The sequence below is a fragment of the Cebus imitator genome, unplaced genomic scaffold (genome assembly GCF_001604975.1).
Source record: "Cebus imitator isolate Cc_AM_T3 unplaced genomic scaffold, Cebus_imitator-1.0 Scaffold385, whole genome shotgun sequence".
In the NCBI taxonomy this organism is placed as follows: Eukaryota; Metazoa; Chordata; class Mammalia; order Primates; family Cebidae; genus Cebus; species Cebus imitator.
Genome location: NW_016107700.1, coordinates 2,828,577 through 2,934,911, shown reverse-complemented (window position 1 = coordinate 2,934,911; position 106,335 = coordinate 2,828,577). Strand labels below are relative to the sequence as shown.

Here is a 106,335-nt window from a genome sequence, read left to right as displayed (position 1 = left end):
TTTTTTGAGACAGAGTCTCACTCCATCACCCAGGCTGGAGTGCAGTGATGTGATCTTGGCTCACTGCAGCCTCCACCTCCCAGGTTCAAGCGATTCTTATGCCTCAGCCTCCTGAGTAGCTGGAATTACAGGCATGCACCTGTAATTTTTATATTTTTAGTAGAGACGAGGTTTTGCCATGTTGGCCAGGCTGGTCTCCAACTCCTGGCCGCAAGTGATCTACACACCTTGGTCTACCAAACTGCTGGGATTACAGGCATAAGCCACCATGCCCAGTCTCATTCATTCTTTGTTTCTAAAATATCTGTTGAACAATGGGCCAAAGAATTCCCTTGATTCTGTTCCTAACAGCTCTAGAAGCCCTCTCCTTCTTTACTGTTCCAACTTTAGTTTGAGCATTCTTCATTCGCTCTACTGTGGTATTCTCACAACTTTTCAGTTTGTTTTCTTATTTCTGGCCTCAATACCCCCACCCCTAGGCCAGCCTTTTCCTGAAGCTACTGAAATGATTTTTCTAAAACATAAATAAGACCTTGCTCTCCTTTGCTTAAAACTCAACAGAACTCTTCATATCTTCAGTGGCTCTCCACTGACACTCGATGGGACCCAAACTCTTCAGCCTGGTACCCAAGGCCCCACACGATGTCGCTTCTCCTTGACTTCTTAATCTTTTTATTGTTGTAGCCACCCTTATCCCATACATTCTAGGCAGACTGAGTTATTAGCCTTTACTCAGACATATAGTAGAGTATGATTATTGGTCAAAATATTCATTGCCCTTCTCCGTGGGAGGATTATGTATCCCTGATGCACTGACGTCAAACTTGGTCACGTGACTCATCCTGTCAAATAAAATGTAGGTGGAAGAGACTCATGCCACCCCAGAGCAGAAACTTTAGAACCAATGTATGGTTCTACTATCTCTCTTCTCTCTGCTACCAGCAATGAATAGATAACATGAGCTAAAAATAAACCTTCATTGTCATAAGCTACCAATATTTGGGGTTTGTTTGTCACCACAACATAACTTAGCCTAAGCTGACTGAAACACTCTCAGGATGAAAGTGCCACAATGATTCACTTTGTAGTCTCTGTGGTATAGACAGAGTATAGACACATAAGTGGCATTCACTACATAGTTGTTGAATAAATGAATACTCAAAGACTTCCTCTAAGAAGACGTCCCTGCCCATCTGTTCTAGTCTTTTTATGCTACTGTAACAAAACACACAGACTGGGTAACTTATAAACAGTAGAAATGTATTCCTCACAGTTCTAGAGGCTGGGAAGTCCAAGATCAAGGCACAGCATTCACTGTCTGGTGAGGACCTTCCTGCTGCCTCCTCACATGACAGAAAACAAAAAGGCAAAAACAGCCTAAGCTGGTTCCTTCCAGTCCTTTAATAAGGCACTAATCCATTCATGAGGGTGGAGCTGTTTTGAGTTAATCACTGTCTAAAAGGCCTCCCTCTTAATATCACAACAATGGGGATTAAGTTTCAACAAATAAATTTGGGGAGATGTTTAGACCATAGTACCATCCTCCCTCCTCTGCAAGGCATCTATGTATATTTCTGCTCTTGTAATAATTGTCTGTCTCCCTCCTCTGACTTTGAGATCCTAAGGCAGAGCTAGGTTGGCCTCACCTTAGTGGCTCCTGTGCCCAGCACAGTGCCTGGCCCAAAGCAAGTGGATGGATAAATGCATGAAGGAGTGAGAGTGGGGAGTTTGCAGCTCTTCCAAGTAGCCACAGGCCCTCTCCACTCCAGGACTTTGCAAATGCTCTTCCCTCTTCCTGGAGCACCAGTCCCCTCCCTACTTGCCTGCCTAACCCTTCTAAATCCTTTAGCATGACTTGCCCCATCCACTGACCGTGCCTGTCACAACTAAGTCACTCGCCTCTCTCTGTTTCCACAAACTTAACATATCCCTCCAACACAGCCCTTGTCACATGGCTGAGATCTTCTGTGGTTTGTCTCTCTCTCAGCACCCTGAGGGCTTGGCCTACATCTGATTCATCCCATGGCCCTATACCTAGCAACAACAAAATCATGATAGCAACAACAAAAACAATAATAATAATAACCAACCAGGACTTGTTGCAGTCAATGGATGAAATAATATTTGAATGAATTCATTTGAACTGGTTCTCGCCTCTTCTTCCATTTTCCCTCAGAAAGGCCCAGGCTCATCGGAGGACAACTTTCTGAATGTGATGGGACTGAGCTGTGGGACCTTTTGTTACCACAGCTGACTTCTCTCCAAGGCCCTTGCACTTGTCCCTAACCTCATGGGCCACATGACCCCATAAGTGCATGCATCAGGGCTATAAGCCTCATCACACAGACCTCCTTCCCAAATCCACTTCCCATATCCCCCAAAAGGCCTGCCAGAGATCCCAGAACACATGACTCCAAGGAAGTACGCCTTCCAGGCCCAACCAGCTTGGGGCCTCCTCTAACCTGCAACCAAAGGAGACAACTGGTAGAGGCAGGAATGGAGAAAGGTATACAGTGAAGGAGGAGCGAGAAGGAATCTGTGTCTATCCTGAGGTCAATGTGCATGGCTAATTGCATAATCAACTGCAGATGGGAGCCAGAACTCTGACTATGACAGTGAGACGAACACCCAAGGTCAAGACACTCTAATCACCTCCTCATCATGCGTTCCTCTCTAACTGACTCTTGCTCTGGAAAATCCCAAGGGAAGAAAGGAGAATGAGAGGAGGAAACAAAAAGAAGCACTCATTCCGAACCCGTCCTACAGGAAGGCCTCCAGGAAATTCAGTCACCCGGAAGCCAACCAGGAACTAGAAACAGAAAGCTTCTGCAGAACTGATCATGACTCATCAGAGGCCATGAGAGCAAGGAGAGAATCAGGAACTGTGGCAAATTGGAAGAGTCTGGGGAAACACAACAGCTATGAGCAATGCGGGATCCTGAATCAGATCCTGAAACAGAAAAAGAACACTAGAGAAAAACTGGTGAAATTTACATAAGTACAATAATAGCATCATCGTACCAGTGTTAATTTCCTGGTTTCAACCATTGTGCCATGGTTACATAACTTTTGAACATTAGGGGAAGCTGGGTGAAGGGTATGCGTGAACTTTCTACATTATTTTTGTATTTTTCTGTAAGTCTAAAAGTATCTTTTAAAGGGTGTTTTATTTTGTCTTTTAAAGGACTTCCAGGCAGCCAGCAACATCCTGGTAAGAATGAAGTCATTCCCACCAAACCTGGTTTTGCTGAATTGGCCATGAATGTGGCTTATTTATTTAGCAATCATGGATTTTGTTCTCTCTAGAAACCTACAGTTCTTCGGTGAAGCTTGGATATCTCAAACGGAAGAAGGAGGAGAGCTGGGAGTAACAGGAGGAGAGAAAGGATTAGTGCAGCAGTCGGAGCCATTTAGCACAAGGGCGGATAGGCCTACACACCTGAAGGGCCTCAGGAGGCAGCCTCTTGTTCCAGCACAATCACTGGTATCTTCATGATCCAACTCCATTTTTGCAGCAAATGTTTCTGGAGCCCTGAACCACATATCGAGCTAGGGACACAGTACTGAAGTCCACAGTCCTTTAGAAGGCAGGACTCAGTTCCTGCCCTCCAAAGGCTCAAAAACAGGGAAGCAAGTATGCACAAACAGAAAAGAAAATTGGATGTGATGTCCAACATTTTGCAATGTGAAGTGTGCTATGAGGCCTCAGATGAGGAAGCTATTCATTGAACCTGAGGGAGTCAAGATCAGAAAAGCCTCCAGAGCAGTGGGGATGGGTGCTAGAGCCCAGGAGTTGAGGTGGAGAGTGGCTGGAATAGAACCTAGAGATTGGGCAGGAACTAGATCAGAAAGGACCTTGACTGCTTGCGACAAGGCCCTGTGGACTCGATTCTGTAGCAATGGAAAGCCCCCGGAAGGTTCCAGCAAGGGTGTGGCTTGATTTCAGGAAGCCTTAAATCAGAGGCTGCAGTGTGGAAAGATGTCTTTTTTTTTTCGAGAGTCTGAGTTGAGGAGAGGTTATAGTGAGGCCAGTCTGTGCCCTGCTTTCGGGGGCAGAAGGTACATTGTGTGACAGTGAAAATGAACACGGCAATAATCCAAGTAGAGATGCTGAGAAAACAGCTTCTTCCCCACAGGACCCTATTCATGAGCCTCCACTGCCCTCAGGCTGCCCTGCCATTCCCTGTATGCAAAAGCTCAACTGCTCCAGGCCAGGAAGCCTGCTTGTTCCAGTGCTAAGGTGACATGATTAACGTTCTCCTTGGAACAACTTCCCCAGGGCGTTTCAGGTCCATCATGGATGGCTCTAAACAAATAGCAGAGAGACTCAGCCTCCTGGTGCCTGCTTAAGAGAAGTAGACGCAGAGGGAGGTGGAGCCCCCACTCCCTGCAGCCATCCCCTCACCGCAGCCTCGTGGCATTGGGTTCAGGGATTCCCTGTTCCTCTGAGTGTTGTGACTGTGTGCTGAATGTGGAGACATTCTTGACTTCCCAAGAGTCACCAGGAACTCTGGGAGAGAGTGCCAGGACAGAAAGGAGTGTGTCTCCTTTGTCCTGATTCACTCCCTGATTTAAAAAAAATAAATGAGGCTGGGCGTGGTGGCTCACCCCTGTAATCCCAGCACTTTGGGAGGCCAAGGCGGGCAGATCACCTGAGGTCAGGAGTTCGAGACCAGCCTGGCCAACATGGTGAAACCCCATCTCTACTAAAAATACAAAATTAGCCGGGCATGGTGGCACATGCCTATAATCCCAGCACTTTGGGAGGCTGAGGTGGTGGATTACCTGAGGTCAGGAGTGTGAGACAAGGCTACCCAACATGGTGAAACTTTGTCTCTACTAAAAATACAAAATTAGCCAGGCGTGGTGGTGCATGCCTGTAATCTCAGCTACTCAAGAGGCTGAGGCAGGAGAATCGCGTGAACCCAGGAGTTTGCAGTGAGTTGAGATCACACCATTGCACTCCAGCCTGGGCAACAAGAACAAAACTCCATCTCAAAAAATAAGTGAATGAATTGGGACAAAGGAAAATGAGGATAGGAAATTAAAGAAAAAGCCCAGGATGATACTGAAAGGCACAATTCCTGTACTTGCTAGAGGTGGGCCCCAAAAATGTGACTTTAAGTAGCAGTCACTGCAGAGGCAAGCACTGTCTGTTGCAAGATTCACAACAGTCAAGCAATAGTTCCAAATAAATACAATAAACACTGGTTTTGGAAGAAACGAAACTACTTTTGTTACTAAGCCTGGAAAGAAAGTTCTCCCACAGACTGAATAAATATTAGTTCCTTTCCCTTTGCCCCTTCTGCCTGGAATCCCAAATTCCTCCTCCATCTTTAGGCTGTAGCCCTAACTCTCTTGCCTTGGCTGGGCAAACGCGTAAAGAGAAGAAACTCTTTTTAAAAAATTAAAGTATAACATGCATACATTAAAATGCACAGAAGTGTACTGTTCTGCCAGTTTTCACAAATAAAATACACTTGTGTATGTACCCAGCACCCCGATCAAGAAACAGCATGACCAGCAAGTCTCCCACTCCTAGTCACCACCTCACTCCAAAGGTAAACACTGCTCGGACTCCAATCTCATGGATCTGCTTTTCCTGCTTTGGAACTTTATACAAATGGAATCATGCAGCATTTAGCTTCTTTAGTGCAACCCGGTGTTTGGAAGTCATTCATATAGTAGCTTGTATTTGTAAATGTTCACTCTCACTGCTGTGGAATGTTCCCATCCTGTGACTGTACCACAATTTACTCTCCTGTAGATGTGCAGGTTCATTCATTCTTGGTCAGAAAAATAAAGATGATCACAGGTTGCACGTGGGTATTTTTATCTGCATTAATTCTTGGTAATACTTCATTTAAGTGCTTGAGTTCAGAGATGCCAACATTATTTTTGTAAACTTTTGAATTAGACTCAAATGCAACATCTGAAAACTGTCAGTCTGGCAGCTGACGTTATTTTGAACAATGAAATCTACTTTTGTAACCAAAGATGTCTTAGTCCTGTGGCCAGGGGAGCAACAAACAAATAGAAAAGCCATAAGAAATGTTTTTTCTTTGCTCTTCTACAAATAGACATTTGACATGTGTAGGCAACATTTATTGAGACGTTACTGTGTGTCAGGAACTGTACTAAACACTTTGCATGTATCATTACATGCAATCCTGATGGCAGCCCTCTGAAATAGCTTTACTTGAATTACTCTCATTTTTCAAGTTCTGTCTGTGTCACCCAGTCTTTCTCATCCTCAGGACTTACTGTAGGATCCAGTAGAACCAGGCGTTCAATAAATGCTTATCAAATATAGCAATGAATGAATAACAGCAGCTACCATTTATCGAGCCCTTAGCTTACACACGGCACTGTGCCAAATATTTACATCCGTTATCCTGTTTAATCTTCCCAACGAACATGTGAGGACACGGGGAACACCTTCGGGGTTTTTGCCAGACTCACAAGTCCCGCCTTCTCCGAAAACGATTAATGCACATGTCCACAAACTGCCATATTTGTGCTACATGACCCCACCCTTTGGTCACAGCTGATTGGACCAGGGGTGCAGTTTGGCCAATTCGATTCTTTCTTGGGAATTTATGCTTGTGGTTGAAAGATGGCCAGTTAATCCTGCCTGTAAACTCATTCTCAAGCTGCAGTGAGGGCTTTTTTAAAAAAATACAAAACAATAGAAAAAGAAGGTCTACAGGGAGAAAAAAATTAAGTGATCAAGCAGAGAGGCACAGAGACAAGAGGCAGAGTCGTACCTAGTTTCCTGTTTCTCTCGTTCTCACACCAAGGCCTCAGAGAGCCCAGACTTGGGTTCCAGTAAATTCTCCGTTTTTTGTTAAAATGGCCTAAGTTTGCTCCCATTAGTTACTACAAAAAAAAAAAAAAAAAACACCTAAACTAAACTAAGCCAGGGACAGTGGCTCACAGCTACAGTCCCAGAAACTTGGTGGGCTGAGGCAGGAGGATTGCTTGAGACAAGGAGCTCGAGACCAGCCTAGGCAACATCACGAGACCCTGTCTCACAATAAATAAATCTAATGAAGTCAGGTCAATATTTTTTTTTCCCATTCCACAGATGAAAAAATGGAGGCTCTGAGGAAATAAAGTGACTTGCCCAAGGTCACATATTCAGTGCAGCAGAGCAAAGACTTGAGCCCAAACCCACCCAACTCTCTGCAGCCCGAGCTGCCTCGCCTTCCTCTCACCAGTGTTCCTTGGGACATCTGTCCAAGCCAATGGGACATCTGTCTTTGCCCCAGCCTCTCTGCTGGCTTTTTGAGGGCTGGGGTCATGTCTGACTCACTGTAGCTGCTCCACCTAGGCTATGCACTGTCAGGTGTCACTTCCAAACCATCTGGGTGGAGATTTCACTGGGCTAGAAGAAACATCGCAGCATGACTGATGGGAAATTAATGGGTTTTGTGGATGCAAATTGTAGAGGCAGAAAAGTGGGGCATGGAACTGAGACACGCGATGGTGACCTTGACAGAGAAGCCAGTGAGAAATTGATTAAAGTCCATGGCAACCCTAGATCAGGAGAAGGATGATCACAGACTAAAGCCCTTGGTAGGCATACTGCACGTCACCTTGAAAATAGAGAGCCCCTGAACCTTCCTGCTGCCCACAATCTCAGCCCAGCTGTCCTGACTTCAGCCTTGGCAAAGGAAGTGATTTTGGGTCCAGGCCAAATATGGGGGCCTGGGCTGACCCCAGAAGCTGGACCTAGAGAATCCTAAGTTCTCATTCTGCAGAGGCTGAACCATTTGATTCCCCCTGCAACCATGTGCCCCAACTCATCTCCCACACGGCCATCAGAGAGATCTTTCTAAAACACCAACCTGACCATGCCACCCCTCTTAATGTCCTGACATGGCTCCCAAGGCCTTCACCCTGTCATTCAAGGCCTTTACAACCTGCCTTTCCTGTATTTCCCCATAACACACCATTCCTTCACACCCAACTTTGCTCCCAATACTCCAAGTTACCTGTGTCCCTGGAATCACCTTGGTCTCTCAACACCTATTCCACCACTGTACACACAAGCTGTTCCTCTCCTGGAACATCTCACTGATGGCATCCCATTCATAGATGAAATCCTGATTGAACTTTAAGCTCAACTCAAGAAGCACACTCTCAAAGAGACCTTTTCTCACCTCCACAGATTGGGTTAAATGTTCTTTCTTTGAGCACATGTCTGGCACAGAAAGTATATTGTTCTGGGATCATCTGTTTATACATCTGCTTCTTTTAACACATTGTCAGCTACTAGAGGGCAGGGACCTTTTTATCTGTATCCTTTTTTTTCGTCAGTTCACAGCAGAGTTCTTGGGCTGTAGTGAGCATCAGCTAGTACACATGGGACATATGGGTGGATAGACGCAGATGGGGTAAGTGGATGGGTGATGGGCATTTGAATGGACAGATGAGGAGTGTGTGAATGGGAGGAAGAATAAATGCATGTGTAGGAGGATGGGAAGGTGGTAACATGAGAGGAAGGAAAGGAGGGAGGGAGGGAGGAAGAATTGAGAGATGGGAGGAGGCCTAGGTGGGTAAGTGGGAGGACAGATGGGTGAACGGATGGATAAATGCATAGGTGATAGGATGATGGAGAAAGGATAGGCAGACCCATAGGAGGATGGGAGGATGGATGGATGGATCAATCAGTTCTACCTAGGCTTAGGGTTTAGTCCTTAGATTGTCTTTGTGACCTGGACTCCTCTCAAGAATTCTGCTACCTGTGGAGGACTCCTGAAATTGAACATGTATATAATCAAACTCAGATTCTCCTTTCTCACATTTGATTCCCTTCTAGCATTCTGTTCCTTGGTGACTGGCAATACCACTAGAATTCTAGGCATCTTGACTCCTCTCACTTCCTCAATCTGCATTCCCAAGACATCACCCAGTCCTGTTGAGTTTACTGCCAATGTGTCCCTCCAGCTAGTCCATCTCTCTCCAGCCCCAAATCTCTATTGCTTCCCTCCTAGGCTAGTGTGACCACCACCTAGCCAGCTTCCCTGCCTCCTCTCTGTTTTTCAGGTAGGGTCCAAGCTGCAATGCAGTGACCCAATCACAGATCACTGCAGCTTTGATCTCCAGAGCTCAAGTGATCCCCCTGTCTTGGCCTCCCGGGTAGCTGGGACCACAAGCAGGCATCACCACATCTAGCTAATTTTTATTTTACTTTTATTTTTGTAAAGACATGGGGCCTCACAATGTTGCCCAGGCTGGTCTCAAACTCCTGGGCTCGAACAATCCTCCCACCTCAGCCTCCCAACGTGTTGAGATGAGCCGCCGCATGAGCTACCATGCTCAGTCCCTGCCTCCATTCTGTCTTGCCCCCAACCATCTCCTCACTACCACTAAAGTTGTCTTTTCAAAATGCAGGTCTGCTTCTTTGCCTCTCTAGCATTGCTTAAAATATTCTAACACCTTTGCTGTCACGATGAAAATCAGCCCTGGCCTCACCCCACACCCTGGCAAGGTCAGACCTTTGTGGCCACCTTATCGATGCGACTTTACATCTACCCCATGACTCCTTGACTAACGTGTATCACCCACTCTAGGCAGTGAGCCCCACAAAGGAGCGATTTTGCCTATTTTGGCCTAATTTGTTTGTGTAAGGTGTTTTGGGCTGACTGATGGCTCCATGGACACCATGTTAACCTCTGTGATCTGCAGGGACACTCCAGATGAGTTCCTGGAAAATCTGAAGTCACTGGAAGACCACGAAGAGGAAGAAATGATCAACCCCTGTAGGACCTACTTAACTTTGAGAGGTTCTTCTATTGTTTCTTATTCCTGCCCCAATTGATAAGGCCATTGGACTTTGTAACCGACCTTGGTCAATCTTGTGACTCCACACCCTACGACCCCCTCCCAGCCTGCAAACCTACAACCCCCTCCCAGCTTGGAAAAAACCACCCTAAACTGTAACTTCTGTAACTTTCCACTGCCTACCCCAAACCTATAAAACCAACTCCCATCCCACCGCCCTCTGCCAACTCTTCAGACTCAGCCTGCTGGCACCCGAGTGAATGAACAGCCATGTTGCATACACAAAGCCTGTTTGGAGGGTCTCTTCATTCAGCATGTGTGTTTTAAAAGTTTGAGGCAGGCTTAGGGAGAAACTCTGCTCCTAATTAGCTATGTGTCCTTGAGCAAGCTACTTGAGTTCCATAAACCTCACCGGGGCATGTGAAAAATGAAGGCAATCTTACCCACCTCCTCAGGATGTTGGGAGGATGGAATTAAAGGCTACATGTAATGTAACCAACACATTGTCAGACCTCTCTGAGGAGATGTCAGGACTGGGCAGGGAGCAGGAGCAGAACGTTCTATATGCAGTCCCGCTCAGCCCTCAGCCACTTACCCTGAAATAAACTCTACCGTGAACAGCGATCTTCAAGAAGGCCCAGAAATAAGTTTCCCCAGAAGGGTCCCTGGGGGTAGGAGAGGAGAGCTCCCTTTTACACTTCAGCTCCTGGAGACCCAGGCCAGGGTCCTGGAAGGGAGGCTTCCCTTCTATGGGGAGACAGAAGGGACAGCCTGGCTATGTTAAGCTGTTCTTACATTGCTATAAAGGAATACCTGAAACTGGGTAATTTGTAAGGAAAGAGGTTTATTTGGCTGATGGTTCTGAGGCTACACAAGCATGGCACCAGCATCTGCTTGGCTTCTGGGAAGGCCTAAGGGAGCTTTTACTCACAGCGAAAGGTGAAGAGGGAGTAGGTGTCACATGATGGAAGCAGGAGCAAGAGAGAGAGTGAGGGCGTGGGGGACACACTTTTAACAACCAGATCTCAGATCTCACAAGGACTCACTGTCTCGAGGACAAAACCAAGCCATCAGGGATCTGCCCCCATGACCCAATCACCTCTCACTAGGCCCCACCTCCAACATCTGGGATGACCTTTCAACATGAAACGCAGATTCAAACCATATCACTGACCTAGCCTCTCCAGCCAGGAGAAATGGTGCCAAGGGCTTATTAAATACCCAGAATGGGCCAGGTGTGGTGGCTCATACCTGTCATCCCAGCATTTTGGGAGGCCAAGGGGGGCGGATCACTTGAGGTCAGGAATTCGAAACCAACCTGGGCAACATGGTGAAACCCCACCTCTACTAAAAATACAAAAATTAGCTGGGCGTGGTGGCAAGTACCTGTAATCCCAGCTGCTTGGGAGGCTGAGGCAGGAGAATCACTTGAACCCAGGAGGTGGAGGTTGCAGTGAGCCAAGATCACACCACTGCATTCCAGCCTGGGTGACAGAGTGAGACTCTGTCTCAAAAAGAAAAAGAAAAATCCCCAGAATGGTCTAGGACCTGAGAGACCAGCCTTCTAAGCAAGTACATTTTATTAAGTCCCTTCTTCCCTCAAGAGCCTGCAGTGGTTCTCTGCTGCCCACAGCGTCAAGTGCAGGCTCTGTTACCTGGAGTCTCACTCCTATCTCCCATCTGGCCCCTGGAACCTCAGAGCCCACCCTTTGTTCAGACAGGCCTCTTTACCTGCCGCTTTACTCCTTTCTGACCCGAGACCCTGCCCTCTTACCTGGGAAGCCCTCTACCTTCAGGTCTCACTCTATAAATCCTTTTGTAACCCTAAAGGCTCCCTCTTCCAGAGAGCCCTCTAGGATTGACTCAGCCGACACTGATATCCCTCTCTTTTGAAGACCCAGTGCCTTAATGCCTCCCACAAAAGACAAATCTCTGCTGTAAGACAGACCCATTTGATGAAATTCCAAGCCCACTAAGATATGTTTTTTAAAAAATAAAGTCATGAATGTCATACCAACATAAAATGTGCACATATCAAAGATTTTGACTCCTTGATGAGGAAACCAGTAAGATATTATACATAATTCAAAGAAGAATCCAAGGAGCACGTGTCTATGTACAGTGTTTAGCACACCCACCCCTGACAAGATACCAATTGATATCACCCGACAAACTTCATTTGCGTCTCATTGGACAAGAATAGTTTGCATTATTACCAGTTTTCTGTAACTTACAAAACATAAAATAGCTCAGAGACCACGACAGGCACAAACTCTGACAGAAACAGGTAAGAGCTAATATCTAATTAAAACGGACGCCTTCTCATCTTTTTTTGCCTAATTTAAGGTGTTTCGTAATTCTACCTGTTTCATAATTCTAGCCAGGTGTATGTCTCTGAAAAGTCAGTTAATTTCTCAAGGCCTCAGTCTTCCCATCTATAAAGTGGGTGTAAAAGCACAAAGCTCTTCCAGCTCTCAGCAGCGAGGGGCTCCTGGATGCATATTCCAGGGCTTTCAGATATTTCCCTGCCCCTGAGTTTCCTCCCTCTACTTCAGCTGTCACCTCTGAGTCTGAGGGCTTTCGGAGGCCCTGTTGCCTGTCCCTTCCACTCAACCTCCCACCCCTAAGCACGAATCAGGGTCTCCTCCTATATCTCCGCTTACCACTACCAAGACATGATCAAGGGACCTTTAGCAAAACACAGGTGGAAAGAGGAAATACCTTCCCACACCTGGTGGGATAGGTTTTCCTTCTTCTCTTTTTAGGGTATAGTAGGCTCCCTAGCTTCAAGGCCAACGCAATAGAGAGATCTGGGTCCTTTGTAATGTAATTCAAGGCTAGGAAGACGCTTTTGACATAGTACCATGATATGCTATTTCTGTAGAAAAGGTATATTAGCAAGAGGTAACCTTCCTGAAAGGTCTGATGGGTTTTGTAGACAGATAGCCCACCCAGAGACCAGGCCATCCTGAGAGTCTTTCCCTCTCCCCTCTTCCACCCTTAGTATCAGAAGGACCACCCAACAATAAAATTGACAAGTTGACCATCACGGGGAGGGAGGAGTGAAAGGGGGTAAAGCAGAGACATTTTAAAGAAGGATGGTAGGGAGATGTGAGTTGATCAGGCTCAAGAGACCCTTCCAACATCTCCCTGCCATGGGCTCTGTTTGGGATGAATGACATTATAGATCCTGTTCTTTGCAAACAGGAAAGACTTTTACTGGGATTCCCTGTGAGTGGCTGGGGTAACATGAAGCACACTCTAGGGCTTCATGTTAGGAAGAGTCCTTCACGTCCTAGAGTCCTCAAGAGTCATGAGGACTCACTATCTCAAGGACAGCACAAGCCATCAGGGATCCGGCCCCACGACCCAATCACCTCCCATCAGGCCCCACCTCCAACATGAGACACGGATTCAAACCATATCACTGACCTAGCCTCTCCAGCCAGGAGATACATTGACAAGGGCTTATTAAATCCCCAGAATGTGCCTGGTGGCTCACACCTGTAATCCCAACACTTTGGGAAGCCAAAGCAGGCAGATCACTCTAGGTCAGGAATTCGAGACCAGCCTGGGCAATATGGTGAAACCCCATCACTACTAAAAATACAAAATACATGAGGACTCATGAGGACACAGCCCAGCCCTTGAGGACTCTCTGGGCATCTCACTGTCCTGAGATGTCACTTCCTGATTAGCCTTAGACTCCTCCATCCAGCATCCCTACCTATCCCTAGGCCTAACCACTGTCCCTCCCTGGTACCCAGGAGATGCCCCTCCTGCAAATCTGACCCTACACAGAAGAAACTCTCAAAACTAACATACCTAGAGATGTAAGGAATAGTCATGGACATCCACAAGCCTACCCATGAAGATGTCCATTGCAGTGTTGTTTAGAAGTATGAAAAATGGAAACAAACTAAATGCTCAGAAATAGGGGATTGGTTAAAAAAAAATGCAATACAACCTGATGCCATGCTAGGCAGCCACTAAAAGTGTGACATAGGAGAAGAGATATCAGTCAGCAAGCTCACTCCATTTAAGGACACTTGTAGAGTTACATAAGTAAAAAGAAAGGAAAGCAGGTAACAGAGAAAGGAAAAGTAAAGAAAAACAAGCAAAAGGGAAGGAAAACAAAAATATTCACAATGACTGGCTTTTCTTTTCTTCTTTCTCCTTTTGGTGTTTTCCAAGTGCCCTACACTAACATATATTTGCGGATAGATACACAGGCACACAGCGATTGGTAGGCACGCAGTCATAAGCCAGCTCCCTGAAGCTACACCCAACACCTCTGGAAAACAGTTCTGGGTTCCAGTCTGAGGAGCAAGGCCAGGCCAGTGATGGACAAATAAGGGAGTGAAGGGGAATGGACTCTTTAGGGCTAGGACCTTACACAAGGACTCACTATATGTGTGTCACACACACATATACCTAGTCCCCTCCTCCCGGTCCCACCGCCACAACACACACAGGCAGTCTTGCCAAAGGGAGCAGCTTACAGGCAAAACCACTCAACAATTAGAATACCCATCCTGAAAGGGTCAGCAGGTGTCCTCAGAGAGATCAAGGCTATACAGTGGGCGCAGCCCTAGCTTGGGAGTCGTACAGCCTCGGGTCCTAGCACTCCAGTCCTAGTCTCTCCCCTCCTTTCTCTGATCCCTCATTTGTTCATTCATAAAACAAATGCATGAGGTTGGACAAAGGGTCTCTCAGGTCCCCTTCTTCGGTTCTCGGAGAGATGTTTCCCTTTCTTCTGGTCTCATCCCTTACTCAGAGCAGATGCCCCCATGACAGCCCCAGTCTGCAGGAGGGGTGGGGTAAGCAGTGCAGGGGGCAGAGCCCAGATTGAACGGTTACCAGAGGAGGCTGGGAGATGTCCTCCCACACCCAAGCCCTAGGCCATGCAGCTCCCCCTGCCTGGCCCCAGGGAAGCGCCAGACCTGATGACTAGCAGGACTGGGGTGGAATGAGGTTTGTTTTCTCTGCTGGAGCCTGCTCTGCCCCATCCTCCCTGCAGGCCCAGTCCCTGGCCAACTTTCCCTTCCACACCATCCCCGTGGCTTCACTGCTTCCCCAGGGTTTAGCATCAACATGTTCAGCTCTTTGTCACCATGTTTTATTTTTGAGAATCACTTTCTGGCCAGTGACAAGCCTTTGGGGTTTTGAAACAAACCCAGCTTTTGACCTCCCTTGCCTCCTAAACCCCAGTTTCCTCATCCACAGTAGGGATTCAGAGAGTATTAGCAACAACACATTTCATCAATTCCTGCAGCAAATCCACTGACAGCCGCTCTGTGCAGACCCCTGCAGCACTACCCAGACTGCCCTCCTTGGCGTTCCCAGGCAAGTAGCGGAGGTTAAATAACTCCAGGATGCTGTACAGCACCCCAACACAGTAGGGCTGCAATCATAGGGAGCAATATCCTAATGAGGACAGGGAGGCCTGGAAGATGGGCTGGGATTCGTCCAAAGCCCCAAAGCAGGGTGGGGACAGAGCAGGTCCTGGAAGCCCGGAACCCGGACGGAGGCAGGCTTCCACCTGCCAGGGCTGAGCTCCTTGCCCTGAGGTTTGGGCAGCGGGGAACAGGGGCACAGGGAGGGTGAGAAGGTGAAGGAACCAGGCCTGCTGGTGGCTCCGAGGGAAGCCTTCAGCCAGGCCTAGCTAGCATCCCAGAACTCACCTGCCAGCAACTGCGAGCGGGAGGCCCTGCCAGCCTCGCCTGCCCCTTCCAGCGACCCATCCACGCTGGGTCCCCCTCTCCATCCTGCCCTTTGCTCTTTTCCCGCGACACGGGTCCCCTGCTTAAATCCCCAGCCTAGTCTCGGTCCAGCCTGTCTGGCTGTCCTTTCCTGATACCTCGTTTGTCTACCCTTCTTTGCACGTGTCAGTGGCTCCCCGCTCGCGTCCGTGTGTCATTCCCTACACATGCCTGTGTGTCCTCTTCACACGTCTGGCTGGTGCGCCGGCCTCCCGCATTTCCCGGCCTTCTCGCCGCCCTGCCCCGCCTGCCGCTGTGTGGGTGTCGGGCTGGCTGTGCGCAGAGGGGCGCGGCTCGGCCCTCCCCCGTCACCCTCGTCCCCCCATCTCGGAGTGACCCGGGCCGCAGCGCCACGGTGCTGAGGCCCGCGAGCCGCGCCGCCGCCGAGGGGGGCCGGAGCCGGTGACGGTGGCGTGGGCGGCGGCGCGGAGACGACGGGTGGCCGGGCGGGGCTGCGGCAGGGCAGGGCCGGGGCCTGGGAAGCCGCCGCCGCCGCCTCGGCCCGGGATCACGGGCGGCGGGTCGGCCCGGCTCGCCCGGCCCCGCCCCTGCGCGCCCAGCTGGGCGAGGCGGAGCGGCGCGCCCCCCGCTACGCCCGAGCCCGAGCCCGAGCCCGAGCGCAGTGGCGCCCGAGCGCAGTGGCCTCCGAGCGGGAACCCGAGCGGGAGCCGGAGCCGGAGCGGGAAGCGGAGCTGGAGCCGAAGCTGGAGCCGGCGCTGCGGCGCACGGAGCGGAGCGCAGCAGCCAAGCCGAGTAAGGGGCGTGGGGCCGGGCGGCGCGGGGGAGGGGCGGGCGGGGGGTCCCTGTCCCCTACCCCGGCGCTCAGCTGCGGTATCCACGAACGACACACCCGGGGGCGCGCCGCGCGGAGCCTCCGTGCGCGGGGCTGGAGGATGCGCGGTCCGGAGCGGAACCGCAGCGCGTTCGGAACGGAGCGGGATCCCGGGTCTCCCGCGGACCCTCGACCCTGTGCGGGCCAGCTGCGCGAGCCAAGGCTGACCTCGAGCGCGCCCTCGGGCCGCGGGGAAGAGGAGGTATCCAAGGTTTCTGCCTAACTTGAGACCCCGACGAACATCCACCCTGTGTGGGGAACCCATGACAGCCTCCTCAGCTCCGCGCCCTGGGTTTTGGGGATCCCTGGGCAACCCAACCAACAAGGGAAAACTAGGGCTCACTCTCTGCCAGAGTGGGAGGGGGAAAGGGGCTGGGGCTTCGCGGAGTTTGGAGTTTGAATCCACCCCCCACCCCCTTGAGCTAGGAAGTTTGACCCTTCGACGGGCAAGTCGCCTGGGGTATGCCCCTGTCTCAGTGCCTCTGTCTCAGCACCGAGCGCGGGAGAAGGAGCGCGCCCTCCGCACCTTCTCCCCCTTTGATGCAGACTTTCCCTTGCGCTGTCAGAGGGACCCGAGGCTGAGTACCAGGCGGCAGCTCCTACTGACTGCGCAGCGCTGAGTGGCACCGCCGCGGCTCCCCAGGGGCAGGGCCCACCCCACCCCCCGGCTGACTCTCGCTGCCCTGCCTCTCTCCCCATCGGGCTCTGCAGTGTGGAGGCTGGAGAGCAGTGAGGACCTGGGGCTGCCCTCTCCATCTGGGGCGGGTGCTGGCGTGGGTGACCAGGGACAGGCTGGGAAAGGGAGGGCACAAGTGACTGCTGCGAGAGACAGGGGTTCAGGGGTCCTTGGTCTTGAGTCACGATTTCTGATGGGCACCTGCCGTGAGAGCATGCCACTCTGGACTCAAACATCCTAACTGCTCTGCTGGAACGAGAGACTTTACCACCCTGTGCCTCAGTTTCCTCATCTGAAAGTAAGCAGGAGTCTGTTATGAGCAGGATGTTTAAGGGCTTTGGAACCAGAATGTGGGCTTGGCTGTACAACCAGAACATGAGCATGGCTGTACTTCCCGGCTGTACAACCTTAGGCAAGACACAAACCTCTCTGAGCCTCAGTTTCCTCATTTGAAACATGGTGAAGGTGAATTGGGAGGATTAAGTGAGATGATGCTGGTGGGAGCATATAGCCTGGTGCCTGGCACGCAGCCAGTGGTCAATTGCAGTGGGCTACAGGTGTCATGGGATGTCCAGCACCAGTAGTTGCCGAGATTGAGTTCCTCTGAATCTGAAGTGGTGCTTCTAGCCCCCTCCAAGGGGGCCTTTGAATCCCCCAAGCCATTGACAGCAGAACTTTCTCCTCAGGGCCCACCCTTTCTCAGACACTCCCTCCTGCAAGGCTCTCTGCCACCCAGACCAGTTCTCCCCTGCTACCCAGGGTGAAAAGGCTGCATCTGATTGTAAGGCGCACCCTTTTTCCTTTTGCCCTTGGCTGGTGTCTGCTGCCCCAGAGAGGGGCACCCGCCCATCGCTCGAGCTCTGTACAAGGGAATTAACGCACCTCCCTCCACTCCCGTGTGGAGGATTGCTTTCCCCGAGGAGCCATCAGGCTGTCAGGCAGCTTGGACACACCAATGGTGATGGTTCAGACAGGCAGCCAGAAGCACCAGGGAGACAGCCTGAGGGGTCTCAGTCTTGATCTCTCTCGATGCACCGGAAATGGATGTTGGGAGGAAATGGAGCCAGTGATAGACTGGGAGTTTAAAATTTCAGAGCAGGGTGTCCCCAGGAAGGGATTTGCCCCAGTCTGTGCGGCTGGGGCCTTAGACCCAGAGCAGAGCAGGGCAGAGGCCCAGGGGCTAGTGAGGGAATGCTGGGATCCTGGAGGTGGCAAGAAGTGGGAAGGCAGCCAGGAGCAGTGGGAAGAAAGCCGTGGTCCATTTCACACCCATGTTGGTCCCTAGCCACCTGTGGCCCAGCCACCCAGAACAGGGATGGGGGAGGAATCTCAAATGAGGAAACATGTCCACATGGTGCCAGGGGGCTTCCAGGGTGCCTGGTGAGACAGGCAGGATGAGCTGCCTCTTGGTGACTCCTTCTACACAGAAACCCCCTCTCTCTTCTTCCTCTGTAGCTCCCCCCTCCCCTAGCCCATTCACCCACTAGGGGTCACATGGCTGTGTCTTCCAAAATCCTCCTCATCTTCCCAAAGGAGTTAATCAGGAACTAATTAGGTTTGAGTCTCCTGCTTCAGTCAGGATTTGGAACACAGCCAGTGGGGAACGTGACGGGGATGCAGGCATTACTGTCAGGCTTTGGGAGTAACCAGCCAGACAGCCTCAGAGGGCCACTGCCTGAAGCCCTTGCCCTGGAAATACTCAGAGGACAGGGTGAGGAGCATCTGCTCTCAGCCTCCTAAATGGAGAAACTGAGGCCAGGAGGGCTTCTGCAGTCCCTTAGCAAGCAGGCACAAACGAGTCACAGCTGAGAGCAATTTTTTGGAGCTGGACTGCCTGGGTTTATAGCATGTGGTTCTGGACAGCAGACTCATCCTTCAAAGCCTCAGTTCCCTCTTGAAAATGGAAATAAACATTATACACCTCCCAGAATAGTGTGAAGATGAAGAAACCATGTACAGATAGCACATAGCCATGTCCAGCGGACCTCTGCCATGGCCTGCAGTGTTGACACTGTGAATATGTGTCGCACACAGGCTGCTTCCTAAACGTACACATTTTCTTTTTGAATTCTGATAACCAGCTCTCTGATTTAGGAACTATAATTGTCCCCATTTTATTGATGAGAACAGTGAGGCTTAGAAAGTTTAAGGACCATCTAACTCTGCCAGGTATAGAATACTTAAACCATCACTATGACTCATCATAATTGTTTGAATTTGTATAATTGATAATTAACCCATTGTAATTTAGATGACACGTAATCAGTTATTAGAATGATTCTTTCTTTCCCCCTTTTTTTTTTTTTTAATAGAGACAGGGTTTCACCGTGTTGGCCAGGATGGTCTCAAACTCCTGACCTTGTGATCCACCCACCTCGGCCTCCCAAAGTGCTGGGATTACAGGCGTGAGCCACCTCGCTGGGCCTAGAATAATTCTTTCATGTACATCTTCAATCATTCTGAAAAAGAATATGTTAATTGTCCACAGGCTATAGTATTTTTAGATACTTTTTTTCCTGTTTGAATAGTAATCAAACTGATTTAAAAGAGCAGCTCCCTGTTCATTACCTATCCCTCTTCTCTCCATTTTTCTCCACAGCCCTTACTGTCCCCAACATCTAAATATCTTACTCATTTGTTTATTGTATGCCCACACCGATATAATATGAGCCCTGTGGGGACAGGACTTTTAACTGGTTTATTCACTATAATATCCTCAGAGCTTACACTAGTACCCAGCACTTACTGTGCCTTCCAAAATTATAAAGTTCTTTACAAACATATGGTCTATTATTGTTATTATTTTTGCCAAGTGTATAGATAGATTGAAAATAAAACATTAAGTTCATAGCAGAAACCATTCCCTCAAATATTTGGCAAATAGCACTTGCTCAAGTGCCAGGGATAATTTGATAAAGGTTAAAAACAATGGATATTATTTTTCCAGTATTGTAATAACGCTTCTTATCAATAAGTTCAATGACAAGTAAATTTATAAATATATATATTTCTTGCTGGGCGTGATGGCTCATGCCTGTAATCCCAGGACTTTGGGAGGCCAAGGCAGGCAGATCACGAGGTCAGGAGTTTGAGACCAGCCTGACCAACATGGTGAAACCCTGTCTCTACTAAAAATACAAAAATTAGCAGGGTGCTAATCCCTATAATCCCAACAACTCGGAAGGCTGAGGCAGGAGAATCCCTTGAACCTGGGAGGCAGAGGTTGCAGTGAGCTGAAATCACACCATTGTACTCCAACCTGGGCAACAGAGCAAGACTCCATCTCAAAGAAAAAAAAAATTCCAATAACAAATGACATGTTCAAAGGCAATTAAATTAGCTTTAACATTCTTCACTGAGAACAGCCGGGCGTGGTGGCACATGCCTGTAGTCTCAGCTGCTCCAGAGGCTGAGGCAGAATCACCTGAGCCCAGGAGTTCAAGACCAGCCTAAGCAACCCTGGCTCTGTATAACAAACAAACAAAAACCCCACAACTTCTAATGAATTAATGATCACTGACTTGTTCACTTAATTGCTTTTTATTTTGTTAGCACAAAATGTTTTTTTCGAATCTTCATTTTAATGATTTTTCAGGTTGTTATGAAAGTCATACATGTTCATGTAAAAACAATTGTAAAATTATTAAAAATGTAAAAAGCATAAAAATTCTCCTTAATCCCACCACCACCAGAGAGCACAGTGACCGTGAACATGTTAGTGCCCTTTTTTTCCCCCACAGAATCATCTTTAGATTGGACTTATGAGATACGTGTGTGTGTGTGTGTGTGTGTCTGTGTGTGTGTGTATTTTTTTTTTTTTTTCTTGAAACGGAGCCTTACTCTGTCCCAGGCTAGAGTGCAGTCGCGCAATCTTGGCTCACTGAAACCTCTGCCTCCCGAGTTTAAGCAATTCTCCTGCCTCAGTCTCCTGAGTAGCTGGGATTACAGGTTTGTGCCACCATGCCCAGCTAATTTTTATATGTTTTGTGGAGATGAGGCTTCTCCATGTTGGCCAGGCTGATCTCAAACTCCTGACCTCAAGTGATCCACCCACCTCAGCCTCCCAAAGTGTCGGGATTACAGACGTGAGCCACTGCACCTGGCCTAACATTTCTTTAGAAACATGATTTCACAGCCGCTGTTGGGCGAGGTGGCTCACGTCTGTAATCCCAGCACTTTGAGAGGCCAAGGTGGGCAGAGCACCTGAAGTCGGGAGTTCAAGACCAGTCTGACCAACATGGGGAAACCCAGTCTCTACTGAAAATACAAAATCAGGCATGGTGGCACATGCCTGTAATCCCAGATACTCAGGAGGCTGAGGAGGGAGAAGTGCTTAAACCTGGGAGGCAGAGGTTGCGGTGAGCCAACATAGCACTATTGCCTGGGCAACAAGAGCAAAACTCCGTCTCAAAAAAAGAAAGAAAGAAAGATGATTTCACACCTATATAACATTTCATTGTAACTGTGTGCTATGGTTTGCTCAGCCTATCTTCCCTTATTGGATGTTGGGCTTTGCTCCCAACCTTCACTGCTACAAATAATGCTTATCTGTGTTTCTGTTTGTATTTTCAGCGCCCTGAATCAGGCTTCTCTACACACTTGGTCAGGACCTATTTACAATTCTCAGATGGACTGGTTTATGCAGTTAGACAGTAAATCAAGCCTTCTAAGTTTGGGCTGTGATGGTGGAGAAGGGGCTGGCAGTTGGTTCTGTAGAGGGCTACTCCAGCTCAGTTAAGGCAACATGGAGACCCAGTAATCTCCAGACACACCCTGGCCACCACCAGTAGAGCACACATGTGACCAATGTTGCATGGAGACAGAGGAATCCTTGCAGCCAGGCACAGTGGCTCGTGCCTGTAATCACAGCACTTTGGGAGGCCAAGGTGGGCGGATCACCTGAAGTTGAGAGCTCGTGACCAGCCTGACCAACATGGTGAAACCTCCGTCTCAACTAAAATACAAAATTAGCAGAGCATGGTGGTGCATGCCTGTAATCCCAGATACTCAGGAGGCTGAGGCACAAGAATCGCTTGAACCCAGGAGGCAGAGGTTGCAGTGAGCTGAGATCATACCACTGCACTCCAGCCTGGGTGACAGAGTGTGACACCTCATCTCAAAAAACAAACAAAGAAGGCCTCCTTGCTTTGAAGGCTGTCAAATATCTGGATCCCTTTTCTAGTATCAGGAGCAAGTTACTTGTTTACAAACTCAGTGCCTCCTGCCCACCTCTCTGCCACTGGTCTCTCATTGCTTTTCTTACCCACCCCTAAATTCATTGATTCCTTTATTCAGTGGACATATGACAAACATGAGGGGATCCACACTGGCCAACATATGTTTTCTATTAGAGAAGTTACTAGCTGGGTCTCACCTCACATGAAGACCTTCCTGGGACAGGAGAAAGGTGTTGTCTGCTGCCTGATGGCCCCCGCCTGCAGCGTCATGAGTTAGACCCTGCATTGGTGAGGCACATGCCGTCCTTTCAAGATCAGTGCAACTGACCAAAGGCCCTGAGATTTTCTGACTTCTTTCTGGCTCTAGACAATCACATACACACCTATCTATCCATGAAACCCCTGCAAGATGGCATCATGCATTCATTCAGCAAACAGTCTCTGAGCACTTCCCATGTATGAGGCACCATACTGAGTGCCAGGGACCCAGTGCTTGTCTGGGCTATCTAGACCTGGAGTCACCATCTCTCCCATCTCCACCATCTGCTGGTCACCCAGCCAGACACAGGGACTCACCCTCTCTATCACATTCATCTGTCCCTAAAACCCACCAAGCGTGTTCCCCCCAGGGTCCTTTGCTCTCTCTGCTACCTCTACCTGGAATCGTCTCTCCCCAGGTATCTGCCCACCTAGCTCGCTTCCTCCAGTCTTCACTTACCTGTCACCCTCTCACTAAGGCTTTCTGCAGCCACTGTATCTAACCATCTAACAGTGCAATCCCTACCTGCACGCCCTGCCTCTGTTCCTTCCCCTGCTGTTAGCTCACAGACTCTACCATTACCATTGCATCTCCAGCCCTAGTCAGAAAGGGATTATCAGTGTGTCTGACTGCTCACCAGTCTGTCCCCAGCACCTGAAATCTAGTGCACCAGGGTCTCCCCCGCCGTTCCTTTCCTTTCCCTTCCTTCCTTCCTCCCTCCCTTCCTTTCCTTTCCCTTCCTTCCTTCCTCCCTTCCTTTCCTTTCTCTTCCCTTCCCTTTCCTTTCCTTCCTTCCTTCTTTTCCTTTTCCTTTTCCTTTTTCTTTTTCTTTTTCTTTTTCTTTTTCTTTTTCTTTTTCTTTTTCTGACGGAGTCTCCCTCGGTTGCCCAGGCTGGAGTGCAGCAGCACAATTTCAGCTCACTGCAGCCTCTACCTCCCAGCTTCAAGTGATTGTCCTGCCTCAGCTTCCTGAGTAGCTGGGACTACAGACACACACCACCACACCCGGCTAATTTTTTTGTATTTTTAGTAGATACGGAGTTTTACCCTGTTGCCCAGCTGGTCTCAAATTCCTGACCCCAAGTAATCCACCCTCCTCAGCCTTCCAAAGTACTGGGATTACAGGCGTGAGCCACTGCGCCCAGCCGGGACTTTCAATAAATACTTGAACAGTGATGGCAGCCTCTGCCCCTCCTCTGCGGTCACCGTTGTCACTGTTGCCTTTGTTTAGGCCACATCACCTCTGGCCACAGCCTCCCACACTCCCCTCCTCCTGCCTCACTCACCTGACGGCCCTCCGCCTTCCTAAAGAGAGAAAAGCTAAGCAAGCCAGTTTCCTGCTTCAAATCCTCCTAGGAACCCTCTTGGGGCAGGGGGCTCACCACCTCATCAGACCCCTTATTCTTCTGAGTCTCAGTGTTGTCGTCTGTGAACTGGGGATTTGTTTTGAGGATTCAAGAAGCTGACAGCATGTGGCAGCAGCTGAGCAGGGGTTGTGTGAACACACTGCCATCCCATGGCCTCTTTCACAAGGCCAGCCCACCCCCGCAGCCCGTCTCTGTCAGCCACCCACAGAGCAAGGCTGGCTGCTCCTGGGGCCTTCCAGCTCTGTGAGCCTCTGCCACAAGGCTCCCCTGTCACCAGCGCCTAGGCAGACCCAGGCTTTCCCCCCTTAGACACACACTCCCCTGCCCAACTCTGAGTGTCACAGCAGAGCCTAGAGTGGAGATATTCCAGGAGCGGGGACGTGAAGGGGTGTGGGAATGACGTGGATTTGCCACACACCATTCAGTCACTTCAAGGCCTGGAGTGCCACCCGCCCGCCCTCGAGTTCCCAGCCAGACAATCCAGTCAGAGATGAGTCACCGGCAGGAGCAAGCCTCGCATGCTGGGCTCAAAGAGGGACGGGCAGGGAAGAGGTGACCATGCTTGGCCCAGCAGCTGGGTGGGCCCGCCCCCACCCCTGCCCCCGCCCCCACCCCCACCCAGGACCCTGACCCCAACCCCTGGCAAAGGAACCACAGTCCCAGCCCATCTGTGCCCCTCATGGCTGTCTTCTCACAGCATCGCCAGTCACATGCATGCAGGAAACCAGGATGGGCACTTGCTCACCTGGACACCCCACACCCACCTCCTTTGTCTTGATGACCCCAACAAAGCACTATCCTAGCAGAGGGTATGATGCCACCAGGGAGTGGTTTTCTTCTGCGGCCTCAGGCAGAAATCCTGGAGTGGGGAAAGGAAGAAGGAAACAGGCAGCCAGATTGAAAATCCAGCTTCTATTTTAGAAACCCCAAAGCCCCTCCATGTGTTTTCCAAGGGTTTTGCGGGACACTGTGCAGGTGCTTGGGAAATGAATCAATGGATGCAAGCCCAGGGTGCTGGCAGGTTGCAGTGGGAGGCTCTGTGTAAGGTGCTGACGGTGTTACAAGAGGGAGGGAGTGGCAGCCCTGGCTACTGTCGGCATTGGTCACCAAGGGCAACAAGGTGCCTGGGAAGCATCTCAGCTCTTTGCATAGAGATCCTTCTCTTCAGCAAGTCAAGCACCTTGGATAGGCAGCCTCCACCCCTCAGTAGCGCATTTGTGTCGGGCCAAGGTTCGCTTGCTCTAGTGTTTCCATGCACTGTTGAACTTCCCCTTAGTTCCCAGCCCTGAGCTAGTTTGCAGGGGCCGCACTGACCCTCCACGTCCTCAAGGAGCTACCAGTCTAGAATAATTTAGATCCAGAGTTGTCCTGGAAGGGCATCCAGGTGTGACAGAAACACAGCCAGAGTGATTATTCTGTCTCCAGCCGTCAAGGAGGACCCCACTGAAGAGGTGTCTTGATCTGGGTGTTGACAGCTACATAGGAGTTTGCCAAGTGGAAGGAATGGCATGTCAGGGAGAGGGAATAGTCCAGAAGGATGATTGGCCTAAGTGTGTCTAAGAAGCAGGCCAGCCAGAGCACCAGGGTAGCGGTCTCTGGTGAGAGGCACTGGGGGTGACAGGGTCCCTTCACACACAGCTCTTCCTCTATCTCTTCTTAGTGACCTTGGATGGGTTTTTTCCCTGAGCCTATTCTCCTATCTACACTATGGACATGATGTCCCCTGCCTCAAAGGTCTGTTGCAGCACCATTGGTGACATTAGGCACATGCAGGTGTTTGGTGAATGCCAGCCACACCTGGAGGCCCCAGTGTCCAGAAGGCTTCCTCGTAGGGAAACATAGCCAAAGCACACTGAGAAATAACAGGGTTTTTCTAGTTAACAAATGAACCAGAGAACTGTCTTTGGAGAGACTGTGCTCAAAAGTCTGATCCTTCAGTGCTAATATCAACTCTGCCACTTCTTGGCAGCGTTTTGCCTCTCTGAGCCTTGGCATTCTCACATACTTCATAGCCCCTCCCAAGCAGGGATAACAAGCCTCAATTTGCTTTAGGGATGAGGCATATGTACCCCTCATGACCTCTGCAAGGGCAAACTCTTTTCTCATTGGCTTTAGGGCTGCCAGCTTTCCCCTGCAAACGCCCACTGGGCTTGGCACTCATGGTCTCTGCTCAGCAACCCCCAAAGGTGCAGTTTGGTTTCTGCAAAGGAAGTGACCACATCCCTAGAAATAAGAACCTTATGTCCCTCCTGTTCCTACAGCCTCATGTCCCTTGGGGACACACCAGGAGAGACTGAACCAATTCAGATCTTTAGCAGCATAGGAGAATGGATCGCTTTTCTTTTCTTTTTTTTTTTTTTTTTTTTTTAAGAGAGGGTCTCACTCTGTCAACCAAGCTGGAGTGCAGTGGTGTGAACGTGGCTCACTGCAGCCTTGACCTCCTGGACTCAAGCAATCCTCCCACCACTGCCTCCCAAAATGCTGGAATTATAGGTATGAGCCATCGCACCCAGCCATGAGTTACCTTTTTAAAATGTTTCCTCCATTGCAAATTGGAGTCAAAGTGACCTGGCACTCCCTCACTGCTCTAGACATCCACGTGTTCATCAGGTTCACACTGGGGAGCAGAGAAGGAGAGAAAGAAGCATTTTCATTCTGTAGACCTTTGTTTCTGAATCAATAATTTAATACAGAGATGCCTTCTAGAGAATTGTGCTGGCTGACAGTGGGGGTTCTGGAGTCAAACTGACCTGAACTCAAGTCTCAGCCAGTAGTTAGAAGCTGTGTGGCCTTGGGCAAGCTGCATAACCACTCTGAGCCTCAACTTCTCTGTTATAAAATGAGAATGAAAAGAACATTCTCATCTTATTTATGTTGGAGTAATAATAATAATATGATGTGGGCTAGATGTCAGTGAACAGTCTCCCAAAGCCAGCTGTCAGACCTTGACCTAGCCCCTCACCCTCTCCAGGTTTCAGTGTCCCAGCCCTGATAGTTCCAAGTGGCTCAGGATGACGCGGTCCATTGAAGTTGTCTGAGACAGTGGATCTCACACATTCATCATGAGACAGAAAAACCCTGGCACCTCTAATTCCCACTCAAGGATCCACCCGAGACAGCAATCTCCTCCCCACCACTACCCACCACTGGGACCCCAGCACACACTTGTGCCACCCCTGTGACCCTCTCCCCATTCCACAGCCCAGAGGTCCCCCAGGCCCTTGCCCACACTGGACACGTGCTCTCAAAGAAGTCACCATCCTCTTTCCCAGAGGTTGACAGCTCAGGAGATGTGAGCACCCAGCCTGCAGGGGCTGTGGCATGGGCACAAGTGGCATGGGCACCCCAACACCTGCCTGTTTGTGTCTCTGCAGGTGAGTGGAGGGGTCTTCCCTTCGAGAAGTCAGAGCTGTGCCCGTGGGCAGGCTGGCTCCGCTGTTCTGCTCCAAGGATGACATGTCCTTCAAACGTCCCTGCCCCTGTGAGTCTCCTCCCCGCATCCTTCTGCCGCTTGGGGCCAGGCAAGGGCAGAACTTCGAGTCGAGCTGTAGAGACCAGCTTGAGGTGTTTGGCCAGAGAACTGCGGGTGTCCAACCAAAGGCTAATGTGGCATGCTGGGTGGGGAGAGGGTAACATGGAAGACCCCTGACACCTGCAAGATGCTCCCTGAAAACTGAAAATCACACTTTGGCCCTTTCTCCTGTATCAGCCCTTCCCAAAGTGTGGATCAGAGCTCCTCTGAGGGATGGTAATGGGATGACACCCACACACAAATAAGACTCCATGGCCAAATAAGTGGGGAAAATACTGGAGGAGTCACGTTAAGAAAGTTTTGCTCCTGCAGGACCTTCCTGAGCTTTTAATATGGTGATGTGTGGCTGGCGCGGTGGCTCACACCTGTGAGCTTTGGGAGGCTGAGGCGGGTGGATCACTTGAAGTCAGGAGTTCAAGACCAGCCTGGCCAACATGGTAAAACCCCCTCTCTACTAAAAATACAAAAATTAGCTGGATGTGGTGGTGGGTGCCTGCAATTCCAGTTACTCAGGAATCTGAGGCAGGAAAATCGCTTGAACTGGGGAGGTGGAGGTTGCAGTGAGCTGATATCACACCATAGTACTCCAGCCTGGGCAACAGAGCAAAATTCTGTTTCAAGGAAAAAAAAAATACATACATATGTATATATATATATATATATATATGGTTATGTGTGTTGTGAGGCTCCCATAGGTAAGAGAAAACCTGCTCCTCCTCTCAAACATTAACCACAAGGAATGTTTTATGGGACTGGTGTTCCACAGAACACGCTCCTTGGGATTTACTCTCCTAAGGAAAACCATCCCAAGCATCCCCACCATGAAGTTCCTCATTTGTGGAAGCCAATGGATGATCTTGTCCCTCGGCAGTCTTCTCATGGCTCCCTGAGGCCCCTGAGTCCAAGTGATGAACTCAGCCAGGGGTACCCCTAGCATCCAAGACTGCAGCCTCCTTGACTTCTCCCCTAGTCTCCACCAGCTTGAGTCATGCCACCACCCTTGCCCAGGACCCCTTTCACTTCTCCCATAGCAGCCACCTGCTTTCTTCCATGATGTTCCCTGAGCCCCCAAAACTACCACCTCTTGCTGTAATTTGGGAGGACATGCATGACTGCCCATCCCTTCACCTTGATAAGTTAGGACTGTGAGTCTGTATGAAATCAGGGACCCCAACCTCAGAGGGGGACCCTCTCCTGTCTCCCATGCTTACTCTGGGTAATGCCTCACCCACTCACCAATGTCTGCTCAAATCTGTGCCATTGATTACATGCATCATGGGTGGGGGCCTCTCTTCCAAAAAGTTGAATCCCTGATTATTAAATCACTGGATATCAAGGGACAGCTGCAGGGGGAGGAGGGGAGGCTGGCATGTCCACCTGGGTGAGATCGTCACCAGGCACGCCAGGGGGATGAGCTGGCTGTGGGGTTCATTGTTCAAAGAGTGGTGTCCAGAGGGTGGTGGTGTGCAGCCTGGCTGCTGTGGGTACCCAAGGAGGGTGCAGGTTATTTCCAATAAGAGTCAATAAGATTATTTCTGATGGATAGTCCAGGCTGAATAAATTGTTGTTACTATTGTCACTGTTGCTGTGGCATGATCGGGAAAGGAAACCCAGGTCAGGAGATGAGACTTCTGTTCAGGGCACCTCAGAGCCCAGGGACCCCTGCCCTGCAGAGCGCTGGGGTGGTCATGTTCTTGCCCCAGTCTGCTGACCAGGAAGGAGCAACCAGGCATGGACAAGGCTGGGAAAAGTCAAAGCTGGGGATGCTGAGTGAGGAGGGCTTTCCGGAACTTTTGGGGTGAAGCCCAGGCCCTTGGAAGCTGGGCCCATCTCACTAACAGAGGCCATCCCTGCAGGGCGGCCCTCTGCGTCTCCACCTCCTGAGGACCAACACTCTAGGCCATTTAGAAATGAATGGCTCCTGCATGTCTCTGATTCTCGCCCTTCCCCAAAGTCCCAACACCTAGCATGCAGTAAGCACTCAATAAATGTTTGTTGAGTCAGTAAACATAATTAAACACCCTGGAGGAGGAGCTAGAGGCCCGTGGTCAGGGAGAAGCTGAAGCCCCTGACTCTGCTACCAGATCCCTCCATGACTTTGACCCAGACGCTTCTCTGAGACAACGGGGTCCGCCAAGCCCGGTGAGGCTCCATGTGAGGCTCCATGGAGGCTCTGTCATCGTCTCTGCCAATTTCTGCTCACATTTCCAGTCTGAACTTGTCTAAGACGCACCCGCTGTCCCCTTCCAGGACCTGCAGTCAGCTTCAGTCTGGCTTGTGCACCCACATCCTGACAATTCTCAGCTGTATCTGACCCCGTTGGGTGCTTCTTCTTTTTTTTTTTTGAGACGAGTTTCATTCTACCGCCCAGGCTGGAGTGCAGTGGCATGATCTCGGCTCACTGCAACCTCCACCTCTCAGGTTCAGGCGGACTCAGGTCCTGACTCAACCTCCCAAGTAGCTGGGACACAGGCACCCGCCACCATGCCTGGCTAATTTTTTGTGTTTTTCGTAGAGACAGGGTTTCACCATTTGACCAGGCTGGTCTCCAACTCCTGACTTCAGGTGATCCACCCACCTTGACCTCCCAAAGTGCTGGGATTATAGGCATGAGCCACCACACCCAGCCCCTGTTGGGTGCTTCTGTTTGTGATGACTTCTCCTGCTTTAGGTTCCCCAAGAGTCCTCCCCATGTCTTCCAGCCAGCCGCTCGGACCATCTGAGCTTCCATTTGTGGTCTCCTTTGGCAGTGGTGGAGGATCAAGGATTCTCCCCGCACTTGCCCTGGAATGCTGGACCCCCAGGGCTCCAGCGCAGCTCCAGCCCTTCTTGCTGTACACTCACTGGACCTTCTCATCCTCACTCTGCTTTCCGCTGCAGCCTCTCGGCCGGTAGCTTCCAAGGGTCTCTCCCACTCTAGTTTCTTTCTGGGCTTTTGATTCCTTCTTCCTCCTGCTGCCTGTCTGCCTTGGGCAGCCCCCACCCCTAACCTGACATTCAACCTGAGCCAAACTGAACTCTTTGTCTTGCCCTCTAGGGCAACTTTGCTTGATTTTGCTGTATGGGTTTGGGGTGCTCAAGCCAGAAATCTGGAAATGAACCTCAGTTTCCCTCCTATCATATACCCATCACTGCCAGCTGCCCAAGGAGACTCTTGGGCCTCTGAATCAGCTCAACAGATCTTCCATCTCAGCCCCCCACCCCTTCAGAGTCAATCTAGAAATTGCTCATTCATGAAGCGGCTCTTCTGTTTGTTCACTTGTTCATGCCGCCGGTGGACGGTGAACGTCCAGGAAGCGGGGAGGTTCACCCGCAGCACGGTGCTCAGACCCTGGCACATAGGAGGTGCTCAGTGTTCACTGAGCAACTGAACAAGTGAATGAGGTGAGGTGAAGCAGATGCTTTGTGGGCAGCCCCCATGGCTCACAGACCAGAGGTCCTCACACGGGTTCTGGGAGGGATGCTGAACCCTGAGTGCTCCAGACCCCCCAAAACAGCCATAGGAATGCTCGGGAAGGAAACCCAGAAATCCCAGCACTCACATGGACACACACCCCTGTTTTTAACTCCTCATTCCAGATCTGGAGCTGCTCTGTGCATTTAGAAACATTCATAGCTGGTTTAACTTCCTTAGCCCCCAAAATGAGCTTGCCAGATACATGTGAAGATACCGAAGCCCCCAAGAAATTGAAAAGTTAGAGTAGGAGCCATAGCCTGCTCCTGTTTGGGCTTCTCCACCCCTACTTCCTGCCAGCTTCAAAGAGTAGCCAGAAAAGTCTGCAGAAGGTAAAACAAGCCCAAATGTTTCCCAAGCAAGACCTCATCCCTAGGAGTCAGTGCACATGAGGTCTGGAGAGAGTGAACAGGTATGTCCACCCAGCGCAGGGTGGCAAGGTGAGCAGCGCCAGCCCACCTGTAGCCCAGGTCTGCGAGCCTACATGGCTGCAGGCCCTGGGGGTGCAGGCTTGTCCATCGGCCCCTCGGGAGTCAGGCAGGCATTAATCAGCCGGGCTGGGCTGAGCCCTCCTTGGCACTGCTCAAACCCCCACTTCCCCACCCTCAATGCCGTCTCACTTTCAGACATTTCAGCTCTTCCCTGTGCCTAACAGAGACAGCGCCAGCAGTCTTTATTACCCCCACCCCCTTCAATTCGGCAGATGAGAAGACCGAGGCAGAGGGGGGCAGGCAAACCCTGACCCAGAGCAAACCCTGACTAGAGGGGTTTTTGGCCAAGTGGCTGCAAGGCAGAAGTCAGTTCCTCTGCCTGCAAATGCCAAGCCTGTGAGCCATTTCCCAGCCTTCAGAGGACCTGCCTCAAGCACTGAGTGAGTAGGAGAACCAGCCTGGCTCTTCAGGAAGGCTGGAGGTAGAGGAGCTTTCTCCATCAGGCCCTAGCTGGGCAGGGTGGCCCAGGACTCCCCCAGGATGCAGGCTCCAAGAACAGATGCTTTACAACCTCTTCCTGCCACCAGCTGATGGCAGCTCCATGGAGCTCCCTGAAAACTGGGGCAGCCTGACTCCCTCTGGCCTTTGGGAACAGATCTAAGGAAGGAGGGAATTTATGGGCCCCAGAGGAGACTGAGTCTATAGCAAGGCCAGAAGAAGAAGGATGGAAGGTAGCATCAAATCATCCACAGAGAAGTTAAGTAGAGCGTGTCTGTGCTGGGCTCGTGGTGGCTGCCTGCAGGCTGGCAGGAACTGCAGCCTGGCAGGGCCTCTGATGGGCTTGGGTCTCCCTCAGAGATGGTGTGATATGCAGAGCGTGGGTTCCAGTGCAACCTGGCTTCTTAGCAGCTGGAGCAAGCAGCCTAACTTCTAGAAACCTCTATCTGCTCATCTATAAAATGGATATAACAATACTACCTTTTTGATTTGGTGCCCACTTGGAGAATCTAGCTTGGTGCCTGGAACTGAGAAGGTGCTCAAGAAATTTGAAAATCTTGTCCTTTTGGCCACCTTCTCCCTACATAAGTCTGTATTGAGGGAGGGGGGAAATAGAGATAGGGACTCAGGAGATGAATTTGGGGTTCAGATCAAATGTTGCTGTTTTTTGCTCTGCTCATTGTGGCAGTTATCTCTGCAGAGACATAGATAACAACAGAAGGAAGGACTTGAGAGCAAGGAGGGCAAATGATTGCACATGCTGCAAAATTCACCACTCTGTGTCCAGAGCAGACATCACTAATCAATTGTAGCACTTTTTCCTACTGAGCCCAGAACGCATGCAGACACTGCCCAAAGATCTCTAGCCTGTGAAATGAAACCATTGTCCATCCTTTGCTGAAGTATGACTTTGGAGTGGGCAAGGAGATAGAGGGAGTGACTTCAGCTAGTCCTCTGACTCTGAGGGTTGTTGTGAGGATCAAATAAGATATGACAGGTGAAGGACTTATGAGGCCCTATCATCATTTCTTTACGTGGCCTCCTTGATTCCTTGAAGAAGTCCTACAAGGGAGGAGTCAGTGTGCCCATTCCACACATGAGGAAGCTGAGGCTCAAGGAGGTAAGAAATTAGACTAGATGGCACAGCTAGAAAATGGTGGGGCCAGGGCTACACCCCAAGTGAGCTTGTCCAGGGATCAATCTTAGCCAAACCACAGCTGGACAAAAGGACAAGGGTGGAGCCCAGTTTACTCCTTCAACGCCACAACAGGGGTGGGGAATCCACTCTGCAGCAGGACTTCATGGCCCCTGAACATCCTGGCTGCCCCTCCTCACAATTCTCTGTTCTAGCATAGAGTCTGACCCTAGTGAGTACTTGGCATTTGATAGCTCATCTTAATTTTATTCATAGCTCATCTTAATTTTTTTTTTTTTTTTTTTTTTGGATACAAACTCTTGCTCTGTCACCCAGGCTGGAGTGCAGTGGCACAATCTCAGCTCATGCAACCTCCACCTCCCCAGTTCAAGTGATTCTCCTGCCTCAGTCTCCCGAGTATCTGAGATTACAGCTACTGGGGTGCCTGTCATTGCACCCAGCTAATTTTTGTATTTTTTGTAGAGATGGGGTTTTACCATATTGACAGGCTGTTCTCAAACTCCTGGCCTCAAGTGATCCACCCGCCTCGACCTCCCAAAGTGCTGGGATTACAGGCATGAGCCATTGTACCCAGCCCACTCATCTTAATTTTCAATGCACAATCATATCATATGCAAGTCTCTGGCAAGAGGGCATTCAACCTGGCTTGAGCACTAAATGCAATCTTAATGACAATAACAGTAGCCCCAGCTGTTGTAGAGCACTGTATGCCAGCAAAGTGCTTTCATTTCACCGTCCCCTGGTGGTGAGCTCACTGTCCCTGGTGGCAGCCCTGCCCTATAGCAGCTGGGTGGCTCTTCCCTGTGTCCACCATGCCCTGAGGAAGGGCTTCCTGGGCATTTCCCCTGAGCTCCCCTTCCTGAGCATTTCTGACCAAAGAGCTCCCTTTGTTCTCTGAACTTAGATTTTCCCCAATCTGGTCCTTCCCTTTCCTCTTAGAGAGGTCTCAAGCCCCTCCTTCCTGACTCACCTCCAGGACAAACAGCAAGTCAGGGCTGCAGGCCAGATGAACATCAGCCTCCATGGCTTGTAGAGGGGCACTGAGGATGCAGGTGGAGGCAGCCCATCACAGGTGGCTGAAGGCAGATTCCCTCAGTGGCCCCTGCTTGTCCTAGTACAGGGGGAGGATGGAGGGGAGGAAGACAGAGAGAATGGGTGGCAAAGACCTAACCGGACTGTGAAATTTACAATTGTTGGCAGGTCTTTCTGGGAACAGGGGCTTGAGGACACTGACTTGATCTATATCTTTCTCACCAACAGCCCAGAAGTGGGTAACTGGAGCTGTGTTTTGGAGCACACAGAACTGAATTTGAATCCTGCCCATGTCGTTTTTGTACTACCTGATCTCCCTGAGCCTCAGTTCCCCCAGGTGTAAAATGGGGATATCCTGGTCCTGTGAGTTACCATGAGGATTAACTGCCATGAGTGGGAGGTGGGGGCTTGAGCTAACATGTGCCAAATGCCTGGCACCATGGCGGGGGCATTGCCATCCTCCAGTTCAAGGGGGCCGTGGGTTCCACAAGCCAGAAGGAAGCCTGAGGCTTGGTTATCTGCAGTGCTGCTCCCTCGTGGTTCCTGTTGTAAACTGTGGACAGTCATCCCTGGTATCAGGCATCCTCTTCCATTCATTTATTCATTCATTCAACAAATATTTATGGAGGATTTGCTGCATGCTGAAACCTTTCTAGGTGCCAGGGTTACGCCTTGAACAAACCAAAGTCCTAGCTATCATGGAGCTAACATAGCCAGAAGAGACAGACACAAACAGACAAATGAATATCTAATATGTTTTATGGGGGGAGGAGCTACGAAAAAAAAAAAAAAAAAAAAAAGCAGAGTGAGGTGATGGGTTGAGGCATAGGCTCACCAAGAAGGTAACACTGGAACAGAAGTTGCTAGAAGGAAAAGAGGGAGCCATCCAGGTGTCCAGAGGAAGAGCGTCCAGGCAGAGGATTCTGAGACAGAAGCAGGCTTGGCTTGATCCAGTCACAACACGAAGGCCAGGGTGCCTGAAGAGGAGGAGAGGAAAGGTACCAGAGGCAGCAGGGACCAGATGATGTAAGGCCTTGGAAGCCATGGGAGGACTTTGGCATCTAATCAAGTAGATAAGTAGTCATTGGAGGAGTTTGAGCAAGAAGGGACGTGATCATCCTGGTTGTGGTAGAAGAGGCTAGAGAAGGACTCAGGTGGAAGCGGGGAGACCAGTTAAGAGGTTAAGACAGTGGTCTGGGCAGGATGGCTCACACCTATAAATCCCAGCACTTTGGGAGGCCAAGGAGGATGGATCACCTGAGGTCAGGAGTTCAAGACCAGCCTGGTCAACACAGTGAAAGATACTAAAAATACAAAAATTAGCTGGGCATGGTTGCACATACCTGTAATCCCAGCTACTCAGGAGGCTGAGGCAGGAGAATTGCTTGAAACCAGGAGGCGGAGGTTGCAGTGAGCCAAGATTGTTCCACTAATCTCCAGCCTGGGTAATAGAGTGAGACTCTGTCTCAAAAAAAAGGACAGTGGTTCAGGTGGTGACAATGGTATCTTGGACCGTGGAGTTCACAGTGGAAGTGGCAATACTGGGTCAGATTTGAAGGTGAAACTGTTAGGATTTGCAGATTCACTGGATCTGGGGTAGATGCAAAGGAAGGGTCAAAAAGGACAGCATTTGGGGCTTGAAATGGGAAGGACTGAGCTGCCATTTGCTGAGACGGGGAATATTATGGGCAGGTTTGGTGGGGAACTGTGAGTCAAGATTCTGGGTTTTGATGTGTTGTGTGTCTGAGATGCTTTGCAGGCACTGGAGTGGAGATACAGGGCAGACGGTTGGGTCTATGAATGTGGAGTTCAGAGAAGAGTCGAGCTGGGATGTAAATTTGGGGACTGTCAGCATGTGAATGCCACTCAGTGCTATGAAGTGGGATGAGATCACCCAGGGACCGAGTGTGGGAATGTGGGAAAGGGAAGGACCTAAAGAGTGAGCTTGGGCTGGTGAAGGGCAAAATGGTTTCTGTATCTAGAAGTCTTGCCAAAGAAAGCATGATCCCGTGCGGTCATCACCCATGGCATCCCAAAGCCAAGTGCATTGGGGAGGGATTTTCCTACAAATAGGAATGAGTAAGGATACTTCTGTTTCTCTGCCAAGGGCTACCCTAAATTAGCTACCCTGACGCTCAGCTCTGCCTGCAGCTGGACCTAGGCCCAGGTGATTGGGAAAGACTCGTTGTCCTCTCAGGCATCACTGCAGAAGCGTGCAGCCTGCATGCTTCAAAGATAAGAGAGAGGAACCCAGCCAGGTGTGGTAGCTCACACCTGTAGTCCCAGTGCTTTAGGAGGCCAAGGCAGGAGGATCGCTTGAGCTCAAGAGTTTGGGCAGCATAGCGAGACCATGTCTACAAAAAAATTAAAGATTAGCTGATCATGGTGCCACATGCCTGTAGTTCCAGTTATCCGGGAGGCTGAGGTAGGAGGATCACTTGAGCCCAGGAGTTTGAGGGTGGCTTCATACCTGGGTGGCACTTGTCTCCCCTAGGAATGGGCCTAAGGAAGAGGATTGGAGGTAGATGTGGCCTAATGCAGTAACAACAGCAAGAGCTAAGAGACCCAGGTTTGAAAAACACTGGAGCAAATGTATTTTAATTACCTGAGCCTTTGTTTTTTTCACCTGTAAAATGGGATCATTAGACCTAGTTTCCAACATGACTATGAGGGTTTGATGAACACATGGGCGCTCAATGAGCATGTGTTCTTTTCTTTTTCAGCATATTAATCCCACAGTGACTGTTGCAGAACTAACAGTCTTCCCTGCAGGATTCTCCCCAGACTGCCCAGGGAGAGAACTCATCTTCTGTCTCCCTTCTCTGCCAGCCCCAAGTTGGTGTTGAGAGACAGCTTGGCACCGTGGGCCCACCTGCATTTGCCAAGTTCCAGCAGGGGCCAGCCAGATGTCAGCCTTGTGCCTGACCCCATCACAAGCACCTGATGGGGTAACTCAGGCAAATAGATTCTCCCTACTTCATAGGTTGTTTGCAAGAGGTCATCTGTCAAGCCTGTGAGTCTTACCCTGAGGCTCTACCCTGTCTCACACTATAGAATTGGAAACTTAGTCCAGAAAGGAATGGGACCATGTCATACAATATGTTAGTGGCTGAAATTTTAACCTCCCATCCTGAGTCCAGGTAAGGTGTTCTACATAAAGGTGGAAAATGCCCCAGGAGGGAGCTTGCTCTCCATTCTCAGTGAAGATACAGAGGAGAAGCCCTCTTCGGAAAATAAAACTGTGACCCAAGCCACATCTTTAAAAAGCCAGAGGGAATTTCTTTAAATTTTCAAGATTTGATTGGCATGTATTGGACACCTATTATGAGCCAGGCATCCTGCTAGGCAGTTTGCTTTGATTAGCTCATAGCCAAAATTGCTGCTCCCATTTTACAGATGAGGCAATAGAGGCTCAGAGATCTGACTTGCTCAGTGGGCATTGCCATCAGGAGGCAGTGCCAGGATTTGAACCCAGGATTGTCTGTGTCTTATTTAGCCAGGGTGCTGTCCTAGTCCAAGAAGCAGGACAGCTCCAGCAATGGAGCTCAGGGCTTTGGCTGCCCAAGGAAAGTGGCTGAGGGGTGATCCTTTTCCAGAAGACCCTAGAGCCTCTTGCCTTCTTAGGATACTGAATATTGGTGAATATAAGACCTGGGACTGGGACTGGTTTGATTCTCAAAATAACTCAGGCCTGCAAAGCAATATGATGGGGTAGGTGGGGGATAAAGAACTTCTCCCCAAACACTTCATAATGTTTTTTGGAATCCACATTCCATGAGCTACATGCTGGGAAACTACTCCAAACCTCCATGGTTTAGTGTGACGTTGGCAGTCAGTTGAGATCATCAGGATCTATCATGGCAAAGAAGTAACTGTCTTTTCCTATTCTACTGGTTCCTCTCATCCTACCTACTGAGGTAACATACTATGTTAATAGATTTCCTGATCTTAAACCGTCCTTGCATTTCTGGCATATGCCCTGGTATACTAATTTCAATATACTGCTACCCTGATGCTGGTTTTCCAGATGCCCTTGTAAGTTCTGGGAACTGAAGGAACCTCTGAGGGTCAGGGAACAAAGGCCTATCACCTTTAATGTGCTCCAGAATAGAAAACCACAGGGCCTTGCCTTTTGTAGACCTCTGGCTTTGGGTCTGGGCAGTGTGGTGAATAGTGAAGGAGCCATAATTGCTCTCCCACCAGAAAGGCCTAAAGGAGTTGGCAAAAGTGTGCCCATCCAATGTGACATTTACAGAGAGGTCAGGTGGCACCAGAATCCCTCATGGGTGTTTAGTGAAGGAATCTGTGGGGAGACCAGGGGCCTGAGTGGGTTGTCAGGTGAGTGTTTGTTGGGGAAATGTCTAGACCCTTTTTGTAGGATGGACATTCTAAAGTGTAGAAAAAAAGAGGATGAGGTTTATAGATGTTTTGCTTCATAGCTGGGTTTCCCAATCCTCATGGCACCTCACATGGCAGACTCACTTACCCCAAAGCCCAACTGTACAGCCCCAGACTAAGGAAGGGACGCACACCTCCCAGGACGAAGACTAGATATCATGATTATTTCCTGGGATATGGAGTTAGTTAGAACCAGGTTCAAATTTTGTCTCCCTCCCCCCAACTAAAAATTGTCTTTGTGATCTTAGGCAAGTCACTTCACCCTCCTGAGCCTCTGTAACCTCATCTGTGAAATTAGATTACTAGCACTTACCTCATAAGGCTGCTAAGATTTGTAGATTCTGGCCGGGCACAGTGGCTCACACCTGTAATCCCAGCACTTTGGGAGGCTGAGGCGGGTGGATCACAACGTCAAGAGATCGAGACCATCCTGGTCAACATGGTGAAACCCCGTCTCTACTAAAAATACAAAACATTAGCTGGGCATGGTGGCGCGTGCCTGTAATCCCAGCTACTCAGGAGGCTGAGGCAGGAGAATTGCCTGAACCCAGGAGGTGGAGGTTGCGGTGAGCCGAGATCGCGCCATTGCACTCCAGCCTGGGTAACAAGAGCGAAAGTCTGTCTCAAAAAAAAAAAAAAAAAAAGATTTGTTGATTCTGTTTATCTTTTCAAAAAACAACTTTTAGTTTCCTTGATATTCTCTGCTCCTTTTCTGTTTTCTAGTTCATTGATTTCTGCTCTCATCTTTATTATTTTCTTCCTCTACTTGCTTTGGGTTTTGTTTACTCTTCTTTTTTTAGTTTCTTAACATGAAAGCTTAGGTTTTCAAGTTGAGGTCTTTCTTCCTTTTCCTTTTCTTTCTTCTTTCCTAATATAAGTATTTAAAGCTTTGAATTTCCCACTAAGCATCGATTTAGCTATATTCCATAAATTTTGATAATATGTTGTATTTTGTTTTCATTCTGTTCAAAATATATACACTTTTTAGTTTTGTTTTTTTGAAGACAAGGTCTCACTCTCTCACCCAGGCTGGAGTGCAGTGGTGCAATCATAGCTCACTGTAACCTTGAACTCCTGGACTCAAGCAATCCAACCACTTCAGCCTCCCAAGTAGCTGGAACTATAGGCATGCACCACCATACCCAGCTAATTTTTTATTATTTTTGTAGGTACAGGGTCTCACTATGTTGCCTAAGCTGGTGTCAAACTCCTGGGCTCAAGCAATCCTCCCACCTTGGCCTCCCAAAGTGTCAGAATTACAGGCATGAGCTACAGTGCCTGGCCTAAAATATATTTTTATTTTGATTGTGATTTCTTCTTTGATCCATGGATTATTTAGAAGCATGAGTTTAATTTCTTTCTTCCTTCCTTTCTTTCTTTTTTTAAAGCTCGTTTTATTTTAATGGCTGATCTATGTAATCACGTAGGCCAGTATGTACAGACAAAGGGGGAGCTTTTATTTCTTGGTCTCTTCCTCCTTGGACAAAGTCTTGATGATCTCCTCCTTTTTGGCCTGGAGGCACTCTTCACGGAGCTTTCGTGCTTCCTTGTCTTAGACCTGCTGGCCTCAGCCTGGTCAGCCAGGAGCTTCTTGGGGGCCTTGTCTGCCTTCAGCTTGTGGATGTGTTCCATGAGAATCCGCTTGTTTTTGAACACATTCCCCTTCACCTTCAGATGCAGGCTGTGATACATGTGGCGATCAATTTTCTCAGGTTCCCGGTATCTTCTGAGCAGCTGGTGCAGAATCCTCATTCTCCTCATCCACGTGACCTTCTCTGGCATTCAGGCATTGGCTGTACCCTTACACTTACCTATGCCCATGTGCCTGCCCTTCTGGCGGGCCAAGGTGTTTTTCTGGCAGTGAGCCCGGGAATGGACCGTCACAAGCTTGTGGATGATCAGCCCATCTTTGATCAGCTTCCGGATCTGCTGACGCAAGTTAGCATTGGCGATTTCACTGGTCTCATTCGGGTCCAACCCAGACCTTCTTCTTGCCACAGCGGAGGACACTAGAGGCGAGCCTCTTTTGAAGCCTGAGTATACTCATGGCTGCAGCCACAGCAGCGAAAGCTTTTTTTTTTTTTTTTTTGAGACAGAGTCTTGCTCTGTCATCTAGGCTACAGTGCAGTGGCACCATCTCAGATCTCTGCAACCTCCACCTCCCAGGTTCAAACGATTCTCCTGCCTCAGCCTCCCAAATAGCTGGGATTACAGGCACCCACCACCACACCTGGCTAATTTTTGAATTTTTAGCAGAGACAAGGTTTTGCCATGTTGGCCAGGCTGCTCTCAAACTCCTGACCTCAAGTGATCCTCCTGCCTCAGCCTTCCGAAGTGCTGGGATTACAAACGTGAGCCACTGCGCCGGGCCTTATTTCTAAATAGTTGAGTTTTTCCCAGATATTTTTCTATTTTGAATCTCTAATTCCATCGTGGTCAGAGAACATATTTTGTATGATTTAAATATTTTTAAGTCTATTGAGAATTGTTTTATGGCCCATATATGGTCTATCCTGGAGAATGTCTCATGTGCACTTGAAAAGGATATGTAATCTTCAGCTGGTGAAGGGTTCTAAGAATGTCACGCTGGTTGATAGTGTTATTCAAGTCTTCTGTATCCTTGCTGAGTTCCTAATTGCTTTGTCAGTTATTGAGATTGGGACATTGAAATCTTCACTATTATTGTTAAATTATCTATATCTTCTTTCAATTCTCATAGTTTTTACTTCATGTTTTTGGGGGCTTGTTAGGTGCATATATAATACATATATAGTTTTTATATCTTCCTAATATGTTGACTTTTTGTCATTATGAAATGTCTTTGTCTCTAGAAATATATCTTGCCTTAAAGTCTATTTTTTCTGATATCTGCGTAATCACTCAAGCTGTTTGTATGCTGTATCTTCTTCCATCGTTTTACTTTCAAACTATTTGTGTCTTTGAATCAGGTGTGTTTATTGCAGTCAGCATATAGTTAGGTTTTAACTTTTTATTTACTCTTGACAATTTCTGCCCTTTAAGTGGAGTTATTAATCCATTCATATATATATATATATAAAATATGTATATAAAATATATTTATATATATATTATATATATATATATATATATATATATATATATATATATAATATATATATATATTTTAGATGAAGTCTCACTCTTTTACCCAGGCTAGAGTTCAATGGCTCTCTATAGAGCTCCCAGGCTCACGCAATCCTCACAGGCACACACCACCAAGCCCAGCTAAATTTTTCTACTTTTCATAGAGATAGGGGTCTTGCTGTGTTGCCTAGGCTCCATTCATTTGTTGGTTTTTGGTTTTTGGTTTTTTGAGGCAGAGTCTCACTCTTTCACCCAGGCTGGAGTGCAAGTGGTGCAATCTCAACTCACTGCAACCTCCGCCTCCCAGATTCAAGTGATTCTCCTGCCTCAGTCTCCCGAGTAGCTGGGATTGCCGACGTTTGCCACCACACCTGGCTAATTTTTGTATTTTTACTACAGAGTTTCACCACATTGGCCAGGCTTGTCTTGAACTCTTGAACTCAAGTGATCCGCGTGCCTCAGCCTCCCAAAGTACTGGGATTACAGGCGTCAGCCACCGTGCCCGGCCACCATTCATATCTTTTTAAAAACACAAGTTAATTTAATAAAACGTTGATATGGTTAAATGTTACATCAGCCATTTTGCTATTTGTTTTCTTTCTTTCTCATGTCTTTTTTGTCTGTCTGTTCTTTCTTCTTTCGTGTTAAATTAATGTACAATTTTGATTCTTTGGGGGGTTTTTACTATTTATTTAATTAGAGGTTACTGTAGGGATTACATATGCATCTTACTTTATCATAATCTACTTCAATGTAACATTAACTCAAATCCAATAAGATATAGAAACCTTGCCAATATATTTCATGTTCCTCTTCCCAATTTTGCGCTTGTATTATAATATGTGTATATATATATATATATATATATGCCAAACAACATGGTGTTATAATTATTGTTTATATAATCTTATGTCTTTTAAAGAAGTTATAAGAATAAATGAGAAAGAGTATGTAGAGAGAACCTTTTATATTTACCTACATATTTACCGTGCCCAGAACTTTTCATTCCTTCCTACAGATTTAAGTTAGCATCTAATCTAGCATCAATAATTTCCTTTCAGCCTAAAAAGCTACCTTTAGTAATTATCATAAGGCATGCCTGCTAGCAATAAAATCTCTCATTTTTCTCTGGAAATATCTTTGTTTTACCTTCAGTTTTGAAGGATAGTTTTGCTAATATAGAACTCTTCTTTGAGTTGAGCATGGTGTTTAACACCTGTAATCCCAGCATTTTGGGAGGCTGAGGTGGGCAAATCACTTGAGCTCAGGAGTTCAAGACTAGCCTGAGCAATATGGCAAAACCCCATCTCTACCAAAATACAAAAAAAATAGCTAGGCATGGTGGTGTGCACCTGTAGTCCCAGGAGGCTGAGGCAGGAGTCTTGCTTGAGCCCGGGAGGCAGAGGCTGCAGTGAATCAAGACTGCACCACTGCTCTCCAGCCTGGGCAACACAATGAGACCCCATCTCAAAAAAAAAAATAAAAAGGAACTCTTCTTTGTTTAGTTTCGTTGTTGTTGTTGTTGTTGTTGTTGGGACTTTGGGTTTGTTTTGTTTGTTTTTGAGACAGAATCTCGATCTGTCACCCAGGCTGGAGTAGAGCGGCATGATCTCAGCTCACTACAACCTCCACCTCCTAAGTTCAAGCAATTCTTGTACCTCAGCCTCCTGAATAGCTGGGATTACAGGTGTGCACCACCACACCCAGCTAATATTTTATATTTTTTAGTAAAGACAGAGTTTCACCATATTGACCAGGCTGGTCTTGAACTCCCGGCCTCAAGTGATCCACACACCTCAGCCTCCCAAAGTGCTGGGATTACAGGCATGAGCCACCATGCCCAGCCTTTCCTAGCACTTTGAATGTGTCATTCCACTGCCTTCTGCCCTCCCCTGTTTCTGATTAGACGTTAACTATTAATCATATTGTTATTCCCCGATTGTGATGAGCTGTTTTTCTCTTGGTGCTTTCATTATTTCTCTTTGTCTTTTATGTTTGGCTTTCAGTAGTTTGACTGTGATATGTGTACGTGTGGATTTCTCTGTGTTTATTCTACATGGGATTTGTTTAATTTCAAGGATATGTAGATTTTTTTGGTCAGATTTGGAGAATTGTCTCTATTATTACTTCAAACATTTTTTCATCCCCTTTCCTTTCCTTCTGGGACTCCCATTACACATATTTTGCTATGCTTGATGTTGTTCCAGAAGTTTCTGAGTCTCTGTTCATTTCTTTTCTTCAATCCTTTTTTCTCTCTCTTCCTCACATTGATTTACTTTCTAATTGATTTATTTTCAAGTTAATCAGTTCCTTCTTCTGCCATCTCAAATCTGCCAATGAATCCCTCCAATGATTCTTTTATTGAAGTTATTATATTTTTCAAATGAGAATTTCCATTTGGTTCTTTATTATAATTTCTATTAAGATTCTCCATTCATTGAGACATTGTCATCCTACTCTCCTTTAATTATTTAAACATGACTTTCCTTAGTTATTGAAACATATTTGTAACAGCTGCTTTAAAGTCTTTGCTAAATCCAACATCCACAGCTTCTATTGACAGATATTTTGCTTTGGTTTTGGTTTTGGTTTTTTATTTTGTTTTATTTTTATTTTTTCTTGAATATGGATCATACTTTACAAGACAAAGAAACAAGAAGGTGTGATCCATTTGGATGGGCTCTTTCCAGCTGTAGCAGGGAAGCTGCTGGTTTTCACAGACTGGCAAGCAGAGCTGGTGGGGAAGGGTATGGGAGCAGTCACAGGTGAGAACATTACAGGTTCACAATGTCCTCACCTGACACTCGGTCTTTCTCATCCTATGTTCTTCTCAGTTCATTGTATGCCTTTGGTCAATTTCCAGAGAACTGCAATGATACTTTGACAGTTTTGTCCGCTTTATAATTACATGTATGGACTGCTAAATTATCTCCCTTAATCCTCACAGAAACACTCTGAGTGGTCGTTACTCTGTTGTAGAGATGAGGAAGCTAAGGTACATAGGTGTTAACCCTGGTCGGTGTCACTAAGCCAGGCTCTTAGTGATCCTCCCACCACCTCAGCCTCCCAAGTAGCTGGGACTACAGGCACGTGCCACCTTGCCCAACTAATTTTTGTGGTTTTTGTAGAGTCAGGATTTCACCATGTTTCCCAGGCTGGTCTTGAACTCCTGGGCTCAAGCAGTCTGCCCGCCTCAGCATCCCAAAGTGTGCCTGGCTGTGAGGAAGCTACATCTTAAGCCGGTCCCCTCAATACAGGCTCTGAGGCATAAGGCCAAAGCACAACTCCAAGAAGTTAGCTCTTGGGAAGGAGGCTCAGTTGCTGTGGTCTAAGAACATAGCTCTAGGCTGGTTACACTTGTTCCAAGGGCTAAACCTTTACTGTGCAGAGCAGTGTGTGGATGGCATGGCCTTCCCACAGTCCTTTGTAAATATTCTCTCTCCCCAGGTGTGAAAGCTGATGAAAATTTGCAGCATTCATGAATTTAACATTTTATATTTCAATTATTCACTAGCTTCCTGGAGTCCATAGTATAGTCAAAGGTCATTTTTCTGAGCTGTGATTTTGAGTAGCAAACTGCAAGCTGGGGTGTGGGAGCGAATCCCCTAGCTGGTAGGTGGGCCCAGCCAGTCCCCCAGAATCTGCTTCTCAACCCAAATCCACTGTCTCCTACTTATCAGGAATGCACAGTAACTCTACTGGTGTTATTAAAAAAAAAAAAAAAAAAAAAGGTGGCTCTGGGCTCTTTGTGTAAAGTGACTCAAGAGCCGACTCTAGGTGGTGATGGAAGAGAAGAGAATGTGGGCAGGTTGAGTCCAGTCATTATTCTAGCAAGAAAACGAGAGCTTGGTGTGGGTTCAAGTGGAATGTTTAATTCTGCTGTGTCTTGGTTCTGTGATGTCAACCAGTTTGCCATTTCCTCAGCAGAAGTGGGGAAAAGTAATTTGTGAAATTGTTTCTGTGAGTTTTTTAGCCAATAAATAAATTGTTCTTTACACCGGAATTAAAAACCTTAGAGAATGATGACAAGGTGGTAAACTTAAGGAAGTTAGATAAGCAGAGGAATATGTGAGTTAATTTTAGTGAGTTTATTTGAATAAACTTAAGTGACAGAATGTATCTTAATAGTGGAATAAATTGCTTTCATCTTATGTTTATAGAACCATTAAGGGTTTGTGGGTGATCACTTGTATTTTTCCAGTTATGTTTTAACACAATGGTTGAAAAGCTTCTACTTGGCAGTGGAGTGCTCTCCTGTTCACTCTGGCACTTTAAAAAGATGGAAGCAGAGGTAGGAGTGGGAGCTCTGCAATGCACCAGGACTCCCCTCACCATGCCAGAGCAGTTGTGTGGGACCTCTTGCTTTCCCCAGTTTATTTTAGGTTCATTTTAGTCTGATTCATATTTGTATTCCCAGTGTCTGGCACATATACAGGCATGGAGAAAGCATTTGGTGAATATTGGTGACTGGATGGGTGGAAGGATGGATGGATGGATGGATGGATGATGGATGGATGATAGATGCATAGATGATAGATGGATGATGGATGGATGATGGATGGATGAATGGCTGGATGGATGATTAATGGACAGATGGATGAATGGATGGATGGATGGATAGATTAATGGATAGATGGATGGATGGTAAGTGGATGACTGAGTGGATGTTGAGTTGATGCATAGATAGATAAATGCCTGAGAGGATGGATGATTTGTTGGCTGGGTGAATTGATGGAGGATTGATGAATAGTTTATGACTTCACTTTCCATTTCTCCTGTCCACTGTGCCCTGCTCCCAATGCCACCAATCAGGTGGCATGGACCATGACAAGACACCCATTGACTTCTTGTAGAGATGCACCCCCATTGTAAGAAGTAGTCTGAACACCAAGTATCCTTTTCCTCACCCCATGATCCCAACGTTCAGCTGCCATCAAGGCGACATCCCACAGACTCACCCCTCTGTGTTCCTGCCAATGCTCCTCTCTTCCCTTTCTGATCCTGATATGCTTAGTTCATCCTTCAATATCCAGCCCTTCTCTGTCTTCCTCTCTGAGATGTTCCTGGCCTGTCCCCAGACCTCCAACATCCCTCTATCAGTCTCCTGGTGACCAGAAGACAGATATCAGCAAGTGAGCTAAGAAGTTGCCAAAAAAAAAAAAACACCAGAGGAGACTCAAAAGTATCCAAACCAATGAGCCCTGCCCTGCCATATCCCCTGCTCCAGCCCTTCTTTTTTCTTTTACTTTTCTTTTTTTCAAGACAGAGTCTCACCCTGTCACCAGGTGGGAGTGCAGTGGCATGATCTCAGCTCACTGCAACCTCCACTTCCCAGGTTTAAGCTATTCTCCTGCCTCAGCCTCCCAAGTAGCTGAGATTACAGGCACCCACCACCACACTCAGCTAATTTTTGTATTTTTAGTAGAGATGGTGTTTCACCATGTTGGCTAAGATGGTCTCAAACTCCTGACCTTGTGATCTGCCCACCTCAGCCTCCCAAAGGGCTGGAATTTCAGGCATGAGCCATCGTGCCCAGCTGCCCCAGCCCCTCTTGAAGACCCTGCTTGGAGGATGGGAACAGCCAATGGTGAACAGAGGGAAAATGGTGCCTGAGTCATGTTCCCTACACTTCCTCCAATGACTCCACGCCTCACCCTGTCCATTTCAGCAGTGCAGGAAGAGTGCACTGCCAAGGCCAGACTTGCTAGGGAAGTGGACCTATGACAAATGTCTTTGGAATTTTTGTGACAGGAGCCATCCATTAGTTCTGAGTCCTTGGCCCCCCTTCTCCCTCTAACCAGCATCTCTGAGAGAGTGGGCAGGATTGGCAATCTGAAGATGCTGAGTCAGCACATCCTGCATCTCTGTTCCTTCCCTTTGTCACTGCAGCTCAGGTAGCTTCAGGCTGCAAAGAGCACTTTCCTGAACCCAGACAGAATGACTGTGGAGCTGCCTGCATACTATACTAAGCAAGGACTTGGGAGTGATGGTCTGCCTCAGTTTCCCTGCCCTTATTGTTCCCCAGGTTCCCCACACTGGAGCCAGCCCTCACCTAAGCCACAGGCCTAGATCTCATTGCTTCCCCTCATAGTTCTTGGCCCCCTCCCCACCCCTCTCCAACCTGTTCACCCACCCTGGAGGGAGAACAGTTGAATAATCAGTGGCTCTTCAAACAGATAGCCAGCAGGTTCAGAGAGGGCAAGGGGCATGTCCAAGGTCACACAGTGAGTGAGTGAGTGATAGAATCAGGAACAGAATTCAGTTTTCTGACCCCCATCCCAAACCCCCCAGCCCCACAAAATCCTGCTCTCTTCTGCTCTGTGCTACTGTTTGATAAACCTGGGTTTAAATCCCAGGTCTGCCACAGAACTAGGTGGGCAATCTTGAAAACGTAACTTTAGCTCACCAACACAAAACATCTTCATCTGTTAATGAGAGTGACAATAGCATCCACACAGAGAGGAAGCAAGCTCCAGACTCACCCTCACATCCAGGTTTGCGTCATTTAGGGCCTTTGGATTCCATGCAACTCTCAGTCCCAGCCCTGGACTAGAAGTCTGGAGGAGCCAGTGCTGGCTTCTGCCTTGCACAGCAGAGGCCCATGGACCCAGGCCACACTGCTGCCTCATCAGGGGACTTGGGGTCCCATCTGCGGAATGGGAATAATACCAGGGCTATCTCAGAAGCCTGCTCAAAGGACAACTTAATTGGAGAGACCAAGAACACCCCCACAGTGTCATTCTGTGGCATTTGTGTGTGCTCAGCTCTGCACAGGACAGGGTCTATGGGCTCAGCCTCCTCTAATCCCAGTTCCAGGCCATGGGGACCCCTGCAGCAGCTTTCTCCCTTTCTCCCTGGTCTCCTGCCCCCAACCCTGCCCCTGCCCATCTGTCCTCCATCTGCAACCAGAGGCTCTCTTAAAACACTCTGACCATGTCCCTTCTTGCCCTTGGGAAAAAGGACAATCAATCTCTCTCTCTCTTTCTTTTTCTCTCTCTCTCTCTCTTTCTCTCTTTTTAGAGACAGAGTCTCACTCTGTCACCCAAGCCGGAGTACAGTGGTACGATCACGGCTCACTGCAAACTCTACCTCCCGGGTTCAATTGATTCTCCTGCCTTAGCCTCCCGAGTAGCTGGGATCACAGGTACCTGCCACCACGCCAGGCCAATTTTTTGTATTTTTAGTAGAGATGGGTTTTCACCATGTTGGCCAGGCTGATCTCAAACTCCTGACCTCAGGTGATCCACCCACCTTGGCCTCCCAAAGTGCCAGGATTACAAATGTGAGCCCCACCGCACCTGGCTAAAAGGACAGCCTCTTGTTGTGACCTTCAAGACCCGTCATGATCTGGCCCCTGCAAGCCCCTCCAAACTTAGCCCCTACCAGGCTTCTCTCCAGCCTCCTCCTCTCTTGTGATTCTTCAAATGCATCAAGTCTTCATCAGGGTCCCAAAGTTCTTCTATAATGGGATTTGCCAGACCGATTTATCATTGATGGGTAGGCCATTCCAAACCTGGACTCTTTAATTTTAATACCTGACTTGCTCTTCTGGCTGAAAGCACCTACTCTGTTCTGACACTCTGGCAGTGCTTGTAAATGTCTTGTAAATGTCCCACAGTTAGGCTGTGGGGGTTGGCTGGGTGATGGATGGGAGGATGGGCCAATGGGTGACTGGAAGCAGCTCCTAGGGAAGGCACTTAGGCACATCAGGCACACCAAGCAACCAGTCAGGGACTCCCCTTGGTGCAATTCAGATGGCTCCTGAGCTTCCTCTCTGCACCAGCCCTGCCCAGTATCCTGCGCAGATGGGGTAACGAGAGAGAGAGAGAGACAGGCCCCACTCTGCTGGCATTCTCCGTCCCTATGGAACCAGAGCGCTGGGGAGTGCCAGCTCAGGAATTGCAAAGAGCAGTCCAGGCTCACCACTTTAACCAGCTCTGTGCTCAGCTTCCCTATCTATAAGATGGAGGAAAGACACTCTCCACCTCTCAGGGCTGCTGTGAAGATTAAATGAGAGAAGCATGCATGAAAAGAGTTTAGAGCCTGATGGGTGTAGAGTAAGTGGCTGCTCAGTGAGAGCCATCTTATCATTATCATTGTTCCTCTTCGGTGAAATCACCCACAGGAGCCCACCTGCAATCAAGAACATCTCTAGGAGACAGAACAGAGGTCCTCCCACAGCCCTGAATGATTTGCTCCCCACCAAGCACCTGCCTGCTGTGGCCCATCTCTTCCTGAGACATACAGGCTCCCAACTCTAGAATCCTGGTATCTTATCAGCAATGTTCAGCTGTTGACACACCTTCATCCTGAATAATCCCAGGTCATGGATGGCTCTGACTATATGTCAAGTGGCTCAGAAGAAGCAAAATGTCATTTTGGGGAGAGGAGCATTTTTCCTTCACAAGATTTAAAATACCAGAATTCCCAGTGCATGGTGCCTGGTAGCCACAGAATAGCATCTTGGCTTAAAAGCACAGGGCTTCAGTCTCCCACTGACCCAGGTCTTCATCTGTGGGGCTGTGTGACCTTGGAAAAGTTACTTAACCTCTCTGAGGCTGCTTCCTTACCTATTAACTAGGAATCCCATCATAGACCATCATGAGGATTAAATGAAATAATATGGTACATGACAAGTACCACGTATGGTATGAGGCACACCATAGGTGCTCAGGAGATGGTAATTACTCATACTGGAATGGGTGGGGGGTGGCGTCTCAGAGAAGAGCCTATTTTTTGAGGTTTCAACTTGATCATGAGCAGCTTTATAAAAACTGCTTGGGAAGAAAGTTCAGGATGGAGGCAAAGTTTGTTTCATCTTCTATCCTTGCTGCAGCTGGTACAGAGGGACAGGGAGGCCAGGGGTGGGAATGGGGGCCGTCATCATGTTATTTCTCTTCAGTCATATTTATCTTTTTTATAAAATAGCCCCTGGGTATGGAAATTGGAAGAATTTCCCTCATAATTTAAAGCAGCACCTACCTCTGCCGGTTGTGGTGACTGGGAGATTAATTTCCTAGCCGACCAAGCAGGAGGATGCCTGAATCAACCGGCTCTGTCGTGCAGGCGTGGGTGATGCCGTCTCCCGCCCAGCAGTTAATGAGCCTGGTGCTGCCAGACGAGGGCAAGGCTGTCATCTGCTGCTGAGGCAGGTGAAGGGAGGGGCATCTTCCAGGTGACCCCATGGGGCTGGTCCCAGAGGCAGGTTCTGCATGCTGTGCAGGGCAGGCACACACACGCACGCACACACGCATGCACGCACACACACACACACGCACATGCACATCCAACTCTAAATTTGCAATCTAAGCACCTACAGCCCTGCCATGGCCAGGTGTCATGGGGGATCATGGGGTGACCAGTGTGTCCCAAACCACTGCAACATCTGGGGTCAGAAGACATTCCAGAGCCCCACTGGGGACAGAAATTTTGGAGCCAGCCCCCTATTCTACAGCAGTATGACCCCCACACACTACCCTTCCTAAGACGGGCTGGTGTCCCTGACCCTCCCATGTTCTGCCCTGGGCTCTGAAGGTGAGAGGCTACATGACTGAGAGCAATCAGAGTGGTCACTGGCTCAGGAGTGGTAGCAGGAAGGACCAGGATCATGCTAGATGAGTGACATCCAAAAGCACCATTTCATAGCCGGCTCTAGCCAGTTGTGGACACAGCATGGAGTGCTGTGTTGAAAAGGATGCTGAGGCTGCCTTCTGAGCTGAACTGAAAAGAGAACCATGGTGGATTAGTAATGTCTGCCATTGGCATAGACTTAGAAAGTGGTGGCAGGTATGCTGTAGATTCACCAGCCAAGGACTAGATTTCTCCTCAGTTGGAGTCAAACAAGGCAATTTAAACTGATTCCACTTGCCTGCAAGAAAAAGATGGAGGAGAGCCTCATCTTGCCACCTTTTCTCTGTGAGTCTTGAAGAAAAATGACAAACTTTATAGTAGCCAAGGGAATAAAAATGAGAGGTTGGCACTTCATCCAAAACTCAAGCTGTCACAATCAGTCAAAAAACAGAGAAGAAACTGAATTCTAGCCTAATGAAGAGACAGACACAGAGCCAACTAAGTCCTCTGCAGTTCACTCAGTCATCCAACAAATATGTAATGAGCACCTATTATGTGCCCGGCACCTGGCTGGGTGCTGCAGATTCACACAATGAAAAAGTCAGGACAAGGCCGGGTGCAATGGCTCATGCCTGTAATCCCAGCACTTTCAGAGGCCGAGGTGGGCGGATCACCTGAAGTCGGGAGTTCGACACCAGCCTGACTAACATAGGGAAAATCCGTCTCTACTAAAAACACAAAATCAGCACGGTGGCACATGCCTGTAATCCCAGCTATTCAAGAAGCTGGGGCAGGAAAATTGCTTGAACCCAGGAGGTGAAGGTTAGGTTGCACTGAGCCGAGATTGTGACATTGCACTCCAGGCTGGGCAACAAGAGCAAAACTCCATCTAAAAAAAAAAATGTCAGGAAAGATATATCTGCCTTCAAGGACCTAACAGTCTAATGAGGTGGACAGGGAATCCAAAGACATCATAATGTAATAAACACATAAACAAATAAGTAAGCAGGATGTTCAGGGGTTGTGGTGACTGCTGTCCAAAAAAATACATGGAGTGATATATAGTGGGGTGGAGGTCAGTCAGGAGCAACCTCTCTGAGGAGGTGACTTTTAAGGAAAGATCTAAAGGATAAGAAAGAGGCAGCTGTGCACCATGTACTTTGCAGGACTATAATGAATAATACTCATGAATATTCATGTACAAATTTTTGTGTGGACTTATGTTTTCATTTTTCTTGGGTATGTGCCTAGGAGTGCAATTGCTGGATCATGTGATAATTATGTTTAACCATCTGAGAACTGCCAGTCTGTGTTCACAAAGCAGCTGCACCATTTTACATTCCCACAAGCAGTTTATAAGGGTTTCTGTTTCTCCACATCCTCACCAACACTTGGCATTATCTGTCTTTTTGATGATAGCCATCCTACTGGGTGTGAAATGGTATCTCATTGTGGTTTTGATTTGCATTTCTCTGTTGACTAATGATGCTGGGCAACTTCTCATGTGCTTATTGGCCAATGGTATCTTCTTTAGAGAAATGTTCATTCACATCTTTTGCCAATTTTTAATTGGGTTGTCTTTTTATTACTGAGTTGTAATAGCTCTTTACATATTCTAGGTACAAGTCCCTTGTGAGATAAGTGATGTACGAATATCTTCTCCCACTCAACAGTGTCTTTTTCTTTACTTTCTTGAAGGTGTCCTTTGATGTCCAGTTTTTAATTTTGATGTTTATTTTTCTTTTGCTTTTTGTGCTTTTGGTGTCATATCTAATAATCATTTGCCAAATCCAAAATCATGACAACTTACCCCTATGTTTTCATCTAAGAGTTTTATAGTTTTAGGTCATACATTTAGGTCTTTAATCTATTTTGAGTTAATTTTTGTATTTTATGTAGGGAATCCAACTTCAGTCTTTTGAATGTAAGCATTCAGTTGTCCTAACATCATTTGTTGAAAAGATTATTCTTTCTTCCATTTACTTCTCTTGGCACCCTTGCTGAAAATCCACTGACCATAAATGTGAGGGTTTGTTTCTGAACTCTCAATTCTAGGCCATTTATTCATATGTCTTTCTCCATGCTAGTACTACACTATCTTGATCATAGTAGCTCTGTAGTAAGTTTTGAAATCAGGAAATGTGTCCCCTCCAACGTTGTCCTTTTGAGGTTATTTTAGCTATGTTTTGTCCCTTGAATTTTTATGTCAATTTTAAGATCAGCTTAAGGTCATTTGTTTCTGCAATGAAGGCTGGGACTTCTGAAGGTATTGAATTTTTAGATGAATTTGGGAGTATTGTCATCTTAACAATATTTAGTCTTCTGAAATATGAATATGGGATGTCTTTCTATTTATTTGGGTCTTTAATTTCTTTTAAAAATGTTTAGCATTCTCAGAATATAAGTTTGTACTTTTTTTTTTTTTTTTAATTTTTTTTTTTTGAGACGGAGTCTCACTCTGTCGCCCAGGCTGAAGTGCAGGGGCGCAATCTTGGCTCACTGCAACCTCCACCTCCCGGGTTCAAGTGATTCTCCAGCCTCAGCCTCCTGAGTAACTGGGATTACACACCTCTGCCACCATGCCTAGCTAATTTTATTTGTATTTTTATTAGAGACGAGATTTCACCATATTGAACAGGCTGGTTTTGAACTCCTGACCTCGGGTGATCCACCCGCCTCAGCCTCCCAAAGTGTTAGGATTATAGGTGTGAGATACCACGCCCAGCATAAATTTTGTACTTCTTTTGTTAAATTTACTCCTGAGTATTTCATTTGTAATTTCATTTTGGATTTGGTCATTGCTACCATATAAATATACTATTGATTTTTATATATCGGCCTTGTATCCTGCAACCTTACTGAATTTATTAGTTCTAATATTTTTTAATGAATTTCTTAGGATTTTTTATATACAAGATTATGTCATCTGCAAATGTAGTTTTACTTCTTCCTTTACAATATGGATGCCTTTTATTTCATTTTCTTGCCTAAATTGCCCTGGCTAGAATCTTCAATATAATGTTGACTGGAAGTGGCAAAACTGGACATTCTTGTCTATTTCCTGATCTTATGGAAAAGGTTTTAGTCTTTTACCATTAAGCACCATGTTATCTGTGGGTTTTTCATAAATGCCCTTTATCAGGTTGAGGAAGTTCCCTTCTATTTTTAGTTTGTTGAGTGTTGTTATCAAGAAGGAGAATTTAACTTCGTCATGTTTTTTTCAAAACATCTGTTTTGATCACGTGTTTTTGTCCTAAAATCTATTGATGTGTTGTAATACATTAATTGATTTGTGGATATTAAACCAATCTTGCATTCCCGGGATAAATCTTATCTAGTCCTGGTTTATAATCCTTTTTATGTATTATTGGATCCAATTCACTAGTATTTTGTTGGGGATTTTTGCATCTATATTCCTAGGAGATACTGTTCTATAATTTTTTTTTTTTTTAGTCTCACTCTGTCATGAGGCTGGAGTGCAGTGGCACGATCTCAGCTTAAGGCAACCTCCGCCTCCTGGGTTCAAGTGATTCCCCTGCCGCAGCCTACCGAGTAGCTGGGACTACAGGCACACACCACCACACCTGGCTAATTTTTTGTTTTTTAGTAAAGACGGATTTCACCATGTTGGCCAGGATGGTCTCAATCTCCTGACCTCATGATCCGCTTGCCTCTGCCTCCCAACGTGCTGGGATTACAGGCATGAGCCACCTTGCCCTGCCTAATTTTCTTTTCTTGTAATGTCTTTGTCTAGTTTTGGTATCAGGATAATGCTGGCCTTATAGAATGAGTTGATAAGGATTCCCTCCTCTTATATTTTTTAGAAAAGTTTATGGAAATTGGTATTATTTCCTTTTTAGCTTTTTCTGTTGTGATAAAATATATATAACATAACATTTATCATTTTAACCATTTTTAAGTTTGGTGGTATTAAGTACACTCACATTGTTGTGCAACCATCAACACGATCCATCTCCAGAACTCTTCTCATCATCCCAAACTGAAATTCGTATGCATTAAAGTTATTAGTTCTTCTGTAAATTTTTGGTAGAATTCTCCAATGAAGCTACCTGGTCTGGGGATTTTCTTTCTGGAAAAAGAAGCTGAAAAGTTTCTCACGTTACTCATTCAATCTCTTTGCTTCTGATAGGCCAATTCAGAGTTCTTTTTAAGTCTTTTTCCTTAGTTTTGTGTATTTCTAAGAATTTGCACATTTTATCCAGGTAATCCAATTTGTTGGCATACAGTTGTTCATAGTATTCCCTGATGATACTATGATAATTCTTATTTCTGTAAGGTCTTATTTCTGCAAAGTCTGTAGTAGCACCTGTAGCTGCGACCACAGGTCCAGCTACCATATAAATATACTATTGATTTTTATATATCGGCCTTGTATCCTGCAACCTTACTGAATTTATTAGTTCTAATATTTTAGAATTAGCCACCACACCTGGCTAATTTTTTGTATTTTTAGTAGACATGGAGTTTCACCATATTGGCCAGGCTGGTCTTGAACTCCTGGTCTCAAGTGATCCACCCGCCTCAGTCTCCCAAAGTACTGGGATTACAGGTGTGAGCCACCATGCCCAGCCAAATTTGTTAATCTTTTTAAAGAACCAACTTCTGGGTTGGGCGTGATGGCTCACACCTGTGGTCCCAATTACTCAGGAGGCTGAGTCAAGAGAATCACTTGAACCTGGGAGGCACAAGTTGCAATGAGCCAAGATTGCGCCACTGCACTCCAGCCTAGGAGACAATGCAAGACTCTGTCTCAAAAAAAACCAAAAGAACCAACTTCTGGTTTTATTGGCTTTCTCTATTGTTTTTCTATTCTTTATTTCACTAATTTCCACTCTAATCTTTATTATTTCCTTCCCTCTGCCCACTTCAGATTTAGTTTGCCCTTTTCTTCCCAGTTATGTTAAGGTAGAAGATTAGGTTGTTGATTTGAGATTTTTCATTTTTAATGTAGACATTTACATATATAAATTTCCCTCTAACCACTGCATTAGCTGTATTCTGCAAGTTGTTTGTTTGTTTGTTCGTTTTGGGGGCGCTGTTTTTTTGTTTTTGAGATGGAGTTTCGCTCTTGTTGCCCAGGCTAGAGTGCAATGGCACAATCTTGGCTCACTGCAACCTCCACCTCCCAGGTTCAAGTAATTCTCCTGCCTCAGCCTCCCAAGTAGCTGGGATCACAGGTGCCCGCTACCACGCTCAGGTAATTTGTTTTTGTATTTTAGTAGAGATGGGATTTCACTGTCTTGGTCAGGCTGGTCTCAAACTCCTGACCTCGAGTGATCCACCCGCCTCTGCCTCCCAAAAAGCTGGGATTACGGCGTGAGCCACTCACTGTGCCCAGCCTGCATCCCACAAATTTTAGTGCAATGTCATTTTAACTTCTCTCAAAGCATTTTCTAATTTCCTTTAGCTTTTCTCTTTACTTATTAGTATGCTGTTTAATTTCCATGTATTTGTGAATTTCACAAATTTATTTCTGTTATTAATTTCCAATTTTATTTTAACTAGAAACATACTTCGTACAATTTCAATCACTTTAAAATCTATTGAGGCTTGTTGTATGGCCTATCATATGGCCTATCCTTCAAAATGTTCCACATGTCCTTGAGAAGAATGCGTATTCTGCTGTTGTGAAGTGTTCTCTAGATGTCTGTTAGGTCTAGTTTGTGAATAACGTTGTTCTAATCATGTATTTCCTTATTGATCTCTGCCTAGTTTCTCTATACCTTACTAAAAACAGAATATTTGAGTCCCCAACTATTATTGTTTTATTGTCTGTATTTTCTCTCAATTTGTTAAACTTTGCTTCATGGACTTGGGGACTCTATTGTTAGATGGATATATGTTTATAATTGTTATAACTTCCTGATGGATTAACTCTTTATCACTATAAAATGACCCTCTTATCTCTAGTAGCACTTTTTGTCTTAAAGTCTATTTTTTCTGATTTTATTATGGCCACAGCAGCATTCTTATTATTGCAGTTTGTACGGCGTATCTTTCTCCATCCGTTTACTTTCAACCTATTTGTGTCTGGTTCACAAGTGAGACTCAGAGACAGTATATAGTTGTAATCTGTTTTTTACCCAGTCTGACAATCTCTTCCTTTTGATGGGATTATTTAATCAATCACATTTAATGTTATTCATACAGTTGGATTTACATCTGCCATTTTGCTTTTTGTCTCATGTCTTTTTTTGTTCTTCTATTTCTCCTTTTTGCTTTAAGTGAATATTTTCTAATGTAATATTTTAATTTCTTTAATGATTTTTTTACTATATTTGAGCTATGTTCCTAGTGGTTGCTCTGGGGCTTGCCATATACATCTTAACTCATCAGAATCTACTTGATATTTATACTAACTTCATTCCAATGAGAATTAAGTTACTCTAGTTACTCCTATATAACTCTATTCCCTCATCCCCCTTTTTGTGCTTTTTATTATATAGCAGAAAACTTCTTATCCAGCTCCTTATGGTTTAGTGGGGAGACCAAGGCCCAGAGAGGGTCTGGCTTGGCTATGTACTGGCTGGCTGACTACAGATGCGTCACTTAAAATTCTTTGAGCCTCAGTGTCCTTACCTGTAAAATGGGGAGAATTGGATGAAATAGTTCCAAGAATGAAATGAGCTCTTATCACTTATCCTACACATAGTAGGAGCCCTGAAAACAGTAGTCTGTGTTTGGCCCTCAAAGAATTCCAGGAATTTTTATACCCCACTGTTCATTAAAAGGCCATATATGCAAAGCAACCCCCAAATGCAGAAGTAGCTAAGAAGTCAGAGTGAGGCAGACAAATCCAATTTGTTGGTACAGAGTGATTTATCTGGGAAACTTAAGGATGGAAGTGTAGTCTTGGACAGCAGCAAAACAGGTAGATCTTCACACTGTTATTCCCCAGACCCAGGGCTTATGTATCACAGGGAAAGAGTATACATGCTCTGTGCAAGACAACTAAAGGCAGCCCTCCAGAACAGGCAAGAATGCTGTATGTGTCATAACCTATAATTTGTACAATAACATCAAGGTTTACATGTTCTTATAAGGACAGTAAACAAAGTGAAAATCAGGAGGTTTTCACAGGGTCTAATCATAAGTCGACATGGTGGATTAGCATCTGTATTAGTCCACTGTCACACTGCTATGAAGAAATACCTGAGGCTGAGTAATTTATAAAGAAAAGAGGTTTAATTGACTCACAGTTCCACATAGCTGGGGAGGCCTCAAGAAACTTAAGGTGGAAGGCATCTCTTCACAGGATGGCAGGAGAGAAAATGAGTGCAAGCAGGGGAAATGTCAGACACTTATAAAACCCATCAGATCTCAAGATAAATCACTCATTATCACAAGAACAGCATGGGAGAAACCACCCCCATGATTCAATTACCTCCACCTGTTCCTGCCCTTGACGCATGGGGATTATGGGGATTACAAACGTGAGATTTGGGTGAGGACACAGAGCCAAACCATGTCAGCATCCAAGATGGAGTCACTTTTGTGTCTCCACATCCCACATTCTCACATTGGAGAGTCAGGAGGCATGCATGTCCAACAAAAGTCTTGGGCTCCCTCTTTCCAGTGCACGCCTCTCCACGGGAGCACCTTACAGTGAACTTCAGCAAAGGCTTGGCTCTCAGGGTAGGATGACATACTGGCCCAGACAGAAAGGCCTCCATGCCAGTCCCTCCTGATGAGGGCCAGTAGACTGCAAGCACCACCAGCATGGGCCAGACCTGCCCCAAGGGCGTGTTTCTAGCCCCAGCTAAGGTCCTGAGTTTGTGCTTTCCCATCTGTCCCTGCCATAGGTTGAGTGTGGTTGAGGCTTTGGGGTCGGTGCTAGAAAGGTATGGGAGGGCGAAGCAATCACAGCTGAGTGTCACGCCTCTGATTGGTAGATGGCCAGGCCCTCACCTGGGAAAAAAGCCTTCCTACAGCTACTCAGGCAGGTGGCCTCCCATGCTCTGCTTGATTACCACCCAAGACAGAGGCCTCACTCCCCTGAGGCATTTCAAGGCCTCCCTGCCATTTCCCCATCTGGTCTCAAGACTGGAGTCACTCACCCATGTATTGGGCACCTTTGGTGTGCCCAGCCCCATTGCTGAGTTTGAGGACATAGAGAATGGTCAGACATAAGCCCTGGAAACCAGACATGATCATATGTAACAAATGCAAAGCTGGGACTTGAACATGGGCTCAAGGAGAATGTGCTAGGGGACCCCTCTCACAATAGAGCCCAGAAAAGATCTGAACTTCCCGGTGCTTGCCTGTGACTCTGTGGATCATTGGATGTCTGAAGCTGGCTCCCTACTGCTGTCCAGAGATCCGGCTGACAGCCTCAGGAAGGGCTCACACTGAGGGCAGGAGATGCTGGAGAGCGAGCACTGGACTTCGAAGCCAGATCTGGATTCCAGCTTGGCTCTGCCATGGAGTAACTGAGTGACCATGGGCCAGTCCCTTACCAGTGCTGAGTCGCAGTCCGTGCATCTGTGAAAGGAAAAAGCTTCATCCTGAGTTACAGGGCTGAGTTGGAGGGAATTCGATGATACTCCAAGACACTCACCAATGAGGAGCTGACTGTCCAACTGAGGCAGTGGGTGCCCATGGCTGCCCCTAGCTGACCCTGACTCCTCCCCAGGACCCCAGCTCCCAAGGCCCCATCATCTTTTCCAGTGGGAGGACTAAGTCACTCATGCCCAGGGGCTTATTTGCATAGGATTCTCAAGGATCCAGCTGTTAGTCCTGGAGGAGGTTCCTGCACACTCTTCTTGCTCCCACCATACCGCATCCTCCCTAGAAGTCCCCTTCGCCCCTCTGTGCCTTTGTCCTGCCTGGAATGCTTCTCCCTGCCTTCCCTGAGTTAACTCATCCTCACCCTCCAAGAACAACTCAGCCTCACCTCTTCTGGGAAACCTTCTCTGATCTGATCCAACCCCCTAACACATCTGGGTCAATTTCAGCCCACAGTCCCAGGCCTGCCCGAGGCCGGCAGAATCGTTCCTCACACTCTGTTCCTTCCCCTGTGCATCCCCCCACCACTTCCTAAGACATCGGTCAAATCATGTTCACCTTTCAACTTCATGTCTTGGTGGAGTCCTTGTCCATCTCTAAGAGTCACAGATTCAAGCCTCAGCTCTACCACTAATTTGCTGTGTGACCTTGGCCAAGTCCACTGCCCTCTCTGAGTTTCCCTTTTCCTATCTGTGAGATAATTCAGCTTGCAAGCAGAAGCTTCAGAGGAGAGGAGGGCAGTCAGCTCTCACTACCAGAGGCTCCTACAGGCAGCAGGGTGAGTTGCTGCTCTCCTCCTTCTATCCTGCTTCTATCCCAGGAGCAGCCAGGATAGAATGCATGGGCCTGAGCCCAGACTCTCCTCCATTTATTTAGGGATCGACAGTTCCCAGGGCAGCAGGGGCAGAGGAGGAAGGGGTGTGGCAGTCCCTGGCTCCAGCTCAGTGTCCTCTCTCTCTATCCACAGTAGCACGATACAACCGCACCAGCTACTTCTACCCCACATTCTCAGAGAGCTCGGAGCACAGCCATCTGCTCGTGTCCCCCGTGCTGGTGGCAAGTGCTGTCATAGGTGTGGTCATCATCCTCTCCTGCATCACCATCATCGTGGGCAGCATCCGCAGGGACAGGCAGGCCCGGCTTCAGCGGCACCGCCACCGCCACCACCACCACCACCACCATCACCACCGCCGGCGTCGACACCGAGAGTTCGAGCACGGCTACGGTGAGCTGCTGCCCACCCTGGGGCCCTGGGACTTCATCTGATTGCAGTTGCAACCCAAGAGGCCTCAAGGAGTTGGCAGCTCTGCCCTGGGTGGAACAGGGTGGTCGGGAAAGCATCCTAGAAGTCTTGGGCTATGGTAAGCACTCACGGGTGCCTACCATAATGTTCTCTGTGGCATGAGAGGCCCAGTTGACTGCTAAGAGAGAAACTCAGAGTGAGGCTGAAGGTCAGAAGGAGAGTGTGTCACTCCTCCTGCCACTGTTGGTCCAGGCTGTACCAACGGCTGGTCTAGCTGGTGCCTGGATGGATGGATGAATGGATGGATGGATGGATGGATGGAGAAATGGGTGGAGAGATGGGTGGATGGGTGGATGAATGGAGAGAGGAATGGATGGATGGGAAGGGTGAAGGACTCATAGGGAAATGGATGGGTGAGGAGTGAAGCAATGGATTGATGGAGGTTGAGTGGAAGGGTCAGTAGATGGATGGAGAGATGGATGGGTGGAGAGTATGGATGGATAAATGGGTAGATGAAATGATGGATGAATGAGAAAATGGAGAGATGGATAGATGGGTGGACTGAGTGTTATGTCTGACTGGATGGATGCAAGGGAGGGCTGGGTGGAGGAACAGAAAGATAAATAGGTAAGCAGCAGGATGGGTTGATGGGGGGTGAGTATATGAATAAGTGAATAGGTGAACTGACGGAATGAATGATGAGTGAATAAAGCCAGCCCTAGTGAGAGCCAGCAGAGCACAAACAGAACTGATCTGAGGGTCTCCCAGTTGTTGGAATCACCTTTAATCAGAGTTGGTGGCTAATTCTTGGGTGACCAGTCCCAAAACTGCATGTAGCCAGAATGCCTGATCTTTTTGCAGAACGTAGACACCTGACTGTCACTCCAGGGGCCAGCTGTCTAAGACAGCAGGAAAAAATTCAATCGATTCCATTCTCGGACAATTTTCAATGGCAGGAAAAGCCAGACTCTTCCTTCCCAAACCTCCATCCACAGGCCTTCAGGGGCTTCTGCATGGGTCCAAGGCCACCACCAGATAGGAAAAATAAAAGCAGGACCTTGGCGGTGCTTAACAGCAATAGCCACCCTTCACACTGGGGGTGAAGTAATGCCAGCCTCCTAGAAGCCAAAGCCCTGGCCAGACCTAAGGCACTTCCCCCTCTAGGGCAGGAAGAGCTTGGGGAAAAAGGAAACTTTTTTTTTGAGATGGAGTTTCACTCTTGTTGTCCAGGCTGGAGTGCAATGGCACAATCCTGGCTCACCACAATCTCCACCTCCCAGGTTCAAGTGATTCTCCTGCCTCAGCCTCCCAAGTAGCTGGGATTACAAGCACACGCCACCACACCCGGCTAATTTTGTATTTTTAGTAGAGATAGAGTTTCACCATGTTGGTCAGGCTGGTCTCAAACTCCCAACCTCAGGTGATCTGCCCGCCTCGGCCTCCCAAAGTTCTGGGATTACAGGTGTGAGCCACCGCACCTGCAGAAAGGAAACATTTTTGAAATAGATTGAATTGGATCTGAACAGCCCTGGCCTTTGGGGCCCCTCCTCCCCTTCCCAGACACACCCTGATTAGCCAGCAGGTTTGGGGCATTTCCTGTCCCTTTTCACAGAGTTAACTGGTTAAGGAGGGGACTAAGGGGTAGCTGGAGTTGGTGAACAGGAGCCTGATAGTAATGGCCAGTGCGTAAGGAGTGCTTGCTGGGTGCCTGGCGCTGTTTGTGCATAATGTCACTGTGCAAAATCCTCACCATAGTCCTGGTGGGATGATAAAAGTCCTACCTTTTATCATCATCCCAATTGACAGATCAGAAAGTTGAGGCTGGAATGATTAACAGGCGGGATCACCCAGCAGGCAAGTGGTGGATCCCAGACTTGAGCCCAAGCAGTCTGACCTGGTGCCTACAGGCTGCCAGCTGCCCAGCACTGCCTGAGAAGGGAGCTGGAGGTGTTGGGGAGATGCCCCTGGGAGCCATCCCGTGGGCTCAAGGCAGTGTCCAGCAGACGTGCACATGGCCACAGTGGGCGTCACTCAGACCTGGATGTCACTCCCCTGGGAAAGCTGTTAGAACCAGAAGAGCAGGAGGCTGGACCTTATGCAAGACACAGAGGGACATCCAGGATGAGTCAGGAGACAAGTGGCCACAGTTGAGGAAAGAACAGCAGGCTAGCGGACTGTTCTCACTGCCCAACAATGAGGATCGAAGAGAAGGTTCAGCATGAATAAAACAGACGTGGAAAGCTCAGCCCACACAGTCTCTGCAAGTCTCTCCTAAGCCAAGGACTCCCCAAGGAGACAAGTCAGGAGCACTTCCCGGCCAGGACAGGACTGGCCCACCCCTGCATCACCAGCCTGAGCCTGGAGAGTTCAGGTCTCCTGCCCAGAGCATGCCCGTCTCCCCCAAGAGAAACCCAGAACTCCCAGCCCTGCGGGGTGCAGGGCAGACCCAGGATGGTCAGCCTGCCGCCTGCCCCTCACACAGCCTGGCCCTTGCCCAGCTCCCGCCGCTCCTCTCCAAGCACCTGTCCATGCTCCTTCCAGCCTCCGCCCTTTGCCTGGGCTCTTCCCTCTGCCTTGACTGCCATTCCCTGTACTTCTCCAATCAAGAAAAGCCGTCCAGGCCCCGCTCAAAGGCTGCCTCCTTAGGGGAGCTTGTGTGGCCTCTCCTCACACCTACCAGACAGAGTTGAATGGGTGTCCCCCTTCTGTGTACATCCTTGGCATTGCACCCACTCCTCCCTCAGTGTCTCGGTCATGGGGTTATTGTGCTGCATCAAAGAGAGTAGGGCCTGCAGGAGACTCGCCCCCACCCAGGCTTGGGCCTGGAGGTAGAACTCCATGGGCAAGGGTAGGAGCCACCACATTTTATCCTCATAGCAAAAGATGAAGCGGCCCCCTTTAAAGACTAGGAAATTGGCCAGGCATGGTGGCCCACACCTGTAATCCTAGCACTTTGGGAAGCTGAGGTGGACAGATCACCTGAGGTCAGGAGTTCAAGACCAGCCTGGCCAACATGGTGAAGCCTTGTCTCTACTAAAAATATAAAAATTAGCTGAGCATGGTGGCACGTGCCTCTGATTGCAGCTACTCAGGAGGCTGAGGCAGGAGAATTGCTTGAACCTGGGAGGCAGAGGTTGCAGTGAACCAAGACTGCACCACTGCACTCCAGACTGGGTGACAGAGCGAGACTCTGTCTCAAAAAATAAAAAATAAAGAATAGGAAACTGGGCTGGGTGCCATGGCTCACACCTGTAATTTCAACACTTTGGGAGGCTGAGGTGGGAGGACCGCTTCAGACCAGGAGTTTGAGACCAGCCTGGGCAGCACAGCAAGACCCCATCTCTACAAAAAAAAAAAAAGTAAAAATTATCAAGGTGTGGTGGCACATGCCTGTAGTCCCAGCTATTAAGGAAGCTGAGTCGGGAGGGCCCCTTGAGCCCAGGTCAAGGCTTCAGTGAGCTATGATCTCACCACTGCATGCCATGCTGGGTGACAGAACAGAGAGAGACACTGTCTCTAAAAAAGTAAGACTAGGAAACTGAGGCACAAAGAAGCAACTTGTTCAATGACTTACCTTGGAACACATGCCAGGGGCTCACAGTAGTTCCCAAGCTGAAAGGCTGAGAGGTTGGCCTGGGCGTGGAGGAAAGAGATAGGCCTGGGGGCAGGCCAGCCCCTCTGTAGTCTGTGGTGGCCTCGGGACTGGTGCCAATGAATGAGCCAGAATGAATGAGTCCCACCCACTCCAGGGACTCCTCGGCTCTGTCCCTGGAGTGGGTAGGATGACTGAGGCCACAGCTCTGCCATGTGGAGTCAGGCTTTGGCTCCCGCTGCAGCCTGTCACGGTGGTGACCCCTATGGGGTTCCTGCCTCCCTGTCCCACTTCTGCTTTCAGCTCCAGCTTTGGCACCTCCTGGGACTTCAGCATGGAGCCCAGGGGTGCTGTTGCCCCACACCTTCCCCCACCCTTCTGGAGGGTGTGCAGGGGCTGCTGGGAGCCTTGGGAGGATGCCAGGGAAGAGGGAAACACATTGTAAGCAACCATGGGAGAACACAAGAGCAGCACAGCCAGGCGCAGTGGCTCACACCTGTAATCCCAGCACACCTGTAATCCCAGCACTTTGGGAGGCCAAGGCGGGAGGATGGATTGAGCTTGGGAGTTTGAGGCTACAGTAGGCTATGATCACACCACTACACTCCAGCCTGGGCAACAGAGCAAGACCCGGTCTCCAAAAAAAAAAAAAAAAAGGAGGAGGAGCAGTGCACCAGCAAGCCCCAACCTTTGACACTGGGCCCCTTCCACCTGTCAGACACACTCACACCCTTCCGACTCTGGTGACTGAAGCTCTCCTGGCCTTTCTCCCACCCCTCTGGCTGCAGATTCCTCTCCTCTGTCCCTTTATAGGTCAAGGTCCCTCATATCCCATGCCTTGATCCTGGTCCTCTCTCTACACCCCAAGGTCCCTCACATCCCATGTCTTGGTCCTGGTCCTCTCTCTACACCCACTCCCTGCTCCATCTCGTCCATCATCCATCGTCCTCCCTTACCTGGCTCCAGCCCTTAGGTCAGCTCCAGAACTGCGTGCCCAGATGTCCACTGGATATCGCCCCATGAGGCCCCACAGGCACCTCAGGCTCAAGTGTCCACAGAGGGCTGATTTCCTGCTTCCTCAGGAAAGTTGCCAAAACTCTCTGGGCCTCAGGCGAGTCGTCTATAAAATGGGTACAGGAGGATCCACCTCAGAAGGTTATTGTGAGGACTAAACTGTCACAGCACCTGGCTAATGGGTAAATACATGCTCAGTAAATGTGGCCATCTCCATCTCTTTCTCCAAGAAAACCTGCTCCCAGTCCACTGCACTAATGCCAGCTGTCCCTGCCTGCCCGCCACTAGCCTGGCACCTCCAAGGCATTGTCCACAAGGCAACCAAAGTGACAGGACTGTGACCACTTCTCAATGGCTCCTCATCACCCTCAGGACAGAGTTGGCTCTCTGCCTGCCCACAGAGCCTTTCTGTAGTCTAGCCAGACAGAGAGAGGAGCCACAAATATTTGAGAATGAAATGAGGGTGGGGGAGGGAGGAAAAGAGTGAAGGAGAGAGTAAGGGAGGAAGGAAAAAAGGAAGAAAGGAGAAAGAAAGAGAGAAGAAACAGAGAGAGCGAAAGAAAAGAAAGAAGGAAGGAGAAAGAAGAAAGAAAATAAAAAATGAAGGGAAAAAGGAAAGAAAAAAAGACAGAAAAGAGAGAAAGAGAAAGAAAAAGAAAATTCTGTTCCATCCTGAGCTTTAAGAGAGGTCTGGTGGCTGACTGTCTCCTCTCACTTGCTGCAGTTTAGAGCACGTGACCACTCTCGTTCTTTTCATCTGGTGGAAGGGGCACCACCACTCTCCTCTCCCAGTGGGGTGTGGGGTAGATGAGATCACAGAGACTGAACATAGCAGGCGCTCATGGGTGCCAATTCCTTTTCCTCCCTCTCCCAGAGCCTGTCAAGGGGCAGTGAACTTGGAGTGAGGCTAAATAATGAACGAAGGTATTTTTAAATTGGGGTATAGAGGAGGTCTCACCTCCTGTGAAGTGGGAAGCAGGGCTTCTGGAGTCCTAGACCATTTGGGTCTGTGCTGACAGGGAAGTCAGGAGAGAAGGGAAAAGAAGGAATTTGGGGAGTTCAAATGGGGGTGGAGGGTGCTGGTTTCTTTCCAGCTGTTCCTCAAGAGCTCTGCCCAGCTGGATGTCTCAGATTTGGGGTCTGAGCACCTTAGGGCAGCCTCAGTTTTCCCAAGATGCTCCCCTCTGGGAGGTCGAAGAAAAAGCAGCCCAAGAAGAAAGGACAGATAGCAGTTTGCTTCTGCCCTAACAGCCCTCAGCACTGCCCACCCAGTCACCCCACTCAGATCCAGGAAGCAGCCCTGACTTTCCCCCAGGGATCCCCATGTGACCGCCACACCTGCTGCCCTGCAGGTGGAACCCTCCCCTGAACCCAAAACCCTTCCCTAGCAATGTTGGCTAGTGGTGGGAAGGGGTCGCTGGCACCAGAGCCCAGCAGCCCAGGTTCAACTTCCAGCCTCACCTTGTTGCTGCGTGCTGTTGTCTTTCCTTAGTTTCTTCCCTAAGTCCTTCTAAAAATTCTGTCTTTCAGCTGATGCCCTGAACAGGGGAAACAAATCTTATTTTAGCTCTTTTTTTATAGCATATGTTATTGACTTCATTTCTCCTAGTAGAAAAGTAATGTGTATTCACTATAGAATACGTTAAAAATATAGACAGTATAAAGAAAGAAATAAGGATCATGATCCTGTCATCTGGACAGGGCCACTATCAACATGTTTGGAATATGTTCTTTCATTTTTTTTTTTTTTTTTTTAAGTCAGAGTTTCACTCTTGTTGCCCAGTCTGGAGTGCAATGCCATGATCTTGACTCACCACAACCTTCGCCTGCTGGGTTCAAGCGGTTCTCCTGCCTCAGCCTCCCTAGTAGCTAGGATTACAGGCATATGACACCACGCCCAGCTGGTTTTTTTGTTTTTTGGGGTTTTTTTGCATTTTTAGTAGAGACAGGATTTCTCCATGTTGGTCAGGCTGGTCTCAAACTCCCAAACCTCAGGTGACCCGCCCGCTTCTGCCTCCCGAAGTGCTGGGATTACAGGTGTGAGCCACCACGCCGGGCATGTTTGGAATATTTTCTTCTGAGAGCTTTCTCAGTGTCCATATATAGCCCTGGAATTGTACCTACAGATAAAATTTCATATGCAGATTCCTCCACTCACTATTATATGAAGAGTGGGAAAAAGAGATTAGGGGAGTGGAAAGAGCAGTCTTTGTGGTTATACAGACTGCATAAATTCCAACACCATGCTTTACCACGTGTGTGAAACTGGGCCTCAGCTCCTAGTCTGTAGAATGGGGATGGCAACTGCGCCACTCACAGCAGAAAAAGGTCATATCTCTGCCCTTGATGCCAAGCCCCACCCCCAGAGGGAAGGAGGCAGCTGGGAGCCCTGGGCTGGGGAGACCTGGTGTATCAGCCACCTTTGCAGCTCCCCCTGTTCCCATCCAGGACTAGACCTGTCAGAAACTAGTGGGTGGGGAGCTTAGAAAGGAGGAGCCAAGACACCCAGCTGCCCTCAGGCCCAACCACTCACTGTGTATTGTCCTCCAGCAAGTCATGGGGCCTCTTGGAACCTCGGCTGTGGAATGAGAGGATTGTGCTCCAGCAGCATTTCCTAAGCAGTGTTTCTAGGTCTAAGAAAGGAAGAGTCTGAGGTCGAATGCTGGACAAGCACAGTTAAATGTGTTTCTTAGCTGCAGGACTTTTCAGAGCCTTTGATGTCAGAGGATAATGCATTGAGGGGAGTTGCCAGACTTATCATAGATGCCCCCTTTTTACCCCAAGATACCTAAAGGGAATTGAGTGTGGTTGGGGTTGGGGAGGCCTGATCCCAGAGTTCTCTGCAGCCCTTGTTCCTTGCTACTCTCCTCCCATTTTTCATGCCCAGCCTAACTCCACAGCTCAAAGCTCCCTGTTCACAGCACACACTTCTTTTTTATCTCCCTCCTTGGAAAGCCATTCGCTTCCCTCCTCCCTGCCTTCCCCTCTTCCCCAGGTTAATTCCTAGAAAAAACTCAGTTATAGCAGCCCCTCCCCCAGGAAGCCCTCCCTGACTTCCAGGCTGGTCAGACCTGCCTCTACTCCCACAGTCCCAGTAGGACTTCTACCAAAGCTCACGACACACTGCCCAGTACCAGGCTATCCCCAAGGCAGGCTGCCACCACCCTGGGAGCTGGCCAGGACAGGGCCAGCTCTGCTTCCTCTCTGTATCCCGATCCCCAACACAACAATGGCACCCATATTCTGGAGCTGTCACTGATAAATAAAGGCAGCTGTGCTTGGTGAGGAGGGGAGTGGTCACGTGGGGAATCAGAGCCTCCACGGCCTCAGGTACACCCATGAGGATGGTCCCTGGATCCTGGCCTGAGGCTGAGGCTGGTGGTCTGTTACCTGCAGTGTCAGACGGACACACGTACAGCCGCTCAAGCCACAGGATGCACTACGCCTGCAGCTCCTCGGAGGACTGGCCACCACCCTTGGACATCAGCTCTGACGGGGATGTGGATGCCACAGTGCTCAGGGAGCTGTACCCAGATTCTCCACCAGGGTAAGGAAGCCATGTGGGCAAGGGGGGGCATCAGAGGGTGGGGCCCTGGACACAAAGAACCCCCCCAACTCCATCATGGGAAAGAGTGGCACCTTTCCACATAGTATAAATGCAGAAGACATCTTCTCAGTGGGCACAGCCACCTCCTCCCCGCTCCTGACCAAGCAGGTCCCATTGAGGCAGTGTGACTTAGCAGATGTCACCTGGAAATGCTAGAAAAGGAAGAGACAAGCCCAGCTCCTCAGACTGCTGAGCAGGTGTGCCAGGAATGCCCTTGCAGTTTCTGGGGAGGTTCCGTGGCAGCTGTCCTGAGCTCGCTGAGGATCTGCTCCTCTGGGTGTCTCCCTGGAGGTGGGAGGGAAATTCACTGTGCTTCTATAAATAACACCAGGGACTAGGGCAGCAAAGAGGGGACGAGCCCATATGCTGACAGCTGATGGCCCCAGGTGCACTCGCTCTGGAAATTCCTTCTTGTATGATCATGAGCAAGTTACTTAATCTCGCTGTGCCTGCTTCTCCATTGTTGAAATGAAATGAAATGTCATTGTTGAAATGCCCCATGGGACTCATGAAAATGACACAGACGCACCCATAAAATGCACAGCAAGGCACTGCCTCTTCTCACCAGTGGTGCCATTACTATTTCGAGGCCACAGGTGATAAACTGTCCATGCTGAGGAGGATGAGGAGACGGGATCAGGGAGGATGGGCTGATACAGGAAATCACCCTTTGTCAAGGTGTGTGAGGGGCTTGGGTTGGGAGGAACTGGGACCTTCAGAGATGCAGAGGAGGGTATCACCAGCAGAGGGCACAGATGAGCAAAGGCCCGGAGGCAGCCCCGCTTCGGAGGGCACAGTTGGGTTTGAACTCCTCTCCCTTTCCCCTGCCCTGGCTTTGCAGTCAGACCTGCCTGGGTTTGAGCCCATCCTGGACGCTGCCCAAGTTGATGCCTTCGGGCATGTCACTGTGGCTCTCAGGGGCCTCATTTCTTTATGAAATAGGGACCAATAACCCTGCTTCCTGGGTTTTCCTGGGGAGGAAGAAGATACTGTGGGTGTCTGGAGATGTGGCTCAGGGTTACCCTTGGCTCCTAAGGCCATGGCCTGAGGACACAGTCACCTCCCTCGATCCCCAGGAGTCCAGCCTGTAGGGGAAGGGCCAACTGGGCCCCAGAGACCAGGAGCTGGGCCCCAAGGAGGCTGCCTTTACCCGGTGTGGCTCATCTAAAGGACAGGAACAGGTGCGGCTGCTTCTGATGGAGGTGGAGGTGCACAGATGCCCTGGGGGTGCCTGGAGCAGACTTCTTCCTGAGCCAGAGCAGAGCATTGGGTTGGCCTCAGGTAGGAGAGCCGTCCCCGCTGCAGGCCTCCGTTGTGGTCAGGCACCTCCGCCCAGGCTGGTTGGGATCAGGGCCGGGACAGGTTGGGCAGGCCTGAGGCAGGGGTGGGGAGGGGTGAGGAAGGTGGGGGCATGGCTGGGAAGACAGGGGTGATTTCCCCCCAAACACACACACATATGCACACACGCACACATGAACACACAAACACACCTGCTGAGACCTCCCAGGCGACAGGGGTCTGGCTGAGCCTGGGGTCTTTGTGGCCTCACCTGCAGCCACCAAGGCAGAGGCTGGCCTTAGGGATTGAGACGGGTTTCTCTCAGAGAAGCGGGGTTCACGGAGCCAGAAGGAGGGAGTTATGCCCTCAGTTATGTCCTGGGGACCCCAGAGACAGCGGCAGTGGAAAGAGAAAGGGACAGATGGAGCTTGTGGCCAGGAGGAACCTGTGTCTGCAATCACGCCCACAGCAGTGGCTGTGTCCAAACTGCCCTCAGGCCCCTCAAGCAGCCCCTCCCCGTGGGGAGCTCTTCTCTGGGGGCCCTTTGGTCCACTCCTGCCAGCTGCCACCAGGCAGACCACCTGTCAGTACTTGAAGAGGGAAAGGGGTCAGGGCCTCCACCATTCCCTGCTAGGAGACCCCCAGCCCTGTCCTCCCCCTTGCCCTTCCACCTTCACCCCTGCCCCAGGATCACAAGCAAGGGTGATGCTGCCAGTCCTTTCCAGGGCAGTGGGTGCTTTTTAGCTCCGCATCTGTGGGTTCAGAGGGGCCCCAGGACTCTTTCCTAAACCTAGAAGGGGAACTTTGGAGTGGCTGGAGACCAAGGGGCGTCTGGCAGCCTGAGGTTAGTCCTACCCAGCCTCCACACACCCAGTGCGCTGCAGGGAGAGGTTCGCTAGACAGTGACCACTGCTGTTTCGAGGTACTAGAGACTCGGCCATTCTGTGTTGAGTTCATGCTGCACATGAGGGCTGAGTCAGGTCCCGATTCCAGGTCCCAAGGGTTCTTGGGCCCCCTCTGGAAGTAGAGGGAGGTAGTAGAGTTTCACTGGAGCCAGCGTGGACAAGGCCCACCCTGGCCCACAGCCAGGACAGCTTGTCACTGCAGAGAGACCCCCCCCAAGCCTTTGGGAGAGACCCAGCCCTAAGGCCTAAGCGGGGCACTGAGGGAGCCTCTTCTCTTGTAGCTACGAGGAGTGTGTGGGGCCAGGGGCCACTCAGCTATATGTCCCCACGGACGCACCGCCACCCTACTCGCTGACCGACTCCTGCCCCACGCTGGATGGCGCCTTTGACTCAGGCAGCAGCCACAGCCCCGGCCGACACCAGCAGGAGCAGAGGAGCCCAGGCCAGAGTGGCCTCCGCACGGTCTCCATGGACACACTGCCCCCCTATGAGGCTGTGTGTGGGGCTGGCCCCCCATCAGGCCTGCTGCCACTGCCGGGCCCAGGACCAGGGCCAAGGGGCTCACAGAGCTCACCCACCCCAACCCGGGCCCCAGCTTCCGGCCCAGAGAGGATCGTATGAGGGACCCAGCCGGCAGGGTTCTGCCGGTCCCTATGGGCTGAACCACGTTCTTTAGGCACACAAAGTCGTGCACACACACATACAGAGAGATGCACATGTGACTCATACACACACACAGACCAAACTTGTATACACACAGACATCTACACTGACATGCCCCATGCACACACACACAGATCTAGACATGTCCCACATGTGTGTAGACACGTGCACACAAACAGGCCCGCCACAAACACAAAACCCACCTGCAAAGGTTTCATGGAACACGGAGCTCTCTTGACCTCCCCTCCCTCCTCCCAACCTGTGGGTTGTGCCTCTGTAGACAGCACTGTGGGGAGAGAGGTGACATAGGAAGTGGGACTTTCTCTTCCCTCTCCGGGCCCGTTTGCCCCTACCCTCACCCAGCAAGCTGTGCCCAAATTCTGATTCTGCCTCTGGAAACTGCTGGACCATCCAAGGTCAGCTCCCTGTCCTGATCCCTCAGGGCCAGCTCGTCCTCCTGGGAGGTGGGACAGGCCCCAGTGAGGTTCCGCTGTGCACTGTGCCTATCTCTCAATTCCAGGGCAGAAGAGCCCACCACATCACCACCCTGCCACTTACAAGGTGGGGGACCCGGGTCTGGGGGCTCAGGCACAACCTGGAAGCCCTCACAGCCCACCAGGCCCCCTCCCGAGCCTGGTACCCTCAGTCAGGTGGTGCTAGTGGAGCTATCTCTGAAGCTGCAGGCCCCAGGTAGGTGGGCAGGGCCCTCCGTGGGTGTGCGGCGGCGGTTCCCTCATCAATCCGGCCACTGCCCAGGACTGAGGGTCTTCAAGGAAGATGAGGCCATTGCCCTTCTCCAGGTGGCTTCACCGCAGTGCTGCCTGGGCACCTCTCTGAAGCAGAGAAGTGGCCCCTTGCTCAGTCCCTGTCCAGCCGACCACTGTGGCCTGCACGAAAATGGGTCGGAGCCAGACCCCCGAGCTGGTGCTGTCCTCCTAGGTGGCTGCTCATAGCTGGGGATGGTGAGTGGATGTGTTCTGGCCTTGCCCACGTGGGTGTTTGCAGAGACAACATGAAGGGGGTATGCTCCCCATCAATACCACCTTACCACCACAAGAGGACCAGTAGGCTACTCCGCCTTGCTGCCATGGAAGGGAATTTGTAGGGTCAGCCTGGCTGTAGAAAGGCTGGCCCAGATCTTGGGCGAGAAACCCCAGAGATTTCCATCAAAGATCACGCAGGTCATGGAGGTGATTCCCGAAGACCCAGCCCACGGACGGTGGCAGCCACGCATCTTTGAGGAGTGTCTCTGCCAGCATTGCCAGCGGCCATCACCCTGCCTCCCTCCCACCTCTCATCCCCCATCGTTAAACAACAGCACCCTACCCAGCCTCCCTACATTTCCATTCCTCCAATGAAGGGCTAAGACGATTTAATAATCTCTTTCTCAAGAGGGGTGGCAAGGATGGCGATCGTGAATTTTATTTTCTGTAGAGAGAGCACTCCTTCTGGAGCGGAGCTTAAAGAAATCCACCCAGAGGCTCTGTAGCATCCTGCCCGCAGCCTCCCTGGAGCCCCAGACTCCAACTGGGGGAGGGGCTTGTTTACAAGCTGTTCTGACCACCTTAGCGGTGTACTGTTTTCTAGGCAAAAAATATCTGTCTGTTGTACTGTATAGGCTTTAAAATGCACTCCAGGAATGAGACTCTTAAGAAACACATCCTGCTTCTGCAACTCTAGAGAGTGCTGTGGGGGAAAAAAGGATAAAAATTCCTACCTGCTCATCAGTGTTTGAAGGATGGAGCTGAATAGCTTTTCTCGTTCCTGGACCAGGCAAGCAACAATGTATCTTTTCTGTGTTCAAAATAAATATATCAATAAAATGTAGCAAGAAGTACCACTTTGAGAGAGTGCCTAAGGGTTTGTTTTGGTTTTATTTTTTGTTTTTTCTTCAGACAAGGACTCACTCCACTCACTCACCCAGAGGCTGGAGTGAATTGGTAAACATAGTTCACTGTAGCCTTGAACTCCTGGATTCAAGTGATCCTCCCACCTCAGACTCCCAAGCAGCTGGGACTACAGGCATGCACCCCCAAACCCAGCTAATTTTTGATTTTTAACTTTTGTGAAGACAGGGTCTCACTCTGCTGCCCAGGCTAGTCTCAAACTCCTGGTCTCAAGTGATCCTTTTGCCTCAGCCTCCTGAATAGGGTTTATACCTTTTGAAACTTGTAAGGAAAGGAAACACTAAATCGCAACAAAAATACACCTCCTGCTAACAATCCCTACCCATTACCTCTCAAGATTAAGCATCACTGAAGCCTTGTTATTTCCCAGTTGATGTGGGTGTCTGGATAGTCAGTGCTTTACAGGAGTTACCTTTTATTTTTTAACCTCACTGCAAGTTGGCGTCATTTCTCTGAGACACGGCTGGTGTAACGTCATGAGGATGGGCCATCAGCGTCAGGACCTGACTCTAGGAACTTCAGAGACTGCATGTTTTAATCTAACAGTGGCTGCTTGTAGCACCCTGATGGTTTGTACTATCAGGAAAGAGAGAAAAATGGCAATGAGACTGAAATGAGCTGCCGTCTCACCCTCAGCAGGAATTCCCCTCTTCCTTTCCATGCCTTCCATAAGACCATGGCTTTGGTTACTGATCTCTTAGCAGACAGAGCCTGGTCCCCTTCCTCTGTCATATTTCCCTCCCATCAGAACCAAAATAGAACCCACTAGTCCTAGACCCCCAAGTGCCTTGAAAGTGGGGTGCAATCCCAAAGGAGGGTGCAGCAGGGGGAAAGACTGTGAGATAGGCTTGTCCTTCTGGTTCTTCAGCACATGTCCCTGCTGGACAGGCCAAGGCTGGCTCTGCCGCGCCCACCATCCCCACTCTGAGCTCACACTGCCACCTGCCGGCTCCCTGCTGCCACTGTTCAAAGTGAACAAGTAAGGCCTTGAAAAATGAGGAAGCCCCCATTTCACCTTGAAACACGCTACCCACCGACGCTCATAATTGCAGACAAAACCCGTTATTTTGATCCTGGGTTTTTCTTCCACCTTGAGATGTTCCATAAGGTTTTACTCATTTGAGTATTCCATTTTCAGAGCTAACCCCTGCCGCACCAGCATCTCTCTCTGGACAGAGCCTGACACTTCTGTCCCCTTCTCTGTATGGAAAATAACCATTCCTCTGTTCTGAACACCACTAGGCATGGCTCTGGTGCCACCTCCATGCTCTGGGGCTCCACCTTCTGGGCATGGATGAGAAACTTCCACAGTGATGGTGTCCAGCCACGTGCTGCCCCCAACCTGAACCACACCAACACCCCGCTCCCACCGCAGACAGGATCCCACAGGCCTTTGGGACTGTCATGCTCTTGGCTTTTCCTGCTCCATCCATGCTATGTCCTGTGCTGTGGTGTGTTACATATGGCACCACATTTGAGGTCCTTTGCACATTCCTAAGGAGATGCCTCCTGTCTGTGCCAGGGGCCAAGGAGAGCACCCTGGGTACCCAGGCTCATCAGAGGCCCAAGGAGATGGAAGGAGAAGCTGCATCACAGGACAGTGGAGACAGGGACGTCAGGGCCAGACCCTGGGACGAGGATGTGGGTGTGAGGGTTTGGTAAGGGAGGTGATCCCAGGAGTGCCAGATAGAGTGAGACAGGAAACAAGGCAGGCAAGGAAGCCAGTCAGGGGTTCACCAAGTGGGTCACCACTGCAGGCCACTGAGTTCAGTCCCACTGGTGACTCTGAGAGACAGAGCAGAATGCATCCTTGAAGTGAGCCTGCCTTAAGGTACAGGAGATAGGTCGTTTGTACCCTGACGCTCAGCAGACATTTTTGGAGGCTGCCCTTTGGAGAATGTTCATTCCTGCCCCTTGTGGAGGCCAAACATACACACAGGTGGGTACATTTGGGCATGGCACATGAACATACACATGCCCTTAGTCGTTCCTCACTGGGATCCCAACAGAGGGCATCCTCCTCCAACCAGGGCCCTCTCTATGCAGTGGCAGGCGTCACTAACCCAGGGACAGCCCCTCAGGCTTCCCATCTGTGAAACGGGAAATATTAAATAGGTGAACGTCCCTTCAGGGCACACAGCAGGTGCTTAATGAATGTTGGTACTTGCCTTTGCTCTCCCTGAAGCTGAGCATATAACCACACCATTTTCAGTCCTTAAGACAAAGGAGGGGCCACAGACTAGAAGGATTTAAAAGCTTTGACTCCACCTCCATCCTAGTCAGAGAGAGCCATCCACTAAGACAGCCCCTACACAGGCTTTCTGAGACACAAATCAGGAAGCAGCGGGCACTGGGAAGCCCAGGGCACACTACTTAATCACCCACTCCAACTATCCATCCAACTATCCATCCATCCCTTCCTCCCATCCTCCCTCCCTCCCTTTATCCATCTATCTATCCTTCCTTCCTTCTATCCAGCCATCCGTCTGTCCGTCCAACCATCCATCCCCACCTCCCACCCTCCTTCCGTCCCTCGATCCTTCCTTCCGTCCCTCGATCCTTCCTTCCTTCTATCCAGCCCCTCATCCATCCAACCATCCATCCACCAACCATCCATCCATCTACCCACCCACCATCCATCCATCTACCTACCCACCTTTCCTAATCACTTAGCACAGCATCTGACAGCCCACAGCCAAGCTGGAGAGCTGTCAGGGTGTACAGCATTATGGGGCAGGCAAGGGAGCAACACCCCAGCCACAAGCCTCCATCAGGAACATCAAAAACAAGTGGGGCCAGGGGCAGTGGCTTATACCCATAATCCCAACACTGGGAGGCCAAGGTGGGAGGATCACTTAAGCCCAGGAGTTTGAGACCAGCCTGGACAACATAGCGAGACCCTGTCTCTATAAATTTTTTTTTTAATTAGTCAGCCATGTAGTCCCAGTTACTCAAGAGGCTGAGACAGGAGGACTGCTTGAGAGATTAAAGAGCTCACATCAGCTTAATTTTCTACACAAAGATTTTAATTCATGTATTCATGAATTAAAAAGTTCAAGACTGCAGTGAGCCATGGTCACAACACTTCACTCCAGCCTGGGTGACAGAGTGAACCCTGTCTCTTAAAATAAAAATAAATAATGGAAAAAAAAAAAAAAAGGCAGACCTGGAGGCAGAGCAGGTCAGCAATCTCAGGAGAAGGATGAGGCAAGAGGCTGCATCAGCTTGGAACCACCACGGCAACTCCAAGGCATATCCCCCAGGGCACCTGACCTGCAGCAAAGGAGCCTGGAAGAGCAACTTAAACCAAAGATTCCAGGGGCAGGCTAATTATTTTCTTTCTTTTCTGATCATTAACATAATAAGCATGCTTATCCCCAAACCAAAACAGAGCTTTTGTTCTCTCCACTAAGCCTGCTCCTCCTGAATTCCCCATCTGGGTAAATGAGTCCACCATCTACTCACTCAAATTCAATACAGATGTCATCATTGACTTCTCTCCTCTCTCCCTTGCGCTCTCTCTCTCTCTCTCTCTCTCTCTCTCTGTGTGCGTGTGTGTGTGTGTGTGTGTGTGTGTGTGTGTGTGTGTGTGTGTGTCTCGCCCTCTCTCCCCTCCCCTCGACATCCTTCATCCAATTCCTAGCTCCTTTCATAACAGAGTCTGAATCTGTCCCCTTCCCACCTCCTTCCACAGTAACCAAATTCACTGTCGTCTCTCACTCACATCCCTGGAGGCTGCCAGCCTTCTGCAGCCTGTGCGCCACCCGAATGCCGAATGCCGGAGGATTCTGTTAAAACCTACATTAGGGCTGTGCATGGTGGCTCATGCCTATAATCCTAGCACTTTGGGAAGCGGAGGTGGGAGGACTGCTTGAGTCCAGGAGTTTGAGACCAGCCTAGGCAACATAGAAAGACCCCATCTCTATGTCTAAAAAAAAAATTTTTTTTTAATGTAAAAAAACAAAAACCTACGTTTGATCACGACCCTCATCTCATCTGTTCAATTCCCTCCAGGGGTGCCTGAGGCCATATCAAGTCTCTGGCTCATCCCCTCACTTCCCCTCTGAACTCACCTTGGGTCCCTTCCCTATTGTCTACTGTAGCCAGAACCACCCCAGCTTCTGCTAGGTTCTGGAACGTGCTGAGCCTGGCTCTATTCCCAGCCTCTGCACAAACTGTTCCCTCTGCTCTGTCCCCCTACCCCACCCTGCCATCTTCTCTTTCTTGTTATTCACATTTCCTCTTAAATTTCACCTTCTCAGAGAGGCCCCCCTCTGACCAACCATCTCTCTTATCACATCAGCTTAATTTTCTGCAAAGATTTTAATTCATGTATTCAATTTCCATTTACCCCCATTAGAAGATAAGCTCCATGAGATCAACTTCATCTTGTCTCATTCACCACTGTTTCCAAGCATCCATCATATTACACCATCAAATGAGTAGAAAGCTTAGAAAGTACAGATATGAAAACAAAAGCAAACATTGCCATCATTTCCACCATTCAGAGATACCCAACGTTACTATGTTTGCGCAATTCCTCCAGTCTTTCTTCCATATACACATATATTTAAAAATTGAGACTATAATATTTACAGTATTGTGCTCTGCCTTTATTTCCCATGAAGGGCATTAACCAATTTTAGACCAAGAAAAAGTTGCAAAATAGTACAAAGAACTCCTTTCCACCCCTTACCCTGCTTCTCCTGAAGTTGACATCTTATGTAACCATAGTATAATGATCCAGAACAGGAAATTAATACTGATACAATGTTATTAGCTATACTACAAACCTTATTTAAGTTTCCCCAATGTTTCATTAATATCTTCACTCTATTCCAAGAGCATATACAGGATCCCACATTGCACTGAAGTTGACATCTTATGTAACCATAATATAATGATCAAGAACAGGAAATTAATATTGATACAATGTTATTAACTATACTACTAACATTGTTTAAGTTTCCCAGTGTTCTGTTAATATCTTTTCTCTATTCCAGGAGCCTATACAGGATCCCACACTGCATTTGTATATTTTCCTTTGTCTCCTCCAGTCTGTAATAGTTATTCAGTTTTTGCCTAGTCTAATATGACCTTGATGCTTTTAAAGAGTTTTTAAAAATCAGTTATTTTGTTGAATGTCCCTCCATTTGAGTTTGTCTGGTGCTTTCTTATTACTGGAGTCAAGTATGCATTTCTGCCAAGAATACCACACACACACCAAAAAAAAAAAAAAAGATGCTGCCAGGCGCAATGGCTCACACTGTAATCCCAGCACTTTCAGAGGCCAAGGCAGGCAGATCACTTGAGCTCAGGAGTTCGAGACCAGCCTGGGCAATGTGACAAAAGCCCTACTCTACAAAAAATACAAAAATTAGCTAGGCCTGGTGGCACACACCTGTAGTCCCAGCTCCCCAGGAAGCTGAGGAAGATCACCTGAGCCCAGGAAGTTGAGGCTACAGTAAGCTGTGATTACACTACTGTATTCCAGCCTGGGCAACAGAGCGAGACCCTGTCTCAAAAGAAAAAAAAAAAATATGATGCTGTACCCTTCTCAGAGCATCTTGTTAAAGACTTCATGATGTCCTATGTCTTACTACCTTGATCGCTTATTAAGCTGGTATGTATAGGGTTTCCATCTCCACTGTTAAATTACTTTCTTTCCCTTTTTACTTGATAAATATATTGGGGGAAATACTTAGAAACTATACAAATCTTGTTTCTCAAACTTCTGTCCACTAATTTTCATATTGACAGGTAAATCTTGTCTGTTATATTTTTAACTGTGGTGTTTGTGTAATGGCAAATCTGTTTCCCTCTTGCCTTTTACATGTATTAACTGGATTCTTCATAAGGAAGCACTCCCTTTATTTTCTACTTACTTATTTCTTCAATTATTTATATCAGCATGGATTCGTGGATGTTTATTTTAGTCTATGTGTTAGAATCCAATACTATCACAATTTATTTTGTTCCTCAAACTGTTCCAGCTTTGGTCATTAGGAACTTCAGGCAAGCTCCTAAATTCCCTTGACATGGTTCCATTGTCCCCCAATCCCCTGCACTTTCTTTCTGGCAACACAAGATATTCCAGGCTCATCTTGTCACTCCCCTGTGGCATCTCTAGAATCGACCACATCTCCTAGGAGCCCTGGTTCCTTTTACAGGAGAATGGTGTTTAGAGACCAAGATCTGGGTAGCAGATGTGCTCGCTGTTACCGGTGTCATCACTTCTAGATCCACTCAAGACAGAGCTAGGAAACATAGGTATGTGTACTAACCACACATAAACACACACATACATCTATATTTCTGTATTTGTCTATATATAGTTTTATTTATTATTTGTTTAGAGACAGGGTCTTGCTTTGTTGCCCAGGCTGGAGTGCAGTGGTGCAATCACAGCTCTCTGCAGCCTTGAACTCCTGGGCTCAATCTATCCTCTCACCTCAGCCTCCCAAGTACAGGAGCACACCATCACACTTGGCTAATTTTTGTAATTTTTGTAGAGATGGGGTTTTGCCACATTGCCCAGGCTGATCTCTAACTCCTGGGCTCAAGCAATTCACCCACCTTGGCCTCCTGAAGTGCTGGAATTACAAGTGTGAGCCATCACAGCCTAACATTTCTAAATCATGAGTTTATACTGACACCTCCTATTCTAATCCAGCACCACAGGGTTTATTCTAGGCCCCTCTCTATTATTTGTAACCTCTTTCACTAACAGTAAGAAATCCAGCCCTCATAGTCTACAATCTATTTACTTGTTTGTTCAACTTTAGTATACACAGTTTCAGAATCACTAACCTATGCTCCTGTGAGAAACACTTTTTTTTTTTTTTTGCCCATTGCAACCTCTGCCTCCTGGGTTCAAGCAATTCTCATGTCTCAGCCTCTTGACACAGCTGGGATTACAGGCGTGCGCCACCACGCCCAGCTAATTTTTGTACCTTTAGTAGAGACAGGGTTTCAGCACATTAGCCAGGCTGGTCTCTAACTCCTGACTTCAGGTGATCCGCCCACCCTGGCCTCCCAAAGTGTTGAGATTACAGGTGTGAGCCACCGCACCTGGCCGAGAAACACTTTTAATAACTGTATTACAACTTTTATAATCAAGACATTTTTGCCTTTACTCTTGCCGAATCCACTAAAGATACTGTTTTCCAGTTACATGCTAGTTCTGTTCTTTCCTGCCCCCATCAATATGGTTATGTTACTCACCTGTGGTATGATGGGGTTCATCTGTAATTTTTTGTATTCTGTTTTCTGTTCTCCCTACATCCTAGTTGCTCTTGTTTATTTTGGCAGTATGTGAAGGGTGTGTGAAACATTGCTATGGTTCTAACAGTCACAGTTATAGAAAAAGATATTTCAGGCTGGGTGCGGTAGTTCACTAATCCCAGCATTTTGGGAAGCCAAGGCAGGAAGATCACTTGAGGTCAGGGGTTTGAGACCAGCCAGGCCAACATGGAGAAATCTCCATCTCTAATAAAAGTACAAAAATTAGCCAGGGTTGGTGGTGCACATCTGTAGTCCCAGCTACTCAAGAGGCTGAGGCATGCGAATCACTTGAGCCTGGGAGGCGGAGGTTGCAGTGAGCCAAGATCACACCACCGCACTCTAGACTGGGCAACAGAGCGAGACCCTGTCTTGAAACAATAAAAAGGTATTTCAGAGAAGTGTCATTCCCTTCTCTTCCCTGTAGCCCAGTCCCATTTTTCCCTTCTTTCCAGTCTTTTCCCACCAATGTATTTTGTCTCTGGGTGTCCTTCCTGTATTTCCTTTGCATTTGTGTATTTTCTTCTATCTTTTCTTTTTTTTTTTAATTTACTTTTTGAGAAAGTTTCATTGTTGTTGCCCAGGCTGGAGTGCAATGGTGCAGTCTCAGCTCACTGCAACCTCCACCTCCTGGGTTCAAGTGATTTTCTTGCCTCAACCTCCCAAATAGCTGGGATTACAGGTGCCCACCATGCCCTGCTGATTTTTTGTATTTTTAGTAGAGATGGGGTTTTGCCCTGTTGGTCAGGCTGGTCTCGAACTCCTGACTTCAGGTGATCTGCCTGCCTCCCAAAGTGCTGGGATTACAGGCGTGAGCCTCCACACCCAGCCTCTCTTCTTTCTGACAGGAAGGGTAGCATATTATAGATACTCATTTCCTTTTTTCACATAATTTTATATCCTAGAAATTATTTCATATCTATTCAGAGAGATCTTCCTCATTCTTCTATACAGCTGCATAGTAGTCCATCATGTGAATGGAAAACAGTTTATTTAACCACTCTCTTGTGTATGCATCTTTAGATTGTTTGCAATATTTTGTAATGATTAACAATCTCTGAGGACACCCTGTGTTCCACAGAGCCAAGTCTGATAAATAACAGTCTTGGAGAAAAAAAATATATATACAGAAATTCAAGAGAGCTTCTGTGGAGAGGGGTAAATACCAATACCCATTCTGGATTCCATGAGATAGGCTTTCCCTTAGCTTCTGTTTAATGATAGCTTTTGCCAAGTTCACCGTCTTACGTAAACTAGAGAAACATGAAATTCACTCCAGCCTTAGGGAAGCTGAGGGGATGGGATTACTAGAAAAAGGAAGTGTGAGCCAGGAGCTAAAACCACTGGTCTAGGAAGCACTTCAGTGAGTAATCTTGGCCAAGCCCAGAGCAGCCAGGGATGTATTATTGCTATTCCATTCTAAACAATGGATGACTGACATTTGTAAGAGCTTGTCATTATTTTAATAACTAACTCTTCAGGGTGGGGAAGCCAAGGAGATGGGTGTTCCTCCTTCCACACACATGTGAACATTTGAGGAAGCTCCCCACACCAGGGCTCCAGGAAAACAGAAGTGATTCAGATTCCATAGCACCCTGTGGGTAGACAGATTTCAAGACCGCCTTTTACCTGCTCTGAGGTTTAAATGGCACCACCGTCCCCCAGGTCTAATGGTGCAAGTCTGCAGGAAGATTGTTCTGAATGATACATTCCCCAGGCAGGGGGACACGTCTCATCTAGGTGAAGGGCTCCTACAGAAATGAAAGGGGCAGAAAGAGCAAGTGAAAGACAAAAACAAGCTGGGTAACATGTTTCCAGAGGTCCACATTCACTCATTTGTAAATTCAGTCACTCATGTCATCGAAACAAGGACGAGGTGGTTTCGGTCCTCACAGGGTTAGGCCTAACAAGGGACATTATGGTATGGAATGGGGATGGTGAGGGTGAGGGTGGGGTGATGTGGGAGTAGAGGGGAGAGGGAGGTGAGGCCCAGGGGACCCTGCAGTGCTGATGCCAGGTCATGTGACTCAGTCTGTGGGTATGCACTGCCCTCTTGCCTTTCCCCCACCTCCCAGGGCCTCTAGCAAAGCCCTGTAGGAACCTGCCAGCTTATCCTAGTTAAGCCTTGGAAAGGGACATTGTTAGCATCTGGATTAAAGTATGAATGGGGAGCAGTGGGCTCTGATGCCAATCGTGGCCAGAGTAGGAACTCCAGCCTCCTCCTGGACAGTCAGGTCCCACACGAAGGAAGCCAGGAGCCAGGAGGTAGAACCAGAAGAGAAAGGTGGAAAGATCCTGGGACCCCGATGGCCACCAAGCCACCACAAAGCCCTGGACCACCCCCCCCCTACACAGTTCCTTTATGTAAAAGAGAAATAGATTTCTATCTAGTTTCAAAAAAAAAAAAAAAAAAAAAAAAACAGATACATAAGATATTTTTTTAATATTTATAATCATATATTTTACATGTACAATCAAAAAGCTTAAAACTGGAATAAATGCTAACTGAAAGAAAACGTATATGATGTGCAACATTTTTAAAAAGTCAACGAGGCAGAGCAGCTGAGCAGCTCCGGGGTGTACTGACTTCACGTCCCCATGGAACTCCAGTCTCACAGCAGGGATGAGGTGGGGGACACATCTGGAACATCACTGCCCTGGGTGTCCCCTCTGGGCACCTGGTCCACAGTAGTTATCTATGACTTCTCTGTGACCCCTGCCCCAATCAGCTCTGCCTGCCACAGGGGACAGCAGTCCTAGCTGTTTCAGGTGTGGTCTCTAGGCTGGGAGGTTTTTGTGACCTGCCCTGGCCACTGCTTATGCACCCAGCCTCCTCTCCAAGGTGGAGGGCAGGGAGGACAGCAGGCTCTTCTTGGACCCTTACATTCCATGTTAGGAAACATGGGGTTTGAAAAATAAAAACTTGTTACTCTACTGGCAAAAGGATGCTGGCAGGAACTAAAACCACTGGCCTAGGAAGCACTTCAAAATCAACAACAGGGCTTAGGTGAAGGAAGGAGTTGCTTTGTATCACGGAGCAAGAGAAAAATCACGGGTGCATGTTCTCAGAACGTCTTGAAATTATGCCTTGGGCAAAAAAAGAGACAGGGACAGAAAGAGAAATCACATTTCCCCCAAAATGGATGCTCAAATTGAGCCAAAGGAAAATATTGGACTGTTCATTTACAAATTCTCAAAGAGAGACCCCACACGTCAAGATTCCCAGTAGCAAAGGTTCCGCCTTCCCCAGTTTTCTAGCTACATGTGTCGAGCAGCCTGTGGGCTACAGGTGCTGCTGGACACAGCTCCGACCTGGCTGCTGCCTCTCATCCTGCCAGTGGCACAAGAATTGGTCTAAACAGGAAGGACCAGGAGTTGGAGGCCTTGACCTCTTAACTCTCTGGGACTGGCCCAGCAGGGGCACTTGGCACCTCTGTAGAGTCACAGCATCGCATGCACAGGTGCCCACACTCACAGGGGTCAGGGAGTGGCCTTGCTACCTCTATTTACAGCTACTCTGAGAGGCTGTGGCCTGTTTCTCCAGAGTCGAGCCTTAATCCTTCCCGGGGTTTGCAGCCAGTCTTCTTGAAACTGTCTCTGCCCACCTCAAAGAGTCAGGACCAGCAAAGCTTCCAGAGCCTTTACTTGCAAATACCAACTTTCCAGACTGTCCCCAAAGGGAATCTTCTTTCTTTTTCTTGTTTTCTGTTTGATCCAAGGATCAGCTGTGCCTTCAATGCAGTTCCAGCTGAGTGAAGCTAAGGTATTTTCTGAACCAACAAAGATGATTTCAGGCTCTATGGCTCGAGGCATTCCTCTGGATGAAACAACATTTCAAAAAGACTTAAGTCCACTTGTGTCTCTCCCTTGGGCCACAGACTGTCAGTAACTCCAAGAGCAAAGCTCCTTATACAAGGACACAAGACAGGAAGGGAGCCTCGGAAGCCAGGGCTAGCTACCCCTTGCCCCAGCTTGGCTCTGGGCCACCCAGCCACAAACCAAAAGTGACTTCCCTGACATGGAGACGACAGCAGTTCAAGCAGGACCTTCACCACCAAGGAGACCCAGCACCATTCAGGAGCCAGCACGTGAATCTAATAAGGTCCTCAAAGTCCATATGAAGACATGGCAGACAGGGCTGCTGCAGCCTCAGCAGGGAAACCACTGAACACCGGGCTCCAGCCAAATGCAGCACAATTTTGTGGAAGTCTAGAAATGCTGACTGTCCTTGGGAAGTGCTCAATATTGAGAAAATGATACCAGCTCCACACACTGCTAGCTCTCCCCGGAAACATAAGAGAGCCTCCACTGGAAGAGGCAGGGTGATAAGGAACAGCTCTCAGGAGGGAGCACAGGGCGAGGGAAAGTTGTAGAGTTGGCTGAAAGTCTGAATGGCGCCGGCTTCACTGCACACTGGCTATGTGATCCCTGGGGAGCCCCTCAACCTTTCTGAGCTAGGATATAAGACTCCTACCTCGGCCTCCTGCTGAAGGTTGAGACAACTGGTACACAGCTTAAGCGTGAGGTCAGGTACACAACAGGTGCTCTCCCTAAAGGCTTCACGAGTGACTCAGCAGTGCAAAGCCACTGGGAGAGGGGGCGAATGTGAGGCTGCAGGCTCGGCAAACCCATTGGTCCCATTTGTCATTTACCCACAAGGGCCAGAGGCTCATGACAAGACACTTGCAAAGGAGACAAGACCATTAGGAAAATCAAGCTGGCCAGACACAAAGCCCTCCTGGGAGCAAGTTTTTCCAGATCGCTCCTAATAGCTAACTTGGCAGCTGCGGGCATTTTTCGGACATGATCCATAGACCTTTCACATCCTATGGGCCATGCTTCCGATTCTCCGGAGTTAATATTCGATCCCGATTTTGTTCAAAGAGTTCTAACATCTTCTCCATGTGGTGGTCAGCCTCAATCACCTGGAAATTAGACACAGGGGTCACGGGGCTACACTAACCTCAGCAGCATCCTCCCTTCACAGCTAGAGAAGGAGAGATGGAAGCAGGCAGTAGGAGGCAGGGAGGGGCAGAGAAGGCTGCAGGCAGATAAAAAAGGAAGGTTAGGGCCAAATAGCTCTCAGCTCTAGAGCAATCTACATTTCCAATGAGGTTTTCACTTAAGAATGTACTACAAGGGCCAGATATGGTGGCTCATGTCTATTATCCAAGCATTTTGGGAGGCTGAGACCTGAAGATTATATGATCCGAGGAGTTTGAGACCAGCCTAGGCAACATAGTGAGACCCTGTAAGTTCATGAATGATTTTTTTTCCCCTCATCACTTTCTATCCTCCTTTTGTTATATAATAAGGGAGAAAAATAAACTGTACTTATTTAAAAATCTACTACAGTAGGCCAGGTGCAGTGGCTCATACCAGTAATCCCAGCACTTTGGGAGGCCAAGGCAGGCAGATCACTTGAAGCCATGAGTTTGAGACCAGCCTTGCCAACATGACTAAACCTCGTCTCTACGAAAAACATAAAAAATTAGCCAGGCATGGTGGTGTGCACCTGCAGTCCCTGCTACTCAGGAGGCTGAGGCAAGAGAATCACTTGAGCCCAGGGGGGAGAGGTTGCAGTGAACCGCGATCATGCCACTGCACTCCAGCCTGGGCAACAGAGCGAGACTCTGTCTCAAAAACAAACAAACAAAAAACTACTACAGTAATACCTCACTTTGTGGCAACCTCACTGCCTGCAAGAGCTGTAAGCAGAAGTATATGAGCCCAAACAATGTTCCTGTGGCCACGCACCAAAGCTCATGCACAGCCCTGCCTCGTAGCCCATCCCATGTTGCATATGTAACCACCTTAGGTTCCTCCCAATCAAGGCTTGGAGGGACCCCAGACTCCACATTTCTTGGGAGCATCTGGGTCACTGTACGTATGTCTGAGTAAAGAAATCTGAAAAAAAAAAAAAAATCTGGAAACAGCAAACTGGAAAACAAGGATATAGGGAAGTGAGGAAATTCTGACAGACAGACACATCAGTGTCAGTCAGAGATGACACGTGGCAGCAAGAGAAAGGCGGGTTACTGTAAAAAGCAAACACAGGAACGCAGAGACATTAGTGGGCAAGGCAGACAGTTCCACACACCGCAGCACTTCCTAAGGGCATCACTGTGTGACAGCCCAGACCAGACACTCACATTCCTTCTGATGACTGCATCACCAAACAAAGGTGAAATGAGGCTCTGTGACATCCACAGAAGAAGGAAAGTCACATCAAAGGAACCACCATTCCAAATGGTGAAAACTGAAACCCAGGTCTAGAGTCTTGGTTGAAGATGCTGGATCAGTGACAACTACCAGGTGTGATGGCACTGGCACAGATCGCCTTCCCTCAGGTCTGGCCAACTCACTCTGAGACTCAGCCCAGAAATAGGAACTGGGAGAGAGAGGACCAGCCTTCTCACCTTCCTCCTTTGAAGGTGTCAAACTCTAGAGGACTGTGCCCTCCCCCAACTGCAAGGTGGCGGACATTCCTCATGTCACTCCTCTTTCTAGAACAGTCTCATACCCTGTAAGGGAGACTTACCAGAACAGGGGCTGCCACGGGGAAAAGGCTGCCTTTGATGAGCCACTCCTCATGGAGATGGTGAATTGCTTCCAGGTATTCCTGACAGGGAAACACACAAGCAGTCTGGCCGGAGTGGGCGCAGCAGACCCAGCCCACCAAGGGTCTCAAGCAGAGAGAGAGGGCAGTTTTCAATGACCATGGGCAGTGACTCGGAAAAAGGAACCCTGCAAGGGCAAACCTGGCTCACGTGGACAGCAGCAGCCACAGCTGCACACTCGGCAGCCAGGATGAGCAGAACAATAGCAGAAGTGTCACCAGTCACCCTGCTTTGCTCCACTGGGGGTTCATGGGCACAAACACTGGCCCTTTCCCTGGCCTGAATCAAAGCCAAGGCAAAAGGCAGGACCCACACCTGGCTTCTCCCATTTACCGCCACTTCGGCAGCAACAGAGCCTCAGTTCCTTCAGGCAGGGGTCCAGCCCTGGGCAGCCTCTAAACCTCTCTTTCTTGCCACCAAGAGGATGTGACCCTCACCCTTTGCCCGTCTATCCCCTCAACAACTTGCAACCTGTAGACCCTTGAAACCATAAAGACCACCAACTGCAGAAAGCATGATGCGGCGGAACCCAAGGGAAAAGGGGCACAGCCTCTCCCGAGCCATGGGGCCTGCACGCCAGGCAGAACAGATGCGCGCACTCTCCCAGGCACAGAGCAGGTTGGTTCCTCACACAGATTCCACTCGCCATCCCAGAGGCTCTCGTGTCAACTCTGCAACTGCCTTTTCATCCACTGCCAAGCCCTCCCTTGGCAACAGGAGCTAGATGTGTCCCATGGACCCCGTCAAACCCTTAAGACAACGGCTTGGCACTCCATCCTCCTAGCACTCTTGCCTCAAGGATTTTGAAGGAGCTGCCCAGAGTGAGGCCTGGGCCTTCGTGGCAGGAATTGCATCGTGCTGGCACCAGGGAAAAACAAGGCTGGGCAGGGCTTCTGGAGTTGGATAGGCCTCCCCGGGACAGTCTAGCCCATCCTGGGCTCTGAGCCCCCAACACTCCACTGAACACCTGCCCAGCATCTGCCTCCCTCCAGTGGCAGCTTCTCACATGGGGCATTCAGCTCAATACTAACTGAGCAACTACTAGGCGCCAGGCCCCGAGACACATGCAGAGGACACAGAGGGAATAAGGCCCAATCTTAAAAAGCTTATTCCCTCTGTGGCCTATGCTATCACAGCCCTTAGGACAGCATACTGACGCTATTTGTTTATACCTTTGTACAAAGGTATATTTGTTTATACCTACAAAGGTATAAACAAATAGTGTCAGTTTATACCTACAAAGGTATAAACAAATAGTGTCAGTATGCTGTCCTAAGGGCTATGATCACAGAAAGCCAGGGGGTGGGGGTGGGAGGTTACGATGGAAGGAGGGTCAGGGAAGGCTCCCTGGAGGAGGTCACATCTGAGTTACACTTTAAAGACAAAGGAAATGACTCTGCAGAGGCACATTTGCATAACTCCACAGTGCGTGTGCATGTCTGTGTATGGCCACAACTAGTTCCTTATAGCCAAAGCATAGAAGGAGGGAATGGAAGGAGATAATGCCAGAGAGGCAGCTGGGGCCAGGTCATAAGCCATATTATAAAGTGGGGACTGCATTCTAGCCAGCAGCAAGGCATTGAAGGGTTCTGGGCTGGGAAATTGCACGCGTGGTGTTGAGTATTGGATATATCAGCCATGCGGCAGCCTGGAGGCCGGATTTTGGAGGGAGATGTGAGGAGGGAAGGACAAGATGAGAAGCACAGCCCAGGTCTGTACTGGAAAGTCCCCATGAGAGTCAATGTGGCCCAAGCAGAGTTGAGAAAAGCATGGCATCCCTCCACTGTGCAAATGCTACTGAGCATAAACACTGTCTGCACGCCTGGCCACTGCACTAAGCACTAGCGATGCAGCAGTGTGCGAGAGGGCTTGGTCCTGCCCTCTTGGAACTCATATTCTTTCTAGGGAGGACCCAGAGAGCACAAGTCCAGGCAATCTTCAGGAGGCAGAACAGACAAGCCTGGGTGCTGCCAAGATGGGGAGGGGGCGGTAGAGAGAGGAATGCCTCCAAGCAGGAGGGTTGCCAAATCGTGAGTCACAGACCACAGGAAGCCAAGCAGATCTGGACATCCACGTGGGTCTCCAGCCAAACAGTAAGTTACAGTTCAGCCTCTGATACACTTGGTTCCTGTTTCTCTCTCTGCAGACAACGGCACAATGATCTCATGGGAGTGGGGACAGGAGAGGAAGCCAGGCTTGGACAGGGTGGTTTCCCAGTTCATCTTTAACCAAGTTGAAGAGGCCTCTTACCAGTGGAATGACCTTCTCCTCTTCCCTGCATCTCCTCTTTAACCTCTGGTAACAAGTCTCAGGATTGGTCCGAAGGTAAACTGAGGTTAAAAGGATACGTGGCTCTCAGGACTCTACTCACAGCTTGGAAGCAAAGGCCAAGGCCAGGAAAGGCAGACACGTGGGCAAGGGTGGGAGGAAGGTCTGCACAACTCGAGCAGGAGGCAGGGAGGGCCAGCTCTCAGCTTGACCACTGACCCTAGGCCCCGACTGTCATTCTCTTTCTGTGTCACCAGTCCCGTGGCATCATTCTGAGGCTGAATGGGATTCTGTTTATAGACAGAGCTCAGCACAGGCCTCACACCTGGGAGGTCTCAATGAATATCCAGGCTCTGTCTTTCCCACTCCTTTACAAACTAGAAAATCCCATCAGATCACAGTGGATTTGGGTCTGAAAGTAGCTGAGCCAGGGAGGGAAGTTTAAAGAACACAGGCCAGGGTTCTTCCCCATGAAAGACCAGAAGCCCTGAATCCTGTCTGCCCTCAGGGAGAAGGCTGAACTCTCGTGGGGAAGGAATCTCCGAGGGCAAGTGCCTCACCCACTGCCCCCAAGGGTTGGGGCCCAGCCAAGCACATCCTCAAGGGGCCCAGGAGAGAGACCAGAGAGGGAGGTGGGAGGGGTGCATCTTACCTATCAAATCAATGGATATGTCCATGTTCCTCAAGATCCAGTCAAACCATTCCGACAGAACTATATAGTCCACTTCTGGCATCTTCCCGCTGCAATGCGAGTTGTGAGGGCTTATTCACCTAAGAGTGGCTCTTATTCACCAAAGGTGGCTCTCACTGAAAGGGAGCCACCAAGGGTGCCAGGGCACAGTGTGATCCAGGCAATATTGTACATGCAGTGACAAGGACCCTAAGCATTCCCAACCTCCTGCTGCCTGTACACAGCTGATGGCACAATGCTGCAAGGGCCACAGCATGGAGTGATGGGAGAATTCACCTGGGATTGGAACTCTAAGTGGAGAAAAGGACTTTAAAGCTCATCACCTGAGAACAGAGACAGCGCTCAGGTTGGGCAATGAATCAGCAAACCAATTTCACTACTAGAAACGTATTTTGTGGGCCAGGGTGGTGGCCCATGCCTGTAGTCCCAGCACTTTAGGAGGGTGAGATGGGCGGATCACTTGAGGTCAGAAGTTCAAGACCTGCCTGGGCAACATGGAGAGATCCCATGTCTACAAAAAAAGTTAGCTAGGTGTGGTGGCACACAACTATAGTCCCAGCTACTTGGGAGGCTGAGGCAGGAGGACCACTTGAGCCCAGGGGTTCAAGGCTGTAGTGGGTCATGACCATGCCACTGCACTCCAGCCTGGGCAACAGACTGGGACCCCTGGCTTAAACAAAACAAAAAAACTATTTTATGAAAATAATCATAGATGCTTACTGTGGCACTGTTTAAAACAATAAAAAACTAAGTCTTGGTAAATCTATATAACAGAAAATTCATGCAGTAACTGAAGGATGATATTGCAAAATAATATTTAATGGCATAGAAAATTTCAAATCTAACGCTCAATGAAAGCAACAGGATCTAAAGCCGTATATACCCCAACCACATTTCCAAAAGTATTTACCAATGGGTCTTGAAAAGGCGGGAAAGAAAGGCATCAAAACATACAGTGCTTTTCTCTGAGCTGCAGGACTATGTGAGACTTTTCTTTTTTTCTTTATATCTTTTTGTACTTTCCAAATTTTAACTACACATTACTTCTCAAATCAGCAATGGGGGTTGGGAAGCATTACTACATATTTTATTTTTTAGACATAGTCTCACTCTGTCACCCAGGCTGGAGTGCAGTGGCACTATCTCAGCTCACTGCAACCTCCACCTCCCAGGTTCAAGCAATTCTACTGCCTCAGCCTCCCAAGTAGCTGGGACTACAGGTGTGTGCCACCATGCCCAGCTAAATTTTCATATTTTTAGTAGAGACGGGGTTTCACCATGTCAGCCAGGCTGGTCTCGAACTCCTGACCTCAAATGATCCATCTGCCTCAGCCCCCCAAAGTGCTGGGATTACAGGCATGAGCCACTGCACCCAGCCTATTACGTATTTTAAATGTTAACTTTAAAAGAAAGAAAAGAAGGCAAGAAAGTGGGAAGGAAGGAAGAACCAGGGTGAAGATGAGATCTGGCATCTATTCCAGGTATTCCTGTGGGTTTCCTGTGCCCTGAGAGGAAATCAACAGAAAAGAGACAACAGGAATGGTCACAGCTGGAGGGCACATGACCCTCACAGGCATAGCAGAGGAATTCTCTCTTTTAACACCCTCCATTTTACTAGTGGCGCCATGTGGGATCGGCTCAGAGCTGGATTTGGCAAGACTGGCCATGGGAGAGTGGCCATACCTGAGCCATGTGCAGTGGGAAGCTCCCGGTGGGGAGGGGGTGGGGAGAGGGTAGGGAGGGGGTGGGGAGGGGTGACTCCAGTCTCACGAGTGGATGAGGATGGAAGGAGTAAGAGGCTGGAAAAGTGAGGCAGGCACTCTGGGAGACCAAGAGCACAAGCAGCCTTGTCTTGGGGCCCTAACAGCGAGGCATGGCACCAACTGGAGAGGGACATTCTCCCCTAGTCCTGGAGACCACCACCATGTCCTCAGCAGAAAAGAGCATTTGACACAGGAGTGGGAGAGTGGATGGAGAACAGCAGGCGGGCCTGAGCAGACTGCAGCACAGAGACCAGGGCAGACCAATCTGTGGGACTGCCAGGACTCCCAGAAAATCTGGGGAAGCTGCGTCGGGAAGGGGAGGCGGCAGGAGTGGGAAGAAAATCCTACAGCATTGCAGAGAAGACTCCCAGCCATCAAAACTCAGGTACCAAAAGTTCAGGTGATGACTTTGGGCCCACAGGCTGCCTCCCTGCCTCCTTTCCTCTTACCTCCTTAAAAGTAGCCCATTCTTTATTCAGGGCCCATCCACAGACCCAAGGGCTTCAGGGAAACCTGATCCCACCCCAAGCTTTCAAGCTTTAGGGTGAGCACAATCGGTCTAAGAGAAATCATCTCCCCTGGTTCCAGAGATGGGTTCGGGAAGCCAAGATAAGTCAATCAGTGCAGGGTCTCCCCCAGCCAGGGGCCAGATTTGGATTGGGCAGGCGTGAGGGAGGCTTGCAGGGACTTACAGAAAAGATACTTCTGCACACTTAGGGAAAAGCCACTAGCAAGATATCTACCCTTACTCCAACCAGTGAGTGAGAAGCCCAGTGTGCCGCAACTACATTGTCACCCTGAGAGAATCACACTGAGGACATGAACAGGACACAGAGTAGGAAAATGTAGAGAAACTGGGCCAAAGGCACCCAATTCAGCCATCCGTTGGGAGTTGATGACAACTCATTGTTCAGGCTACCCTGAGTCGGGTTTCAGGTAGTTCAGCTCCGAATATTTGATGTTTAAGAAACCAAACCACTCTCTCTCGACTTATTTTCCTTTTCTGGAAAAAGAAGACTGAGAACAAAATTGGCTCTAAGTAAATGAGGATTTGCAATGAGGAAGGTGCTGATTAGCTTCTCCCCTACTCCAGCAAACTCGTGGCTTGAGGGCACAGAAGCAGCAGCACCGAGGGGGTGGGCCAGTTAGCAGCAATGTGAGGAGAAGCTAAACTGCCCATGGGACATTCTCCCAAGACTCCAAGGCCAGACTAGACACTGGAGGACCTCTCATGCATCTGCACAGCTCGAGGGAGATTCTGTCCAATCCCAGAGCTAGGAGGGTGCCCATGGATAGGAACATGGAACTGAACCACAGTTCAGAACACACGAAGCATGGTGTTCACTAAAACCAAACCGACCACCACCACAAAACAGGCACAGTACATGGAGGTCCGCACATGGAGACATGGGGACGGGTTACACCCATGGGGGTCTCTCGGGCTGAGAGACTCTGGTGGCTCTGCCCCCATGACTCCCCTGGGAATCAGGTCCAGGTGGTCACAGGGGCCTCCCATTCCCACCCCCAGCACAGCTGAACAAAAGGCTTTCCCCACAGGGTTGGTGCAGACTGAGGGGCAGCCTCTCCCTTCCCTATGCTCTCGGAAGGGGTCCTTGGTGGGGTGGCCTCCCATGGGCAGGGCCACTAGGGCAGACCTATGGAAAACCTTTCCATGACTGGAACCATGTGCCGGAAGGGTCTGGGGGATCCTGGAGGACTGACTGACCAGTTGCTGAGCTGAGTGAGGAAACAGAAGTCTAATTTCCATTACTCTCAGTGATGTGGGGCACAGTGGGCACTGTTCTAACCGTATTTCCTCCTAGAAACTCTGCCTGGCTCCTCCTGTGTCTGCCTCAAGCATGGGGCTCCCCATCTTGTGAAGGGCTCCCCATCATGGCACTTTGGGAAGCTTTTTCCCAGAATATCCAGGGAGTGACAAAACACAAGCTCCCAGGCAGGAGCTCACACCCCACATGCCACCATGTGGTTCCCAGTACCTGGCTAAACTCCCTGCAGGTGGGAACGAAGACATCTTATTCTACGTATGGGCAAAGGACTCAGCCAAACTTGGTTCTATGCTACATTTTGCATAAGCAGTAGCAAGGACAATAATCTGCATTTAAAAACATCTACTTTGGCCAAGCACTGTGGCTCACGCCTATAATCCCAGAACTTTGGAAGGCTGAGGCGGGCAGATCACTTGAGATCAGGAGTTTGAGACCATCCTGGCCAACATGGTGAAACCCCTCCTCTACTAACAATACAAAAATTAGCTAGTGTGGTGGTGGGCACCTATAATCCAGCTACTCAGAGGCTGAGGCAGGAGAATCACTTGAACCTGGGGGTGGAGGATGCAGTGAGCTGAGATTGATCGCACCACTGCATTCCTGCCTGATCAACAGCACAAGACTCTGTCTCAAAAACAAACAAACAAACAAACAAAGCCCACATCTACTTTCTCAGTAATACTTCGTCGTGGATGACCCCTGCATCGAGGGAAGCTGGAGCTGTCCGGAGAGTGGCCAAGCTCTATTCTTCCTTCCCTTCATCCCTTCTGTGGCTCTGGCTAAAAATACTTTTCACTTTGTCCTGTGGCTGCCCGACTCCTGGCCTAGGAATAAACCCAGAAACTTTAAAAACAAAGATAAGGCAGGGCGCAGTGGCTCACACCTGTAATCCCAGCACTTTGGGAGGCCGAGGTGGGTGGATTACAAGGTCAAGAGATCGAGCCCATCCTGGTCAACATGGTGAAACCCCGTCTCTACTAAAAATAGAAAAATTAGCCGGGCATGGTGGCACATGTCTGTAGTCCTAGCTACTCGGGAGGCTGAGGCAGGAGAATCGCTTGAGCCCAGGAGGCGGAGGTTGTGGTGAGCTGAGATGGCGCCACTGCACTCCAGCCTGGGTAACAAGAGAAAAACTCCGTCTCAAAAAATATATATATATATAAGAANCAAGACAGCCCCTGCCAACCCAAATACGAAGCAACAAATGTGAAATTAACAAACCACAGGCTAGGTACAGGAAACAGGAAATCCGGCACTGTGCAGAACTTTTCACCACAGCCCCAAAGACAACCCTCAGGCCAGGGCCCTTGCTCTTATGACCCCCAAAAGTCCAATGAAGCCCCAAGGAAGCCCCAGCATCATAACTCTGGGGGAAAGGGTCTAGGTGTTAGGATGGAGGGCTCCCTGTGGACCACCTGGCTACCAGCTTTTTTTATTTTTGAGACAAAGTCCCACTTGTGGGACTTTTATTTTTGAGACAAAGTGTCACTTGTCACTTGGGCTGGAGTACAGTGGTATGATCATGGCTCACTGCAGCCTTGAACTCCTGGGCTCAAGCAGTTCTCCTGTCTCAGCCTCCTGAGTAGCTGGGACTATAGGTGTGCACCACTCAGGCCCAGCTAATTTTTACATTATTTTGTAGAGATGGGGGGGTCTTCCTTTGTTGCCCAGGCTGGTCTCAAACTCCTGGCTTCAAGTGATCCTTCTCCTTCTGCCTCTCAAAGTGCTGGGATTACAAGCATAAGCCACTATGCCCAGCTCTGCCACCTTCTTCTGAGGCCCTTACTCCTCAAAGTGTGATTCTGGACCAGTAGGAATGTGGTCTCACCTGGGCATCTGCTAGAATAGTGGCCTCTCAAGCCCCACCTGAGTGCTGCTGAAGCGGAACCTGCTCATAAACAAGATGCAGAGGGGGTTGTGGGAGAAGCCTAGAGTAAGGCCTGCCTGGAAAGAGGCAGAGTCCCCCCACCCCGGGGCTAGTACCTCTGGATTCTCAGCTTTGGGGGCCCCAGTGGGCCCTGAAGCCTTTGGCCTTGATGAGAGAAATCTAGATGCCTCCTGCCACTTCCTCATTCACTGCTTGCCCCCATACAGCAGGGTGCAGAACAGCCTTCCCTCCTGTGGTTAGTTCCTGCCCAATCAGGAAGGAGCGCTGGCTTTGTAATCCTTTCTCAGTTATTTATCTGGCCAATAAGGTCAACAACCAGACAATAAGTTCAGCTCCTGTCCATGGGTCCCTGCCCTGTCTCTTAACCTGAGAGCAGATGCCCCAGTTTCCACATAAGCAGGTGCAGTTCACAAGTGAATCACTTGCCCTGGGAAGGTGTTTTCAATGCCCCTATGGCTCAGTTCTCTGCCTCCTGGATGGGCTTAGGGACTCTGGGGTATGTGGCTGAGGGAGTGGGAACTCCAGGCCATATGCTAAGCATGGTGTTTCATACATACAGCCACTGTCCTCAATGATAAGTATGTAAATTATTATTTTTAGATATAAACTTAAGAACATATTGTGGAGGAAAATGCAAAATTCAAACAAATTCTAGGTTAAAAGAGGAGACTCCAAGAAACTTCTGGGTTATTGGCAGGTGGCTGCTTTGGACCACAGGGGCTGGGAGGATGAGGTAGCAGAGCTGCAGGAGGCTTTCCTCTGGAAAGCCTTGCCTTTGGAGGACTCCAGTGAAAGTGTCCGAGGAACACCGCCTTTTCTCATCTCCCTGGAGACCATGGTGGGTGACCTAGCCCTCCAGGCAACCACAGTGCTCCCAGCAGCCTCTGGAGTACCCACGGCCACATGCCCACTGACAGCCTTTGGCTTCGAAAGATCCCAGTGACGGATCTCAAGGACCCAACAAGGTCTTCCTGGGAATCTGAGCCATATGAACTTAAAATAATTAGATCCCAAGAACAGAAACAAGGATACTGTAAGGTTCTTCTGTGGTTCATTGTTCCACAGAAATCCTGACCACAGAGGCCATGCATTCCGGGAGGGCGGGGGGAAACATAAATATAAAGTCATCAGGGCAGGAAATGAGCTAAAAAATTAAAAGCTCTTTTCTCTTCCTGAACCACCCACAAAACAGCTCCAGGTGAGGCCTATGTCATCTGTACCACTGCCACAACCATAGACATACAGAACTGACACATCAGGATGACGCAGAACCAAGGGTGTGAGTTACCAAAGCCCATGGCCATCAGCAGGAACTGTGACCTGGGCCAAGCAAAGACACACACAAACGGCTCCTGGGGAAATCTACCTGGCGCTGGGTGGCCTACAGGTTTGGGGGTGGAATTAGGAAACTGAAAAAATTCATAAAGACCAAGGTGGGCAAGGACCCACAAAAGGGTCCTAAGACTTGAAGGAGACAGCAGGTCCAAAGGTGCTTCAGAGATGGATAAGAAGAATCAGAGGTGAGAGATGGGCTCAGAGAAATGTAGCAACTTGGTCTTGCTCACAAACAGAGCAAACTTCAGAGCCAGGATAGAACCCTGGTCTGTCAAATGCCACACTCTGCCCTCTCCCCTTAACCTCTGGTCATTCCATTCCAGAATTACTCCCTTCAAAAAGAGCCCTCAGGCTGAGCACGGCTATAATCAGGCTCATGCCTGTAATCCCAATACTTCGGGAAACTGAGGCAGGAGGATCACTTGAGCCCAGGAGTTTGAGACCAGTGTGGGCAACACAGGGAGACCCTGTCACTACAAAAAATAGAAATAAATTAGCCAGAAATGATGGCATGTGCCATAGTCCCAGCTATACAGGAGGTTGAGGTGGGAGGATCTCTTGAGCCTGGGACGTTGAGGCTACAGTGAGCCATGATCATGGCACTACACTCCAGCCTGGGTGACAGAGCACAAGCCCATCTCAAAAAAAAAAAAAGCAACAAGAGTCACTGGCCCCACACAGAACAGGCCAAGCTGGATGTGATGAGAAGATAGGCACAGCGCTGCTCTGTGAGGTTCACAGGTAATTTCACCCTACTGCCAACATCTGTTCCTTGGGCTACAGTTTTTTTTTTCTTTTGAGATGGAGTCTCCCACTGTCACCCAGGCTTGAGTGCAGTGGCACAATCTCAACTCACTGCAACCTCCGCCTCGGGCTACAGTTCTCATCAGAGCAGTATACAAACATCACAGAGGCTCCCTTCTGCTCTCGCTCTCCTCTCTTCTGTCTTGCCTGTCCTTCCTCTGGATGAGGCTCTAAGGAGCAGGAGCTGAAGAGGGAAGAGGGCTGGATAAACCTAGCAGTGGACACTTGGAAACCCAGGTTGTAGGATGAAGACAGGGTTCTAAGTTCAGGAATGCCACCTGCTAAGAGGGCAAGCTGCAGCCTACAAGAAGTCTGAGGTCAGGGGGCAAAGCCACCAAGGACTCACCTTGGCTGCCAGCCACTGAGCCCACAGCATTGCTCTGATGCTCTAAGTGGATTTGGAGCAGAGGCTCTCATTTTGGGGGGTGACACAGGCTCAAAGGGATGATCCATGGCAGCTAAGAGCTCCTACAAGAAGCCTTTTTAGTGGCCCCTCAAATGAAACGTGCAAAACAGTGGAGGGTCAGAGCCTGAGGAACAAGTTGAGCTGGAGATCAAAGCACAGCCACAGGTACCCTTATCCAACAGTAGCTAATGAGAATCAACCAGGAGCCCGCTCTGTGCTGGGTCCACACTAGGCAAGGACACCAAACTCAGTGCCCGCCCTTAGGAGCTTACAGTCCAGTGGGCAGAGGCAGTGGGGATCAGTGCAATAAACAATTAGACATATACTAAATTGAACCACGTAAAACTACCATTTTTGTAGGTCATCATTGGTTAAATAATTTCATATAATTGTCTTAAATACTACAAAGAAAACGAACAGAAAGTAGTCATTAAGAATAACAAGAGGGCCGGGCACAGTGGCTCACACCTGTAATCCCAGCACTTTGGGAGGCTGAGGCAGGAGGATCACTTAAGCCCAGGAGTTTGAGACCAACCTGGGAAACATGATGAAACCCTGTCTGTCTAAAAATACAAAAAAAAATAGCCAGGCATGGTGGTGTGTGTCTGTAATCCCAGTTACTTGGGAGGCTGAAGGCAGGATGGCTTAAGCCTGGGGGAATGGAGATTGTAGTAAGCTGAGATTGTGCCACCGTACTACAGTTTGGGTGATAGAGCCAGACCCTGACTCAAAAACCAAAAACAAAACAAAGACTAACAAGGAGCTTGCCCTATCTAGACAGGGTGGTGGGGGAGAACTGGGAGACAGTAGCATTTAGGAAGACAGCTACAGATAAGAGTGAGAGGAAGGGCCTCCGGCACTGACATCAGAACAGCTCTGTGAGGGAGGGACAGCAGCATCCCAAGCTTACATCAAGGACAGGTGGGGCCTGCAACCCATTTCCCCAAGATCCCTAGAAATCAACAGTCTCTGAGCACAGGGATGGAAGGTCCCATGCCTGAGCCCTTGGCACTGACAGGCCACCAGAAGCCCCCTAACTAGGTATATATAACAGTCTGCTCTCATGAGGGAAGTTTTCAGTGAAAAACACAATAAATGTAATGCACACTGTGGTAGGCTGATTCACTCAACTCTCTACCCTTCCCTATAGCCTTGCACCATGCTGTGTAACTCACTGGACCCTCCCACCTTTCCACCCCGGCTCATGTGACCTGCTCTGACCAATGGAATATTAGCAAGCTTGGAGCAGAGGCCTAAAAATATGTCCTTGCATCTCTGCTGTTGCTTTTGCCCTCTGTCACCATAAGAAGTGGACACCTGGGCTGGTTTGCTGGTCCCAGGAGGGTGACAGGCAAGAGGAAGAACAATGAGCCACTCCTAGTCACCCTTGCTTAGGCCATCCTAGATTGGCTGATCCCCAGACATCTCACTGAGCCCAGCCAAGGTCAGCAGAGTTGCCTGGTGACCACCCTGGCCGACTGGGTAATGAATGCAGATAGCTGTCTGCCATGAGGATTCGTGGCTGTTACACCACGTTGCTATGGCAATGGATAACTAAGAAAACAGTGGGTACTCTGTATCTGTCAATCGAATAACGAGTTTCTATTTCATTTTGAAAAATTCGTGGTTTAATAAATTATCAATTATGCAAACTACAGTACCTTCTATACAGGTTTTCTACAAAAATGTATCTTGCGCTGTGAATCGACCTCTCCATCAACCGTACAGATGACATCTAAAGGAAAACAAAAAAGAATCACTAACTCAGGGGAAGAGGAGACAGCCAGGGGGCCTTGAAAAATGTCTGTTACTCCCACTGCCTGTGGATTTTGCTGAATATGAGAATCAAGGGGGCAGAGAGAGTGAGGCAGGAGGACCTCCTCACTCCCCTGCCAGGTGGAGAAGCCATATCTGCCACCAGGCTCAGGCTGTGTTCTCCTTCCACCCTGACCTGCCCCACACCCCAAAGCTGCATGCATGGCCCAGCAATGCCGAGGCTGAGGGCTCAGCAGCAGCCATCTCTTTGATGGGAGAGATGAGGCTCAACTGGAACACGGCCAAGCACTGGAAAAACTGTCCAATGCTGTCCACTTGAGGCAACATGGAGTGACTACCACAGATCTATTAGGGTGACTTTGCTTAAGCGGAGGGACCGCATGCATGAGGTACAGCCCCACAAAGGTCGGGGTGGGGGTGATGTTCTGGGGGCTTTGCCCATAGAAACTGGGAAGGACGATGCCCGAGAGGGAGGAAGACAGCCTGACAGCGCCCCTCCCTGCCAGGATGTTCACACCCTCCACAGACAATCTTGCCCTTTGTCCAGCATTCTTCCAGCAAGCAAGAGGCACCCACCTTGACCCTTGATACCAGGCAAACACTAATCTCTCTTGGCCATGGCCCACAGCACCCATGGGACCTGGACCAACATATTCAAGGCAGATTCAAAGCCATAACCGAGGCACTTCCTGCCTTTCCCTGCTGTCCTTCTGTTCATCCATTCTCTGTCCATCATCTTTCTTTCCATTCTTTCATCTTCTCTTTCCTTACTTCCTAGCTTGCCATTCATCCCTGTCTCCTTCTGCTCATCTTTCCTGGTCTGTCTGTCTTTCTCTGTCTGCCTCCTGAGGTAGATTTCCTTAAATAGAGGAGCACGCTTTCGTCCCCTCCTATTCAGATATTAGCAAAGACAATTTAGGTTTGCAACTGAGTGTCTGCTCCAGGAAAAGCGAATTAGCAAAGGCGAATGCGCTAACCTCAGATCTTCCAATTTCTGGATTTGTGTCATTTAGACAGATATTTGGGGAGATGGAAATTCTTATTCACCAAAAAGGTCCCGCTCACATCTTCCAAATTTAAAAGACAGACTTACAAAAGAATAATAGTGATTGTTGCAGGTACCCAGACCAGGATGGAACTGTCCAGCCCACAGCTGTGCCAATGTTAATTGGCTGTAGGGATAGTCTGTCTCCTTCATGAAGAGGCTTAAACCTGGCATCATAGGTTGTGCTTACAGCTTTGAAACAGAAGCACTGATCAGGACCTCCTCAGTCCCCTTTCTTCTAAGTGACTGTCCCTAGATGCATCCTCACTGATGGAACAGGCCTAAGCAGCCATGTTTGTGCCCTGGGTCATGTCCCCAACACCTGATTGAACCAGGGTTGTTCACCTGACCCAAGCTGAAGCAATCAGATTCTTTGTCTCAAGAATTTGAAGTAAGAGCCAGATCCCATGAAGGTTAGATTAGTGGTTCTCAAATATGAAAACAAACAAAGCATACATTCAAGTCACCCGGAGGGCCTGATAAAACACAGATTGCTGGGCCTCATCCCTAGAAATTCTAGTTCAGCAGGTCTGGGATATGACCAGAAAATGTGCATTTCTCTTCTATTCTTTTTTTTTGAGACAGAGCCCTGCTCTGCCGCCCAGGCTGGAGTACAGTGCCATAATCTCAGCTCACTGCAACCTCTGCCTCCCGGGCTCAAGTGATTCTCCTGGCTCAGCCTCCCCGAGTAGCTGGGATTACAGGCACTTATTACCACGCCCAGCTAATTTTTGTATTTTTTAGTAGAGACAGGGTTTCACCATGTTTGCCAGACCGGTCTTGTGTAGGGGGAAGATCCCGTAAGTGCCAAGGCAGGAGCAAAAGGCCTCAGTCTATCTCCATATAAATAATGAAGAAAAAGGTAACTAGAAATATAACCATAGTAGTTATTAGTTATTCATATATGATCTTAGTTATTCGTAGGTGATCTTAATTCTTTTACTAATGCCTCTCAGGTCGGAAGTGTGAACCTGGGGCAACATTGTGAAATGAATGACACTAAGGCAAGATGCTTTAAGCCCTCTGTCACGCCCGCATAAGGGCTGCTGGAGGGCGCCTTGGCTGTGCAGCAGCGCCAGCGCTGTGAAAGTGCCCCATTTAGCCAGTTAGAGAAGGAGATGTCTAAAATGGCTGAGATGTCTCCTTCCTTGGGAAGTCTGGAGAAAACTCTCCTTCTTCAAGCTCTTGTGGTAGGCCTGATGACTGTCAGGCAGGCCCGTAGACATCTGGGGGTTAACTGTCTCTATGTGATGCTGTGCTTCGGTGGTCACGTTCCATGTCTACTCTCACGTTCTGCTTTTGCATCTGGTTCCTTTTTTCTTCGAAAAGATAATCAATAATAGTAATATAAATCTTAATGTTTTAGTTCTTTCTTGATAAGTATGGAAAAAGTGCTGATGCATTATGCTCCTTACCTTACTTCGGGTGCCAGAAATTCCTGAGCCTCTACCTGAATGATATGTGATGTACTTGACCCTATCACTGCCATGCCCTATCCACAGTCTCCAACCACCAAGACCACGCCCTACCTACCCTGTCCCCAGATTTGCAATTCAATAAAAGTGAGAGAGCCCCAGGATTCTGGGCCACTGCTGATCTCCACGATTTGGGTAGCAGTGGACCCCTGGGCCCAAATTCTCTTTTCTCTATCTCCATGTCTTGTGCCTTTTATTTCTACAATTTCTCGTCTCCGCACCAGCTGGGAGTGGCTCACAGAACCCTGTCGGGCTGGACCTTATAGTCTTGAACTCCTGAGCTCAAGTGATCCGCTCACCTTGGCCTCCCAAAGTGCTGGGATTATAGGCGTGATCCACTGTGCCCAGCAGAAAATGTGCATTTCTAACAAGTTTCCAGGTGATGCTTCCGTTGCTGGTCCAGGGACTACACTTTGAGAAGAACTGAGTTAAAAGGCATTGAGCGCAGCAGTGATACGTCATACAGATGTGATACATCATACAGATGTGAGCTCAGAATGCTGGCAAGAGGGGTCCACCTGGCTGTCTTAGGTTTGTGGGTGGGGGCACTGGAGGCTGGCCAGCAGAGAGCTGCAGGATCCAGAAACCTTGGCCCCAAACAGAGAGGCCTGCACAGCACTGAAGGCCCAGCCTGGCTTCCTTGTGAAGTTTCCCTTCCTGGCAATCACATACCCCAAGTCTGAAAAAAATGTTTAGGAAGGTTGAAACTGAGCCTCTGAAACATACCTGAGGACGAGTATGCCTATCCAGCATGGTGAGCTGCACATACGTCTGAAGCGTAAGGCCCCAGCGAGAGGCATCGTGATACATCAGGCCCTGCAAAAGGAAAAACACAGCACTTTCTGTCAAAGTGGCATCTGCAGGACCCTGGTCTCACAAGGCACTGAAAGACAGCTCAAGAAACCTACACAGGCAGAGTTGGAGCTGGAGATGAACCCAGCATGATCACGGGGCTCTGAGAGCAACGTGGACAAAGGCAGACACTAAAATAATTATAGGACGGTACGGTAACAGCTATAATAGAAGCCTATGGGAAGTCTCCAGAGGACCAGAGCAATTATGCCAGACAAAGAAATGAAGGGCATCCAAATTGGAAAGGAAGAAGTCATCTTCACCTTCTTCATGGACAATATGATCTTACACTTTGAAAAGTTTAAAGATTCAAGCCATTATCCTAAGCTAATTAATGTAGGAACAGAAAAACAAATACTGCATGTTCTCACTTCAAGTGGGTACTTATAAGTGGGTACAATGGGTACTCATGGACTTAAAGATGGCAACAATAGACACTGGGGACTCCTAGAGTGGGGAGGAAGGGAGGGGCAAAGGTTGAAAAAGTACCTATTGGGCACTATACTCAGTACCTAGGTGATGGGATCCATCATACCCTAAACCTCAGCATCATGAAATATACCCAGGTAACAAACCTGCACATGTACCCCCCAAAACTAATATAAAAGTTGAAATTACCAAAAGAAAAAAAAACCTTAAAGACTCTACCAAATAACTGTTAGAACTGATGAGCAAACTCAGTAATATTGCAGTATACAAATCAACATGCAAAAATCAGTAGCATGTATATACACTAACAGTGAACAATCTGAGAAAGAAATCAAGAAAGGAATCCTATTTGCAATAGCTACAAAGAATACAAAATACTGGCCGGGCACAGTGGTTCATGCCTATAATCCCAACACTTTGGGAAGTGGAGGCAGCCGGATCACTTGAGACCTGGAGTTCAAGACCAGCCTGGCCAACATGACGAAATCCCATCTCTATCAAAAATACAAAAAATTCGCTGGGTGTGGTGGCATGCGCCTGTGATCACAGCTACTCTAGAGGCTGAGGCATGAAAATTGCCTGAACCCAGGAGGCAGAGGCTCCAGTGAGCTGAGATTGCATCACTGCACTACAGCCTGGGCAACAGAGTGAGACCCTGTCTCTAAATAAATAAATAAATGTAAAATACCTAGGAATCCATTTAACCAAAGAAGCAAAAGATCTATACAAGGAAAACTATAAAACGATGATGAAAGAAATTGAAGAAAACAGACAAAAAATGGAGATATTCTATGCTCATGGATTAGAATAGCTAATATTGTTAAAATGACAGTACTACCCAAAGCAATTTATAGATTCAATGTAATCTCTATCAAAATACCAATGGCATTGTTCACAAAAACAGTAAAAAAAATCCTAAAATGGATTTGAAACCACAAAAGACCCCAAACAGTCAAAGCAATCCTGAGCAAAAAAAAAAAAACAAAGTTGGAGGCATCATACTACCTGACTTCAAAATGTACTACAAAGCTACAGTAACAGCTAGGCACACTGGCTCTTGCCTATAATCCTGTCACTTTGGGTGGCCAAGGTGGGAGGATGGCTTCAGGCCAGAAATTCAAGCCCAGCCTAAGCAACATACCAAGACCCCGTCTCTACAGAAATTAAAATAAGGAAATTTAGCCAGACATGGTAGTACACACCTGTAGTCCCAACCATCTGGAAGCTGAGGCAGGAGGATCGCTTGAGCCCAGGAGTTCAAGGTTACAGTGAGCTATGACTATGCCAACTGTGCACCAGCCTGGGTGACAGAGCAAGACCCTGTCTCTAAAAAAAGATTAAATTAACAAAATGCTATAATACTCACATCAGCCTGGTACTGACATAAAAACAGACACAAAGACCAGTGGAACAGAATACTCAGATATAAATCCATGCATTTACAGCCAACTCATCTTTGACGAAGGTGCCAAGAACATACAATGGGGAAAGGACAATCTCTTCAATAAATGGTGCTGGGGAAACTGAATAACTATATGCAGAACAATGAAACTAAACCCCATCTCTCACCATACACAAAAATCAATCAAAAATGGGCTAAAGACTTAGAAATATGAGACTTGAGACTATGAAACTACGAGGAGAAACCACTGGAGAAATGCTCCAGGCCATTGTCTGGGTGAAGGTTTTTCTGTGTAAGACCCAAAAGCAGAGGCAACTAAAGCAAAAACAGACAAGTGGGATTACATTAAGCTACAAAGCTTCACAGGAAACAAGCAACAAAGTGAAGAGATAACTCACAGAATGGGAGAAAATGTTTGCAAGTTACCCATCTGACAAAGGATTCATAACCAGAATATATCAGGAGCTCAAACAACTCAATAGTAGAAAAAAAATTCTGATTTTTAAATTAGCAACAGATCTGAATAGACAGTTCTCAAAAGAAGATGTAAAAACAGCCAACAGATATATTTTAAAATGCCCAACATCACTAATAATCAGAGAAAAACAAATCAAAAGTACAATGAGATATCATCTCACCCTAGTTAAAATGGATTTTACCAGGCCGGGCGCGGTGGCTCAGGCCTGTAATACCAGCACTCTGGGAGGCTAAAGTGGGTGCGTCACCTGAGGTCAGGAGTT

At 48.6% G+C, this 106,335-nt stretch overlaps 2 protein-coding genes, 1 long non-coding RNA gene and 1 pseudogene across 8 annotated transcripts in view; 1 reads left to right on the top strand and 3 right to left on the bottom strand.

Annotated features, from left to right (window-relative positions):
- Positions 1 to 16,165: 16,165 nt before the first annotated feature.
- Positions 16,166 to 73,720, top strand: BEAN1 (brain expressed associated with NEDD4 1). 2 transcript variants are annotated; one of them, XM_017508045.2, is made up of 5 exons: positions 16,166 to 16,304; positions 27,237 to 27,343; positions 60,532 to 60,789; positions 68,810 to 68,960; positions 71,485 to 73,720. In XM_017508045.2, exons 2-5 carry the CDS (start codon positions 27,319 to 27,321, stop codon positions 71,822 to 71,824), a joined length of 774 nt encoding a protein of 257 aa, XP_017363534.1. In that variant the 5' UTR covers positions 16,166 to 16,304; positions 27,237 to 27,318; the 3' UTR covers positions 71,825 to 73,720. The 2 variants fall into 2 exon arrangements, with proteins under 2 accessions (XP_017363534.1, XP_037587090.1); XM_037731162.1 differs by lacking the exon at positions 27,237 to 27,343.
- Positions 39,798 to 40,410, bottom strand: LOC108288872 (annotated as a pseudogene). Its single transcript, XR_001818876.2, has one exon. The product of XR_001818876.2 is annotated as a 60S ribosomal protein L19-like (transcript).
- Positions 60,720 to 67,675, bottom strand: LOC119468135. Its single transcript, XR_005196770.1, has 3 exons — positions 67,534 to 67,675; positions 66,875 to 66,951; positions 60,720 to 60,985 (listed from the first exon to the last, which is right to left on the bottom strand). It is a non-coding gene; the product is annotated as an uncharacterized LOC119468135 (long non-coding RNA).
- Positions 73,721 to 83,489: 9,769 nt separating the features above from the next.
- TK2 (thymidine kinase 2) overlaps positions 83,490 to 106,335 on the bottom strand; it is a 38,233-nt gene continuing 15,387 nt past the window's right edge. For 2 of the 4 annotated variants that reach the window (XM_017508032.2, XM_037731161.1), the window contains 6 exons: positions 103,639 to 103,728; positions 100,278 to 100,351; positions 90,595 to 90,683; positions 89,925 to 90,004; positions 87,596 to 87,676; positions 83,490 to 85,979 (listed from right to left, as the gene is read on the bottom strand). In XM_017508032.2, coding sequence (XP_017363521.1) covers positions 85,881 to 85,979; positions 87,596 to 87,676; positions 89,925 to 90,004; positions 90,595 to 90,683; positions 100,278 to 100,351; positions 103,639 to 103,728 — 513 coding nt within the window. In that variant the 3' untranslated portion in view covers positions 83,490 to 85,880. Of the gene's footprint in view, positions 86,042 to 87,595; positions 87,677 to 89,924; positions 90,005 to 90,594; positions 90,684 to 100,277; positions 100,352 to 103,638; positions 103,729 to 106,335 lie in introns of all 4 variants that reach the window. The other 2 variants (XM_017508034.2, XM_017508033.2) reach the window with 2 other exon arrangements.

Bases quoted from the DNA above. Each gene is read 5' to 3' on its own strand.
- BEAN1 (XM_017508045.2), top strand. From the start codon at position 27,319: ATGTCCTTCAAACGTCCCTGCCCCT. The intron at 60,790-68,809 runs GTGAGCTGCTGC...TGTTACCTGCAG, and splicing joins AGAGTTCGAGCACGGCTACG to TGTCAGACGGACACACGTAC. The intron at 68,961-71,484 runs GTAAGGAAGCCA...CTTCTCTTGTAG, and splicing joins TACCCAGATTCTCCACCAGG to CTACGAGGAGTGTGTGGGGC.